Here is a 114,717-nt window from a genome sequence, read left to right on the forward strand (position 1 = left end):
TAAATTTAGAACACTCCACCCCTCCATATCCCCGAGTACCTCAGTGTTTTTTCTGTGCTCGAAGTAGCAACAGGTCAATGTGGCTGGGTCCACGATTTTTTTGAATATTTTTTGTTTTAAGTGACTTTTCTTTTTTCATACACATCCCTTTCCCCCTTCCAAAAGGCAGGGTCAGGGATAGTGCAAGCTGCTAATAGCAGCTGTGGCGTGTCGGTCCTCACTGAATGAGCTCCCTCACAGCCACACAGATCTCCTGCACAGGCTGGCCGGCGCTTGTAGAGAAGCCCCGTCGGAGCCTCACCACAAGCAGCAGGAGTCAAGGTATGTTGAACGGGGCGGTCAGCTCCCGCTGCCGCCCCGCTGTGTGGGGACATTGTTTATATGATGCCGGGATCCCTCTGCAGACGTCCGCCGCCGCTGCTCCGGCCGCCCACGCTGCTCTGGCCCTCACCGCTGCACGGCCGCTGCTCACAGCGATTCAAGACGCGCTCCCCGCTCTCAGTCACTGCGCGTCCCGCTACCCGGCTCCCGCTGGCGGCCCCACACACTGCGCTGCCCGCCCGCACTGCATCCGCAACAGAGCATGCAGGGGGGAGGGGGGGCATTATACTGTGATTATATAACAGAGGGGGCAATCAGCGGCATGAGAGGGAAAACCTGCAGCAACAGCAGTATGCTAGGCTGCAGGGTTAATTACAGGATTTCATATAAATATCACTATTTTAACCATGCTTCCTGTGTCTTCCTGCTGTGATTCCAGAACGTTCCTGTCCTACATCTCTACTCCACCGGAGGCGCAGGGGTGTTAGAGGGAATTTGGGATCACATTTCATAGTACTGGCAACGATATAGAGACACCTTGGTACTATTTTACTGAGTCGTGCAAGTGTCTGTTTTTTGTGTATTGTATTGTCTGTCGCCATAATGAGTAAGGCACCAGCAAAAACTAAAAAGCATAATTGCAAAGTCTGTAGCAGTGTGTTACCGGATGGATCTACCACATATACAGTATGTTTTGTGGATTCGGTTCCGAATAAAATTTCTGCTCCGGTTTTAAAGCCAATTTCCTCCCCGGACCCTCCATGGGGAATGCTAGCCAATGTACTGGCTGGGTTGCAATCAGAATTGACCGCCGCTCGACAGGAGCGGGAAACGGCAAGATTTGAGTCTAGGGTGAGACCGCCAGAACTACCAGAGGGGTCTCAGCCTTGCGAAAGGTCCAAATCCATTTTGGGTAGACGGGATAAATTTCATATGTCTTATGATTTACCTGTTTCGGCTATGTAGCATTCTGACGATTCCATGCCAGACCTCACGGCACAAGATGAGGGTGAGGAGGGCGAAGTGGAGTCAGATAGTGAGGATTTTAATAGCTCTGGTATTGATAATCTCATCAGAGCGGTGCGTCAGTCTCTGAAGTTTACAGAAACTGAGGAGCCTCTCACAAATGATCAGGTCGTCTTTACTAAACGACAGAGAACTCCAATAAGTTTTCCTGTGTCGGAGTCTCTTAATAAGATGTTAGTAGAAACACGACAGACTCCAGATAAACGGTTTTCTATACCTCGCAGATTTAAGTCTAGTTACCCGTTTCCAGATTCTGTGACATGTACATGGGAGAATCCACCAATAGTTGATTTGTCAGTGTCGAAGCTTACGAAGAAATTAACCATACCAGTGCCAGCGGCTACTACGCTTAAAGACCCTTCAGATCGCAAAATAGAAACTATGCTAAAGTCCATGTATGTAGCAGCAGGAGTGCTGCTGAGACCTGGCTTGGTTGGCATTTGGGTCACTAAGGCGCTCATGGTATGGATAACAGAACTCAAGTCTGCCCTCCATGACGAACACCTTATACTTCTTGCTGATCAAATGTGTGAGGCTGCGGAGTATCTCTGTACAGCGTCTACTGACGTCTGTCAGCTCACTTCTTGTATTTCATCGTCGCTAGTTACGGCACGACGAGCACTCTGGCTGCGTTCATGGCAAGCGGAGGCAGAGGTCAAACGAGGTATAGAGGCGTTACCTTACGATGGCAAGAAGTTGTTTGGTCCTGAGTTGGACGCATGGATTGCTGAGGCTATGGGAGGTAAGTCTGTTTTCTTACCATTGCCTCCACCGGCACCAAGAAGGAGGTACTCTGGACCTTCGTTCAAATCCTTTAGACCGCAGTCCTTTCGCGGACGTGGCAGAGGAACAGCCACGCCTGGTAGACGTGGTCGTGGACGTGGTTTCCAACAAACCAACACAAGTCGTCAGGACGCTAAGGTCACCGACAAGCCAGTGGCATGACGGGCTACCAGCCCATCTCGGTTCTCCGATTGTGGGAGCACGCCTTCAGACGTTCCATTTGGCGTGGTTCCAGACATCCGCGGATGGGTGGATCCGCAATTTAGTGTTAAGAGGTTACAAAATAGAGTTAGACTGTCTTCCGCCACTGCGGTTTTTCAAGACAGGATTGCCTCTGTCGGACGACAAGAGGGCGGTTCTGCAAATTGCCATTCAGTCCCTACTGGATTCAGCAGTTTTGATTCCGGTCCCTGTACACCAACAGGGTCAGGGTTATTATTCCAGTCTGTTTGTGGTACCGAAGCCGGATGGCTCAGTCAGACCAATATTGAACTTAAAGGGTCTCAATCAGTACTTAACTTACTACAGATTCAAGATGGAATCTCTGCGCTCATTGATTGCAAGTTTAGAGCCAGGGGAGTTCATGATTGCGCTAGATCTCAAGGATGCGTACTTACACATTCCGATTTGGCAGCCTCATCAGAGGTTCTTGCGGTTTGCAATACGCCACAACCATTACCAGTTTCAGGCTCTACCGTTTTTGCCTATCGTCAGCGCCTCGGGTATTCACAAAGGTGATGTCTGTGATGATAGCTCATCTCAGATCCCTGGGAGTGATAATAGTTCCGTATTTGGACGATCTGCTCATCAAAGCTCCGTCTCAACAGATGCTTCTCCAACATGCGTTGCTAACGTACAATGTACTGGTTCACCACGGTTGGACTGTCAACTTCAAGAAATCACATCTAATTCCGTCTCAACGCCTTCAATTCCTAGGTATGATTTTCGATACGGTCAATCATAGAATTTACCTACCAGAACAGAAAGTACAAATTCTACGCCATCTAGTACAATTAGTGCTCAAGCCACGCACAGTCTCGGTACATTTGTGCATTCGCCTCTTAGGAACAATGGTGGCGGCTTTCGAAGAGCTTCAGTTCGGAAGATTTCACTCGCGTCCATTTCAACTGGATGTGCTCGCCCAGTGGTCGGGCTCGCATCTGCAGATTCACCACAGGGTGAGGTTGTCGCAAAGGGCAAGGGTGTCTCTACTCTGGTGGCTCAAGGAACACAATTTAACCGCAGGGAATCTGTTCGGCGGCTGGAATTGGATAATTCTAACGACGGACGCCAGTCTCAGAGGTTGGGGAGCTGTAGTGCAAAATTGTCAGCTCCAGGGTCTCTGGGCGGATCACGAAAGATTGCTGTCTATAAATGTCCTGGAACTCTGGGCAATTTACAATGCGCTACGACAAGCAGTACACATGCTTCGGTCCCAGACTGTCCAGGTGCAGTCAGACAATGCGACGGCAGTCGCATACATCAACAAACAAGGAGGAACGAGAAGCTGCATGGCAATGCGGGAAGTAGCTCGAATCCTCAATTGGGCGGAATACCACCAGGTGATATTGTCGGCTGTGTTCATTCCGGGAGTGGAAAACTGGGAGGCGGATTATCTCAGTCGTCGGGATTTTCATCCAGGAGAATGGGCATTAAATCCAGAAGTGTTTAACATGTTGGTCCAGAGGTGGGGTTACCCTCAAGTGGACCTGATGGCGTCTCGACACAATCACCAAACGCTTCAGTATGTGTCCAGAACGAGAGATCCAAAGGCAGTGGCGGTGGATGCTCTCACCGTCGCGTGGCCGTACAGCCTCGTGTATCTGTTTCCACCATTTACGCTGCTCCCTCTGGTGCTAAAACGGATCAAAAGAGAGTCTGTCACAGTCATACTAGTGGCGCCTCATTGGCCTCGGAGAGCTTGGTTCTCGGATCTCCGCGGACTACTCGCAGACGATCCTTGGCCGCTCCCACTACGTCCAGACCTGTTACAACAGGGTCCGTTCCTTTACCCCGATTTAGCGCGGCTGCGTTGGACGGGGTGACTGTGGAGACCGCCCTCTTAAGAAGAGAGGGCATTCCAGAATCGGTTATACCAACCATGTTACGAGCTAGGAAGCCGGTTACGGCAGCTCATTATTACAGAATTTGGCGTGCCTATATAGGTTGGTGTGAAGCTCGGAAGTTTCCGACATCATCTTTCAAGTTATCCAGTCTTTTGTTATTTCTACAAACGGGGTTAGATGGAGGACTGCGTTTATCTACACTAAAGGTGCAGGTATCTGCGTTGTCAATTTATTTTCAAAGACGATTGGCTCTATTGCCGTCTATACGCACTTTTCTCCAAGGTGTCCTCAGAGTACAGCCTCCATTCATTCCACCTACAGCGCCATAGGACTTGAATCTGGTTTTAGATTTCTTACAGTCTTCATATTTTGAACCCTTACAACAAGTGGATATAAAGTTACTCACTTGGAAAACAATTTTTCTTCTAGCCTTAGCTTCGGCAAGGCGTGTTTCAGATTTGGATGCCTTGTCATGCAAGCCACCGTATTTGGTGTTTCATGATGACAGAGCGGAATTTCGGACGAATCCCGTTTTCTTACCAAAGGTAGTGTCATCTTTTCACATCAATCAACCAATAGTAGTTCCTGTGTTGACAGCACATTCTGGAACTCTGGATGTGGTACGCGCATTACGCGTTTATGTATCCCGAACGTCTACAGTTCGTAAGACGGATACGTTGTTTGTTCTCTATGATGCGGCCAAGATGGGTTGGCCAGCGTCTAAGCAGACCTTATCCAGATGGATAAAACTGACTATACGTCAGGCTTACCTTCATGCTAGGTTACAGCCGCCTACATCAGTAACAGCTCATTCCACACGTTCTGTGGGAACTTCATGGGCAGCTGGTCGTGGAGCTTCTACGACGCAGCTTTGCCGTGCGGCTACATGGTCTTCAGTGCACACGTTTGTGCGGTTTTACAAGTTTGATACGTTTGCGGCGTCAGCATCTAGCTTTGGCCGCCTAGTGTTACAGGTGCCAAACAGCTCTCCCGCCCACGGGGGAAGCTTTGGTACGTCCCAAGAGTACTCCAGTGACCCCTAGTGGATGAAAAAGAAAATAGGATTTTGGTACTTACCAGGTAAATCCTTTTCTTTGAATCCATAGGGGGCACTGGACGCCCACCCAGAGCAGTTTTACCTGGTTTGTGGTAAGTTCAGAGGATCTTATGGTAACACACTCTCACCGACTGGTTCAAATTATCAAGTGCTGGTTATGGTGTCAACTGTTTAGTTGTCAGTAACGTTATGTGTCAACTTCGTTGTTGTCCGTTATGTTATATGTAATACTCCATTGTCAACCTCTCTATAGTTCCTGTTCGGCTCAGTAAAAAACAGTGAGGTACTCGGGGATATGGAGGGGTGGAGTGTTCTAAATTTAAATATTCAGTGCCCTGTTTCCTACGGAAGCCGTCCATATCCCAAGAGTACTCCAGTGCCCCCTATGGATTCAAAGAAAAGGATTTACCTGGTGAGTACCAAAATCCTATTTTTTTACCATATATTCCCCAACAGCAAAAGAAAGTAACACCCTATCAGATGCAGTCCTTTCGGTCGCACAAGTCCAGAAGAGGTCGGGGATCCTCTTTCCTCGCCAGAGGTAAGGGCAGAGGCAAAAGAGCACCTGCTTCGGCAGGTGCCCAGGAACAAAAGTCCTCCCCGGCTGCTCCAAAACCCACAGCATGACGCTGGGGCTCCCCTGAGGGAGTCCGCATCAGTGGGGGCACGTCTTCGACTTTTCAGTCAGGCCTGGGTCAGTTCAGACTTGAATCCCTGGGTGTTGGACATAGTTTCCCAGGGTTACAAATTGGAATTCGAGGATGTTCCCCCACGCTGATTTTTCAAATCGGCCCTACCAGCTTCCACATCGGAAAGGGATATAGTGTTAGCTGCAATTCAGACGCTGTGTATACAGCAAGTGATAATCAAGGTTCCCCTGCACCAGCAGGGAAGAGGTTACTACTCAACCCTATTTGTGGTCCCAAAACCGGACGGTTCGGTCAGACCTATTTTGAATCTGAAATCCCTAAACCTGTACATAAAAAGATTCAAATTCAAAATGGAATCTCTCAGAGCGATAATAGCCAACATGGAGGAAGGGGAGTTTATGGTGTCTCTGGACATAAAGGATGCGTACCTTCATGTCCCCATATATGCCCCCCATCAGGAATACCTGAGATTCGCTGTACAGGATTGTCTTTATCAATTTCAGACGTTGCCGTTTGGACTCTTCACCGCCCCGAGGATTTTCACCAAGATAATGGCGGAAATGATGGTGGTCCTGCGCAAGCATGGAGTCACAATTATCCCATACTTGGACAATCTCCTGATAAAAGCGAGATCAAGGGAGAAATTGCTGAGCAGTGTGGCGCTCTCTCTGAGAGTGCTCCAGCAACACGGTTGGATTCTAAATCTACCGAAGTCACAGTTGATTCCGACAACTCGACTACCGTTCCTAGGTATGATACTGGATACGGAACAAATGAAGGTCTTCCTCCCAATAGAGAAAGCCCAGGACTTCCAGAACATGGTCAGAGACCTGCTAAAACCGAAAAGGGTGTCAGTTCACCAATGCACTCGAGTTCTGGGAAAAATGGTGGCGGCCTACGAGGCCATTCCCTTCGGAAGGTTCCATGCAAGGACTTTTCAATGGGACCTTCTGGACAAGTGGTCCGGGTCCCATCTGCACTTACATCGGAAAATAACTCTGTCCCCAGGGGCCAGAGTGTCCCTCCTGTGGTGGTTGCAAAGTGCTCACCTCCTGGAGGGTCGCAGGTTCGGAATTCAGTATTGGATCCTGGTTACCACGGACGCGAGCCTCCGAGGATGGGGAGCGGTCACACAGGGAAAAAAATTTCAGGGTCTTTGGTCAGACCAGGAGTCCTGTCTACACATCAATGTGTTGGAACTCAGGGCCATTTACAACGGCCTTCGACAAGCGGAGAGTCTTCTTCGAAACCTACCGGCTCTGATTCATTCAGACAATGTCACAGCAGTGGCTCATGTAAACCGCCAAGGCGGGACACGAAGCAGAGTCGCGATGGCGGAAGCCACAAGGATCCTTCGCTGGGCGGAAAATCATGTAAGCGCTCTGTCGGCTGTCTTCATTCCGGGAGTGGACAACTGGGAAGCAGACTTCCTCAGCAGACACGATCTCCATCCAGGAGAGTGGGGACTTCATCAAGAAGTCTTTGCAGATGTAACGCGTCTTTGGGGAACTCCTCAAATAGACATGATGACGTCACGCCTCAACAAAAAGCTTCGGAGGTATTGTGCCAGGTCTCGGGACCCTCAGGCAGTAGCAGTAGACGCTCTGGTAACACCGTGGGTGTTCAAATCGGTCTACGTGTTTCCTCCTCTTCCTCTCATCACAAAAGTGTTGAGGATCATAAGACGAAGAAGAGTACAGACGATACTCGTTGTCCCAGACTGGCCTCGAAGGGCCTGGTACTCGGATCTACAAGAGATGCTCACAGGAGATCCCTGGCCTGTTCCTCTCAGGGAAGACCTGTTGCAACAGGGGCCCTGTGTATTTCAAGACTTACCGCGGTTACGTTTGACGGCATGACGGTTGAACGCCGAATCCTAGCGAAAAAGGGGATTCCGGAAGAGGTCATCCCTACTTTAATAAAGGCTAGGAAGGAGGTGACGGTAAAACATTATCACTGTATCTTGCGAAAGTATGTGTCTTGGTGTGAGTCCAAGAATGCGCCTACGGAAGATTTTCATCTGGGTCGTTTTCTCCACTTCCTACAGACTGGAGTGGATATGGGCCTGAAATTAGGCTCTGTTAAGGTACAGATTTCAGCCCACTCGATTTTCTTTCAGAAGGAATTGGCTTCTCTTCCAGAAGTCCAGACGTTTGTAAATGGAGTGCTGCACATCCAGCCTCCTTTTGTGCCTCCAGTGGCACCATGGGACTTGACCGTGGTGTTGCAGTTCTTAAAATCACACTGGTTTGAACCGCTTAACAAGGTTGAGTTGAAATTTCTTACCTGGAAGATGGTCATGTTGTTGGCCTTAGCATCAGCAAGGCGAGTGTCAGAATTGGCGGCTTTGTCACACAAGAGCCCCTACTTGATTTTTCATGTGGATCGAGCTGAATTGAGGACACGTCCGCAATTTTTGCCTAAAGTGGTTTCTTCATTCCATATGAATCAACCTATTGTGGTGCCTGTGGCTACAAGTGACCTGGAGGATTCCAGATACCTGGATGTAGTCAGGGCCTTAAAGATTTATGTAGCCAGAACGGCTAAAATTAGGAAAACAGAGGCTCTGTTTGTCCTGTATGCGGCCAATAAGATTGGCGCTCCTGCTTCGAAGCAGACTATTGCTCGCTGGATCTGTAATACGATTCAGCAGGCTCATTCTACGGCTGGATTGCCGGTACCAAATTCGGTTAAAGCCCATTCCACTAGGAAGGTGGGCTCTTCTTGGGCGGCTGCCCGAGGTGTCTCGGCATTACAACTTTGCCGAGCGGCGACTTGGTCGGGGTCAAACACTTTTGCTAAATTCTACAAGTTTGATACCCTGGCTGATGAGGACCTAGCGTTTGCTCAGTCGGTGCTGAGTCATACGCACTCTCCCGCCCGATTGGATGCTTTGGTATAAACCCCATGGTCCTTACGGAGTCCCCAGCATCCTCTAGGACGTAAAAGAAAATAAGATTTTAAACCTACCGGTAAATCTATTTCTCCTAGTCCGTAGAGGATGCTGGGTGCCCGTCCCAGTGCGGACATATTTCTGCATGACTTGTATATAGTTGTTGCTTACATAAGGGTTATGTTACAGTTGACATCGGTCTTGGACCGTTACTGTTGTTTTTGTTCATACTTTTAACTGGTTATGTATGTTCCAGGTTACATGGTATGATTGGTGTGGGCTGGTATGAATCTTGCCTTTGGATTGCTAAATCCTGCCTTGTATTGTCCATCTCCTCTTGGCACAGTTCTCTAACTGAGGTCTGGAGGAGGGGCATAGAGGGAGGAGCCAGTGCACACCCATAGTCAAAGTTCTTTTTAGGTGCCCTATCTCCTGCGGAGCCCGTCTATACCCCATGGTCCTTACGGAGTCCCCAGCATCCTCTACGGACTAGGAGAAATAGATTTACCGGTAGGTTTAAAATCTTATTTTTTCTTCCTCACATCATGACACAGTCGCCCTCCCCACACTAAATGTAATCACATACTCACCGTGTCCCGCAAGATCAACGCACTCGCCACCTGAAATAATCTGTGCCGCTGTGACCATTTTAATCATCATGTTGTTCTGTTCCTGCCCCCACTTCAAAAGCGGGCTGACACGGGTGTGCAGGGGGTAGAGTCGTAATAAGGAGACGCTGCTCAGACCCCCGTCACCCGTAAACCAGTTTATCCCATGGGCGTCATTATGTTACAGGGAGTTCTCTGTCTCTCTTCCCTGCAGGAAATCGCCTCTTACCTTATCACCTTCGAGAAGCACGACGAATGGCTATCCTGCGCCCCTAAGACCAGGTACAGTACCTGCATATTTATTATGGGCCCGCTTTTCCATTCCCATCTCCAAGTTACTTACAGGATGCCTGATTTTCTCTATTATTGTTAGACATCGCCTGATATGTAACCAGCGCTAATTCTTTAGAGACTTCTCCTTGGAAGACTTGTATCCGCATTAATATCTATGGCCGCAGTTTACATTTTTAAGAAATAAAGCAACAACCTCTGTCCGCCTGTTACTGAGCCGTTCCCACAGACCCCCTATATTCACGCTGGCGACTGTCTGCGCCGCTGCAGGAGTCTACTGTCGCCAAATAGCAAGGGACGCAGACAAGAGCCTGAACAAGGCTTGTGTAGCAGATGACTGAAGACCTCCGGCCACCTGCAGACAGTGAACGCAGCCAGTATTTGTGCTGTACCAACCGTAGCATAAATATGACCTCATACCCTGAATATTGGTTCAGCCGACCCCCCCCCCCCCCCCCATTCCCCCCACGCAATAATGCAATTTAATACCTCGTGCAAACAACCAGGAATTAGTATACCTGTTACTGATATATAGTGGCAGGTGGTAAACTTTGTTGCTCTCTGTCCTGTCCCCTAGACCCCAGAACGGTTCCATCATCCTATACAACCGGAAGAAGGTGAAATACCGGAAAGATGGCTATTGTTGGAAGAAGAGGAAGGACGGAAAGACCACACGGGAAGATCACATGAAGCTGAAAGTGCAGGGTATGGAGGTGAGTTTATCTCGGAGACGCTTGTGCTTTGGTTACAGCCCGTGCGCAGTTTATCAGCGTTCGTGTTGCGGCGATGGGATTGGCTGCGAGCAGAGGAAAGCAGCCGCTATAATATAAATATAGAGATGAGAAGGAAATTGCTCATAGCTTGGCTGTCTCTCCCAGGCAGTCAGTGTAACGGTGGTTGTGTTCTCTCCCTAGTGCCTCTATGGATGCTACGTCCACTCGTCCATTGTTCCAACCTTTCACCGACGCTGCTACTGGCTCCTACAGGTGAGTATTGGCGGCCGGCGGATGTGCGTGGTCTCTCACTGCCTTCTAGAAATTTTATTTCACTTTGCAGTTTGTGAAGTGGCCACAAGGTGTCCTCGGTGGTCTGCTGGCCTTTGTGGATTGTACAACTGATCAAGCAAACTAATAATATTTTGTGTAAGTGGGGGATTTAAGTAATCTCATTCATATATAGGTACTGGTCTGTGCGAGTTTTCAGTACGCTGTGATGCCAGCTCACTGGCGGAATTTCCTGCCCAATAACCCGCTGTCAATTCAATCTCCCCCACTGATCGCTTACAGAGGACCTGTCTTTGCCTTGATCGTGAACGAACAATTATTATTGTTTCAGAACCCAGATATTGTTCTAGTTCACTATCTGAATGTTCCAGCCATTGAGGATTGTGGGAAGATCTGCGGCCCCATTCTGTGCTCCACAAGTAGTGACCGGAAAGAGTGGATGAAATGGAGCAAAGAAGATCTCATCAGCCAACTGAAACCCATGTGTAAGGGGCAAGAGGGGTGTAGAGAGTAGTGGGAGGGTATCTATCATCCGGAACCCATGTGTAAGGGACAAGGGGGGCGTAGAGAGTAGTGGGAGCTTATCAATCATCCGGAACCCATGTGTAAGGGACAAGAGGGGTGTAGAGAGTAGTGGGAGGGTATCTATCATCCGAAAACCCATGTGTAAGGGACAAGAGGGGGGTGTAGAGAGTAGTGGGAGCTTATCAATCATCCGGAACCCATGGGTAAGGGACAAGAGGGGTGTAGAGAGTAGTGGGAGGGTATCTATCATCCGGAACCCATGTGTAAGGGGCAAGAGGGGTGTAGAGAGTAGTGGGAGGGTATCTATCATCCGAAAACCCATGTGTAAGGGACAAGAGGGGTGTAGAGAGCAGTGGGAGCTTATCTATCATCCGGAACCCAAGTGTAAGGGACAAGAGGGGTGTAGAGAGTAGTGGGAGGGTATCTATCATCCGAAAACCCATGTGTAAGGGACAAGAGGGGGGTGTAGAGAGTAGTGGGAGCTTATCAATCATCCGGAACCCATGTGTAAGGGGCAAGAGGGGTGTAGAGAGTAGTGGGAGGGTATCTATCATCCGAAACCCATATGTAAGGGACAAGAGGGGTGTAGAGAGTAGTGGGAGCTTATCAATCATCCGGAACCCATGGGTAAGGGACAAGAGGGGTGTAGAGAGTAGTGGGAGCTTATATATTATCCGGAACCAATGTGTAAGGGGCAAGAGGGGTGTAGAGAGTAGTGGGAGGGTATCTATCATCCGAAAACCCATGTGTAAGGGACAAGAGGGGTGTAGAGAGTAGTGGGAGGGTATCTATCATCCGAAAACCCATGTGTAAGGGACAAGAGGGGGGTGTAGAGAGTAGTGGGAGCTTATCAATCATCCGGAACCCATGTGTAAGGGGCAAGAGGGGTGTAGAGAGTAGTGGGAGGGTATCTATCATCCGAAACCCATATGTAAGGGACAAGAGGGGTGTAGAGAGCAGTGGGAGCTTATCTATCATCCGGAACCCATGTGTAAGGGACAAGAGGGGTGTAGAAAGAGGTTACTGCACCTTTCAGTGGGTGAGGGAGGGGTAGATCCACCTTTTGATATTTTGCCTTCTTTACAGTTCATGGCGTTAAGTGGTCCTGCAGTAACGGGAACGGAACTAGCGAGTTCTCCATAGAGCAACTTGTACAGCAGACGCTGGAAACACACCAAGCCAAACCCCCACCCCGCACCCACACCTGTCTGTGTAACACCACTCTGGGTGAGTCCGCGTACTCCCGTACACCCCACACCTGTCCGCGTGCTCCCGTACACCCCACACCTGTCTGTGTACTCCCGTACACCCCACACCTGTCTGTGTACTCCCATACACCCCACACCTGTCTGTGTACTCCCTTACACCCCACACCTGTCTGTGTACTCCCGTACAACCCACACCTGTCTGTGTAGTCCAGTACACCCCACACCTGTCTGTGTACTCCTATACACCCCACACCTGTCTGTGTACTCCTATACACCCCACACCTGTCTGTGTACTCCCTTACACCCCACACCTGTCTGTGTACTCCCATAACACCCCACACCTGTCTGTGTACTCCCGTACAACCCACACCTGTCTGTGTAGTCCAATACACCCCACACCTGTCTGTGTACTCCTATACACCCCACACCTGTCTGTGTACTCCCTTACACCCCTCACCTGTCTGTGTACTCCCTTACACCCCTCACCTGTCTGTGTGCTCCAATACACCCCACACCTGTCTGTGTACTCCCATACACCCCACACCTGTCTGTGTACTCCCATACACCCCACACCTGTCTGTGTACTCCCTTACACCCCTCACCTGTCTGTGTACTCCCTTACACCCCTCACCTGTCTGTGTGCTCCAATACACCCCACACCTGTCTGTGTACTCCAATACACCCCACACCTGTCTGTGTACTCCCATACACCCCACACCTGTCTGTGTACTCCTATACACCCCACACCTGTCTGTGTACTCCCGTACAACCCACACCTGTCTGTGTACTCCCTTACACCCCTCACCTGTCTGTGTACTCCTATACACCCCACACCTGTCCGTGTACTCCCGTACAACCCACACCTGTCTGTGTGTGTTCTCCATACACCTCAATTCTGTGTAACACCAGTGTGTGTGTGTGATCTCTGTACATTGTGCGTGTGTCCCGGTAACAGGAGAGAACCTGTGCCCATACCACGTCTAGTTTATTTGCGTTTTCGTTTTCATCCAGCACAGCGTTTCCCCAGACACACTAACAGTCCCTTGTTTTAGTGATATCCCTGCTTGAGCACAGATTCTTAAATCAGAATAACAAAAGTACTAATTAAGTCACCTGTGTTTAAGTATAGCTATCCTTAAAACCTGGCCTGTTAGTGTGCCTTGAGAACCGTGGTTGGGAACCCCTGATCTAGTGTGATGTCTCCTGTCTCGCCAGTTTCATCTCTCACACCTAAATGAGCATTTTGTCTTTTTCCTTAAGGATCATCCGGCAGCGTTCCTCACAAATGTACCAGCACCAAGCACCGCATCATCTCTCCAAAGGTGGAGCCTCGACTGTGCCCATTCCCTGCTCTTACCGAGGTTCAGAACTTCTCTTCGTCTTCTACGGAGCCAGACCAAGGCAAGGAACGAAGACCAGGGCATAGGGGGGCCAAGGCACCTTTGGCCAATGACGCCAGCTCCTCACATTCCTTCCCAGACCTACCAGACACCACTCAGACCTCCCCTCCGCTGACGCTCACAAATGGATTCTACGCCGATAGGGAGCTGGCTGGAGTCACCATAACGACCACCCCTGGTGTTCCCGGCATTAGTGCGGTGCTGGTGATGACCGGAATTGCAGAGAAGCCCCTGGCATTGACACCCAGCCAACATCTTTTGCCAGCAGACGCCGTAAACCAACCTGCCACCGTACCGGTCGGCATTTCCATCCTGCCTACGCCCGTAGAGGGCCTCCTGCTCTCCTCCTCACACAGCCTGGAGGTAGCCATGGAGGCAGCTCCCGGGGGAAGCAATGGAACGTTCGACCCAGACTCCTTCCTCAATAGCCCAAGGGAAGGACAGACTTACGGGGGAGCGGCGAAGACAGGTGACTTTAAAACGGAGATGATTGACGGAGGGATGGAGGACTTGGGCTCCAAGGTGGGGAGTTACATGGAAACAGGCAATCTAACAGAAGCTGGATTAGTCACAAACATGGCCGAGGAGAAGCCAAGTGTGGGAAAGACAGGGATGGAGGAGGAGGAGAGTGGTGTGGCGGAGGAGGTCAGCCACGGATCGGAGATTGAAATGGAGGAGACAAAGGATGAGCAGGTCAGCTCCAGCGATGAGGTGAGAAAGGACATTGTATCAGCAGGGGAAGGGCAGGAGGACGACGGTGAAGCCCCGGGAACCCACATGAACGACCTCTATTCCATCATCCAAAATGATTTGAGTTCTTCCTCTGGGGCGTCCAGTGTGCACATGGAGCTTTCTGCGGAAAACTTCAACATCTCCTTTGATAGCCAGTTCCCGGACCTCATCTCTGATTTGATGACTGACGAAGCTGCCCCAGGAGGGTATGAACAGTTTGGGGAACCTCAAGCCAATTCTTCACCAGTTCAAGCGGGATATGGACAACCCCAGCAGATGCAGCCATTGGGAGGAAGCACTTCTGCAGTTACAGACCCGTTCCCTGAGCCAGGCGACACTTCAGTAGGGCTAGTGGAAATTACAGACTTCTCTCCGGAATGGTCCTATCCTGAGGTAAGTGGTCCTCCTCCCACTCTCTGTGTGTTTTCCTGTTCCTGTCCTTTCCTTGCTGCTCTGGTGCCTGTAACAGCGCCATCTGCAGGCTCGGGTAATAGTGAGTGCTAAGCTTACCATTGTGCAACTGGTTTATACCTGGCGATTGTGTGGCTGGAACCTGTTCTGCCCCGCCATTGCTTTTTGTTTCCCCCCCCCCCACTATAGGTGTTTACTAATCCCCCCATCGCCTGGCGCTGCTGCAGGAACCCCTTATGGCGCTTCATGAATAAATGATGAAATCGATTTAAATGGAAATTCTTGGTGAAAAAGTTGGTTTTGGTACGGAGAACAGGTCCTGTCTCTCAGTAAGACACCAGGACGGGCAGACACTCACGTTCTGAGATTATCCGTGTCCCGTGGCAAGCTTGTTCAGGCTGGTGACACTGGCAGCTCCTGGACTTCTTTCCTTTTTGGAGATTGTGCTGTCGCACTGCCACTGGAAGAAACGGGTAAATTAGAGGAAAATTCTGCTGAACCGTCAAAGGGCGGTATTCAGTTAGCCCCGTAAAAATTTTTGACCGATGGTCATTTTGGGCTATTTGTTACCCACCTCTTGAAAAAGCGGCAATCTGCATAGAAACGCGTTGAGGACACGGCTGTACCACCTGTTGCCGCTCTTATGCACCACTTTGTTTGCCAGCTACCACGGATTGACCTATTGTTTGTCCGCCGTGCTCGGGGATTACTTGCACAGCGCTTCACATCTTGCAAGGGGTATAGCAGAAGGCATTTTTGCTCCAGGCAGAGCATCGCCTGCTCCCAGAAGACTCCGGCAGGGAGTAATGAATTCTGGACGCTATCCCCCGCATGACACGCTCAGTGCCAATTCCAGCACCTGGAGCATTGGTGAGTGCTAGCCGCGTTTGAGACTGATGGGACTTTTGTGACGAGGCATCTTCAATCTTGGTACATTTATTGGAGCTCCTTAATCTGGCACTCTGCTTATTATAGCTCATATTGGTTACCATGCTCTCTCTGCACAGCGATCCACGCATGGCATGCCAATTCCAGTTCCGGCTCTCCGCAGTGCTCTGCTCACTCTCCACTTACCCAGCTTTCGGGCCTTCTTCCTCCACACCAGAGTTCCCTCTAAAACTCAGACATGGGTGCTGCAATGACACTTTCAACCAGCAGACCACTGATTCCCCAATCACAGGCTCTGCAGCGGTCACCTGATTCTGCACACCAATCCGCTGCTGTTCTCTGCTTCACCAATCCCTGGCCTAGCAGCGGTCATCTGACCGGTTCCTCCTATTACCGCTCTCCGGAGGGGGATATAAGGATTGACCAGACAGACTGCAGGTGCCCTTAATAACGTCGCTTCACTGAGCGACGTCTCTGGGCTCCAGTCTTTGTACTTCTGCAGCTTGTGGTAGTACCCAGTTTGTTCCATCGGTTCCAGTCCGATAATCCTGTACCCTCGGTTCGGGTCCGATAATCCTGTACCCTCGGTTCCAGTCCGATAATCCTGTACCCTCGGTTCCAGTCCGATAATCCTGTACCCTCGGTTCCAGTCCGATAATCCTGTACCCTCGTTTCGGGTCCGATAATCCTGTACCCTCGGTTCCGGTCCAATTATTCTGTACCCTCGGTTCCAGTCCGATAATCCTGTACCCCCGGTTCCAGTCCGATAAACCTGTACCCTCGGTTCCAGTCCGATAATCCTGAACCCTCAATTCCAGTCCGATAATCCTGTACCCTCGATTCCGGTCCAATTATTCTGTACCCTCGGTTCCAGTCCGATAATCCTGTACCCTCGGTTCCAGTCCGGTAATCCTGTTCCCTCAGTTCCAGTCCGATTATTCTGTAACCTCGGTTCCAGTCCGATAATCCTGTACCCTCAGTTCCAGTCCGATAATCTTGTACCCTCGGTTCCAGTCCGATTATTCTGTAACCTCGGTTCCAGTCCGATAATCCTGTACCCTCTGTTCCAGTCTGATAATCCTGTACCCTCGGTTCCAGTCCGATAATTCTGTACCCTCGGTTCCAGTCTGATAATCCTGTACCCTCGGTTCCAGTCTGATAATCCTGTACCATCGGATCCAGTCTGATAATCCTGTACCCTCGGTTCCAGTCTGATAATTCTGTACCCTCGGTTCCAGTTTGATAATCCTGTACCCTCAGTTCCAGTCTGATAATCCTGTACCCTCGGTTCCAGTCCGATTATTCTGTAACCTCGGTTCCAGTCCGATAATCCTGTACCCTCTGTTCCAGTCTGATAATCCTGTACCCTCGGTTCCAGTCCGATAATTCTGTACCCTCGGTTCCAGTCTGATAATCCTGTACCCTCGGTTCCAGTCTGATAATCCTGTACCATCGGATCCAGTCTGATAATCCTGTACCCTCGGTTCCAGTCTGATAATTCTGTACCCTCGGTTCCAGTCTGATAATCCTGTACCCTCAGTTCCAGTCTGATAATCCTGTACCCTCGGTTCCAGTCCGATAATCCTGTACCCTCGGTTCCAGTCTGATAATCCTGTACCCTCGGTTCCAGTCCGATAATTCTGTACCCTCGGTTCCAGTCTGATAATCCTGTACCCTCGGTTCCAGTCTGATAATCCTGTACCATCGGATCCAGTCTGATAATCCTGTACCCTCGGTTCCAGTCTGATAATTCTGTACCCTCGGTTCCAGTTTGATAATCCTGTACCCTCAGTTCCAGTCTGATAATCCTGTACCCTCGGTTCCAGTCCGATTATTCTGTAACCTCGGTTCCAGTCCGATAATCCTGTACCCTCTGTTCCAGTCTGATAATCCTGTACCCTCGGTTCCAGTCCGATAATTCTGTACCCTCGGTTCCAGTCTGATAATCCTGTACCCTCGGTTCCAGTCTGATAATCCTGTACCATCGGATCCAGTCTGATAATCCTGTACCCTCGGTTCCAGTCTGATAATTCTGTACCCTCGGTTCCAGTCTGATAATCCTGTACCCTCAGTTCCAGTCTGATAATCCTGTACCCTCGGTTCCAGTCCGATAATTCTGTACCCTCGGTTCCAGTCTGATAATCCTGTGCCATCGGATCCAGTCTGATAATCCTGTACCCTTGGTTCCAGTCCGATAATCCTGTACCCTCGGTTCCAGTCTGATTATTCTGTACCCTCTGTTCCAGTCCGATAATCCTGTACCCTCGGTTCCAGTCCAATAATCCTGTACCCTCGGTTCCAGTCCAATAATCCTGTACCCTCAGTTCCAGTCCGATAATCCTGTACCCTCGGTTCCAGTCCAATAATCCTGTACCCTCGGTTCCAGTCCGATAATCCTGTACCCTCGGTTCCAGTCCAATAATCCTGTACCCTTGGTTCCAGTCCGATTATTCTGTACCCTCTGTTCCAGTCCGATAATCCTGTACCCTCGGTTCCAGTCCGATAATCCTGTACCCTCAGTTCCAGTCCGATAATCCTGTACCCTCGGTTCCAGTCCGATAATCCTGTGCCATCGGATCCAGTCTGATAATCCTGTACCATCGATTCCAGTCCGATAATCCTGTGCCATCGGATCCAGTCTGATAATCCTGTACCCTCGGTTCCTGTCCGATTATCCTGTGCCATCGGATCCAGTCTGATAATCCTGTACCCTCGGTTCCAGTCTGATAATCCTGTACCATCGATTCCAGTCCGATATCCAGTGCCATTGGCTCCAGTCTGATAACTTGTGTAATCGGTTCTAGTCTGTCTCTCTGTGCCGTTGGTTTTAGTCCAATCCCTTGTATCATCGATTCTAGCTCTCTCAGAATCTTAGTCGTCAAAGGTCCACAGGCGTCAGTAGAGGGTAACCCAGGCAGAGGGCCGCGGCCTGCTCGTTGGGCGCAGAAAAACCCAAATCCCCTTGCTGGACGTCCCTGGAGAAGACCACCGGCAAGTTATACTCCGCGCCTCTGTCCTGGGTAGTCGTCAGTTCCCTAGTACCCGTCTGTGACCTCACTATTCAGCACAAGTAACCAGTCTGCAAGCCTCAAGCTCCAGTCCTCCTATCTTCCTGCTCATGCACAAGAATTATCCGAGACCTCCAAGCCTCCACTTCACAGTGTCCACCACTGCGGTCACAGCCGGGAGCACAAAACCTCACACGTAGCGTCCATCCGGATGGATATATGTGAGGGAGGAGCTCAATCGATCAGGTCATTTAAAGGTCCAACATCCCTATGGAGAGTCTGTGTGGTTGGGTTCCGGTGCCCTTCAAAGGGTGGTGGGAAACTCAGAACACTGCTGGTGTAGTGACGTCCGGTGATCTGCAGGGGGCACCTGTGTGCTCAATTCTCATGGAAAGTAAAGCTCTTGGATAAGGAGTTGTTCCATAAAACACAGGATAGTTCCTAAAGTCATGTTTATATGTCTGTATAGATATACTATTGTAGTATAGATTACATAAATGAAGAAACCGGAGGACAGTATATGTTATATATTTGGTGTCATCAGACGTTGGTCCCTTGCAGTCACCATTGCAGAAGACCTTCCTGACCGCAGTGATGACAACGAAGTGGAGAAGTGTTTCATCCAGGTGTCCAGTTCTGTCCGTCGCAGTGTGACATTCAGGCGTTCCTGTGCTCCTCCATTTCTCATTGTGTAGGGATCTATATTCCCTGTAGTCTGGCTGGGATCCTTTGTGTCGCTTGCCTTGGGGTAAGCGGCCTCTTCAGCTCACGACGCCCTACGTACCGGCCAAGCAGCCATTCTGTTGGTGCCCGCCATCACTGGTAGAGTGGTGGAACAGGGTCACTGGTCCCTGGATGATAGTGATACTTATCCCATAATACAGGACAGCTGCTACACACACTCAGGGGAGTATACACTCACCCAGTGCATCTGGGGACACTCCCATAATACAGGACAGCTGCTACACACACTCAGGGGAGCACACACTCAGCCAGTGCATCCGGGGACAGTCCCATAATACAGGACAGCTGCTACACACACTCAGGGGAGCACACACTCAGCCAGTGCATCTGGGGACAGTCCCATAATACAGGACAGCTGCTACACACACTCAGGGGAGCACACACTCAGCCAGTGCATCTGGGGACACTCCCATAATACAGGACAGCTGCTACACACACTCAGGGGAGCACACACTCAGCCAGTGCATCCGGGGACAGTGCCATAATACAGGACAGCTGCTACACACACTCAGGGGAGTATACACTCAGCCAGTGCATCCGGGGACAGTCCCATAATACAGGACAGCTGCTACACACACTCAGGGGAGCACACACTCAGCCAGTGCATCCGGGGACAGTCCCATAATACAGGACTACTGCTACACACACTCAGGGGAGCACACACTCAGCCAGTGCATCCGGGGACAGTCCCATAGTACAGGACAGCTGCTACACACACTCAGGGGAGCACACACTCAGCCAGTGCACCTGGGGACAGTCCCATAATACAGGACAGCTGCTACACACACTCAGGGGAGCACACACTCAGCCAGTGCATCCGGGGACAGTCCCATAATACAGGACGGCTGCTACACACACTCAGGGGAGCACACACTCATCCAGTGCACCTGGGGACAGTCCCATAATACAGGACAGCTGCTACACACACTCAGGGGAGCACACACTCAGCCAGTGCATCCGGGGACAGTCCCATAATACAGGACAGCTGCTACACACACTCAGGGGAGCACACACTCAGCCAGTGCATCCGGGGACAGTCCCATAATACAGGACAGCTGATACACACACTCAGGGGAGCTCACACTCAGCCAGTGCATCCGGGGACAGTCCCATAATACAGGACAGCTGCTACACACACTCAGGGGAGCACACACTCAGCCAGTGCATCCGGGGACAGTACATAATACAGGACAGCTGCTACACACACTCAGGGGAGCACACACTCAGCCAGTGCATCCAGGGAAAGTCCCATAATACAGGACAGCTGCTACACACACTCAGGGCAGCACACACTCAGCCAGTGCACCTGGGGACAGTCCCATAATACAGGACAGCTGCTACACACACTCAGGGGAGCACACACTCAGCCAGTGCACCTGGGGACAGTCCCATAATACAGGACAGCTGCTACACACACTCAGGGGAGCACACACTCAGCCAGTGCATCCGGGGACAGCCCCATAATACAGGACAGCTGCTACACACACTCAGGGGAGCACACACTCAGCCAGTGCATCCGGGGACAGTCCCATAATACAGGACAGCTGATACACACACTCAGGGGAGCACACACTCAGCCAGTGCATCCGGGGACAGTCCCATAATACAGGACAGCTGCTACACACACTCAGGGGAGCACACACTCAGCCAGTGCACCTGGGGACAGTCCTATAATACAGGACAGCTGCTACACACACTCAGGGGAGCACACACTCAGCCAGTGCACCTGGGGACAGTCCCATAATACAGGACAGCTGCTGCTACACACTCAGGGGAGCACACACTCAGCCAGTGCATCCGGGGACAGTCCCATAATACAGGACGGCTGCTACACACACTCGGGAGCACACACTCAGCCAGTGCACCTGGGGACAGTCCAATAATACAGGACAGCTGCTACACACACTCAGGGGAGCACACACTCAGCCAGTGCATCCGGGGACAGTCCCATAATACAGGACAGCTGATACACACACTCAGGGGAGCACACACTCAGCCAGTGCATCCGGGGACAGTCCCATAATACAGGACGGCTGCTACACACACTCAGGGGAGCACACACTCAGCCAGTGCATCCGGGGACAGTCCCATAATACAGGACAGCTGATACACACACTCAGGGGAGCACACACTCAGCCAGTGCATCTGGGGACAGTCCCATAATACAGGACAGCTGCTACACACACTCAGGGGAGCACACACTCAGCTAGTGCATCCGGGGACAGTCCCATAATACAGGACAGCTGCTACACTCAGGGGAGCACACACTCAGCCAGTGCATCCAGGGACAGTCCCATAATACAGGACAGCTGCTACACACACTCAGGGGAGCACACACTCAGCCAGTGCATCCGGGGACAGTCCCATAATACAGGACTACTGCTACACACACTCAGGGGAGCACACACTCAGCCAGTGCATCCGGGGACAGTCCCATAGTACAGGACAGCTGCTACACACACTCAGGGGAGCACACACTCAGCCAGTGCACCTGGGGACAGTCCCATAATACAGGACAGCTGCTACACACACTCAGGGGAGCACACACTCAGCCAGTGCATCCGGGGACAGTCCCATAATACAGGACGGCTGCTACACACACTCAGGGGAGCACACACTCAGCCAGTGCACCTGGGGACAGTCCCAAAATACAGGACAGCTGCTACACACACTCAGGGGAGCACACACTCAGCCAGTGCATCCGGGGACAGTCCCATAATACAGGACAGCTGCTACACACACTCAGGGGAGCACACACTCAGCCAGTGCATCCGGGGACAGTCCCATAATACAGGACAGCTGATACACACACTCAGGGGAGCTCACACTCAGCCAGTGCATCCGGGGACAGTGCCATAATACAGGACAGCTGCTACACACACTCAGGGGAGCACACACTCAGCCAGTGCATCCGGGGACAGTCCCATAATACAGGACAGCTGCTACACACACTCAGGGGAGCACACACTCATCCAGTGCATCCGGGGACAGTCCCATAATACAGGACTACTGCTACACACACTCAGGGGGCACACACTCAGCCAGTGCATCCGGGGACAGTCCCATAATACAGGACAGCTGCTACACACACTCAGGGGAGCACACACTCAGCCAGTGCACCTGGGGACAGTCCCATAATACAGGACAGCTGCTACACACACTCAGGGGAGCACACACTCAGCCAGTGCACCTGGGGACAGTCCCATAATACAGGACAGCTGCTACACACACTCAGGGGAGCGCACACTCAGCCAGTGCATCCGGGGACAGTCCCATAATACAGGACAGCTGATACACACACTCAGGGGAGCACACACTCAGCCAGTGCATCCGGGGACAGTCCCATAATACAGGACAGCTGCTACACACACTCAGGGGAGCACACACTCAGCCAGTGCACCTGGGGACAGTCCCATAATACAGGACAGCTGCTACACACACTCAGGGGAGCACACACTCAGCCAGTGCATCCGGGGACAGTCACATAGTACAGGACAGCTGCTACACACACTCAGGGGAGCACACACTCAGCCAGTGCATCCGGGGACAGTCACATAATACAGGACAGCTGATACACACACTCAGGGGAGCACACACTCAGCCAGTGCATCCGGGGACAGTCCCATAATACAGGACAGCTGCTACACACACTCAGGGGAGCACACACTCAGCCAGTGCATCCGGGGACAGTCACATAGTACAGGACAGCTGCTACACACACTCAGGGGAGCACACACTCAGCCAGTGCACCTGGGGACAGTCCCATAATACAGGACAGCTGCTACACACACTCAGGGGAGCACACACTCAGCCAGTGCATCCGGGGACAGTCCCATAATACAGGACAGCTGCTACACACACTCAGGGGAGCACACACTCAGCCAGTGCATCCGGGGACAGTCACATAATACAGGACAGCTGCTACACACACTCAGGGGAGCACACACTCAGCCAGTGCATCCGGGGACAGTCCCATAGTACAGGACAGCTGCTACACACACTCAGGGGAGCACACACTCAGCCAGTGCATCCGAGGACAGTCACATAGTACAGGACAGCTGCTGCACACACTCAGGGGAGCACACACTCAGCCAGTGCACCTGGGGACAGTCCCATAATACAGGACAGCTGCTACACACACTCAGGGGAGCACACACTCAGCCAGTGCATCCGGGGACAGTCCCATAATACAGGACAGCTGCTACACACACTCAGGGGAGCACACACTCAGCCAGTGCATCCGGGGACAGTCCCATAATACAGGACAGCTGCTACACACACTCAGGGGAGCACACACTCAGCCAGTGCATCCGGGGACAGTCCCATAGTACAGGACAGCTGCTACACACACTCAGGGGAGCACACACTCAGCCAGTGCATCCGAGGACAGTCACATAGTACAGGACAGCTGCTGCACACACTCAGGGGAGCACACACGCAGCCAGTGTATCCGGGGACAGTCCCATAATACAGGACAGATGCTACACACACTCAGGGGAGCACACACTCAGCCAGTGCATCCGGGGACAGTACATAATACAGGACGGATGCTACACACAGTCAGAGGCGTTGTCAGACACCAGACCTCCTGCCAGGACAGTTACCTCAATCTCATTTCCTACACTCACAGAAGATGGTGACTAAGTGCTCCCGGCTGCAGTGATGCTCCTTACATTTGCTGTGTCCCAGCATCACGCAGGTCAGCCTTGGGACTAAGTGCTCCTGGCTGCAGTGATTCTCCTTACCTGTGCTGTGTCCCAGCATCACGCAGGTCAGCCTTGGGACTAAGTGCTCCTGGCTGCAGTGATTCTCCTTACATTTGCTGTGTCCCAGCATCACGCAGGTCAGCCTTGGGACTAAGTGCTCCTGGCTGCAGTGATTCTCCTTACCTGTGCTGTGTCCCAGCAACGTGCAGGTCAGCCTTGGGACTAAGGCCCTCATTCCGATTTGTTCGCTCGCTAGCTGCTTTTAGTGATGCTCCTTGCCACCTGCTGTTGCATTTACAAGTGGCACCTGAGCGCTGAGTGGTCCATTCAGAAATGAAGCCTGAGCACGCGGGTTAGCCGTGGAGTGCAGCTGCCGGTTCTCCAGCCGCAGGAGAGCTGTTACTGATCTGCTGCATGACAGCATGTGATAACGTGTACCGATAATTGATAAAGAAGGTAGACTAGTGTTCTTAAGCCTTTATTCCCCTTTCCACAGTTTTTAGACTTTGTGTTAGTGTAAGCGGGGAAATAATTTATTATCCAAATATTTCTCTGACGCCCTAAGTGGATGCTGGGACTCCGTAAGGACCATGGGGAATAGCAGCTCCTCAGGAGACTGGGCACAACTAAAAGAAAGCTTTAGACTACTGGTGTGCACTGGCTCCTCCCACTATGACCCTCCTCCAGACTTCAGTTAGAATCTTGTGCCCGGCTGAGCTGGATGCACACTAGGGGCTCTCCTGAGCTCCTAGAAAGAAAGTATATTTTAGGTTTTTTATTTTACAGTGAGATCTGCTGGCAACAGACTCACTGCAGCGAGGGACTAAGGGGAGAAGAAGCGAACCTACCTAACTGGTGGTAGCTTGGGCTTCTTAGGCTACTGGACACCATTAGCTCCCGAGGGATCGACCGCATGGAACCGGCCATTGATGTTCGGTCCCGGAGCCGCGCCGCCGGCCCCCTTACAGAGCCAGAAGCAAGAAGTGTTCCGGAAAATCGGCGGCAGAAGACTTCTGTCTTCAACAAGGTAGCGCACAGCACTGCAGCTGTGTGCCATTGCTCCTCATGCACACCTCACACTCCGGTCACTGATGGGTGCAGGGCGCTGGGGGGGGCGCCCTGAGGGCAATATAATACACCTTGGCTGGCAAATCTACACCATATATAGTCAGGAAGGCCATATAGGTGTAAAAATACCCCTGCCAGAATTCCAGAAAAAGCGGGAGATGTCCGCCGGAAAAGGGGCGAGGCCATCTCCCTCAGCACACTGGCGCCATTTTTCCCTCACAGCTCCGCTGGAAGGACGCTCCCTGGCTCTCCCCTGCAGTGTCAAGCTACATAAGGGTAAAAAAGAGAGAGGGGGCACTAAATTTAGGCGCAGTATATATATATATATATATATATATATATATAATAAGCAGCTATAAGGGAAAAAACACTCATTTATAGTGGGATCCCTGTGTTATATAGCGCTCTGGTGTGTGCTGGCGTACTCTCTCTTTGTCTCCCCAAAGGGCTTTGTGGGGTCCTGTCCTCTGTCAGAGCATTCCCTGTGTGTATGCGGTGTGTCGGTACGGCTGTGTCGACATGTTTGATGAGGCGGCTTATGTGGAGGCGGAGCAGATGCCGATAAATGTGATGTCACCCCCTGCGGGGTCGACACCTGAGTGGATGGTTCTGTGGAAGGAATTACGCGACATCGTCGACTCCTTGCATAAAAGGTTTGACGACATACCAAATATGGGACAGCCGGCTTCTCAGTCTGTGCCTGCCCAGGCGTCTCAGAAGCCATCAGGGGCTCTAAAACGCCCGCTATCTCAGATGGCAGACACAGATGTCGACACGGATACTGAATCCAGTGTCGACGACGATGAGACTAATGTATCTTCCAATAGGGCCACACGTTATATGATTGAGGCAATGAAAAATGTGTTGCATATTTCTGATGTTACCCCGGGTACCACAAAAAAGGGTATTATGTTTGGAGAGAAAAAACTACCAGTTGTTTTTCCTCCATCTGAGGAATTAAATGAAGTGTGTGAAGAAGCGTGGGCTTCCCCCGATAAGAAACTGGTAATTTCTAAGAGGTTACTGATGGCGTACCCTTTCCCGCCAGAGGATAGGTCACGTTGGGAAACATCCCCTAGGGTGGATAAAGCGCTCACACGCTTGTCAAAGAAGGTGGCACTACCGTCTCCGGATACGGCCGCCCTGAAGGAATCTGCTGATAGAAAGCAGGAGGCTATCCTGAAGTCTATATATACACACACAGGTGTTATACTGAGACCAGCTATTGCTTCAGCATGGATGTGCAGTGCTGCAGCTGCGTGGTCAGATTCCCTGTCGGAAAATATTGATACCCTAGACAGGGACACTATATTGCTAACCGTAGAGCATATTAAAGACGCACTCTTATACATGAGGGATGCACAGAGGGATATTTGCCGGCTGGCATCTAAAATAAGTGCAATGTCCATTTCTGCCAGGAGAGGGTTATGGACTCGGCAGTGGACAGGAGATGCAGATTCTAAAAGGCACATGGAAGTTTTGCCTTATAAGGGTGAGGAGTTGTTCGGGGATGGTCTCTCGGACCTCGTTTCCACAGCAACAGCTGGGAAGTCTACATTTTTACCCCATGTTCCCTCACAGCCAAAGAAAGCACCGTATTATCAGGTACAGTCCTTTCGGCCCAATAAGGGCAAGCGGGTTAAAGGCGCGTCCTTTCTGCCCAGAGGCAGAGGTAGAGGGAAAAAGCTGCAGCATACAGCCAGTTCCCAGGAGCAAAAGTCCTCCCCCGCTTCCTCTAAGTCCACAGCATGACGCTGGGGCTCCACAGGCGGAGCCAGGTACGGTGGGGGCCCATCTCAAAAATTTCAGCGATCAGTGAGCTCGCTCACGGGTGGATCCCTGGATCTTTCAAGTAGTATCTCAGGGGTACAAGCTGGAATTCGAGACGTCTCCCCCCCGCCGTTTCCTCAAATCTGCCTTGCCAACAACTTCCTCAGGCAGGGAGGCAGTGTTAGAGGCAATTCACAAGCTGTATTCCCAGCAGGTGATAGTAAAGGTGCTCCTACTTCAACAAGGACGGGGTTACTATTCCACAATGTTTGTGGTACCAAAACCGGACGGTTCGGTGAGACCCATTTTAAATTTGAAATCCTTGAACACGTATATAAAAAAATTCAAGTTCAAGATGGAATCGCTCAGGGCGGTTATTGCAAGCCTGGACGAGGGGGATTACATGGTATCACTGGACATCAAGGATGCTTACCTGCATGTCCCCATTTACCATCCTCACCAGGAGTACCTCAGATTTGTGGTACAGGATTGTCATTACCAATTCCAGACGTTGCCGTTCGGTCTATCCACGGCTCCGAGGGTCTTTACCAAGGTAATGGCCGAAATGATGATACTCCTTCGAAAGAAGGGAGTTTTAATTATCCCGTACTTGGACGATCTCCTGATAAAGGCGAGGTCCAGGGAGCAGTTGTTGGTCGGGGTAGCACTATCTCGGGAGGTGCTACAACAGCACGGCTGGATTCTAAATATTCCAAAGTCACAGCTGGTCCCTACGACACGTCTACTGTTCCTGGGGATGGTTCTGGACACAGAACAGAAAAAAGTGTTTCTCCCGGAGGAGAAGGCCAAGGAGCTGTCATCTCTAGTCAGAGGCCTCCTAAAACCAAAACAGGTGTCGGTGCATCACTGCACGTGGATCCTGGGAAAGATGGTAGCTTCCTACGAAGCAATTCCATTCGGCAGGTTCCATGCAAGAACCTTTCAGTGGGACCTGTTGGACAAGTGGTCCGGATCGCATCTTCAGATGCATCGGCTGATAACCCTGTCTCCAAGGACCAGGGTGTCTCTGCTGTGGTGGCTGCAGAGTGCTCATCTTCGAGAGGGTCGCAGATTCGGCATACAGGACTGGGTCCTGGTGACCACGGATGCCAGCCTTCGAGGCTGGGGGGCAGTCACACAGGGAAGAAACTTCCAAGGACTATGGTCAAGTCAGGAGACTTCCCTGCACATAAATATTCTGGAGCTGAGGGCCATTTACAATGCCCTAAGTCAGGCAAAACCCCTGCTTCAAAACCAGCCGGTACTGATCCAGTCAGACAACATTACGGCGGTCGCCCATGTAAACCGACAGGGCGGCACGAGAAGCAGGACGGCGATGGCAGAAGCCACAAGGATTCTCCGATGGGCGGAAAATCACGTGTTAGCACTGTCAGCAACTGGGAAGCAGACTTCCTCAGCAGGCACGACCTCCACCCGGGAGAGTGGGGACTTCATCCGGAAGTCTTCCAACTGATTGTAAACCGTTGGGAAAGGCCACAGGTGGACATGATGGCGTCCCGCCTAAACAAAAAGCTAGAAAGATATTGCGCCAGGTCAAGAGACCCGCAGGCGATAGCTGTGGACGCTCTAGTGACACCGTGGGTGTACCGGTCGGTTTATGTATTCCCTCCTCTTCCTCTCATACCAAAGGTACTGAGGATAATAAGGAGAAGAGGAGTAAGAACTATACTCATTGTTCCGGATTGGCCAAGAAGAGCTTGGTACCCGGAACTTCAAGAAATGATCTCAGAGGACCCATGGCCTCTGCCGCTCAGACAGGACCTGCTGCAGCAGGGGCCCTGTCTGTTCCAAGACTTACCGCGGCTGCGTTTGACGGCATGGCGGTTGAACACCGGATCCTGAAGGAAAAGGGCATTCCGGAGGAAGTCTTCCTACGCTGATTAAAGCTAGGAAAGAAGTAACCGCAAACCATTATCACCGCATATGGCGAAAATATGTTGCGTGGTGTGAGGCCAGGAAGGCCCCAACGGAAGAATTTCAGCTGGGCCGTTTCCTGCACTTCCTACAGTCAGGGGTGACTATGGGCCTATAATTGGGTTCCATTAAGGTCCAGATTTCGGCTCTATCGATTTTCTTCCAGAGAGAACTGGCTTCACTACCTGAAGTTCAAACTTTTGTTAAGGGAGTGCTGCATATTCAGCCCCCTTTTGTGCCTCCAGTGGCACCTTGGGATCTCAACGTGGTGTTGGATTTCCTAAAGTCACATTGGTTTGAGCCACTTAAAACCGTGGAATTGAAGTATCTCACGTGGAAAGTGGTCATGTTGTTGGCCTTGGCTTCGGCCAGGCGTGTATCAGAATTGGCGGCTTTGTCATGTAAAAGCCCTTATCTGATTTTCCATATGGATATGGCAGAATTGAGGACTCGTCCCCAATTTCTCCCTAAGGTGGTATCAGCCTTTCATCTGAACCAACCTATCGTGGTGCCTGCGGCTACTAAAGACTTGGAGGCTTCCAAGTTGTTGGACGTAGTCAGGGCCCTGAAAATTTATGTTTCCAGGACAGCTGGAGTCAGAAAGACTGACTCCCTCTTTATCCTGTATGCGCCCAACAAGTTGGGTGCACCTGCTTCAAAGCAGACTATTGCTCGCTGGATCTGTAGTACGATTCAGCTTGCACATTCTGTGGCTGGACTGCCGCATCCTAAATCAGTGAAAGCCCATTCCACGAGGAAGGTGGGCTCTTCTTGGGCGGCTGCCCGAGGGGTCTCGGCTCTACAACTTTGCCGAGCAGCTACTTGGTCGGGGTCAAACACATTTGCTAAATTCTACAAGTTTGACACCCTGGCTGAGGAGGACCTAGAGTTTGCCCATTCGGTGCTGCAGAGTCATCCGCACTCTCCCGCCCGTTTGGGAGCTTTGGTATAATCCCCATGGTCCTTACGGAGTCCCAGCATCCACTTAGGACGTCAGAGAAAATAAGAATTTACTCACCGGTAATTCTATTTCTCGTAGTCCGTAGTGGATGCTGGGCGCCCATCCCAAGTACGGATTGTCTGCAATACTTGTATATAGCTTAACTAAAGGGTTATTGTTGAGCCATCTGTTGAGAGGCTCAGTTATTGTTCATACTGTTAACTGGGTATTGTATCACGAGTTATACGGTGTGATTGGTGTGGCTGGTATGAGTCTTACCCGGGATTCAAAATCCTTCCTTATTGTGTCAGCTCTTCCGGGCACAGTATCCTAACTGAAGTCTGGAGGAGGGTCATAGTGGGAGGAGCCAGTGCACACCAGTAGTCTAAAGCTTTCTTTTAGTTGTGCCCAGTCTCCTGCGGAGTCGCTATTCCCCATGGTCCTTACGGAGTCCCAGCATCCACTACGGACTACGAGAAATAGAATTACCGGTGAGTAAATTCTTATTTTTAAGCTCGTTACCCCATGATTTCCCCCAGATGTGCGGGAGGAAAGGGCTTGGATGAGCCAATCTACCCCAGTGTGAGGTGCGGCTGAGATATCTGCCGCAGGGTGACACTAATCCTTGTGCAGAATGACCATACAGATAGATCCATATATTTATGTGTCCTCTGTGTGCAGTGTGTACGGGGACAAATTGCCCCTATACATTATTCTGTATTATGGCGGCAGTATGAGGGCACTTAGGTCAGTAGAAGTATCATAGTCCTGTTGGGGAGAGATAGGCAATGTAAAGTCACCCTGTCTATCTTATTTCCTTTATCCCCCCCGTATCCCTCACCTCATTCTCACCCCTCTCATTGTTCTCCCCATTCAGGGTGGCGTTAAGATTCTCATTACCGGACCGTGGCTGGAGGACACCGATTCCTATTCCTGCGTGTTCGATCACGTGACTGTGCCGGCCTCTCTCATCCAATCAGGAGTGCTGAGGTGCTACTGCCCAGGTCAGGAGATACTCGGAGTCACTGTGCGTGCTGCCTGCGGCGTATCTGTGTCGGTACAGAAGGTAACGCTCTGTTCCGGTTGTATTGCAGCGCACGAGGCCGGACTGGTCACGCTGCAGGTCGTGCAGCACCAGCGTGTCTTCTCGCACTCTGTGATCTTCGAGTACCGTGCCCGGAACTTCCTGTCCCTGCCCAGCACCCAGCTGGACTGGCTCTCCCTGGACGGTAAGTGGCGGCTGGTGGCGGGACAGGACTTGTTGGGCTGGCGGGGGCTGGTGACGCTGCTTGGCTCATTCTGTGTGTATGAAGTACCGCATGACTAAGTGTAGGGATTACGTAGGGAGTAACGGTACTAATGTTCAGTCGGTTTGGCAGCACGGATGGTGTAGTGGTTAGCATTACTGCCTCACAGCACTGAGGTCATGGGTTCAATTGTCACCACGGTTCTAACTGTGTGGAGTTTGTATGTTCTCCCCATACTTGCGTGGGTTTTCTCCGTGTACTGGGGCAGGGACTGATGTAAATGGCCACATATTCTCTGTACAGCGCTGCGGAATATGTGTGCGCTATATAAATAACCGGTAATAAGTGATAACTAGAAAGTCCCGGGTTGTCAGGCGCAGTCCTACGGTATAACACAACGCACATGTATGGTAACAGTGACGCGCTAATTGTGTTTATAATCTATCTCACGTGGTCCAGTTATCTGTCATATGGCACAGAATTATCTCAGACACATAGTATGGTGACAGTGGGTCATAAGTCTTGCGTTTATTCTGACAGGGGAAACCAAAACTTATCTGGAACCAGTGGAGGTCATTCCGAGTTGATCGCTAGCTGCATTCTTTCGCTGTGCAGCGATGAGGCAAAAAAACGGCACTTCTGCGTATGCGGCGCAATGCGCACGCGCAAAGTAATATTACAACGAACGATGTAGTTTTGCACAGGGTCTAGCGAAGCTTTTCAGTCGCACTGCTAACCGCAGAGTGATTGACTTGAAGTGGGCGTTTCTGGGGGTCAACTGACCGTTTTCAGGAAGTGTTCGAAAAAAACGCAGGCGTGCCAGGAAAAACGCAGGCGTGGCTGGACGAGCGCAGGGCGTGTTTGTGATGTCAAAACAGGAACTGAACAGTCTGAAGTGATCGCAAGCGCTGAGTAGGTATTGAGCTACTTAAAAACTGCACAAAAAAACTTTGTAGCCGCTCTGCGATCCTTTCTTTCGCACTTCTGCTAAGCTAAAATACACTCCCAGTGGGAGGCTGCTAAAAACTGCTAGCGAGCGATCAACTCGGAATGACCACCAGTATCTTTCAAACAGATACAATTGTATCATGGTTGAAATATGACACTTTTTAGGCGCATAAAATGCAACAATATTCAGTATCACCAGTAAAAACTATGAAAGAAGTACACATATAGGGGCGTATTCAGTTGTGTGCGGATGTGCGGTTTTTCCCGTAGCTGCCGGTTTTGTCCTACTCAATTGCAGGAGAGAAAAGGAGCCTATAGAAAATCACCTATAGAGATCACTGCATCTTTTTTTCGCTGTCCCAGAGCAAGTCTGATTTTTACTAAAATAGTTATTTTTAGGAAAAATCAGCCGTACATTTTTGATTAGCAGTTTCTTATATAGCGCAGCATATTCTGTTGCGCTTTATAATTGGAAACAACAGTGATAACACAAAACTGGGTAATAGCAGTCATAGAGGTAGGAGGGCCCTGCTCGCAAGCTTACACTCTATGGGGAAATAGGCATTGATACATAAGGATAGGTGCTATCTATTGCATAATGGTCCACCAGATTGTAAAGCTCCTTGGTGGGCTGTATGATATGGACACCCAGCAATGTTGGCCTGGGGTCGGGAAGAAGGGAAAGTGAACAAAGAGAAAACGTGAGTGTGACCAGGCGGTCCCGTATGACAGCCCTCACTGCTTCGCGTCCCGTCCCCAGTACACAGAATGGATGTTTAGGTCACACGGGACCTGGCCTCATAGGGGATTCCCGCTTACCGTCAGTAACCGCATGTTACTGACTCCACCCACTGTGCAGTGGGCATGTACTACGCTGCACCTCCAAACTCCTACCCTGCCGTGGCGTCTGGAACCACGGTTCTGCTCTGTATGCGTCGACACGCCATCTTACCACACCTGTGTGGTGCTGACGAATCCCTACTAGTCGCTTGACTAGGCCTCTACCCGGTAGCTGGCTGGAGGCGGAGCTTGGAGACGCTGGGTGTACCCTGGACAGCCGGAAAATTGAGCTAGGTTTCGCCTAGCCCTGCAGGTCGCAAGAGGAAGCGGTCGTCTTGAGGCAGAAGAAGTTTTATTTGCCCAGTACAGTCTTCAAAAAGACTCAGCAATACAGTAGATGTTTCACAGCAGAGTAAAAATAAATGGTACAATATACCTGGAGGCTCACAGGCCTCCTCTTTTTATACAGTAAAACCACAATGCATCTCAGGGGGTAGCCCCCCTCCCCCCGAGTTCTTTCTTTCCAGTCAGGATATCTTACAAAATATAAATAAATAAATTAAATTTTAAAAGGATATAAGTGCAAAAAAGCTATTTCCTCCTTCCTGATACACACAAAGTTCTTGTAATTTAAACATAAATCTGCATCCTACATAATGCAGCCTAGGAAATCTTACATCAAACTGTTGTTAAACGAAACCCACTAGTTTGCATCCATAAAACACAATGTGAGTAACATGTTCCTGTCTCTCACCTCCATGCAAACCCAGTTTTGGCTTATCACACAACAGGAGATGCTGAAAGCACAAACAGTCTTCTTCCCAAACCTTAATTTGTATTTCAAAGAAAATGTTTGCCTCAAAAAGCCTGCCAATTGTCACCTATTCCCTGCTGGAGCTAGGACAATTAACATACGACTTTTTTTGCAAAAGTGTCTCAAGAACAATTGTCAAGGTCATTTAGAAACAAAATACCTTGTACTTTTCTCATGAGTGCTTTGTCCATGCAGTTCTATAACAGTGCAGTCCATAATTCTCCAGCTGCACACTGCGCAGTGATATAACATATGACACATTATTAAACATATTTTTAAACCATCCGTGTCTGGCGCGTAAGTACATTCAACAGTGGCGCCAAGCGCCTATTGTCCTTAAAATGGCACCGGGCCCTTTAAGGGTTAACCCCTTAAATGCCGTGGCCGCCATTAACCATGTGGCCGATGGGTCCTTATGCCACACTCCCCCAACTCAAGCGGGAAAACCAGCGAGTCATGTCCCAACGATTTGGCTCCTGGTCCCGCAGTCTCTTGGGTGAAGGGGACGCTACCTGGGGCGCTTAGGCTCCGGCCTAGACAGTTCATCCATATTATGGTGGGCCGACTCTTGTGGGGACACAATGTTCAAATAGTCCACATGAAGTCCGAATCCAAGTCTCCACCACAGCAGTCTGTCAGTTTTCCTCAAGGTAGGTTGCAGCCACCTAACAGGTGGGTGGTAAGTCACCACTGTGGGGGGCGAGTTACAAACAGTAAAAACTGGTCCAGTGCACACACAACTTCCACCCAAGTTGTCCCAATTGTGGCATGCCCCACCTCCCACCATAGTAGTGTTCTGCTCAAACAGGCCACAGGGTGCTCCTGCCCATATGGCTCCTCCTGGCTAGGAACTGCTCCCAGTTTGTGCAGTGGCGCAGTAGTTCGTAAAACACAGTCCTGGTCAATCAGCACTCTAGCGGGTACCAGAGCCTCCTTCACTGACTGGAATGCCAACTCGCAAGCGGGTGCAAAGTCCACTGACTTTGGAATGCCCTTCCTAGCCATCTCTGTCAAGGGGTTCACTACAGGACTAAAGTCAAAGACAACGTGTTCGTAGGGCCTTACAGGTTCTAAGGTCAGTACCTGTCTGGGTAATATGGGCCGGGGCCAGCCTCTGGTCGCCTCTGCTTTGAGCCTTTCCCTGTCTCCTCCCACAGGGTGCCCCAGGCACTGCACCTCTGTCATTTCTAGCTGGCATCTGTCTGTCCTAACTGTCAGACCTGCCCTCCAATCCTCCTCTGTCGACCTATGACTCGGGAAACCTACCCTGTCCCCTAGGTCTGCTCTTTCCTCCTTGTCCACTACCTGTACCACAGTGATGGCGGCCAGACCACCAGCCTCTGGATCCTGTGTGGCATCCATTACAGGGAAGTTGCGTGCTGGACCCAACATCCTCTGCGTTGCTAGGGGACGTAGGCATACCAGAGGCAAAAGGCATGCAGGGTCGATGTGCTGATCTAGCCGCTGTAATCTTTACCTCTGGGCTGGTTGATGCTGTGGTTGGCTGTGCTGGCAGCTGTAGTCTTTTCCTCTGGGCTGGGCTGTGCTGGAGTAGCTGATGTCAACGGTGATTGTGGAACTTGACTCCGGGGAATGGCGCCAGCAAACCTGGTGACGATCCCACCACCCAGATAATTTCCTAGGACCACATCAGTTGGGAGACCATCCATGGCGGCAACTTCTCGCAACTCTGGTCCAGCTCCCCAGTCCAGGTAGACTCTTGCCATGGGAACCTCTTTCTCTGTTCCATCTGCCAGGGTGACCGTGGCAGTGCGACCCTGCAATACTGCAGCAGGATCAATAAGGTGGGGGCTCACCACAGTGATTGAGGCCCCAGAGTATCTTAGGCCTTCCCCCTGCAGGGGTCCCACGTGGACCGGCTCCAGGTGCCTCCACATTTTGTGTAGGGGCCGTTTGGCCATGCAGGTGACTCTCTCCACAGAGTGCACCTGTCTCTCACCACACTCCATCGGACTGACTGGAGGGGGAACAGTCTCTGTAGGCTCCTCTCCACTCGTCAAACAAGCGAGCCGGGCTCCAGCACTCGGATTTGGGCACGAGTCTGGGGTGCTTGGGATGCAGGACAGTTCATCCTCAGATGTCCGATTTTCCCGCAGCCATAGCACTTCTTCTCCAGTCGTGGCACCTATGATCTCTGATCACTTGCAGGGACACTGCGGTGCGGTTGCTAGCCAAGAGCACCTGGGTTGGTAGATGCTTGTTTTTGGGGAGGATGAGCTGAAGAGGGGTGTCCCCCTGGTGGTACAGTCCTTTGGGGCTGGCTGCTGGTTGGGCGCTTCTGCCCGTGTGGCCGAATTGACACATACTTGTTTGCTAGCTGGACAGCCATCTTTAAGCTGGGTGGCTCCCGGTCTAGCACCCACTCCTTCATTTCTGGGGCACACCTACGATAGAACTGCTTCCTGCAGATCAGGGCAATCAGTGCGTCCCATGTAGTGGCTTCAGAATCCTTCACCCACTTCACCACATACAGTACTGTCGCAGTGATGAAGAATCACTAGAGGAGGGCCTTTGTGACTTCGTCGTAATCCCCACAGTCCTCCCACTCCGACTTGGGTAAATCATGTAGTTTGCAAGTCCTTTCAAAAACTTGTAAATGTCCATCAATGTCCCCATTGCTGTCTGCAAACTTGGCAAACTGTATACGTCCCAATCTGTGTGCAGCAGCGGACAACGGCTCCTGGGGTACCACGGCCTGTGGTGCCCGCTCCACATGCCCCATCTGAATGACAAGCATGCTTTCTTGCTCCGTTGCCTTTTCCCCCAATTCCGCTAGCCGAGCCGCTAGGCTATCCGTGTGCCCCCCCCCCCCCCCCCCCCGGGACGTTTAGATCCTGGCCCTGCTAGGGTTTGCTGGAAAACATGGCTGCTGCGAGAGGGGGGCGGGGCTTGTGGGTCTTACCAGTTCCTTACGAAGGTCTACTGGTGGTCCGTCCTATTCGATGCTGACGCCCTCAGCGCTCTCTACCTCCGTCCGGCGGGACTCCTCAAAGCTCATGAGTGCCGCCCTCATGACGCTTCTGGACGCATTGACAGGGATATCCACACCCTTCTGCCGACACACGATCTCCAGATTGTCCTTAGACATTCCGATGAAGTCCGCCATCTTGTGCGTTCTCCTGCGCTGCAGTTACTCCTCTCCTGAGTAACTCGGCTTCACCAATCGCGTGACCGAAAAGCTGCCTGGGATTATCTCACCGCTGTGCCACCAATTTCTGTGACCGGACGGTCCCGTACGAAAGCCCTCACCGCTTTCGCGTCCCCCCCCCCCCCCCCGTCACAGAATGGAGTTTTAGGTGACACCGGACCTGGCCACATAGGGGATTCCCGCTTACCATCAGTAACTGCCTGTTACTGGCTCCACCCACTGCGCAGTAGGCGGTACTACGCTGCCACCCCCAGACTCCTAACCTGCCGTGGCGTCTGGAACCACGGTCCTGCTCTGTATGCGTCGACACACTGTCTTACCACACCTGTGTGGTGTTGACGAATCCCCACTAGTCGCTTGACTAGGCCTCTACCCGGTAGCTGGCTGGAGGCGGAGCTTGGAGACGCTGGGTGCACCCTGGACAGCCGGAAATGGAGCTACATTTCGCCTAGCCCTGCAGGTCACAAGATGAAGCGGTCGTCTTGAGGCAGAAGATGTTTTATTTGCTCAGTACAGCAATACAGTAGATGTTCACAGCAGAGGGAGAATGGTATAATACACCTGGAGGCTCACAGGCCTCTTTTTAGACAGTAAAACCACAATGCATCTCAGGGGGTAGTCCCCCCCCCCTTCCCCCCGAGTCCTTTCCGTCCTATCAGGATATCTTACAAAATATAAATAAATTACATTTTAAAAGGAGGATATAAGTGCAAAAAAGCAATTTCCTCCTTCCTGTCACACACAGACAAAGTCCTTGTAATTTAAACATAAATCTGCATCCTACATAATGCAGCCTAGGAAATCTTACATCAAACTGTTGTTAAACGAAACCCACTAGTTTGCATTCATAAAACACAATGGGGCAGATGTATGAAAAACGTCCTAACGGACGTTATGTGGCTTGGACCGTATCACCACCATTATCGTGGTGATACGGCCGGAACCTGCGCCACAATGTATCACCAGTGTGGCCGCCGATGTGGGAGGGCGTTATCTTACCTGTCCCGCGATAACGCACCTTCCACATCGGCTGGCCTGGTCTCGCTCCCGGTGTCTATCTGCGCATGCGCGCCCTTTTCCCCTCCTCCCTGCTCGCACTGCTGGCGGCTCGAGGCACATGCGCGATTAGGCTGGCTGCTCGCCAGCGTCGGATGTGTGAGGTGGATATTGTTTTCAGGGGAAAAATTAAAGAACACAAATCAAAAACCAAACAAGCAAGCTTTAACCTCACAGAGTTCCGGACCGGCGGCTTCAGGAGACGAAAAGGGACAGCTGAGGTAATCATACATTGCCTCTGCTCTTCGTCTCCCATTCACTACTGCAGGGAACCGGTAAATGGCGGGGGGCGCGCGGCGGGCAGTGCATACGCCGTTAAAATGCCATTCATACATTTGGGTGCAGCGCAAAATGCTGCCTTAAGGTGCGCTGTGGTCAACGGGAATCACAGCGCACTTTCATACATCTGCCCCAATGTGATTAACATGTTCCTGTCTCTCTCACATCTCCATGCAAACCCAGTTTTGGCTTATCACACAACAGGAGATGCTGAAAGCACAAACAGTCTTCTTCCCAAACCTTAATTTGTATCTCAAAGAAAATGTTTGCCCACCAAAAGCCTGCCAATTGTCACCTATCCCCTGCTGGAGCTAGGACAATAACATACGACTTTCTATGCAAAAGAGTCTCAAGAACAATTGTCAAGGCCTTTTAGAAACAAAATACCTTGTACTTTTCTCCTGAGTGCTTTGTCCATGCAGTTCTGTAACCGTGCAGTCCACCATTCTCCAAGTGCGCACTGCGCAGCGATATAACATATGACACATTATTAAACATTTTTAAACAGTCCGCGCTTGGCGCCGTAAGTACTTTTAACAGAGGCGCCAAGCGCCTATTGTCAAAATGGCGCCGGGCACTTTAAGGGTTAACCCCTTACGTGCCGTGGCCGCCATTCACCAAGTGGTCCTCCGGCCACACCGACCATTTGATGAAGCTGGAAGGGTTAGGCTGCCCGGGGGTCACTTACTCCCCCTTACACCACTGAGTCATCCATCTCTGCCAGAACTAGCGGCACCCGAAAGAACACCGCTGCCGCCAGGACCATGTGAGTGATGTTAGGTCAACACTGTCATGTACGAAATACGTGTTCCCATGTATATATGATGAATGTCTTCTTGCTGATGCAACACACCCTTATTGAGTTACGCTAAGCTGCCAGACAGGTCCTGCTCCCAGGATAGAGGAATTACGCTGCTTTCCGGAGAGATACGGAAATACGCTTATGGAATTCCGCAGCAGTAGATAAGTCGCCATGACCCAATATTAATCTTTTTCTATACGCGCTGCTTCCCCCTGCTACTTTTATTCACATTTACGCCAGTGTTCAGGACCTGCTCCCACAGTCCGTGCACACTACAGGAGTGCGGCCATATTGTCTCCTCCCTCATGGGAAAACAGCTGCTCGGAAACGTTACCTTCTGGCACAGAACGGGGGGGGCAGTTCCGCTGTGATCACTCGACGTGACTTATTTTTGTTTATACCTTTTGTTATATTATGACTAGCTATTCTACCCGTTCTTCGCACGGGAGTTTCAGATTTTCATGTTTGTAAATATAATTTTGGTAAATCTATAGAGATGTAAATTTGAGACGTCTTAATGTAAGTAAATATGAATCCATGGTTCTTGGCATTACCCGAGGAGCGTCCGTAGCAGATACGGTAAAAAGTGACAGGAACATTTTTGTAGCTTATTAAATTCGACGCACTGGAGGAGCAATCCAAATTTTGATCCGATTGTCCATTTGGGTGTCATCGTTCACGCAACAAAAGCCAGGCATCGGTGATGACGTCATTATGTCAACCCCCTGTTTATCCCCTTAGGGGAGGTTTATTACATTTCTAATTACATAGTTTTCCTATTTCCCACCTGAAGAATACCTGTGTTACATTTCATCTTCCTAACATATCGGGAAGTGAGAGAATTATACCTCTTTCACACCGCACAAATAACCCGGTATCGGCCCGCTATATTGCCGGGTCACTATGTGATGTGAAAGGGGTCACTGCCGAATTTCCAGGTTCACCTGACTCGGTATTTCAACCTGGGAATAAAGAAGGGTTATTCCCGGGTCAGGTGCAGTGTGAACGGGTTGCCGAGGCGGTGCGGAGGTGATCTAATCTCCCAGCGCTTCCTCCGCACCTGCCCCCAATGCCGGCTCCATCCATTCCCCCGATGGCAACCCAACCCGGGATATTGGCGGGTCGGGAACACAGTCTGAAAGGGTCTAATACCGGGCCGCACTAGGGAAGGACTCGGTTCCAAATCCTGGCTGCAACCCGGCATTGCGATGTGAAATTCGGCAGTGACCCCTTTCACATCACACAGTGACCCGGCAATATAGCGGGTCGATACCGGGTTATTTGTGCGGTGTAAAAGAGGTATAATATATATACAGGTTGAGTATCCCTTATCCAAAATGCTTGGGACCAGAGGTATTTTGGATATGGGATTTTTCCGTATTTTGGAATAATTGCATAACATAATGAGATATCATGGTGATGGGACCTAAGTCTAAGCACAGAATGCATTTATGTTACATATACACCTTATACACACAGCCTGAAGGTCATTTTAGCCAATATTTTTTATAACTTTGTGCATTAAACAAAGTGTGTCTGCATTCACACAATTCATTTATGTTTCATATACACCTTATACACACAGCCTGAAGGTCATTTAATACAATATTTTTACTAACTTTGTGTATTAAACAAAGTTTGTGAAAATTGAGCCATCAAAAAACAAAGGTTTCACTATCTCACTCTCACTCAAAAAAGTCCGTATTTCGGAATATTCCGTATTTTGGAATATTTGGATATGGGATACTCAACCTGTATAATTATTATTATTATTCTATAATACCATAACTAGTTACCAGCTGTGACAGGACGCTTCCTAAGCTCCCACTGACTTGCGTCCCACGGTCACACGGGAACTGGCCACATAGGGGATTCCCGCTTACTGTCTGTGACCGGACGGTCCCGTACGAAAAGCCCTCACCGCTATCGCGTCCCGTCCCCAGTGCACAGAATGGATATTTAGGTCACACGGGACCTGACTACATAGGGGATTCCCGCTTACCGTCAGTAACCGCCTGTTACTGACTCCACCCACTGCGCCGTGGGCGGGTTTATGCTGCCACCACCAAACTCCTAACCTGCTGTGGCGTTTGGAACCACGGTTCTGCTCTGTAAGTGCCGACACGCTGCCTTACCACACCTGTGGTGCCTCTACCGGTAGCTGGCGGAAGGTGGAACTTGGAGACACTGGTTGACCCTGGACAGCCGTTGAACGGGGATAGGTTTCGCATAGCCCTGTAGGTCACAAGATGAAGCAGACTTCTTGAGGCAGATGATGTTTTAATTCCAACAAATAGTTCTGAAAAGAACTCAGCAATACAGCAAGATGTTACAGCAGAAAGTAGTTGGTATAATACACTTTTCATGGGGCAACTGCCCTCCTTTTATCCTACTCCAATACACAATACCACAGGGGGTAAGTCCGCCCTGTGGTTTACAACCAATCAATGTTTACCCCTTGGTCACATGCACAGCTACCATTGTCCTCTATGGACACTGGGGAGTGGTCACTCTCCTTTGACTGGAGGATCAGGATACGCCCCGCTGCCATTCAGTCTCGGCTGGGGGAAGTTTTCCCGCCTAAACTGACTTCCAGAAACCTGTCCTGGACCTAACCCACTGCCTGCAGCCTGGATTCGGGCTCCAGAGCTGGGCAGCCTAGATCCCCGGTCAGGGTTTCCTGGCCACTACGGGTGATCTCCATGGAGCTCCGGAAAACCACTCAGCTTGTTTCCAAGCTGAACTTCTCCTCTCTCTCCCAATGCCACTTTCAAGTCTGAGGCTGGAAGGGAAAATATTCAGTTTTTGGGGAAAAGGTCTGGGAGAATCCATCAGCCTGCACAGCCATGGATTCCCCCCTCCTGGGACACACAACCAAGTAAGTGCATTTTACCTCAAATACTTTACATTTAAACACGTTTCCCTTTAAATATACACTGAGCCTGTGCCCTGCACAGGCTCCACATACCCAGGCACTGCAATGCCTCATAACACAATATATATATTATTACATTTTAATACATTGTTTTGTTTTAATGTGCTCAGCGCTGGGCTCCCCTAGCCCTGCAGCCTGGCTGCTAGGGCTCTCTCAGTGCTGGAGGTATGGGGCTGGCTTCCCCCAGCCTGCCTGCCACTGGGGTCCAGGGAGCTGGCTCTCCCTGTCCCCCCAGTGTGGCACTCATTCACTGGTCTCGCCGCACCGTGCGGCGCACCCCGCTAATCTGAAGCCCGGCAGCCCGGGACACTTGTCCCAGCCGCCGTGGCTCTGTGTCCATTGCAGCGCTGAGGTACCGGGAGCGTAGCTCCTGGACCCCAGCACTCACTATCCTGTTCACCCCCGCCGCAAGGGAGCCGGCTAGCCCGGTCCCCCATGAGCGGCGCGCTCTGGTGCCCTCACCGCTAGCCCGATCCCCTGTATGCGGCGCTGAGTTCTGTGGCCTCGCCGCAGCGTCCGACGGGGAGCCGGGCCGCGGCACCCTCCCCCCTGCCGCTCAGCAGCCCGGGACGTTCGTCCCGGCTGCCGCGGCTAGCCACCTCCGCTGGTGCTGAGGTGCCGGGAGCAGAGCTCTTGGCCCCCAGCGGCGGCATGCAGAGATCACTGCGGCGGAAGCGGCTCTCCCTTCTCCCTAGCGCTGAGGTGCCGGGAGCGGGGCTCCCGGACCTCAGCACACACACAGCGCTTCTCCCCCGGCGCGCACACACAGGTCAGCGCGTCGGGGGGCTCCCTCACTGCCGCGGGACCGTGGCGCATTTAAAAATAAATTTTTTTAAACACACGGCGCCTAGCACCCATTACATTTAAAATTGGCGCCAACACACGGCGCCTAGCACCCATTACATTTAAAATTGGCGCCAAGCGCCCAGTGTCCCTATAATGGCGCCGGACACTGAGGGTTAACCCCTTCAGTGCTGCAGCCGCCATTAACCATGTGGCTGGTGGGTCTCTCCGGCCACACCGACAGTAACTGCCTGTTGCTGACTCCACCCACTGTGCAGTGGGTGGGTACAATGCTGCCACCACCAGACTCCTTGTTCCTGTGGCGTCTGGAACTACGGTTCTGCTCTGTATGTGTCGACACGCCACCTTACCACACCTGTGTGGTGTTGACTGATCCCCACTAGTCGCTTGACCGGGCCTCTGCAAGGTAGCTTGCGGAAGGCGGAGCTTTGAGACGCTAGGGTTACCCTGGACAGCCGGAGAACGGGGCTACGTTTCGTGTATCCCTGTTGGTCACAAGATGAAGCGGTCGTCTTGAGGCAAGAGATGTTTATTCGCTCAAATCAAATCCTGAAAAGGACCCTCCCGGTCTCCAGGGGATATCATACAGACAGAAGATGGTATAATACCTCTTACACAGGGCAGTAACCCTCCTTTTATCTTACTTCAATACACAATACCTCAGGGGATAAGCCCACCCTGTTGTTCTCAACCAATCATTGTACAATCATGTGCTGCGCATGCCTTGGTCACATGTACAGCTACCATTGTCCTCTATGGACAGTGGGGAGTGGTCACTCTCCTTTCACTGTTCACTCCAGGGGTTTTGGTATCCTCTTTGGAGTCGTTCTGTCATGGGCTGAGGGGAAGTTTTCCCGCCTAAACTACTTCCAGGAATATGCCAAGGGGGACCCAGCTCACCATCTCCAAAGATGGGCAGCCTAGATCCCCGGTCAGGGTTTCCTGCTCACCGAGGGTGATCCCTATGGAGCTCCATGAAAATACTGAGCTTGTTTTAAAGCTGATTTTCCTCGCTACTTTCCCATGCAGCTCCCAGATTGGAGGCTACCTGGGAAGGCATTCCGTTTTTGTGGAAGAGGTCTGGGGGAATTCAGCAGCCTGCACAGAGTCCTGGTTCCCCCTGGGACCCAAACAACCAAGTAAGTGTATTTTTACACTAAATACTTTGAAATACACTGTACACGTTTTTAAATATACTCTGAGCCTGTTGCCTCACCGCAGCCTCCGGAGTGATCCGGGCTGCGGCACGCACCATAGCCCTTCTGACGCCCGGCAGCCCAGGGACGCTCGTCCCGGCCGACTTAGCTCTCTGTCTCCCTGCAGAGATGAGGCGCCGGGAGCGTAGCTCCCGGACCTCAGTGCCAAACTCACTGCGTCCTTCCCCCGCCGCACAAGGAGCTGGGCAGTCTGGTCCCCCTGTGAGCGGCATATAAAGCCCTTCCAGCACGGCGCACTGGAAGCCGGAGGTCCCGGTCTCCCAGTCACAGCGTCCTCCACCCGCCGCACGAAGTGGGTGCTGGATAACCTGGTCCCTCCGGCGGGTGGCACAGTGGCTCCCCTCTCCCCCAGCGCACTGGGGGTTAACACTTACTGCCGCTGCTGCCAGAGAGGTCCGGGGCCACGTCACATCAAAGCAGAAAAAATACCCAGCGCCTGCAATATTTCAAATATGGCGCCTAGCGCCAGTCCACAGTTAAAAATGGCACCAAGCGCACATTGTTCTGTAAAATGGCGCCGGCCACGGGTGGTTAACCCCTTAAGTGCCGCGGCCGCCACTGTCCAGGTGGCTGACGGGGTCTCCGGCCAAACAAGCCCGACAGTAATATCAGCGCTGGAGGCTGTGCGTGCCAGACCGGAGCAACGCTTCAATGGCTCCATCGGACGCCATCTAGTGGCCCCCAGCATGCAAAACACTTGAACCCCCCCCCCCCCCCCATAGAGGTGAGGAGCAGCGTTAGCCTTAAATTATATAGGAGAATGCTTTTGTATGGCGCCCCCTAGTGTCTGTAATGTCATACAGGGATAAATTGCATAGATGCATAAACCATTCCATGTCAGCGGGTTCAGCAAGACGGAACAAGGGGGGAAAGAGATAACGAAGAGAGTGACAGCTGAGACAGTGGCTGATGATAGACAGTGCCCTGGGAGAGAGGACAGACAGGGTCCCTGAGTGTGAGTGCACAGGAGACTGGGACAGCGCCCCCTGCAGTAGGTAACGTGGTCTGAGAGGGGTTATGCGGGCTGCAGCTGTCGTGACGTGGATGTTACTGTGTATTCAGCCTAATTCATGGTGACAGCTGCACTGACCCTCATTCCCTTTTATCACCCCCTCCTCTTCTTCCCTGTATAATGCTCCGTGCCAGGCTGTCCACCCTGTGCCAGGTCTGCAGGCGCCGGGCTGTGAGTGGTGGCAGGATCCTCCTTTCTATTTCCGTCCTCCGTCTTTCAGCGCCCGCCAGCAACCTGAGTCCCAAACAGAACTATTTTCCTAGTTGTGGAAGGACACAGTGACGCTGGTGGCGTGCTTACCATTCCCAGCGCTGCGTGACATGGGCACAGGACAGCCCGCGCTCTAGAAAGCAGCTGGCGTTCACTTACAGTGACACCCACAGGGAGGGGGCAGCGGGCGACACCTCTCGCCCTGTTTATAGAAAGTCCTGAGTGTCCTCTGTTACAGACTAGTGCACATTAACCTATAAGGTGCTGCTGCCACCCTGCAGGGGGAGGGGCAGACTTACAGCTCCCTTCTGTCTGTGTCACCCTGCAGGAGGAGGGGCAGGCTCATAGCTCCCTTCTGTCTGTGTCACCCTGCAGGAGGAGGGGCAGGCTCATAGCTCCCTTCTGTCTGTGTCACCCTGCAGGGGGAGGGGCAGACTTACAGCTCCCTTCTGTCTGTGTCACCCTGCAGGGGGAGGGGCAGACTTACAGCTCCCTTCTGTCTGTCACCTTGCAGGGGGAGGGACAGGCTCATAGCTCCCTTCTGTCTGTGTCACCCTGCAGGGGGAGGGACAGGCTCATAACTCCCTCCTGTCTGTGTCACCCTGCAGGGGGAGGGGCAGACTTACAGCTCCCTTCTGTCTGTGTCACCCTGCAGGGGGAGGGGCAGACTTACAGCTCCCTTCTGTCTGTGTCACTTTGCAGGGGGAGGGGCAGACTTAAAGCTCCCTTCTGTCTGTGTCACCCTGCAGGGGGAGGGACAGGCTCATAGCTCCCTTCTGTCTGTGTCACCCTGCAGGGGGAGGGACAGGCTCATAACTCCCTCCTGTCTGTGTCACCCTGCAGGGGGAGGGACAGGCTCATAACTCCCTCCTGTCTGTTTCACCCTGCAGGGGGAGGGGCAGGCTCATAGCTCCCTCCTGTCTGTGTAACCCTGCAGGAGGAAGGGCCAGGCTTATAGCTCCCTGCTGTCTCTGTGTCACCCTGCAGGGGGAGGGGCAGGCTCATAGCTCCCTGATATCTGTGTCACCCTGCAGGGTGAGGGGCAGGCTCATAGCTCCCTGATATCTGTGTCACCCTGTAGGGGGAGGGGCCAGGCTTATAGCACTGTTCTGTCTATGTCACTGTGTCACCCTGCGGGGGGAGGACCCAGGTCTATGGCTCCCTTCTGTCTGTGTCACCCTGAAGGGGGAGGGGCAGGCTTATAGCTCCCTTCTGTCTGTGTCACTGTCACCCTGCAGGGGGAGGGGCAGGCTCATAGCTCCCTTCTGTCTGTGTCACCCTGCAGGGGGAGGGGCAGGCTCATAGCTCCCTTCTGTCTGTGCCACTGTTTCACCCTGCAGGGGGAGGGACAGGCTCATAGCTCCCTTCTGTCTGTGTCTCTGTGTCACCCTGCAGGGGGAGGGGCCAGGCTCCTAGCTCCCTCCCATCTGTGACACTGTGTGGATTATTTACATGGCGGTAAGCAGGTGTGCTGTGTATAACACAGGATGAGTGACACGTAGTAGTCAGGTAGAGCTCCCGCCTCCTGTCAGTACTCTGACGCCTCTGCCTCCCGCCTTCCCCTATTAATCTGATCTTCTTGTGTGAGTGAGAAAGATTTAGGGGGAGGAGGGACGGGTGAGGGCTGCTTATGAACTGATTTATAGCCAGACTGATAGGGTGATTTTCCCTTAACCCCTTATTAGGGTTAAATCCTATTACACTGATGACACAGAGCTAGCACTCTGTCATATGGTACGTCACCTTGCCCGAGTGACCCCCCGGCTGGCCAGGCTTGTGGACCATCTGCTCTGGCAATGTTTTCCAAATGAAGTGTCCACCAGGAATTCTGAACATTTAAATAGTGGGAATATGTGCAGTCCTGGTTAGCCTGCGGCTGGGGGAGGCTCGGGGCAGAATCCCGCTGTGCAGGTAACTGTGTGTATGTCTGGCTGTGTAGTATAGTCACTGGGGGGGAATTACCCAGGACTGGGAATGTGGCTTTGCCTGGTGCAGGTGATAGGGTGACTGACAGGTAGAGGTAAATGTCATGTAGTGTGTCTGGTTGTAGATTATTGTACACGTGTCTTCCATCATGTATCCCGCAATTGCGACTTTGCCGTACCCGCGTGCAACCCGTTGGTTCTTGGGTGCGTGTGCAGTTCAAGCGCACGTACGCAAGCACTCGAAACGACCGACGTTTGCCATGATTAGAGAGATAGATGTGCTAGGACCCATCTGTAGTTTATAACTGTGGTCCAGTTCTATATTGTTTAGTATGGCTGTATGGTGTGAGGGTGACTGTGCAGTCTGGGTGTATGGTGTGTGGGTGACTGTGCAGTCTGGGTGTATGGTGTGTGGGTGACTGTGCAGTCTGGGTGTATGGTGTGTTGGTGACTCTGCAGTCTGGGTGTATGGTGTGAGGGTGACTGTGCAGTCTGGGTGTATGGTGTGTAGGTGACTGTGCAGTCTGGGTGTATGGTGTGAGTGTGACTGTGCAGTCTGGGTGTATGGTGTGTGTGGGTGACTGTGCAGTCTGGGTGTATGGTGTGTGGGTGACTGCAGTCTGGGTGTATGGTGTGAGGGTGACTGCAGTCTGGGTGTATGGTGTGAGGGTGACTGTGCAGTCTGGGTGTATGGTGTGAGGGTGACTGTGCAGTCTGGGTGTATGGTGTGTAGGTGACTGTGCAGTCTGGGTGTATGGTGTGTGGGTGACTGTGCAGTCTGGGTGTATGGTGTGCGGGTGACGGTGCAGTCTGGGTGTGTGGTGTGAGGGTGATTGTGCAGTCTGGGTGTATGGTGTGTGGGTGACTGTGCAGTCTGGGTGTATGGTGTGCGGGTGACGGTGCAGTCTGGGTGTGTGTTGTGAGGGTGACTGTGCAGTCTGGGTGTATGGTGTGAGGGTGACTGTGCAGTCTGGGTGTATGGTGTGTAGGTGACTGTGCAGTCTGGGTGTATGGTGTGTGGGTGACTGTGCAGTCTGGGTGTATGGTGTGAGGGTGACTGTGCAGTCTGGGTGTATGGTGTGAGGGTGACTGTGCAGTCTGGGTGTATGGTGTGAGGGTGACTCTGCAGTCTGGGTGTATGGTGTGTGGGTGACTGTGCAGTCTGGGTGTATGGTGTGCGGGTGACGGTGCAGTCTGGGTGTGTGGTGTGAGGGTGATTGTGCAGTCTGAGTGTATGGTGTGTGGGTGACTGTGCAGTCTGGGTGTATGGTGTGAGAGTGACTGTGCAGTCTGGGTGTATGGTGCGCGGGTGATGGTGCAGTCTGGGTGTATGGTGTGTGGGTGACTCTGCAGTCTGGGTGTATGGTGTGAGGGTGACTGTGCAGTCTGGGTGTATGGTGTGTGGGTGACTCTGCAGTCTGGGTGTATGGTGTGAGGGTGACTGTGCAGTCTGGGTGTATGGTGTGTGGGTGACTGTGCGGTCTGGGTATATGGTGTGTAGGTGACTGTGCAGTCTGGGTGTATGGTGTGTGGGTGACTGGTGTGTGGGTGACTGTGCAGTCTGGGTGTATGGTGTGTGGGTGACTGTGCAGTCTGGGTGTATGGTGTGCGGGTGACGGTGCAGTCTGGGTGTGTGGTGTGAGGGTGATTGTGCAGTCTGAGTGTATGGTGTGTGGGTGACTGTGCAGTCTGGGTGTATGGTGTGTGGGTGACTGTGCAGTCTGGGTGTATGGTGTGTAGGTGACTGTGCAGTCTGGGTGTATGGTGTGTGGGTGACTGTGCAGTCTGGGTGTATGGGGTGTAGGTGACTGTGCAGTCTGGGTGTATGGTGTGAGGGTGACTGTGCAGTCTGGGTGTATGGTGTGCAGGTTACTGTGCAGTCTGGGTGTATGGTGTACGGGTGACTGTGCAGTCTGAGTGTATGGTGTGTGGGTGACTGTGCAGTATGGCTGTATGGTGTTAGGATGACTGTGCAGTCTGGGTGTATGGTGTGAGGGTGACTGTGCAGTCTGGGTGTATGGTGTGTGGGTGACTGTGCAGTCTGGGTGTATGGTGTGTGGGTGACTGCAGTCTGGGTGTATGGTGTGCGGGTGACGGTGCAGTCTGGGTGTGTGGTGTGAGGGTGATTGTGCAGTCTGAGTGTATGGTGTGTGGGTGACTGTGCAGTCTGGGTGTATGGTGTGCGGGTGACTGTGCAGTCTGGGTGTATGGTGCGCGGGTGACGGTGCAGTCTGGGTGTATGGTGTGTGGGTGACTCTGCAGTCTGGGTGTATGGTGTGAGGGTGACTGTGCAGTCTGGGTGTGTGGTGTTAGGATGACTGTGCAGTCTGGGTGTATGGTGTGAGGGTGACTGTGCAGTCTGGGTGTATGGTGCGCGGGTGACGGTGCAGTCTGGGTGTGTGGTGTTAGGATGACTGTGCAGTCTGGGTGTATGGTGTGCGGGTGACTGTGCAGTCTGGGTGTAAGGTGCGCGGGTGATGGTGCAGTCTGGGTGTATGGTGTGTGGGTGACTCTGCAGTCTGGGTGTATGGTGTGAGGGTGACTGTGCAGTCTGGGTGTATGGTGTGTGGGTGACTGTGCGGTCTGGGTGTATGGTGTGTAGGTGACTGTGCAGTCTGGGTGTATGGTGTGTGGGTGACTGTGCAGTCTGGGTGTATGGTGTGTGGGTGACTGTGCAGTCTGGGTGTATGGTGTTAGGGTGACTGTGCAGTCTGGCTGTATGGTGTTAGGATGACTGCAGTCTGGGTGTATGGTGTGAGGGTGACTGTGCAGTCTGGGTGTATGGTGTGTAGGTGACTGTGCAGTCTGGGTGTATGGTGTGTGGGTGACTGTGCAGTCTGGGTGTATGGTGTGCGGGTGACGGTGCAGTCTGGGTGTGTGGTGTGAGGGTGATTGTGCAGTCTGAGTGTATGGTGTGTGGGTGACTGTGCAGTCTGGGTGTATGGTGTGTGGGTGACTGTGCAGTCTGGGTGTATGGTGTGTAGGTGACTGCAGTCTGGGTGTATGGTGTGTGGGTGACTGTGCAGTCTGGGTGTATGGGGTGTAGGTGACTGTGCAGTCTGGGTGTATGGTGTGAGGGTGACTGTGCTGTCTGGGTGTATGGTGTGCAGGTTACTGTGCAGTCTGGGTGTATGGTGTACGGGTGACTGTGCAGTCTGAGTGTATGGTGTGTGGGTGACTGTGCAGTATGGCTGTATGGTGTTAGGATGACTGTGCAGTCTGGGTGTATGGTGTGAGGGTGACTGTGCAGTCTGGGTGTATGGTGTGTAGGTGACTGTGCAGTCTGGGTGTATGGTGTGTGGGTGACTGTGCAGTCTGGGTGTATGGTGTGCGGGTGACGGTGCAGTCTGGGTGTGTGGTGTGAGGGTGATTGTGCAGTCTGAGTGTATGGTGTGTGGGTGACTGTGCAGTCTGGGTGTATGGTGTGTGGGTGACTGTGCAGTCTGGGTGTATGGTGTGTAGGTGACTGTGCAGTCTGGGTGTATGGTGTGTGGGTGACTGTGCAGTCTGGGTGTATGGGGTGTAGGTGACTGCAGTCTGGGTGTATGGTGTGAGGGTGACTGTGCAGTCTGGGTGTATGGTGTGCAGGTGACTGTGCAGTCTGGGTGTATGGTGTACGGGTGACTGTGCAGTCTGGGTGTATGGTGTGAGGGTGACTGTGCAGTCTGGGTGTATGGTGTGAGGGTGACTGTGCAGTCTAGGTGTATGGTGTGTGGGTGACTGCAGTCTGGGTGTATGGTGTGTGGGTGACTGCAGTCTGGGTGTATGGTGTGAGTGTGACTGTGCAGTCTGGGTGTATGGTGTTAGGGTGGCTGTAGTCTGGGTGTATGGTGTGTGGGTGACTGTGCAGTCTGGGTGTTTGGTGTGTGGGTGACTGTGCAGTCTGGGTGTATGGTGTGAAGGTGACTTTACAGTCTGGGTGTGTGGTGTGAGAGTTACTGTGCCGTCTGGGTGTATGGTATGAGGGTGACTGTGTGGTCTGGGTGTATGGTGTGAGGGTGACTGCAGTCTGGGTGTATGGTGTGTTGAGGATTGTGCAGACTGGGTGTATGGTGTGTGGGTGACTGTGCAGTCTGGGTGTATGGTGTGTGGGTGACTGTGCAGTCTGGGTGTATGGTGTTTGGGTGACTGTGCGGTCTGGGTGTATGGTGTGAGGGTGACTGTGCAGTCTGGGTGTATGGTGTGAGGGTGACTGCAGTGTGGGTGACGGTGCAGTCTGGGTGTATGGTGTGTGGGTGACTGCAATCTGGGTGTATGGTGTGTGGGTGACTGTGCGGTCTGGGTGTATGGTGTGTGGGTGACTGTGCAGTCTGGGTGTATGGGGTGTGGGTGACTGTGCAGTCTGGGTGTATGGGGTGTGGGTGACTGTGCAGTCTGGCTGTATGGTGTGAGGGTGACTGTGCAGTCTGGGTGTATGGTGTGTAGGTGACTGTGCAGTCTGGGTGTATGGTGTGTGGGTGACTGTGCAGTCTGGGTGTATGGTGTGTGGGTGACTGTGCAGTCTGGGTGTATGGTGTGAGGGTGACTGTGCAGTCTGGCTGTATGGTGTTAGGATGACTGCAGTCTGGGTGTATGGTGTGAGGGTGACTGTGCAGTCTGGGTGTATGGTGTGTAGGTGACTGTGCAGTCTGGGTGTATGGTGTGTGGGTGACTGTGCAGTCTGGGTGTATGGTGTGCGGGTGACGGTGCAGTCTGGGTGTGTGTGTGACTGTGCAGTCTGGGTGTATGGTGTGTAGGTGACTGTGCAGTCTGGGTGTATGGTGTGTGGGTGACTGTGCAGTCTGGGTGTATGGGGTGTAGGTGACTGTGCAGTCTGGGTGTATGGTGTGAGGGTGACTGTGCAGTCTGGGTGTATGGTGTGCAGGTTACTGTGCAGTCTGGGTGTATGGTGTACAGGTGACTGTGCAGTCTGAGTGTATGGTGTGTGGGTGACTGTGCAGTATGGCTGTATGGTGTTAGGATGACTGTGCAGTCTGGGAGTATGGTGTGAGGGTGACTGTGCAGTCTGGGTGTATGGTGTGTGGGTGACTGTGCAGTCTGGGTGTATGGTGTGTGGGTGACTGTGCAGTCTGGGTGTATGGTGTGTGGGTGACTCTGCAGTCTGGGTGTATGGGGTGTGGGTGACTGTGCAGTCTGGGTGTATGGTGTTTGGGTGACTGTGCGGTCTGGGTGTATGGTGTGAGGGTGACTGTACAGTCTGGGTGTATGGTGTGAGGGTGACTGCAGTGTGGGTGTATGGTGTGTGGGTGACTGCAATCTGGGTGTATGGTGTGTGGGTGACTGTGCGGTCTGGGTGTATGGGGTGTGGGTGACTGTGCAGTCTGGGTGTATGGGGTGTGGGTGACTGTGCAGTCTGGGTGTATGGGGTGTGGGTGACTGTGCAGTCTGGCTGTATGGTGTGAGGGTGACTGTGCAGTCTGGGTGTATGGTGTGTAGGTGACTGTGCAGTCTGGGTGTATGGTGTGTGGGTGACTGTGCAGTCTGGGTGTATGGTGTGTGGGTGACTGTGCAGTCTGGGTGTATGGTGTGAGAGTGACTGTGCAGTCTGGCTGTATGGTGTTAGGATGACTGCAGTCTGGGTGTATGGTGTGAGGGTGACTGTGCAGTCTGGGTGTATGGTGTGTAGGTGACTGTGCAGTCTGGGTGTATGGTGTGTGGGTAACTGTGCAGTCTGGGTGTATGGTGTGCGGGTGACGGTGCAGTCTGGGTATGTGGTGTGAGGGTGATTGTGCAGTCGTGTGGGTGACTGTGCAGTCTGGGTGTATGGTGTGTGGGTGACTGTGCAGTCTGGGTGTATGGTGTGTAGGTGACTGTGCAGTCTGGGTGTATGGTGTGTGGGTGGCTGTGCAGTCTGGGTGTATGGGGTGTAGGTGACTGTGCAGTCTGGGTGTATGGTGTGAGGGTGACTGTGCAGTCTGGGTGTATGGTGTGCAGGATACTGTGCAGTCTGGGTGTATGGTGTACGGGTGACTGTGCAGTCTGGGTGTATGGTGTGAGGGTGACTGTGCAGTCTGGGTGTATGGTGTGTGGGTGACTGTGCAGTCTGGGTGTATGGTGTGTGGGTGACTGTGCAGTCTGGGTGTATGGTGTGTGGGTGACTCTGCAGTCTGGGTGTATGGGGTGTGGGTGACTGTGCAGTCTGGGTGTATGGTGTGTAGGTGACTCTGCAGTCTGGGTGTATGGTGTGTGGGTGACTCTGCAGTCTGGGTGTATGGTGTGAGGGTGACTGCAGTCTGGGTGTATGGTGTGTGGGTGACTGTGCAGTCTGGGTGTATGGTGTGAGTGTGACTGTGCAGTCTGGGTGTATGGTGTGTGGGTGACTGTGCAGTCTGGGTGTATGGTGTGTGGGTGACTGTGCAGTCTGGGTGTATGGTGTGTGGGTGACTGTGCAGTCTGAGTGTATGGTGTGTGGGTGACTGTGCAGTCTGGGTGTATGGTGTGTAGGTGACTGCAGTCTGGGTGTATGGTGTGAGGGTGACTGCAGTCTGGGTGTATGGTGTGTGGGTGACTGTGCAGTCTGGGTGTATGGTGTGTGGGTGACTCTGCAGTCTGGGTGTATGGGGTGTGGGTTACTGTGCAGTCTGGGTGTATGGTGTGTGGGTGACTGTGCAGTCTGGGTGTAAGATGTGCAGGTGACTCTGCAGTCTGGGTGTATGGTGTGTGGGTGACTGTGCAGTCTGGGTGTATGGTGTGTGGGTGACTCTGCAGTCTGGGTGTATGGTGTGTGGGTGACTGTGCAGTCTGGGTGTATGGTGTGTAGGTGACTGTGCAGTCTGGGTGTATGGTGTGTAGGTGACTGTGCGGTCTGGGTGTATGGTGTGAGAGTTACTGTGCAGTCTGGGTGTATGGTGTGTGGGTGACGGTGCAGTCTGGGTGTATGGTGTGAGGGTGACTGTGCAGCCTGGGTGTATGGTGTGTGGGTGACGGTGCAGTCTGGGTGTATGGTGTGTGGGTGACTCTGCAGTCTGGGTGTATGGGGTGTGGGTTACTGTGCAGTCTGGGTGTATGGTGTGTGGGTGACTGTGCAGTCTGGGTGTATGGTGTGTGCAGGTGACTGTGCAGTCTGGGTGTATGGTGTGTGGGTGACTGTGCAGTCTAGGTGTATGGTGTGTGGGTGACTCTGCAGTCTGGGTGTATGGGGTGTGGGTTACTGTGCAGTCTGGGTGTATGGTGTGTGGGTGACTGCAGTCTGGGTGTATGGGGTGTGGGTTACTGTGCAGTCTGGGTGTATGGTGTGTGGGTGACTGTGCAGTCTGGGTGTATGGTGTGTGGGTGACTGTGCAGTCTGGGTGTGCAGGTGACTGTGCAGTCTGGGTGTATGGTGTGTGGGTGACTCTGCAGTCTGGGTGTATGGGGTGTGGGTTACTGTGCAGTCTGGGTGTATGGGGTGTGGGTTACTGTGCAGTCTGGGTGTATGGTGTGTGGGTGACTGTGCAGTCTGGGTGTATGGTGTGTGGGTGACTGTGCAGTCTGGGTGTGCAGGTGACTGTGCAGTCTGGGTGTATGGTGTGTGGGTGACTCTGCAGTCTGGGTGTATGGGGTGTGGGTTTCTGTGCAGTCTGGGTGTATGGTGTGTGGGTGACTGTGCAGTCTGGGTGTATGGTGTGTGGGTGACTGTGCAGTCTGGGTGTATGGTTTGTGGGTGACTGTGCAGTCTGGGTGTGCAGGTGACTGTGCAGTCTGGGTGTATGGTGTGTGGGTGACTGTGCAGTCTGGGTGTATGGTGTGTGGGTGACTGTGCAGTCTGGGTGTGCAGGTGACTGTGCAGTCTGGGTGTATGGTGTGTGGGTGACTGTGCAGTCTGGGTGTATGGTGTGTGGGTGACTCTGCAGTCTGGGTGTATGGTGTGTGGGTGACTGTGCAGTCTGGGTGTATGGTGTGTGGGTGACTCTGCAGTCTGGGTGTATGGGGTGTGGGTTTCTGTGCAGTCTGGGTGTATGGTGTGTGGGTGACTGTGCAGTCTGGGTGTATGGTGTGTGGGTGACTGTGCAGTCTGGGTGTATGGTGTGTGGGTGACTGTGCAGTCTGGGTGTGCAGGTGACTGTGCAGTCTGGGTGTATGGTGTGTGGGTGACTGTGCAGTCTGGGTGTATGGTGTGTGGGTGACTGTGCAGTCTGGGTGTGCAGGTGACTGTGCAGTCTGGGTGTATGGTGTGTGGGTGACTGTGCAGTCTGGGTGTATGGTGTGTGGGTGACTCTGCAGTCTGGGTGTATGGTGTGTGGGTGACTGTGCAGTCTGGGTGTATGGTGTGTGGGTGACTGTGCAGTCTGGGTGTGCAGGTGACTGTGCAGTCTGGGTGTATGGTGTGTGGGTGACTGTGCAGTCTGGGTGTATGGTGTGTGGGTGACTCTGCAGTCTGGGTGTATGGTGTGTAGGTGACTGCAGTCTGGGTGTATGGTGTGAGGGTGACTGCAGTCTGGGTGTATGGTGTGTGGGTGACTGTGCAGTCTGGGTGTATGGTGTGTGGGTGACTCTGCAGTCTGGGTGTATGGGGTGTGGGTTACTGTGCAGTCTTGGTGTATGGTGTGTGGGTGACTGTGCAGTCTGGGTGTAAGATGTGCAGGTGACTCTGCAGTCTGGGTGTATGGTGTGTGGGTGACTGTGCAGTCTGGGTGTATGGTGTGTGGGTGACTCTGCAGTCTGGGTGTATGGTGTGTGGGTGACTGTGCAGTCTGGGTGTATGGTGTGTAGGTGACTGTGCAGTCTGGGTGTATGGTGTGTAGGTGACTGTGCGGTCTGGGTGTATGGTGTGAGAGTTACTGTGCAGTCTGGGTGTATGGTGTGTGGGTGACGGTGCAGTCTGGGTGTATGGTGTGAGGGTGACTGTGCAGCCTGGGTGTATGGTGTGTGGGTGACGGTGCAGTCTGGGTGTATGGTGTGTGGGTGACTCTGCAGTCTGGGTGTATGGGGTGTGGGTTACTGTGCAGTCTGGGTGTATGGTGTGTGGGTGACTGTGCAGTCTGGGTGTATGGTGTGTGCAGGTGACTGTGCAGTCTGGGTGTATGGTGTGTGGGTGACTGTGCAGTCTAGGTGTATGGTGTGTGGGTGACTCTGCAGTCTGGGTGTATGGGGTGTGGGTTACTGTGCAGTCTGGGTGTATGGTGTGTGGGTGACTGCAGTCTGGGTGTATGGGGTGTGGGTTACTGTGCAGTCTGGGTGTATGGTGTGTGGGTGACTGTGCAGTCTGGGTGTATGGTGTGTGGGTGACTGTGCAGTCTGGGTGTGCAGGTGACTGTGCAGTCTGGGTGTATGGTGTGTGGGTGACTCTGCAGTCTGGGTGTATGGGGTGTGGGTTACTGTGCAGTCTGGGTGTATGGTGTGTGGGTGACTGTGCAGTCTGGGTGTATGGTGTGTGGGTGACTGTGCAGTCTGGGTGTGCAGGTGACTGTGCAGTCTGGGTGTATGGTGTGTGGGTGACTCTGCAGTCTGGGTGTATGGGGTGTGGGTTTCTGTGCAGTCTGGGTGTATGGTGTGTGGGTGACTGTGCAGTCTGGGTGTATGGTGTGTGGGTGACTGTGCAGTCTGGGTGTATGGTTTGTGGGTGACTGTGCAGTCTGGGTGTGCAGGTGACTGTGCAGTCTGGGTGTATGGTGTGGGTGACTGTGCAGTCTGGGTGTATGGTGTGTGGGTGACTGTGCAGTCTGGGTGTGCAGGTGACTGTGCAGTCTGGGTGTATGGTGTGTGGGTGACTGTGCAGTCTGGGTGTATGGTGTGTGGGTGACTCTGCAGTCTGGGTGTATGGTGTGTGGGTGACTGTGCAGTCTGGGTGTATGGTGTGTGGGTGACTCTGCAGTCTGGGTGTATGGGGTGTGGGTTTCTGTGCAGTCTGGGTGTATGGTGTGTGGGTGACTGTGCAGTCTGGGTGTATGGTGTGTGGGTGACTGTGCAGTCTGGGTGTATGGTGTGTGGGTGACTGTGCAGTCTGGGTGTGCAGGTGACTGTGCAGTCTGGGTGTATGGTGTGTGGGTGACTGTGCAGTCTGGGTGTATGGTGTGTGGGTGACTGTGCAGTCTGGGTGTGCAGGTGACTGTGCAGTCTGGGTGTATGGTGTGTGGGTGACTGTGCAGTCTGGGTGTATGGTGTGTGGGTGACTCTGCAGTCTGGGTGTATGGTGTGTGGGTGACTGTGCAGTCTGGGTGTATGGTGTGTGGGTGACTGTGCAGTCTGGGTGTATGGTGTGTGGGTGACTCTGCAGTCTGGGTGTATGGTGTGTGGGTGACTGTGCAGTCTGGGTGTATGGTGTGTGGGTGACTGTGCAGTCTGGGTGTATGGTGTGTGGGTGACTGTGCAGTCTGGGTGTATGGTGTGCGGATAGCTGCAGTCTGTTAGCTGCACACCTGAGTATACTCAGTACTGCTGTATGTTGTGTCACGTAGATAATGATTAGGTGAATCACAGCCAGTGAAATCCTCAGAATCCTGTTTCTTATTTTGACATATTCCAGCGGCTGAGTCGGATTTTCCTTCCCTTTAATGAGTGAGTGAGGGAGGGGGATGTCTATTTTAGTAGGGTGAGGATTATAGGACAGAGGAGCACTGACACATCACAGGACAGCAGGAAATCTTACTCTCAGGGTTATCCCCTGCAGCCAACTTCACAGGGCTGTGCCGCCCGGGGCTCCTGAGGCTGCAGGAGAGGATGCTGGGAAGGATTATAGCGCGGCAGGTAGGGAATGTAATACGTGTGTGTGTATGACACAGGTAGGGTGTGATTGTTGGTGGTATACATTGTGTGTCATTGTCACCTTCTCTCTCTGACAGACAATCAGTTCAGGATGTCTATTCTGGAGCGCTTAGAGCAGATGGAGCGTCGGATGGCCGATATGAGTTCTGGCCAGCTCCAGAATCCCTCAGCACCGTTGGGCGGCCCGCGAGGAGGAGACACTCAGGTTAGTGGAAGAGAGCTATGTTCTGTCATCTGATGGTCCTCACCCCCTTCTGTCACCCAGCTGGGATACTCACAGGGTGTGTGTGTGCGTACTGCAGTATGTCACCCGACTGTGTGTGCCCGTCATTCCGTCCTTCCATGTGTATCCTTGTCTGCCTGTGTGTGCCCGTCATTCCGTCCTTCCATGTGTATCCATGTCTGTCTGTGTGTCCGTCATTCCGTTCTTCCATGTGTATCCTTGTCTGTCTGTGTGCCCGTCATTCCGTCCTTCCATGTGTATCCTTGTCTGTCTGTGTGCCCGTCATTCCGTCCTTCCATGTGTATCCTTGTCTGTCTGTGTGCCCGTCATTCCGTCCTTCCATGTGTATCCTTGTCTGTCTGTGTGCCCGTCATTCCGTCCTTCCATGTGTATCCTTGTCTGTCTGTGTGCCCGTCATTCCGTCCTTCCATGTGTATCATTGTCTGTCTGTGTGTGCCCGTCATTCCGTCCTTCCATGTGTATCCGTCTGTGTGTGCCCGTCATTCCGTCCTTCCATGTGTATCCTTGTCTGTCTGTGTGCCCGTCATTCCGTCCTTCCATGTGTATCTGTGGCCGGAGAGACCCCCAGCCCACGTGGACAATGGCGGCGCGGCACTGAAGGGGTTAACCCTCAGTGACCGGCGCCATATTCAAGGACAATGGGCGCTTGGCGCCACTTTTAAACTGTGCACTGGTGCTAAGCTCCATCTTTAAATGTAGTGTGGGTGCTAGGCACCGGGTATTTAAAAATATATTTACTACTGTGTTTTCACCAATGTTATATTTAATGCAATAGGCACAGTTGTAGGATTGCACATTTACATTGCATGCAAATGCCAGCACTTAGAAGGAATGTGTAAGCTGTGTTGGTTTTAAAATGCATTTACGTTTGTGAACAAATGGCCCTGTCCTAGCAGAGAGGTGTGAATGGCAAAACCTTTTGATGTGTTAAGATGCTAATCACGGGGTCTATGGGCTTGGAACCTGTTTCATGTAACTGATTTAATTGATATACGAACCCTGAATGGCAGATGCAGGAAGGAAGACCGTTTGTTTGTATTGTAGCCTTTCCTGTTGTAATCTCAAACACTGGGTTTGCCTGGAGATGTGACTGAGACAGAAACATTTGTATTTTGAAGCTATGTGATAAATTTATCAATAGTGAATGTTAATCTGATACCAAACGTTGTCTGTGTCACAGGAAGGAGGATATTGTTTTATTGCACTTATCTCCTTTTGAAATGTAATTTATTTACTTGTATTTTCTAAGTTATCCTGATTGGTTGGAGAAGACAGGGAGGGCTTACCCCCCTGTGGTACTGTGTGGAAATTTGACATAAAAAGGAGGCCTGTGTGCCTCCAGATTGGTAGTTGTACCATCTTATTCTGCTGGAACATCTTGCTGTATGCTGTTGCCCCTAGCAATAGGGAAGAGTTCTCTTTAGAACTATTGGAAAACACAGGGCGATCCGGCACAGGATTTGTCAAATTTGGGATAATAGAAGAATCAAAAGAGAGACCAAAATTTGGACAGTATGTTACCCTTATTAGTAAGGGAAAAAAGCGGCAAGATTAGCCGTTTTAAGTATAGATATATAAATATATATGTATAAGTATTATGCTGTCCTGATTGGTGGTGCACCCAGAGCCAGAAGGTGCGAAGACTTGTAAAATTGGAAGAGAAAGGAAGGCTCTTGTGTGGGCGCACTCTTATTAAAGGAAGTAAGTTATATATAACAATTTGGAAGGATGTTTAAAACATAACTTTTATTGATATTGTTATAACACAAAAAAACTCTTCCCGGAAATCTATCCTTAAAGATACAGATTTGAAAATATCTTTTAAAATAAAATTGTTCTGGTCTCTTTATTGTAAAGAGTATTTGGAAGGGTTGTAGACATAAATTGGTCATACCCCCATTCCCCCTGACCAGTACAGAAATTCTGTATTAATGGAACCTCAGGATGGTCAAGACACAGTTGTATATAAGGCAGAGCTCTTTGGCTATAGGTAACTAGGGTAATGATCAGCAGTCACACCTCTAGGAATGGTACACCTGATTAGCATACAGATATCATGATTTGAAGAAATGTTATACAAGAATCAATGGGCATCCTAATGTCCGTGCGAATATCTGTATATTATCAACACTGAAAAAGAACGGATTGCCAAATAGGATTAGTGGTGATACTGCTGTTGGTGTTTTTATCACATAAGTGAGGAAAAATCCTACTCTACAACACCAGGTATTCGCAGGCAGTCTCCTTTCCTGATACTGACCTGGCCCAACGCTGTTTAGCTTCCAAGATCAGACGAGATCGGGCGCTGGCAGCGTGGTATGGTAGTAGAGAATTTAATGTGTACACCAATGAGAGTGCACCTATATATGAAATAGGAAATTTGGGAGAGACAGACAGGAAAGTGATAGAAAAAAGTAGTGAAAATGTGTGGATCTGCTTTCCACGTTAGACCCGGTTCCAAAATTCCCACTAAAGTGGTGCAATGTTACGGGAATCGTGGATGAGAGTCCACGAGGTTGGTGATCATAGGATAATTTGGTTGTCAGTGTTAGTGCTGTTAATTTTAATTCAATCAAAGGACCTCTTGACTACCGCACATATTGTGATTTCTCCAAAATAAATAAATGAATAATTCTCTGTATTGGATATCTGATGGAAGATAGAAAAACTCACAACAGTTACGGATGCATTTAGAGTCCGTATAGCCAATAGAAGCCTCGGATCGGTGAATTTCACAATGCACTTAACAAGAGACACATACCGAAAGGGAGAAGAAAGGAAAAAATCCCTGTCGATAGGATGCAGTTATCCCGTTAATAGCGTATGATAATTACGGGAGAAAAGAGAAAAGAAAATCATAAAAGCCTAAATGCCAAACAAATATGGAAGGTATATGCTGAATTTAGACATTTACTATTCAAATCATTTGATATCTACAGCTTGGCCTCTAGTAGAAGAGGTGCTGAGTGCATGGTTATATGCTGTAATGACCCCTTAGCAACACTGTAATACACATTAAGTGTGAGATAAATAAGACAATTCTGCCCGAATTTACAGAAGAGGGTTGGAACCCGGAAGTGAACAAGCCTAAGGGTGAAACGCGTTTTCCGCAAGGGGTCTCGTCTACACAGCTCCATCTTGGCATTAGCCTCATACATCTGCTCGTTCTCTTTGGCTCTCCTATCTTCATTGGTGAAACCGTAAGCCCCACTATCTTGTGGCTGCATGCCACAGATAGTAACATCTTCTGTAAATTCGGGCAGAATTGTCTTATTTATCTCACACTTAATGTGTATTACAGTGTTGCTAAGGGGTCATTACAGCATATAACCATGCACTCAGCACCTCTTCTACTAGAGGCCAAGCTGTAGATATCAAATGATTTGAATAGTAAATGTCTAAATTCAGCATATACCTTCCATATTTGTTTGGCATTTAGGCTTTTATGATTTTCTTTTCTCTTTTCTCCCGTAATTATCATACGCTATTAACGGGATAACTGCATCCTATCGACAGGGATTTTTTCCTTTCTTCTCCCTTTCGGTATGTGTCTCTTGTTAAGTGCATTGTGAAATTCACCGATCCGAGGCTTCTATTGGCTATACGGACTCTAAATGCATCCGTAACTGTTGTGAGTTTTTCTATCTTCCATCAGATATCCAATACAGAGAATTATTCATTTATTTATTTTGGAGAAATCACAATATGTGCGGTAGTCAAGAGGTCCTTTGATTGAATTAAAATTAACAGCACTAACACTGACAACCAAATTATCCTATGATCACCAACCTCGTGGACTCTCATCCACGATTCCCGTAACATTGCACCACTTTAGTGGGAATTTTGGAACCGGGTCTAACGTGGAAAGCAGATCCACACATTTTCACTACTTTTTTCTATCACTTTCCTGTCTGTCTCTCCCAAATTTCCTATTTCATATATAGGTGCACTCTCATTGGTGTACACATTAAATTCTCTACTACCATACCACGCTGCCAGCGCCCGATCTCGTCTGATCTTGGAAGCTAAACAGCGTTGGGCCAGGTCAGTATCAGGAAAGGAGACTGCCTGCGAATACCTGGTGTTGTAGAGTAGGATTTTTCCTCACTTATGTGATAAAAACACCAACAGCAGTATCACCACTAATCCTATTTGGCAATCCGTTCTTTTTCAGTGTTGATAATATACAGATATTCGCACGGACATTAGGATGCCCATTGATTCTTGTATAACATTTCTTCAAATCATGATATCTGTATGCTAATCAGGTGTACCATTCCTAGAGGTGTGACTGCTGATCATTACCCTAGTTACCTATAGCCAAAGAGCTCTGCCTTATATACAACTGTGTCTTGACCATCCTGAGGTTCCATTAATACAGAATTTCTGTACTGGTCAGGGGGAATGGGGGTATGACCAATTTATGTCTACAACCCTTCCAAATACTCTTTACAATAAAGAGACCAGAACAATTTTATTTTAAAAGATATTTTCAAATCTGTATCTTTAAGGATAGATTTCCGGGAAGAGTTTTTTTGTGTTATAACAATATCAATAAAAGTTATGTTTTAAACATCCTTCCAAATTGTTATATATAACTTACTTCCTTTAATAAGAGTGCGCCCACACAAGAGCCTTCCTTTCTCTTCCAATTTTACAACTCTTTAGAACTATTGCAAATAAATACCATTTGCCTCAAGAAGACCGCGTCATCTTGTGACCTACAGGGTTATTCCAAACATAGCCCCGTCCTCCGGCTGTCCAGGGAAGCACCTAACGTCTCCAAGTTCCGCCTTCCGCCAGCTACCGGTAGAAGCCTAGCAAGTGGCTAGTGGGGATTCGTCAACACCACACAGGTGTGGTAAGGCAGTGCGTCGGCACATACAGAGCAGAACCGTGGTTCCAAACGCCACGGCAGGTTAGGAGTTTGGTGGTGGCAGCATAAACCCGCCCACAGCGCAGTGGGTGGAGTCAGTAACAGGCGGTTACTGACGGTTAGCGGGAATCCCCTATGTGGTCGGGCCTCGTGTGACCTAACCTTCCAATCTGTGCGCAGGAGACGGGACGCGAAAGCGGCGAGTGCTTTCGTACGGGACCGTCCTGTCACAGTATCCTTGTCTGTCTGTGTGCCCGTCATTCCGTCCTTCCATGTGTATCCTTGTCTGTCTGTGTGTGCCCGTCATTCCGTCCTTCCATGTGTATCCTTGTCTGCCTGTGTGCCCGTCATTCCGTCCTTCCATGTGTATCCTTGTCTGTCTGTCTGTGTGCCCGTCATTCCGTCCTTCCATGTGTATCCTTGTCTGTCTGTGTGTGTGCCGTCATTCCTTCCTTCCATGTGTATCCTTGTCTGTCTGTGTGTACCCGTCATTCTGTCCTTCCATGTGTATCCATGTCTGTCTGTGTGTGTGCCCGTCATTCCGTCCTTCCATGTGTATCCTTGTCTGCCTGTGTGTGCCGTCATTCCTTCCTTCCATGTGTATCCTTGTCTGTCTGTGTGTACCCGTCATTCCGTCCTTCCATGTGTATCCTTGTCTGTCTGTGTGTACCCGTCATTCCGTCCTTCCATGTGTATCCTTGTCTGTCTGTGTGTGTGCCCGTCATTCCGTCCTTCCATGTGTATCCTTGTCTGTCTGTGTGTACCCGTCATTCCTTCCTTCCATGTGTATCCTTGTCTGTCTGTGTGTACCCGTCATTCCGTCCTTCCATGTGTGTCCTTGTCTGTCTGTGTGTGTCGTTATTACAGTCCTGATAACATTTACATGGTCTATAGTATAACGCATACTGTATGTACAGTAAATGTCTTGTTACTTGGGTATGAGTTAGTAACGGAGAGATGATGTGCTCAGAGGGGAGATAGTAATCACATATTGCACACACACACCTTTGTTAGGCCAGTAGGCCTCTCTGATAAGTGGCAGCGAATCACTTATCCTGCTACTTACGTAGTCGCTAGATATAACCGCCATATGTAAACCACAAGAATCTGCTCCGGCCACACTGCAGCCTCACCGCCAAGGTACAACATCACTGCTTGTGCCCGGGTGACCTCGCTCCGCCAGGCAATCACAGCCTTGGAATACAAGGGTTTCCCGCTTACCGTCAGTAACCACCTATTACTGACTCCACCCACTGCGCAATTGGGGGGTAACTCCCTGCCACACCAGGCTATATATATATTTCTCTGACGTCCTAGTGGATGCTGGGAACTCCGTAAGGACCATGGGGAATAGACGGGCTCCGCAGGAGACTGGGCACTCTACAGAAAAGATTAGGTACTATCTGGTGTGCAATGGCTCCTCCCTCTATGCCCCTTCTCCAGACCTCAGTTAGAATCTGTGCCCGGCCAGAGCTGGTTGCACACTAGGGGCTCTCCTGAGCTTACTAGTAAAGAAAGTATTTATTAGGTTTTTTATTTTCAGTGAGATCTGCTGGCAACAGACTCACTGCTACGAGGGACTAAGGGGAGAGAAGCGAACCTACCTGCTTGCAGCTAGCTTGGGCTTCTTAGGCTACTGGACACCATTAGCTCCAGAGGGTTCGAACACAGGCACCTGCCCTCGATCGTCCGTTCCCGGAGCCGCGCCGCCGTCCCCCTCGCAGAGCCAGAAGAACAGAAGCTTGAAGATGACGAAATCGGCGGCTAAAGACTCCTGTCTTCATTAAGGTAGCGCACAGCATTGTGCGCCATTGCTCCCAGCACACTTACACACTCTGGTCACTGTAGGGTGCAGGGCGCTGGGGGGGGGGGGGGGGGGAGGGGGCGCCCTGGGCTGCAATTGACGTACCTTTTGGCATAAAAATACATATATACAGTCTGGCACTGTATATATGTAAAAACCCTCGCCATTTTTTCACACAGAAAGCGGGACAGAAGCCCGCCCCTGAGGGGGCGGGGCCTTCTTCCTCAGCACACCATTTTCTCTTCACAGCTCCGCTGGAAGCAGCTCCCCAGGCTCTCCCCTGCAGTATCCAGGTACAAGACGGGTTAAAAAGAGAGGGGGGGCACATAAATTTAGGCGCAAATAAGACATATAAAGCAGCTATTGGGTAATTACTTATTATCAGTGAGAATCCCTGTGTTAAATAGCGCTGTGGTGTGTGCTGGCACACTCTCTCTCTGTCTCCCCAAAGGACTTTGTGGGGTCCTGTCCTCAGTCTGAGCATTCCCTGTGTGTGTGCGGTGTGTCGGTACGGCTGTGTCGACATGTTTGATGAGGAAGGTTACGTGGAGGCGGAGCAAGGGCAGATAAGTGTGGTGTCGCCCCCGTCGGGGCCGACACCTGATTGGATGGATATGTGGAAGGTCTTAAATGACAATGTAAACTCCTTACATAAAAGGTTTGATGACGCTGCAGCCTTGGGACAGCCGGGGTCTTAGCCCGCGCCTGCCCAGGCGACTCAGAAACCGTCAGGGGCTCATAAACGCCCTCTATCTCAGATGGTTGACACAGATGTCGACACGGAGTCCGACTCCAGTGTCGACGATGATGAGGCACATTTATAGTCTAAAATGACCAAGGCCACCCGATACATGATTATTGCAATGAAAGATGTATTACACATTTCTGAGATAAACCCTTTTAATGCCAAGAGGGTTTATATGTTTGGGGAGAAAAAGCAGCCAGTGACTTTTCCCCCATCTGATGAATTAAATGAATTGTGTGAAGAAGCGTGGAGTTCCCCTGATAAGAAATTAGTGATTTCTAAGAGGTTACTGATGGCGTACCCTTTCCCGCCAACGGACAGGTTACGTTGGGAAACATCCCCTAGGGTGGACAAGGCACTGACACGCTTATCTAAAAAGGTGGCCCTGCCGTCTCAGGATACGGCCGCCCTAAAGGAGCCTGCGGATAGAAAGCAGGAAGCTATCCTGAAGTCAGTGTATGCACACTCTGGTACTCTACTGAGACCTGCTATTGCTTCAGCCTGGATGTGTAGTGCTGTAGCAGCATGGACAGATACTCTGTTAGACAACATAGATTCCCTCGACAGAGATACTGTTTTGCTAACCCTGGGCCATATCAAAGACGTCGTCTTATATATGCGGGATGCTCAGAGGGACATTTGCCTGCTGGGCTCTAGAATTAATGCTATGTCCATTTCTGCCAGGAGGGTCTTATGGACTCGGCAATGGACAGGAGATGCTGATTCTAAATAACACATGGAGGTTTTGCCTTATAAGGGTGAGGAATTGTTTGGGGACGGTCTGTCGGACCTCGTGTCTACAGCGACAGCTGGAAAGTCGACTGTCTTGCCTCAGGTTTCCTCACAGCCTAAGAAAGCACCGTATTATCAAATGCAGTCCTTTCGTTCCCAAAAAGGCAAGAGGGTCAGGGGCGCATCCTTTCTTGCCAGAGGCAGGGGTAGAGGTAAGAAGCTGCACCATGCAGCCAGTTCCCAGGAACGAAAGTCCTCCCCTGCTTCCACTAAGTCCACCGCATGACGTTGGGGCTCCACAGGCGGAGCCAGGTGCGGTGGGGGCGCGTCTCCGAAACTTCAGCAACCAGTGGGTTCGCTCACAGGTGGATCTCTGGGCTATACAAATTGTGTCTCAGGGATACAAGCTGGAATTCGAAGCGACTCCCCCTCGCCGTTACCTCAAATCAGCCTTGCCAGCTTCCCCCAGGGAAAGGGAGGTAGTACTGGCGGCAATTCACAAGCTGTACCTCCAGCAAGTGATTGTCAGGGTCCCCCTCCTTCAACAGGGAAGGGGTTACTATTCCACAATGTTTGTGGTACCGAAACCGGACGGTTCGGTGAGACCCATTCTGAATTTAAAATCCTTGAACACTTATGTAAAGAAGTTCAAGTTCAAAATGGAATCGCTCAGAGCGGTTATTGCAAGCCTGGAAGAGGGGGATTTTATGGTGTCGCTGGACATCAAGGATGCTTACTTGCATGTCCCCATTTACCCACCTCACCAGGAGTACCTCAGGTTTGTGGTACAGGACTGTCATTACCAGTTCCAGACGTTGCCGTTTGGCCTGTCCACGGCACCGAGAATATTTACCAAGGTAATGGCCGAAATGATGATACTCCTTCGGCAGAAGGGAGTTATAATTATCCCGTACTTGGACGATCTCCTCATAAAGGCGAGGTCCAGGGAGCAGTTGTTGATCAGCGTAGCACTCTCTCAGGAAGTGTTGCAACAGCACGGCTGGATTCTGAATGTTCCATAGTCGCAGCTGATTCCTACGACGCGTCTGCTTTTCCTGGGCATGATTCTGGACACACTCCTGAAACCAAAACAGGTATCGGTGCATCACTGCATGTGAGTCCTGGGAAAGATGGTGGCTTCATACGAAGCCATTCCCTTCGGCAGGTTCCATGCGAGGATCTTTCAGTGGGATCTGTTGGACAAGTGGTCCGGATCGCATCTTCAGATGCATCGGCTGATCACTCTGTCCCCAAGGGCCAGGGTGTCTCTTCTGTGGTGGCTGCAGAGTGCTCACCTTCTCGAGGGCCGCAGGTTCGGCATACAGGACTGGGTCCTGGTGACCACGGATGCAAGCCTCCGAGGGTGGGGGGCAGTCACTCAGGGAAAAAACTTCCAAGGGCTGTGGTCAAGTCTGGAGACTTCTCTACACATAAATATACTGGAACTAAGGGCCATTTACAACGCCCTGAGTCAAGCAGAGCCCCTGCTTCAAAACCGGCCAGTACTGATTCAGTCAGACAACATCACGGCGGTCGCCCATGTAAACCGCCAGGGCGGCACAAGAAGCAGGATGGCAATGGCGGAAGCCACAAAGATTCTTCGGTGGGCGGAGAATCACGTGCAAGCACTGTCAGCAGTGTTCATTCCGGGAGTGGACAACTGGGAAGCAGACTTCCTCAGCAGACACTACCTCCACCCGGGAGAGTGGGTACTTCATCAAGAAGTCTTCACACAGATCGCAAAGCGATGGGAACTGCCACAGGTGGACAGGATGGCGTCCCGCCTCAACAAAAAGCTAAAAAGATATTGCGCCAGGTCAAGGGACCCTCAGGCGATAGCTGTGGACGCCCTAGTGACACCGTGGGTGTACCAGTCGGTATATGTGTTTCCTCCTCTTCCTCTCATACCCAAGGTACTGAGAATAGTAAGAAAGAGAGGAATAAGAACAATACTCATTGTTCCAGATTGGCCAAGAAGGACTTGGTACCCGGAACTGCAAGAAATGCGCACAGAGGACCCATGGCCTCTGCCTCTCAGACAGGACCTGCTGCAACAAGGGCCCTGTCTGTTCCAAGACTTACCGCGGCTGCGTTTGACGGCATGGCGGTTGAACGCCGGATCCTAGCTGAAAAAGGCATTCCGGATGAAGTTATTCCTACGCTGATAAAGGCTAGGAAAGACGTGACAGCAAAGCATTATCACCGTATATGGCGAAAATATGTTGCTTGGTGTGAGGCCAGGAAGGCCCCTACAGAGGAATTCCAACTGGGTCGATTCCTGCACTTCCTACAGTCAGGTGTGACTATGGGCCTAAAATTGGGGTCCATAAAGGTCCAGATTTCGGCCCTATCTATTTTCTTTCAAACAGAACTGGCTTCACTGCCTGAAGTTTAGACGTTTGTTAAGGGAGTGCTGCATATTCTGCCCCCTTTTGTGCCACCAGTGGCACCTTGGGATCTTAACGTGGTCTTGGGGTTCCTGAAATCCCACTGGTTTGAGCCACTTAGGACTGTGGAACTAAAGTATCTCACGTGGAAAGTGGTCATGCTGTTGGCCTTAGCATCGGCTAGGCGTGTGTCAGAATTGGCGGCTTTGTCATGTAAAAGCCCATATCTGATCTTCCATATGGACAGGGCAGAATTGAGGACTCGTCCCCAATTTCTCCCTAAGGTGGTATCATCGTTTCATTTGAACCAACCTATTGTGGTGCCTGCGGCTACTAGGGACTTGGAGGACTCCAAGTTACTGGACGTAGTCAGGGCTTTGAAAATCTATGTTTCCAGGACGGCTGGAGTCAGGAAGATTGACTCGCTATTTATCCTGCATGCACCCAACAAGCTGGGTGCTCCTGCTTCTAAGCAGACTATTGCTCGCTGGATCTGTAGCACGATTCAACTAGCTCATTCTGCGGCTGGATTGCCGCATCCAAAATCAGTACAAGCCCATTCCACAAGGAAGGTGGGCTCTTCTTGGGCGGCTGCCCGAGGGGTCTCGGCTTTACAGCTTTGCCGAGCGGCTACTTGGTCAGGTTCAAACACATTTGCAAAGTTCTATAAGTTTGATACCCTGGCTGAGGAGGACCTTGTGTTTGCTCATTCGGTGCTGCAGAGTCATCCGCACTCTCCCGCCCATTTGGGAGCTTTGGTATAATCCCCATGGTCCTTACGGAGTTCCCAGCATCCACTAGGACGTCAGAGAAAATAAGAATTTACTCACCGGTAATTCTATTTCTCGTAGTCCGTAGTGGATGCTGGGCGCCCGTCCCAAGTGCGGACTTTCTGCAATACGTGTATATAGTTATTGCTTAAATAAGGGTTATTGTTATGAGCCATCCGTTGAGTGAGGCTCAGTTTGTTGTTCATACTGTTAACTGGGTATAGTATCACAAGTTATACGGTGTGATTGGTGTGGCTGGTATGAGTCTTACCCTGGATTCAAATTTCCTTTCCTTGTAGTGTCAGCTCTTCCGGGCACAGTTTCCTTAACTGAGGTCTGGAGGAGGGGCATAGAGGGAGGAGCCAGTGCACACCAGATAGTACCTAATCTTTTCTTTAGAGTGCCCAGTCTCCTGCGGAGCCCGTCTATTCCCCATGGTCCTTACGGAGTTCCCAGCATCCACTACGGACTACGAGAAATAGAATTACCGGTGAGTAAATTCTTTTTATATATATATATATATATATATATATATATATATATAAAACACTCTATACCCAGTGCACAGCACCAGCAGTACTACAACATAATATATTTTAATACATTTTATTGTAAACATGTCCAGTGTTTTCCTGTTCCCAGAGCTGAAGGCTGGGCTTCACTAACATAAGCTTTGCAGCTGGGGTTGTGCCGCACTGGAGCATAACTGCTTGAATCGCCGCACTTGGAAGTGAGAACCACTGCATTCTTGCATTCTGTCCAGGCTGCGGTCGCTCCTTACTGCCCCCCCCAGCTCTGGGAGCACAGGAAGCTGGCTCTTTCTGTCCCCAGCTTGCAGACACTCAGTTCTGCCGTCCTGTAGTGCTGGGAGCTGGTCTCCCAGCATTCCCCGGCGTTTGGCACCCAGCATTCCCCGGCTGCAGCGGCTCTTTGTACTTGAGGTCCCGGGAACAAATCCCCCAATAAGTGTCGGCGTCTGGCTGTCTTCGCGGCTGATCGGATAACCCCAGGGGATCAATTGGGCCGCAGGAAATTACCACGGCTAATTGAATTCCCCCCATAGAGGCTAAGCGGTAACCTCCCGGCCTTTGCTGATCAGGAAATACACAATTGGACAATATACACGTGTGCTTGCAATCCATATATCTATATTAAATAGCTGATACATGTATTCAATTATAACAATTCCTAGTTTGCTTCATCTTGCCGCAGTCCTTACCTTTATTAGTGCAGAAGAAATTATTCCTTTTCTCCGCAATTAAAGAAATACATTTCCTAAAAGCAACCAATGAGCACTGTAGTATTTTTTCGGTATTTACATGCTGAGACTTGCAGTGCAATATAGAAAAAATAAAATGCAGGTGCACACTCTAAACACTAAGAACACTAACAATCGGAGCAATTATAATAAACTGCAATTTAACATGGCGTAAAATTGAGGTTCTCAGCATAATTTTGTCCAAAAAAATATGAGCCCACCTACCACGGCCAGATGGCCTCATCAAGTGGGTCCCCAACATTCCTAAGGTTCAAGTCCATGTCACAGGACCCCCTGGGCCAACACATCTCCACGACCCCAAGGCATCACACTGGTGAGAAGTAGCAGTTTAAGTGTTAGATTAATAAGAAGTAGCAGCTCAGTGCTAAGTGTTACACAGGTGAGAAATAGTAATTAGGGTGTTAAAAAATGTCCCGTACTCTGGACTTGATCCTTAGGAATGTTTAAGACCCACCTGATCGGTAGGTGGGCCCATATAATTTGAGGGTAAAAATTATTCAAAGGACCTCAATTTTACTCTGTTAAATAGCAGTGGTTATTATAATTGTTCTGATTACCACTGTTCTTAATGCTTAGATTGTGCACCTGCATTTTCTCTTTTTCCTGCCTCTGTACATGCCTATCGTTCCATCCCTGTCTCCAGTGATTCCTTCCATGTGTATGTCTGTCTCTCTGTATGCATATCCGTCATTCCGTATGTATACATGTATATTCCCGTGTGTGTACGGGCAGCGTTCTCTGTCGCGGTGTAACACGGTTCTATCTGTACTAGCTGTGAACAGAAAGGGGGGGAGGGGGAGTTGGGGGGGAAGGTTCTTCTGTTTAAATTTCCATTAGACGTCATATGAGATTTACTAAGTGGATTATATGCGTCTTCAGTGACAGCCCATATTTTCCACAGCTCCGGTCGCTGTGCGAGGGCCAGGCGTGCAGCGTCTGTACAACGGTGACACTCTGTGACCAGTATAGAGGATATATAAAACCATCATGATTCAGATGCGGTCGCAACTTCGATGGTGTTGCAAATGAACAATTGCACGCGTCGTGGAGGCACTCAGGGAATCGCTGTTCCTACCATCTGCATCGTGGTTGCAATGGACTACACGTTTGTTGAGATGGTTGCAATAGCTCTGGTGCGTGTCTCTGGTCACTTGTGGGCGGTGGCGAGGCCTCGCAGTTCCGTCGCTGAAAAGGGTCGCTGCTGCGTCGGCATTGCGACCGCATCTGAATCACGCCCATTATCTGTCCTACCTGGGTCACTCTCCCGTTCTCTGCCCTGTGACCCCACTTTAGTCATTTTTCCCCTTTAATGCGCCTTCCCTGATGTCACCCTTTGGTGGACATTCCTTAGAAGTTGCCTCCAGTATTACTCCAGTATTATAGCAAGAAACCTTGTATCTCCTCATTTAACTAACTCTGCTCTGTGTCTCCTACAAAGATGCTTCTACCCCCGTGTGGCAGCCCTAGAAGCAGGGAGGCTTAGAGTTGTACCAACAGTGTTTCTGCTAGAGACAACCCTCATATAACAACACTAGCTGCATCAGGCCCCGCTTTCTTACTGTGACTACTGCCACCTCCAGGCCCTGCCTCCTTACTGTGTCAGCACTACCACCATTATGCCCCGCCTCCTTACTGTGACCCCACTGCCACCATTATGCCCCGCCTCCTTACTGTGACTACTGCCACCATCAGGCTCTGCCTCCTTTCTGTGTCAGCACTACCACCATTATGCCCCGCCTCCTTACTGTGACAGCACTGCCACCATTATGACCCGCCTCATTACTGTAACAGAACTGCCACCATTATGCCCGCCTCCTTACTGTGACTACTGCCACCTCCACGCCCTGCCTCCTTACTGTGTCAGCACTACCACCATTATGCCCCGCCTCCTTACTGTGACAGCACTGCCACCATTATGCCCCGCCTCCTTACTGTGACTACTGCCACCTCCAGGCCCCGCCTCCTTACTGTGACTGCTGCCACCATCAGGCCCCGCCTCCTTACTGTGTCAGCACTACCCCATTATGCCCCACCTCCTCACTGTGACAGCACTGCCACCATTATGCCCCGCCTCCTTACTGTGACTGCCCCGCCTCCTTACTGTGTCAGCGCTACCACCATCAGGCCCCGCCTCCTAACTGTTAAATCAATAGCACCATAAGGAACTGCCTCCTTCCAATGACAGCACTGCCATTATCAAACCCCGCCTCATTAATGTTATATCACTAGCGCCAACAGGCCCACCTCCTTACTGTGACAGCACTGCCACCATCCGGCTTCACCTACTTATGGGAAAGCACTACTGGCACCAGTTCCCGCCTCCTTACTATGACAACACTGCCACCTTCAGGCCCCGCCTCCTTACTATAACAACACTGCCACCTTCAGGCCCCGTCTCCTTACTATGACAACACTGCCACCTTCAGGCCCCGCCTCTTTACTATGACAACACTGCCACCTTCAGGCTCCGTCTCCTTACTATGACAACACAGCCACCTTCAGGCTCCGTCTCCTTACTATGACAACACTGCCACCTTCAGGCCCCGCCTCTTTACTATGACAACACTGCCACCTTCAGGCCCCGTCTCCTTACTATGACAACACTTCCACCTTCAGGCCCCGCCTCCTTATTATGACAACATTGCCACCTTCAGGCCCTGTCTCTTTACTGTGACAACCGGTGGCCACCTTCAGGCCCCGTCTCCTTACTATGACAACACTGCCACCTTCAGGCCCCGCCTCCTTATTATGACAACACTGCCACCTTCAGGCCCCGTCTCCTTACTACGACAACACTGCCACCTTCAGGGCCCGTCTTTACTATGACAACTTCCACCTTCAGGCCCTGTCTCCTTACTATGACAACACTGCCACCTTCAGGCCCCGTCTCCTTACTATGACAACACTGCCACCTTCAGGCCCCGTCTCCTTACTATGACAACACTGCCACCTTCAGGCCCCGTCTCCTTACTATGACAACACTGCCACCTTCAGGCCCCGTCTTTTTACTGGGACAACCGGTGGCCTCCTTTCTGCTCGTAACCTCCTTAGGTGGCAAGCGGAAATGTGTGAGAAGTCTCTGGTCTTGACTTTAGGTGGGCTTATTTGCTATAGGTGGATAAACCCGATGCATTTGGGCGCGACAACCGTGACAATGGGTGGCCGGAACAATTGGATTGCTCTGTCGGACACTCCCATTAATTTGCGTGGTGCCTGAAATAAAAGGCTTCACCCCTTCCCCCATCACCACCACTGTGTCCCGTGATTTTACATGCTGATATATTACATTTAAACTTCCAACCATTAGTCCACCCTGGCTGTTCCACGTCTGACCGTGATCTTGGTCCGTTAATAACCAGTAACCCGGCAGACGGAGCCTGGCAGGGGTGTAGATTGTGCGTGTGAGGATATGCGTGTAGGGTAACGGCATTCTCCGTGCTTGCAGGTGTCGGCGGCAGACTCCTTCGAGGCCCGACTGGTGGCTGTATGTGAGAAAATGATGGCGCAGTCCTGCTGGGTGACGTCCGATCTTCTGGCCCATGAGATGAGCTTCCGTGGGATGACTCTGCTGCACCTGGCGGCGGCGCAGGGTTACGCGCGTCTCATTGAGACCCTGATACAGTGGCGGTGAGTGGGTAAATCTGAGCCGGCGTATAATATGGAGGAGAGCACTGGTGCACCACACGTAGCCCGCCTGAGGCCGGACGGTGGCAAGAAGAGCCAGGACGCTGGGACATAAATAATACCACAGAACATTGTGTCCTGCCTTTCACGCCATGTGCCCGGCTTTGTATGGCTCCCAGGGTGGGGTCTGGCCCAGGAGCTGCAGTGGATCACAGTGAATGAGAATGACCTCTGTATTAGCCCGAGGACATGTGCAGGGTAATAGGTGACCATGCTGGAGGTGTCGGAGAAAGCGTTACTCTACATAGGAGAGATAGTCTACAGCCTATGACTGTGACGTTAGGATGCGTAGATGGAAGATCTTGGGTATAACTGTGTCTTCTGTAATGTTCTTTCCAGGAGCATCCACTCTCAGAGCTTAGCGGTGGAGTTAGAGGTGGACCCTCTGAATGTGGATCACTTCTCCTGCACACCCCTGGTGAGAACACTCATTGTCATCTCTTTCTCTAGCCTCTTCCATCTCTATAGCCTATCCCATCTCTATGGTATCTGCCATCTTTATAGTCTCTGCCATCTCTTTCTGTAGTCTCTGCCATCTCTGACGGCTGCTTACCATCATTAGGAGCTTCTTGTAACGACCATCTACTGTCAGTGTTTCCTGCCTCCTCTTCCTAATCCCCACTAATGGTCCCTCCTCACAGATGTGGGCCTGCGCTCTTGGACACACGGAAGCTGCCACCCTACTCTTCCGCTGGGATTGCCGGGCTCTTTCCATCCCGGACTCTTTGGGCCGTCTTCCTCTTGGGGTTGCTCGATCTCGAGGACATGTCAAGCTGGCGTCCACCCTGGAGGAGATGCAGCGGCAGGAGGCGGTGCCAGGAAACTTCACCGACTTGCACGCCTCCAACTGGCACTCGCTGATGGGGAGCCAGGAGATCGGCCAGGGGCTTTCTCCCCTCTCTACAAGTGCAGATACCGGTAATGAAGCTGATAGACAGGGTAGCTTGTCTGTATTGGATAGGAGATGCCCATCACCCAACGCAACGTATATCTCTTTCCCAAGGTCTCAGCAGTCTTCCGTCGCCTTCGGATGTGTCAGATGGCTCCATCTCCATTACATCTGCCTATTCCAGTAGCTCAGCCCTACGAGGCTCCCCTGATTGCAGCACAGAAAGTAGCCAAGACACCCCTATAGAGACATCCCCCAATTCCAGATTGCTGGGAGCTGCGGCCTGGGATTTGGAGGACCCGGTAGAGCAAGCCGGCTATCTGGATTCTCCTGGAGTGGATGAAGAGGATCTTCTGGAATACAGAGAGGACACTGAGAACCATGACTATCTGCAGGTAATGTTTCCCTTCCAGGTCCCGCTAGCGCTTTATCTGTCACTTCTCCCCATCTTACACCTCGGGCACTCTCCTCTCTTCTGCACTCCCTCACATCCTTCCTCTTTCGCTCCCACTCTCCTCTGTCCCAGGTTGATATGGTTACCCTCGCAGAACAGATCATAGAGGCCACACCAGACCGGATAAAGCAGGATGACTTCACAGCAACGGAGCCTGGGGTCCTCCGAGAGAGACCGGGTAACCTTAGCAAGACCATGGCCTGGCTTGCCAGCTACCTGGACACAGCTGACCAGATGCCTGGATTTCCCCCTCATGGGTCAGTATTTTAGTGTATATACTGTGCTGTACTGGAGTTCATGTATATATGACATGGTGTATCAGGCTCTGTGTGTGTGTGTGTGTATATATATATATATATATATATATATAGCATGTTGTAGTTTATGTATTGGGCAGTGTTTGTGTATATGGCATGGTGTACTGATGTCTGTATTGGGCTTTGCGTGTGTGTAAATGGCATGGTGTAGTATTGTCTGTACTGCGCTGTGTGTGTATATATGGCATGGTGTAGTAGTGTATATACTGGGCTGTGTGTATATGTGCCATGGTGTAGTAGTGTCTACTGGACTGTGTGTGTGTGTATATATGGCATGGTGTAGTAGTGTATATACTGGGCTGTGTCTATGAGTGCCATGGTGTAGTAGTGTCTGTACTGGACTGTGTGTGTGTGTGTGTGTGTGTGTGTGTGTGTGTGTGTGTGTGTGTGTGTGTGTGTGTGTGTGTGTGTGTTCGTGTGTATATATGGCATGGTGTAGTAGTGTATGTACTGGGCTGTGTGTGTATATATGGCATGGTGTAGTAGTGTCTGCACTGGGCTGTGTGTGTGTGTGTGTGTGTGTGTGTGTGTGTATATATGGCATGGTGTAGTAGTGTCTGTACTGGGCAGTGTGTGTATATGTGCCATGGTGTAGTGTTTGTTCTGAACGCTGTGTATATATGGCATGGTGTAGTATTGTCTGTACTGGGCAGTCTGTGTATATATGGCATGGTGTAGTAGTGTCTGTGGTGGGTGTATATATGTCATGGTGTAGTGTCTGTACTGAACTCTGTATTTATGGCATGGTGTAGTAGTGTCTACTGGACTGTGTGTATACATATGGCATGGTGTAGTAGTGTATGTACTGGGCTGTGTGTGTATATATGGCATGGTGTAGTAGTGTCTGTACTGGGCTGTGTGTATACATATGGCATGGTGTAGTGTATGTACTGGGCTGTGTGTATACATATGGCATGGTGTAGTGTATGTACTGGGCTGTGTGTGTATATATGGCATGGTGTAGTAGGTTCTGTACTGGGCAGTGTGTGTATATATGGCATGGTGTAGTAGAGTAGTGTCTGTACTGGGCTGTGTGTGTATATATGGCATGGTGTACTAGTGTCTGTACTGGGCAGTGTGTGTATATATGGCATGGTGTAGTAGTGTATGTACTGGGCTGTGTGTGTATATATGGCATGGTGTAGTAGTGTCTGTACTGGGCTGTGTGTATATATGGCATGGTGTAGTAGTGTCTGTACTGGGCTGTGTGTGTATATATGGCATGGTGTAGTAGTGTCTGTACTGGGCTGTGTGTATACATATGGCATGGTGTAGTGTATGTACTGGGCTGTGTGTGTATATATGGCATGGTGTAGTAGGTTCTGTACTGGGCAGTGTGTGTATATATGGCATGGTGTAGTAGTGTCTGTGGTGGGTGTATATATGTCATGGTGTAGTGTCTGTACTGAACTCTGTATATATAGCATGGTGTAGTAGTGTCTACTGGACTGTGTGTATACATATGGCATAGTGTAGTAGTGTATGTACTGGGCTGTGTGTGTATATATGGCATGGTGTAGTAGTGTCTGTACTGGGCTGTGTGTATACATATGGCATGGTGTAGTGTATGTACTGGGCTGTGTGTATACATATGGCAAGGTGTAGTGTATGTACTGGGCTGTGTGTGTATATATGGCATGGTGTAGTAGGTTCTGTACTGGGCAGTGTGTGTATATATGGCATGGTGTAGTAGTGTCTGTACTGGGCAGTGTGTGTATATATGGCATGGTGTAGTAGTGTATGTACTGGGCTGTGTGTGTATATATGGCATGGTGTAGTAGTGTCTGTACTGGGCTGTGTGTGTATAAATGGCATGGTGTAGTAGTGTCTGTACTGGGCTGTGTGTATACATATGGCATGGTGTAGTGTATGTACTGGGCTGTGTGTGTATATATGGCATGGTGTAGTAGGTTCTGTACTGGTCAGTGTGTGTATATATGGCATGGTGTAGTGTCTACTTGGCAGTGTATGTATATATGGCATGGTGTAGTAGTGTCCGCATTGGGCGGTGGGTAAATATATGACATAGTGTAGGAGTGTTTGTACTGGACTGTGTGTGTAAATATGGCATGGTGTAGTAGTGTGTGAGGATGACATAGGCTCCCTGTTTTCTCTTGGCAGTGAGGGACTGCGTGCTGCTCGTGCCTTGGCTCGCTTTGCTCAGATGAACCCGGTAGAGGATGGGAGCAGCCTGGGAGCAGAGATTGGAGCATTTGGGCAGCGTAGCAAGAGAGGGAACAGGAGATCCATGGAGGGCTTACGTGTCAAGGTGACCAGGTATGGACAATATGTATACACAGACATACGTACGTCAGTCTTCTGTATGCTAGATATTTAGTATCCCTCCCATTTTATGTGTTCCCAGGTCGGAGGCCCCACTGTCCCCCACAACGCCTCCTCCCCTGGGAGAGATCTCCTTTGAAAGGTTTGACCCACCAGGAGCTGCCCGATGGTCCGAGTTCCTTAGTGCCTCCAGTAGTGGCCGGATGGAAAGTGAGTTTGCTCTGCTGACCCTCTCTGACCATGAGCAGCGGGAGCTGTATGAGGCGGCTCGAGTCATCCAGACTGCCTTCCGCAAGTACAAGGTGAGCGGCTACATCTCTGTGTCTGCCTAAGCAATGAGTATTATGTCAAGGAGCATTCACCTGATGTCTAAAGATAAAGACTAGCCTCCCATAAAACCATTACCTTCAGCCAGATATCCTCTAGTAATGATTCAATCTGATCTTTTTGAATTTAGGGCCGACGGTTAAAGGAGCAACAGGATCTGGCGGCTGCAGTAATTCAGAGATGCTACCGAAAATACAAACAGGTAAGGGGTGTAAGGGTTGTCTCTGTAGGCTTCAGTAAAACCATGGTCTCTCCCAGACCACTTTGTATATGATACCTTTAATGTGGAGTTGAGGGTTTTTTTGTGACCTTTGAAAGGACCCTTTTGACTTACCTTGTACAAGAAAATCAAAGATTCTAGTTTTTACAAGTATAAAATAAATCAGAAATTGATGTTGTAAATCAGTGTGACCAATGAAACATGAGTAAGAAATTTTCCATAATTCTTTAAAATTACTGGAAGACTAAGGATGATGGTCAACACACACTTTTTTTGGGCCAAATCTTGTATATTTCATGTTATGTGACTACCATCAGTACACACCTGTACCCTCGTGGACTCTCTTCGCTTGACATGCTTCAGCCAAGGTGGCTTGCTCTGCTTCGCTCGCCACAGCTTACTATTCCCAATAGATGTCCACGTGGATAGTAAATCAAACAAATGTTGAGAAAACATGTGAAATACCCCCCCCCAAAAAAAAACGTATTGACCATTTATGTGTCAACAATTGTCATGTCTAACTTTTGACCTTGTCAAATATGTAGATATGACCGTTTTGGTGAGAGAATGTAGACATGACCGTGTTGATGAGAGAATGTAGTTATGACTGTGTTGATGAGAGAACATAGACATGACCGTGTTGGTGAGAGAACGCAGGCATGACTGTGTTGGTGAGAGAACGCAGGCATGACCGTGTTGGTGAGAGAACGCAGGCATGATCGTGTTGTTGAGAGAACGCAGGCATGACCGTGTTGGTGAGAGAACGCAGGCATGATCCTGTTGTTGAGAGAACGTAGACATGATCGTGTTGTCGAGAGAACGCAGATATGATTGTATTGTTGAGAGAACGTAGACATGACCGTGTTGTTGAGAGAACGTAGACATGATCGTGTTGTTGAGAGAACGTAGACCTGATCGTGTTGATGAGAGAACGTAGACATTACCGTGTTGTTGAGAGAACGTAGACATGACCGTGTTGTTGAGAGAACGTAGACATGATCGGGTTGATGAGAGAACGTAGACATGATCGGGTTGATAAGAGAACGTAGACATGACCGTGTTGTGAGAGAATGTAGACATGACCGTGTTGTGAGAGAAAGTAGACATGACCGTGTTGTTTTGAGAACGTAGACATGACCGGGTTGTTGAGAGAATGTAGACTTAATCGTGTTGTTGAAAGTACGTAGATATGACCGTGTTGTGAGAGAACGTAGACATGACAGTGTTTTGAGAACATATACATGACAGTGTTGTTGAGAGAACGTAGACATGGCCATGTTATTGAGAGAACGTAGACATGACCGTGTTGTGATAGAACATAGACATGATCTTGTTGATGAGAGAACATAGACATGACTGTGTTGTTGAGAGAATGTAGACATGACCGTGTTGTGATAGAACGTAGAAATGATCTTGTTGATGAGAGAACGTAGACATGACCGTGTTGTTGAGAGAACGTAGACATGACCGGGTTGTTGAGAGAAAGTAGACATGACCTGGTTGTTGAGAGAACGTAGACTTAATCGTGTTGTTGAGAGAACGTAGACATGACCATGTTATTGAGAGAACATAGACATGATCATGTTGATGTGAGAACGTAGACATGACTGGATTAATGAGAGAGCGTACACATTACCATGTTGTGAGAGAACGTAGACATGACCGTGTTGTGATAGAACATAGACATGATCTTGTTGATGAGAGAACATAGACATGACCGTGTTGTTGAGCAAACGTAGATGTCTTCGTATATCTGAGAGAACATAGACAAGATTGTGTTGTTAACAGAAAGTAGAAATGACTGTGTTGCTGAGAGGACATAGACATCAAAGACATGACGTGTTGTTGTGAGAACGTAGACATGATCTTGTTGCTGAGGGGACATAGACTTGGCGTGTTGTTGTGAGAACGTAGACATGATCTTGTTGATGAGAGGACATAGACATGATGCGTTGTTGTGAGAACGTAGACATGAACTTGTTGATGAGAGGACATAGACATGATGCGTTGTTGTGAGAACGTAGACATGATCTTGTTGATGAGAGGACATAGGCATGATACGTTGCTGTGAGAATGTAGACATGATCTTGTTGATGAGAGGACATAGGCATGATACGTTGCTGTGAGAACGTAGACATGATCTTGTTGATGAGAGGACATAGACATGGCGTGTTGTTGACTGAAGGCAACAGACCTAACTGCACCTTTGGGAGGAGAGGAAATGATAACACCAATAAGAGAACATTTCTCACATTTTGAAGTGGAGGATTCTACATCATACACTGTAGGACTCAGTTTTTGCTTATCCACTAATCCAAGCCTTCTTCCTTTGCAAGCTGACATGGATCGCACTGAAGGTAATTGTCTCATAGATTTTCCAGTCTTGATTCTGCTTCTCATAAGACAAAGGAGTAACCATTTTTTTTTTGGTAGATGCATATGTTTTTTTTTTTATTCCAACTAGTGTGTTGTTTAACCCCTGTGCTTAGTATTATGGACAACAGTGAATAGTCTCCTGGGTAGGAATGTTTAAAGGAGGACACCAGTCTTGACTCAACGAGAGTCATTCATTCCCACAGACCTGGTATACTGACACTGGCAGTAGCTGTTTGGAAAAGTTGCCTTCTCTAAAAATGACCGAAGTTCCCCAAAATAACATCTCACACACTTAACCTTACTTCAGTCACCACTAAGTTTTAGTTCAAGAACTGACGGTCTTAGTAAGTCTTTGATTACTTCATGACTTATCTCAAACTTAATTAAAGATACTATAATCCAAACAATTGTTTGTTATAGCATTGTAAAAATCAAGTCTATCTGATACTGTATGTTACTTCATTATGAACACAAAGACAGAATGTTATTTTGTGGAATTAAATGCAATTACAAGTCACAATGCTTAATGATGAAAAATGCTGATAAGAGATAGACATACTGAAAATGTAAATTGAAAAATAATGCTTAATATAAAACCAACAGAAACACTCATGCAGCACACTCGCATAACATTTAAATTCAATTGATTATCACTCCCAATCTCCCATCTAAAGTGATGGGAGATTGTGGGGGGCATATACAATTGAGTACCGTTATTGCACTGATCGCGCCCATAGAGGTCTGGTTTAACTGCGTAAATCGGCTAAACCCGTCCAAAATGCTGGGCGCGATCGTGAAAAGTGCCATTTGGGCGCCAAAACGGGTCACTTTTCGCTCATTTCAGCTCGCCACCCCTGGGGGGGGGGGGGGGTGCAAGCTGAATTGCAGATGCAGGCATGCCATTTCACTCCCGAGCATAGCTACAATTGAGTACCTCAGTTTGGGCGCCATCTAGTGGCTGCCGACAAAGCAACATTTGAATCTCGTCCAATAAGTTGATGAGGCTAGAGAAATAAATACATAATTTTCTCTATCGTCCTAAGTGGATGCTGGGGTTCCTGAAAGGACCATGGGGGAATAGCGGCTCCGCAGGAGACAGGGCACAAAAGTAAAGCTTTTACAGGTCAGGTGGTGTGTACTGGCTCCTCCCCCTATGACCCTCCTCCAGACTCCAGTTAGATTTTTGTGCCCGGCCGAGAAGGGTGCAATTCTAGGTGGCTCTCATAAAGAGCTGCTTAGAGAGTTTAGCTTAGGTTTTTTATTTTACAGTGATTCCTGCTGGCAACAGGATCACTGCAACGAGGGACAGAGGGGAGAAGAAGTGAACTCACCTGCGTGCAGGATGGATTGGCTTCTTGGCTACTGGACATGAAGCTCCAGAGGGACGATCACAGGTACAGCCTGGATGGTCACCGGAGCCACGCCGCCGGCCCCCTCACAGATGCTGAAGCAAGAAGAGGTCCAGAATCGGCGGCTGAAGACTCCTGCAGTCTTCTTAAGGTAGCGCACAGCACTGCAGCTGTGCGCCATTTTCCTCTCAGCACACTTCACACGGCAGTCACTGAGGGTGCAGGGCGCTGGGGGGGGGGCGCCCTGGGAGGCAAATGAAAACCTTTAAAAAGGCTAAAAATACCTCACATATAGCCCCAGAGGCTATATGGAGATATTTACCCCTGCCTAAATGTACTAAATAGCGGGAGACGAGCCCGCCGAAAAAGGGGCGGGGCCTATCTCCTCAGCACACGGCGCCATTTTCTGTCACAGCTCCGCTGGTCAGGAAGGCTCCCAGGTCTCTCCCCTGCACTGCACTACAGAAACAGGGTATAACAGAGAGGGGGGGCAAAATAAATGGCTATATATATTAATATAAAAGCAGCTATAAGGGAGCACTTAATCATAAGGCTATCCCTGTCATATATAGCGCTTTTTGGTGTGTGCTGGCAGACTCTCCCTCTGTCTCCCCAAAGGGCTAGTGGGTCCTGTCTTCGTATAGAGCATTCCCTGTGTGTCTGCTGTGTGTCGGTACGTGTGTGTCGACATGTATGAGGACGTTATTGGTGTGGAGGCGGAGCAATTGCCAAATATGAGGATGTCACCTCCTAGGGGGTCGACACCAGAATGGATGCCTTTATTTGTGGAATTACGGGATAGCGTCAACTCGCTTAAGCAGTCGTTTGCCGACATGAGGCGGCCGGACACTCAATTAGTGCCTGTCCAGGCGCCTCAAACACCGTCAGGGGCTGTAAAACGCCCCTTGCCTCAGTCGGTCGACACAGACCCAGACACAGGCACTGATTCCGGTGGTGAAGGTGACGAATCAACCGTATTTTCCAGTAGGGCCACACGTTATATGATTTTGGCAATAAAGGAGATGTTACATTTAGCTGATACTACAGGTACCACTAAACAGGGTATTATGTGGGGTGTGAAAAAACTACCAGTAGTTTTTACCGAATCAGAAGAATTAAATGACGTGGGTGATGAAGCGTGGGGTGCCCCGATAAAAAACTGCTAATTTCAAAGAAGTTATTGGCTTTATACCCTTTCCCGCCAGAGGTTAGGGAGCGCTGGGAAACACCTCCTAGGGTGGACAAAGCGCTAACACGCTTATCAAAACAAGTGGCGTTACCCTCTCCTGAGACGGCCGCACTTAAAGATCCATCAGATAGGAGGATGGAAAATATCCAAAAAGGTATATACACACATGCAGGTGTTATACTACGACCAGCTATTGCGACTGCCTGGATGTGCAGTGCTGGGGTAGTTTGGTCAGAGTCCCTGATCGAAAATATTGATACCCTGGACAGGGACAATATTTTACTGTCGTTAGAACAAATAAAGGATGCATTTCTTTATATGCGTGATGCACAGGGAGATATCTGCACACTGGCATCACGGGTAAGTGCTATGTCCATTTCGGCCAGAAGAGCTTTATGGACACGACAGTGGACAGGCGATGCGTAGAGGAGTTATTTGGGGTCGGTTCTATCGGATTTGGTGGCCACGGCTACGGCCGGGAAATCCACCTTTCTACCTCAAGTCACTCCCCAACAGAAAAAGGCACCGACCTTTCAACCGCAGCCCTTTCGTTCCTTTAAAAATAAGAGAGCAAAGGGCTATTCATATCTGCCACGAGGCAGAGGACGAGGGAAGAGACAGCAACAGGCAGCTCCTTCCCAGGAACAGAAGCCCTCCCCGGCTTCTACAAAAGCCTCAGCATGACGCTGGGGCTTCGCAAGCGGACTCGGGGGCGGTAGGCGGTCGTCTCAAGAATTACAGCGCGCAGTGGGCTCACTCGCAGGTAAATCCCTGGATCCTGCAGATAATATCTCAGGGGTACAGGTTGAAATTAGAGACAGAGCCACCTCGCCGTTTCCTGAAGTCTGCTTTACCAACGTCCCCCTCAGAAAGGGAGACGGTTTTGGAAGCCATTCACAAGCTGTATTCTCAGCAGGTGATAGTCAAGGTACCTCTTCTACAACAAGGGAAGGGGTATTATTCCACTCTTTTTGTGGTACCGAAGCCGGATGGCTCGGTAAGGCCTATTCTAAATCTGAAGTCCTTGAACCTGTACATAAAGAAGTTCAAGTTCAAGATGGAGTCACTCAGAGCAGTGATAGCGAACCTGGAAGAAGGGGACTTTATGGTATCCTTGGACATCAAGGATGCGTATCTCCACGTTCCAATTACCCCTCACACCAGGGGTACCTCAGGTTCGTTGTACAAAACTGTCACTATCAGTTTCAGACGCTGCCGTTTGGTTTGTCCACGGCACCTCGGGTCTTTACAAAGGTAATGGCCGAGATAATATTTCTTCTTCGAAGAAAAGGCGTATTAATTATCCCATACTTGGACGATCTCCTAATAAGGGCAAGGTCCAGAGAACAGCTAGAGATGGGTTTAGCACTATCTCAAGAGGTGCTAAAGCAGCACGGATGGATTCTGAATATTCCAAAATCCCAATTAATGCCGACAACTCGTCTGCTGTTCCTGGGGATGATTCTGGACACAGTTCAGAAAAAGGTTTTTCTTCCCGAAGAAAAAGCCAAGGAGTTATCTGACCTGGTCAGGAACCTCCTAAAACCAGGAAAGGTGTCTGTACATCAATGCACAAGAGTCCTGGGAAAAAATGGTAGCTTCTTACGAAGCAATCCCTTTCGGCAGATTCCATGCAAAGGGATCTGTTGGACAAATGGTCAGGGTCGCATCTTCAGATGCACCTGCGGATAACCCTGTCGCCGAGGACAAGGGTATCCCTTCTGTGGTGGTTGCAGGAGGCTCATCTATTGGAGGGCCGCAGATTCGGCATGCAGGATTGGATCCTGGTGACCACGGATGCCAGCCTGAGAGGCTGGGGAGCAGTCACACAGGGAAGAAATTTCCAGGGAGTGTGGTCGAGCCTGAAAAAGTCTCTTCACATAAGCATTCTGGAACTAAGAGCAATCTACAATGCTCTAAGCCAGGCGGAACCGCTGCTTCAAGGAAGACCGGTGTTGATCCAGTCGGACAACATCACGGCAGTCGCCCATGTAAACAGACAGGGCGGCACAAGAAGCAGGAGGGCAATGGCAGAAGCTGCCAGGATCCTTCGCTGGGCGGAGAATCACGTGATAGCACTGTCAGCAGTATTCATCCCGGGCGTGGACAACTGGGAAGCAGACTTCCTCAGCAGACACGACCTTCACCCGGGAGAGTGGGGACTTCATCCAGAAGTTTTCCACATGCTATTAAACCGTTGGGTAAAACCAATGGTGGACATGATGGCGTCTCGCCTCAACAAAACACTGGACAGGTATTGCGCCAGGTCAAGAGATCCGCAGGCAATAGCTGTGGACGCGCTGGTAACACCTTGGGTGTACCAGTCGGTATATGTGTTTCCTCCTCTGCCTCTCATACCAAAGGTATTGAGGATTATACGGCAAAGAGGAGTAAGACTAGTGGCTCCGGATTGGCCAAGAAGGACTTGGTACCCGGAACTTCAAGAGATGGTCACGGACGATCCGTGGCCTCTACTTCTGAGAAGGGACCTGCTTCAGCAGGGTCCTTGTCTTTTTCAAGACTTACCGCGGCTGCGTTTGACGGCATGGCGTTTGAATGCCAGATCCTAAAAGGAAAAGGCATTCCGGAAGAAGTCATTCCTACCTTGATAAAGGCAAGGAAGGAAGTCACCGCGAAGCATTATCGCCGTATTTGGCGAAAATATGTTGCGTGGTGCGAGCAGCGGAGTGCTCCGATGGAGGAATTTCAACTGGGTCGTTTTCCTACATTTCCTGCAATCAGGATTGTCTATGGGTCTCAAATTGGGATCTATTAAGGTTCAAATTTCGGCCATATCAATATTCTTCCAAAAAGAATTGGCCTCAGTCCCTGAGGTCCAGATTTTTATCAAAGGAGTACTGCATATACAGCCTCCTGTGGTGCCTAAGGTGGCACCGTGGGATCTAAATGTAGTTTTAGATTTCCTCAAATCCAATTGGTTTGAACCACTAAAGAATGTGGATTTGAAATATCTCACATGGAAAGTGACTATGTTACTGGCCCTGGCTTCGGCCGGGAGAGTATCTGAACTGGCGGCTTTGTTTTATAAAAGCCCTTATTTAATTTTCCATTCGACATAGGGCAGAGCGGCGGACGCGTCCGCATTTTCTCCCTAAGGTGGTATCAGCGTTTCACCTGAACCAGCCTATTGTAGTGCCTGCGGCTACAGACGACTTGAAGGACTCCAAGTTGTTGGACGTTGTCAGAGCCTTAAAAATATACATTTAAAGGACGGCTGGAGTCAGAAAATCTGACTCGCTGTTTATACTGTATGCACCCAACAAGTTGGGTGCACCTGCTTCTAAGCAGTCGATTGCTCGTTGGATTTGTAACAAAATTCAACTTGTACATTCTGTGGCAGGCCTGCCACAGCCTAAATCTGTTAAGGCCCATTCCGCAAGGAAGGTGGGCTCATCTTGGGCGCCTGCCCGAGGGGTCTCGGCATTACAACTCTGCCGAGCAGCTACGTGGTCAGGGGAGAACACGTTTGTAAATTTTTACAAATTTGATACCCTGGCAAAGGAGGACCTGGAGTTCTCTCATTCGGTGCTGCAGAGTCATCCGCACTCTCCCGCCCGTTTGGGAGCTTTGGTATAATCCCCATGGTCCTTTCAGGAACCCCAGCATCCACTTAGGACGATAGAGAAAATAGGAATTTACTTACCGATAATTCTATTTCTCGGAGTCCGTAGTGGATGCTGGGCGCCCATCCCAAGTGCGGATTATCTGCAATACTTGTACATAGTTATTGTTAACTAATTCGGGTTATTGTTTAGGAAGCCATCTTTCAGAGGCTCCTCTGTTATCATACTGTTAACTGGGTTTAGATCACAAGTTGTACGGTGTGATTGGTGTGGCTGGTATGAGTCTTACCCGGGATTCAAAATCCTCCCTTATTGTGTACGCTCGTCCGGGCACAGTACCTAACTGGAGTCTGGAGGAGGGTCATAGGGGGAGGAGCCAGTACACACCACCTGACCTGTAAAAGCTTTACTTTTGTGCCCTGTCTCCTGCGGAGCCGCTATTCCCCCATGGTCCTTTCAGGAACCCCAGCATCCACTACGGACTCCGAGAAATAGAATTATCGGTAAGTAAATTCTTATTTATTATTGCAGGAATTATACAATCCCATTATAGATACTACCTAATATTGGGGTATTTACCAACATGAACGATCTTATAATACATAGATTATATGACTAGATCATTGTCTAGATCCTGTACATTTTGGAGATTCGTGGTATATACATTATCTCCTGATACAGACATGGACGTTATAATAGTGATTACAGTTACTTATGCTAGATGTGTTTACATTTTATTCAACTTTTTTATCTTTTTACAATTCTGTTTAGTCTATCAATAGGCTTTTTTGGAGACCTTTGTTGAAGTGATTTTTTTATTCTTGAGAAATTTATTAAATACATGTTATAAAACTTTAACAATTTAACAGTTCATTGGTAGTACCTAAATCTAGCACCCACATATAGTATTCACTATTAATACTTGACATCAGGGATTGCCTGTAAATATGATATTTACAGATAGTTACAGAATATATTGAAGGTTGATGCTGGGATCAATAGGTGTGTAGATGGCTCCATTCAAATAAAAGAAGATAATAATTTCTCACTAGTGACAAAGTCAAAGTAGCTGAAGATTACACATTGTTGGTGGAGTCATGGTAGCTGAAGATTGCAGACTGGTGGCAGTGTCATGGTAGCTGAAGATTGCAAGCTGGTGGCAGAGCCATGGTAGCTGAAGATTGCAGATTGGTGGCAGGGTCATGGTAGCTGAAGATTGCAGACTGGTGGCAGAGTCATGGTAGCTGAAGATTGCACACTGGTGGCAGTGTCATGGTAGCTGAAGATTGCAGACTGGTGGCAGAGTCATGGTAGCTGAAGATTACACACTGGTGGTAGAGTCATGGTAGCTGAAGATTGCAAGCTGGTGGCAGAGTCATGGTAGCTGAAGATTACACACTGGTGGTAGAGTCATGGTAGCGGAAGGTTGAAAATTGGTGGCAGGGTCATGGTAGCAGAAGATTGCAAACTGGTGGCAGGGTCATGGTAGCGGAAGATTGCAGACTGGTGGCAGAGTCATGGTAGCTGAAGATTGCAGACTGGTGGTAGAGTCATGGTAGGTGAAGATTGCACACTGGTGGCAGAGTCATGGTAGCTGAAGATTGCAGACTGGTGGTAGAGTCATGGTAGGTGAATATTGCAGACTGGTGGTAGAGTCATGGTAGCTGAAGATTGCAGACTGGTTGTAGAGTCATGGTAGCTGAAGATTGCAGACTGGTGGCAGAGTCATGGTAGCTGAAGATTGCAGACTGGTGGCAGAGTCATGGTAGCTGAAGATTGCAGACTGGTGGTAGAGTCATGGTAGCTGAAGATTGCAGACTGGTGGTAGAGTCATGGTAGCTGAAGATTGCAGACTGGTGGCAGAGTCATGGTAGCTGAAGATTGCAGACTGGTGGTAGAGTCATGGTAGGTGAAGATTGCACACTGGTGGCAGAGTCATGGTAGCTGAAGATTGCAGACTGGTGGTAGAGTCATGGTAGCTGAAGATTGCAGACTGGTGGTAGAGTCATGGTAGCTGAAGATTGCAGACTGGTGGCAGAGTCATGGTAGCTGAAGATTGCAGACTGGTGGCAGAGTCATGGTAGCTGAAGATTGCAGACTGGTGGTAGAGTCATGGTAGCTGAAGATTGCAGACTGGTTGTAGAGTCATGGTAGGTGAAGATTGCACACTGGTGGCAGAGTCATGGTAGCTGAAGATTGCAGACTGGTGGCAGAGTCATGGTAGGTGAATATTGCAGACTGGTGGTAGAGTCATGGTAGCTGAAGATTGCAGACTGGTGGCAGAGTCATTGTAGCTGAAGATTGCAGACAGGTGGTAGAGTCATGGTAGCTGAAGATTGCAGACTGGTGGTAGAGTCATGGTAGCTGAAGATTGCAGACTGGTGGCAGAGTCATGGTAGCTGAAGATTGCAGACTGGTGGCAGAGTCATGGTAGCTGAAGATTGCAGACTGGTGGTAGAGTCATGGTAGCTGAAGATTGCAGACTGGTGGTAGAGTCATGGTAGCTGAAGATTGCAGACTGGTGGCAGAGTCATGGTAGCTGAAGATTGCAGACTGGTGGTAGAGTCATGGTAGCTGAAGATTGCAGACTGGTGGTAGAGTCATGGTAGCTGAAGATTGCAAGCTGGTGGCAGAGTCATGGTAGCTGAAGATTGCAGACTGGTGGCAGAATCATGGTAGCTGAAGATTGCAGACTGGTGGTAGAGTCATGGTAGCTGAAGATTGCAAGCTGGTGGCAGAGTCATGGTAGCTGAAGATTGCAGACTGGTGGCAGGGTCATGGTAGCTGAAGATTGCAGACTGGTGGCAGAGTCATGGTAGCTGAAGATTGCAAACTGGTGGCAGAGTCATGGTAGCGGAAGGTTGAAAATTGGTGGCAGGGTCATTATAGCAGAAGATTGCAAACTGGTGGCAGGGTCATGGTAGCTGAAGATTGCAGACTGGTGGTAGAGTCATGGTAGGTGAAGATTGCACACTGGTGGCAGAGTCATGGTAGCTGAAGATAGCAGACTGGTGGTAGAGTCATGGTAGGTGAATATTGCAGACTGGTGGTAGAGTCATGGTAGCTGAAGATTGCAGACTGGTGGCAGAGTCATGGTAGCTGAAGATTGCAGACTGGTGGCAGAGTCATGGTAGCTGAAGATTGCAGACTGGTGATAGAGTCATGGTAGGTGAAGATTGCACACTGGTGGCAGAGTCATGTTAGCTGAAGATTGCAGACTGGTGGTAGAGTCATGGTAGGTGAATATTGCAGACTGGTGGTAGAGTCATGGTAGCTGAAGATTGCAGACTGGTGGCAGAGTCATGGTAGCTGAAGATTGCAGACTGGTGGCAGAGTCATGGTAGCTGAAGATTGCAGACTGGTGGTAGAGTCATGGTAGGTGAAGATTGCACACTGGTGGCAGAGTCATGGTAGCTGAAGATTGCAGACTGGTGGTAGAGTCATGGTAGGTGAATATTGCAGACTGGTGGTAGAGTCATGGTAGCTGAAGATTGCAGACTGGTGGCAGGGTCATGGTAGCGGAAGATTGCAGACTGGTGGCAGAGTCATGGTAGCTGAAGATTGCAGACTGGTGGTAGAGTCATGGTAGCTGAAGATTGCAGACTGGTTGTAGAGTCATGGTAGGTGAAGATTGCACACTGGTGGCAGAGTCATGGTAGGTGAAGATTGCAGACTGGTGGTAGAGTCATGGTAGGTGAATATTGCAGACTGGTGGTAGAGTCATGGTAGCTGAAGATTGCAGACTGGTGGCAGAGTCATGGTAGCTGAAGATTGCAGACTGGTGGTAGAGTCATGGTAGCTGAAGATTGCAGACTGGTGGTAGAGTCATGGTAGCTGAAGATTGCAGACTGGTGGCAGAGTCATGGTAGCTGAAGATTGCAGACTGGTGGTAGAGTCATGGTAGGTGAAGATTGCACACTGGTGGCAGAGTCATGGTAGCTGAAGATTGCAGACTGGTGGTAGAGTCATGGTAGGTGAATATTGCAGACTGGTGGTAGAGTCATGGTAGCTGAAGATTGCAGACTGGTGGCAGAGTCATGGTAGCTGAAGATTGCAGACTGGTGGCAGATTCATGGTAGCTGAAGATTGCAGACTGGTGGTAGAGTCATGGTAGCTGAAGATTGCAGACTGGTTGTAGTGTCATGGTAGGTGAAGATTGCACACTGGTGGCAGAGTCATGGTAGCTGAAGATTGCAGACTGGTGGTAGAGTCATGGTAGGTGAATATTGCAGACTGGTTGTAGAGTCATGGTAGCTGAAGATTGCAGACTGGTGGTAGAGTCATGGTAGCTGAAGATTGCAGACTGGTGGTAGAGTCATGGTAGCTGAAGATTGCAGACTGGTGGCAGAGTCATGGTAGCTGAAGATTGCAGACTGGTGGCAGAGTCATGGTAGCTGAAGATTGCAGACTGGTGGTAGAGTCATGGTAGCTGAAGATTGCAGACTGGTGGTAGAGTCATGGTAGCTGAAGATTGCAGACTGGTGGCAGAGTCATGGTAGCTGAAGATTGCAGACTGGTGGTAGAGTCATGGTAGGTGAATATTGCAGACCGGTGGTAGAGTCATGGTAGCTGAAGATTGCAGACTGGTGGCAGAGTCATGGTAGCTGAAGATTGCAGACTGGTGGCAGAGTCATGGTAGCTGAAGATTGCAGACTGGTGGTAGAGTCATGGTAGCTGAAGATTGCAGACTGGTAGTAGAGTCATGGTAGGTGAAGATTGCACACTGGTGGCAGAGTCATGGTAGCTGAAGATTGCAGACTGGTGGTAGAGTCATGGTAGGTGAATATTGCAGACTGGTGGTAGAGTCATGGTAGCTGAAGATTGCAGACTGGTGGCAGAGTCATGGTAGCTGAAGATTGCAGACTGGTGGTAGAGTCATGGTAGCTGAAGATTGCAGACTGGTGGCAGAGTCATGGTAGCTGAAGATTGCAGACTGGTGGCAGAGTCATGGTAGCTGAAGATTGCAGACTGGTGGTAGAGTCATGGTAGCTGAAGATTGCAGACTGGTGGTAGAGTCATGGTAGCTGAAGATTGCAGACTGGTGGCAGAGTCATGGTAGCTGAAGATTGCAGACTGGTGGTAGAGTCATGGTAGCTAAAGATTGCAGACTGGTGGTAGAGTCATGGTAGCTGAAGATTGCAAGCTGGTGGCAGAGTCATGGTAGCTGAAGATTGCAGACTGGTGGCAGAATCATGGTAGCTGAAGATTGCAGACTGGTGGTAGAGTCATGGTAGCTGAAGATTGCAAGCTGGTGGCAGAGTCATGGTAGCTGAAGATTGCAGACTGGTGGCAGGGTCATGGTAGCTGAAGATTGCAGACTGGTGGCAGAGTCATGGTAGCTGAAGATTGCAAACTGGTGGCAGAGTCATGGTAGCGGAAGGTTGAAAATTGGTGGCAGGGTCATTATAGCAGAAGATTGCAAACTGGTGGCAGGGTCGTGGTAGCTGAAGATTGCAGACTGGTGGTAGAGTCATGGTAGGTGAAGATTGCACACTGGTGGCAGAGTCATGGTAGCTGAAGATTGCAGACTGGTGGTAGAGTCATGGTAGGTGAATATTGCAGACTGGTGGTAGAGTCATGGTAGCTGAAGATTGCAGACTGGTGGCAGAGTCATGGTAGCTGAAGATTGCAGACTGGTGGCAGAGTCATGGTAGCTGAAGATTGCAGACTGGTGGTAGAGTCATGGTAGCTGAAGATTGCAGACTGGTGGCAGAGTCATGGTAGCTGAAGATTGCAAACTGGTGGCAGAGTCATGGTAGCGGAAGGTTGAAAATTGGTGGCAGGGTCATTATAGCAGAAGATTGCAAACTGGTGGCAGGGTCATGGTAGCTGAAGATTGCAGACTGGTGATAGAGTCATGGTAGGTGAAGATTGCACACTGGTGGCAGAGTCATGTTAGCTGAAGATTGCAGACTGGTGGTAGAGTCATGGTAGGTGAATATTGCAGACTGGTGGTAGAGTCATGGTAGCTGAAGATTGCAGACTGGTGGCAGAGTCATGGTAGCTGAAGATTGCAGACTGGTGGTAGAGTCATGGTAGCTGAAGATTGCAGACTGGTGGTAGAGTCATGGTAGGTGAAGATTGCACACTGGTGGCAGAGTCATGGTAGCTGAAGATTGCAGACTCGTGGTAGAGTCATAGTAGGTGAATATTGCAGACTGGTGGTAGAGTCATGGTAGCTGAAGATTGCAGACTGGTGGCAGAGTCATGGTAGCTGAAGATTGCAGACTGGTGGTAGAGTCATGGTAGGTGAATATTGCAGACTGGTGGCAGAGTCATGGTAGCTGAAGATTGCAGACTGGTGGCAGAGTCATGGTAGCTGAAGATTGCAGACTGGTGGCAGAGTCATGGTAGGTGAATATTGCAGACTGGTGGCAGAGTCATGGTAGCTGAAGATTGCAGACTGGTGGCAGAGTCATGGTAGCTGAAGATTGCAGACTGGTGGCAGAGTCATGGTAGCTGAAGATTGCAGACTGGTGGTAGAGTCATGGTAGCTGAAGATTGCAGACTGGTGGCAGAGTCATGGTAGCTGAAGATTGCAGACTGGTGGTAGAGTCATGGTAGGTGAATATTGCAGACTGGTGGTAGAGTCATGGTAGCTGAAGATTGCAGACTGGTGGCAGAGTCATGGTAGCTGAAGATTGCAGACTGGTGGTAGAGTCATGGTAGCTGAAGATTGCAGACTGGTGGTAGAGTCATGGTAGCTGAAGATTGCAGACTGGTGGTAGAGTCATGGTAGCTGAAGATTGCAGACTGGTGGCAGAGTCATGGTAGCTGAAGATTGCAGACTGGTGGTAGAGTCATGGTAGCTGAAGATTGCAGACTGGTGGTAGAGTCATGGTAGCTGAAGATTGCAGACTGGTGGCAGAGTCATGGTAGCTGAAGATTGCAGACTGGTGGCAGAGTCATGGTAGCTGAAGATTGCAGACTGGTGGCAGTGTCATGGTAGCTGAAGATTGCAGACTGGTGGTAGAGTCACAGCTGAACACAGAACATAGGTTTCACTATCAGTAGCTATATAGTAGCTGTTTTATCTGGAAATACATAAAAGGGATCATTGTAAGGAAGCTGGTGTAACTGATATTCTGGCAATAGTTGGTAATACAGGTAATGGCTGATGTAACTGGATATTCTGACAATGGTTGTAAACGGGCTGTACAGGTAATAAGTCTAATGTACTGCACCTGGATGAGAATAAAATGTGTAGATAACGAGGCTGAAGTAGCGGGATCTTCTTCCAATGTTTAGAAATAAGCTGCAAATGTAACAAAGCTAAAATTGCTGGATTTTCTGTATTAAAAGCATTGTTCTTATGTCATTTTACCTATGGGAGATATCCCTGCACATATGAGGTCTTTTTAACCAAACAGATTCCCCAAACTTTTATCATGTAGGTGCTGTGTAATAAAGCACAGCTGCCTGCCTCAGTGTGCATACAGTGATAGAGTAGTTAGCGGGAGAGCGGCTGTACAGCGTATCAGTGGGAACTGACATCCCGTTACCTGCATCCTGTTACAGTTTAATGACTTCGCCTTTCTTTTACCTAGTACGCCCTGTACAAGAAGATGACGCAGGCAGCCATCTTGATACAGTCCAAGTTTCGTAGCTACTACGAACAGAAACGCTTCCAACAGAGTCGCCGGGCCGCGGTGCTGATTCAGCAATGTTACCGAAGCTACAGAGAGGGGGCTCGCGGGGGCCCCAGTCTGCAACATCGTATCAGGTGAGCATTATACCGGCGCCTCGTTCCAACACATAAAGCAGCAAAGCTTCTGTAATATCACCACTTGCGAGCTCATATTATAGGCTGTATTATGGTTAACCCCACACAATAATACACAATATTTAAAAATGCTAAATTGGGACCAGATAAGCACCCTGTCCTGGTGCTCCAAGAAGCAGACACTTGTGGCGGAAATACTGCCCTCTTTGTTTTGAGCTTGCCTCCTTTGGTTCCCCACAATACCAAGACCGGCCTGCCAAATTAGGGACAGCTGGGAGCAATGCAGCGGGTCCACGTAAAGCGTTCCGTAATCTGTTTATGCAGGCTATGGACATGTCATGCCGCTGGAACGGTGTCCTGTTCCGGCACACGATCTAACTGTTCCACATTTTACAATGCCTCTAAAATAAGCCCCCAGCTCCCCAATGCATGTCCTGGTATAAGGCATCACCTTCTAGGGTGCAGCTGCAGGTTCATTTGTCAGACTGGAGGTATTTGCAAAAACGTGGCCTTGGCTAGTGGTTTGTGCGATCGTACTGAACCCATTAACTCATCGTATCCCATTTATACCCGACTCGCAACCCAAACACCTCTGTCTCATGCACTGTGCTTTTCCGTGTGTCTCTTAGGGGGTCATTTCTGACCAAGAAGCAGGACCAGGCCGCTCGCAAGATCATGCGTTTCCTGCGCCGCTGCCAGCACAGGTAAATCTAACAGGACGGGTTTTCCTAGTGCCGGGGGGGAGGGGGAGGGGGAATGACAGCACATACCCCGAGCTTTATGCTGGGACTAAGATAGTGCTACCAGAAAATCCCGAGGCTAGCTGCCCTTTGTCTGTTCTTACAGTGAGGAGGGGGGCAGTACTTTGGGGTATTCTATAGGAAAAAAGCGGGATGAAAAGTGAGGCTTAAGTATTGTTCTTTTTCAACTAAATCGATCTTTCAGTTAATGAAAAGTGTCCTAATTCGTGGAATAATTAATAAAAAAAAAAATATGTATTTTTTCCTAAGAAATCACAAAGAAAATACAACTTATTAAAAAACTACCGTAAGAAAACGATTTAGATATTTATTACTAGTATACAGTATGTTGTACAATTGTAGTAAAGGACGACGGACAGAAGTCGCGGTACGGGGAGGAATCCTGTAATCCGCCGGTAGGTTCTGCGGAGCCTAATCCCGCCTCTCACCCTGTCTCCCGCTTCTCTCTCCCACAGGATGAAGGAGATGAAGCAGAACCAGGATCTGGATTGTTTACAGAAGAGGGGACTGACCAATTAACCCTGCTCCCCTCGCACCCCCCTAGTCCTGAGCCCCCCCCTTCCCTGCATACTGCCTGCCGCACCCTCATCACAGTGCATGGGGAGAGTGCGTGTGAATGTAAATACTTCACGTATGTGCATGTTGTATATAGCCAGAGATTTGGCTGCATGTACGTGTGAATGTACATATTTATGTATGTGTGAATTGTGTATATGTTTGCGATCACTCGTACCTCTTAATGACATGCTCCAGTGCAGTGTGTGTGTAGTAAATATGGTATTTTCACAGACACACAGGCACATGTACATATATTCATTTGTATATTTTTGCACGCTCTTCACGGTGTATGAGAAGCCAGACACGTGCATACACGTAACCAGTGTATGTTACTGACCGATACATGCGCGCCCAGGCGAGTACTATATGTGTACAAGATATTTCTGCGTGCGCCGGAAATCTCTCTGCCGTTGGGGTGGCGCTTTCATATTCTGCATGTGGGTGTATGTATATGTGTGTGTGGATGCCGAAAAAGTGCATCCGTATGTATGTATGTATGTGAGTGTGTGTATATATCCGTATAAAAAAAAAATATATAGGGCTGTGTTTATATGTATATATATGTATATTTCTGTACATTTGTGGCAGGGATCATTTGAGCATCACACTCAGGCAGCTTTATTCTTTCACTCGTGTTCTTTCATGCACTTTGACAATTCATATTATGTGTACGTATGTATTTTTTTTTTTACTGATATTTTATGACCGCGCACCGCGTGATTCTGTAGGTATTGTTATGATGTCCCGGGAGACGGGAGAATGGGGCAGTTCTGCTGGTGTATCAGGCCTGCGCTGTCCCTGGGGAGACGATGGGAGTTTGGGGTACTGTCCCCTCCAGGATACAACCGGCGACGGCCAACGCTGCGGTTGCAGCAATCAGACTGCGGAGAATTTAGCACATTATACTGTTATTACTCACACTTTGGCACTGCAGAAGAGTTGGGTATAATTATGGCATACCCCTATCCTCCTCTAGCTTTGACTAAATCATTATTCCGTGCTTTTCAGCCATGTAATTATATCACCGTTATTTCCGTTGTCACATGACACGACCCAAACCGCCGTGCTCCCCCGTGTCTGCAGGAGTACAACATAGGCATTAAAGTAAAAGCTATCTGTAGGTGGGCGAGCCTTTTAAATTATCCCGTTAAATCGAATATTTCATAAGAAATTTTATTTTCAGAGTCTTAGGCATTATCACCTTTTACTGAAATTGTGATATTATTACCAATATGTTATACGCAACAAGCAGTAATATATTAAATAGACGTGTGAAAGGGAATGTACGTAAGGCTGCGACGGAGGTAACTTTCAGCTCCTTACAATGGCGAACAGGTTTTAACAACCGTGAATGTGTTAAATAAATAAATAAATATATATATATATTTCAAATTTAATATTTTAATGGATCTGAAGCAAATAATATTTAATATATAATTTCCCCCCATTTATTTTCCTGTCTTACCTCATCTTTATGTACATATACTATACAATGTTGTCCAGGAGACCAGTGTCGTCCTTATTCATTCGTATCACGTTTACTATTTTATTTATTTATTTATTTTGCCATTTTGTACGTGTATATATATATTAGCACACTGTTTTATTACTTTCAGTCTATTTTCTCAGTAACCATTGAGTAAATGCAAACAAAAACACTAAGTACAAACACTAAAAACCCATTTACACATTAAAAAAAAAAAGGAAAAAAAAAATTCAGTGTCATTGAGAAAATATTTTAAAATCGTAAAAAAAAAATATAAACTTGAACATAGCACTATAAACAATGGTGTATGGGATAAAGTATATTTAAAAATGAAAAAAATAAAAAAATATTTTTTAAGAACAGACCGTTGGGGAAAAGAGGGGGGAGAAAACTTTTTTGCATGAAATATGTAAATATTATAATATAAAATTTTCTGAAAATGTAGAATTTATTGCCTGCTTCACATGCAAACATTTTCACACAAAAAAAAACCAAGAAAGAATTGATAAATCGTTTTCCTCCATTTTACCAGGTATTTGTCTTGCGTGTTCTTTCTCTTTATTTTTTTTGTTGCATGAATTTGTAGCCATTTGCATTAAAAATGCTGAACTGGCCAGAAAGAGAAACGTGTCTCTAGGTTTATTTATAACAAGAAGGTCCAGAAACTGTCATAGTTAGATCAGTAGTAGGCAACGTGTAGAACTACAAACCCCAGCATGCCTTGGAGCAGCTTTACCGTTGAGGAATACTGCCGCAGCAGCTGGAGTGCCCAAACATTGCCTACCCCTGGCTTAGAGACTGTTGAGCGATTTATTTATGAAATAGGTTCTCAAACTCGGACCCCAGGACCTCAGCCAGTTCATGTTTTCCAGGTTTCCTCACGGTATCACAAGTGAAATAATTAGCTTCACCTGAACTGTTTGAGGTCCTAAGGACCGAGTTTGAGAGTCTATGATTTATGGAAAGTGTATAGTCACTGGCTAATCCAGGTCTTGGTCGATACATACCAACAACATCATCTGCATCATATAGAAGTCAACAGTATTGTAATTTGAGATCTCCAAGATAAACGTACTGCCACTGCGTGGTAAGGTGTGTTGTGATTTGGAAGAAATAAGACTATCAGAGTCACATTGGTGTATTTCTAAACATACATGATGAAGGTCAACTGGATTGTTGTGAGTGGGATGTCATCATCAGAACTCGGAGCTTTCTTGCCTTATCTCCTGAAGGTAAGTACACCTTTTTGAATAATAATGAGTTGCTCGAGCTTGAAGACCAGGTTCCTATAAACTTTAAATATACGAAGGTAGGTGCATGAACTGACCAGGAGATGAGTGATCAGTGCATCCAAAACTGGGTTTATAACATTTTTTTTATATGGGATGACATCCTGAGAGAATCCATGTTGAGTATAAAATATTACCACCAACAGGTCATGTTTTGTGCATGTATTTAATCACGCACTGGCGAGATAATCTGTTTTGCTAGGTCAGTATTTATCCCACCTACTTCCAGAGACAGAAATCCTGAAGGCATGGCCTGCTGAGAAAACTTGAGTGTTGAGTTTGCAAACCACTGGGCTACACCACATTTTGGTCTAAGTCATGCAAGCTGTGTAGTATGGGTAGAAAGTTTCCTGGTACTTTTTAGATGGTGGGCAAAATTCTGCTGGTCTTGGCTTTGGGTCTGTAGTTGTATTGAATTCACCCTCCACACTCACGCCCTAGTCCAGCTTTGAAGCTTGCTGAAATAATTTATTCAAAAGAATAGGACTTGATAAGTGTCTGGAATATAATACAGATGTCGAGTTCAACGTTAAATGGTGGTATTTTTTGACTTCACAAGAACCTACGGTTGGGTAGACAATGGGATGTTATTCCAAGTATTGTTTCCCTAATACAGTGGTTCCCAAACTGGGTGCCATAGGCCACTTACAAGGGTGCCACGGGTTGGTGGTCCAGGACCAAATCCGTTATTTATGGTCAGTGTGATAGGCAAAACCAGAGCTGGTGGCTAGCAATCCTGTAATGTTTGGTCAATGACAGGTAATCACAATTTACTTAATTTAATAATTCTTGCTTAATTTCTCAATAAGAAACTTTGGACCTAGTAGTGGCATGAAAACAATGCTTACACCATAGGGTACCATGATTCAATAGGATCTGCTGCATTACCATCTACAGATGGCAGTGCACTGTCCAAACCCATGCATTGCAACCAGCACTTGTACTGAAGATCAAGACAAGTAAGACTTCACCTGTATGTAACCTTTCCAATGTCCTCATTCCTACCTCGTTTTGCAAAAGTGTACATTTGTTGGTGCTTGAAAAAGTTCTGTTTGCCTGTTACTCGACTTTGGCTGTGTCATTCACGCTTCTACCTTCTCCTGTCCATCGATCTTTGCTTCACCCCTCTAGGCCTGATTCTGAGAACGCAGCGTCTTCAAGCAGAGCTTGAAGACGCTGGGTGTACCCTGGACAGCCGGAAAATGGAGCTAGGTTTCGCCTATCCCTGCAGGTCACAAGATGAAGCGGTCGTCTTGAGGCAGATGTTTATTCGTCCAAACAGTTTTAAAAAAGACTCTGCAATACAGCAAGATGTTTACAGCAGAGAGCAAATGGTATAATACACTCAGAGGCTCACAGGCCCCTTTTTATACAGTAAAACCACACTGCATCTCAGGAGGTAGCCCCCCCAATGAGTCTTTTCCATCCAATCAGGATATCTTACAAAATATAAATAAATAAATTACATTTTAAAAGGATATAAGTGCATGAAGCAATTTCCTTCTTCCTGTCACACACAACGTTTGGTGTCATCTAAACTGCATCCTTTACCACGTGGCAGTTTACAATTTGCCTTTGATACATTTATCACATAGCTTCAAAATATAGTTTGTAGTTGATTTCTCAAACAAATGTTCCTGTCTCTCACATCTCCATGCAAACCCAGTTTTGGCTTATCACACAACAGTAGATGCTGAAAGCACCCACAGTCTGCTCTCCGGACCTTAGTTTGTATTTCAAAGAAAATGTTTGGTCCCCAAAAGACCTGCTAATCGACACCTATCCCCTGCTGGAGCTAAGACAATTAACATATTACTTTCTAGGTACAAATTGCTGAAGAACAATTGTCAAAGGCTTTTAGAATCAAAGTAACTCATACTTTTCTCATAAGTGCCCTGTCTATGCAGGTCTATAACCGTGCAGTCCATCATTCCCCAACTACGCACAGCGCAGCAATATAGCATTAAGACACATCATTACACATACATTTAGTCATGTATAGTGCCTAGAGCCAAGTGTTCCTTTTTACAATGACACCAAGTGCCCATTGTCCATTTAAAATGGTGCCTGGCAGTTGAGGGTTAACGCCTTCAGCGCCGTGGCTGGGGGGTCTCCGGCCACACTCCCAAAGGTGGAAATATTGCCCATAGTAACCAATCAGATTGCTCGCTATCATTTCTCTATTGCATTCTAGAATATGATTGATAGAATCTGGTTGCCAAAGGTAACACAGCCGCTTCTCTTTTTCAGAAGCTTTAGTAAATCTACCCCTTAGTGTTCATTAACCAAACATTTCTTTAGCTTGAGCGCACCCCAGGGGGGTGTCCTGTGTGTAGGAGATAGTGTGTAATATAACATTGATGAAGCTATTGTAATTAAGTGAAATTGCTGTGTAAATCCAAATAAATCTTTCGCTTTCTGTGTGGCCGGTATTGCGGATGAAGTCACCTGACTGATTTCTGCCATTTGAAGTTATCTATAATTTTGGGCGGCATTGCTTTCTGATCAGATAAACGTGAATTAGTCTTTGTTGGTTTAAAGAGGCGGTTTTCTTGTTTGCCACTTGCCAACGTGTGCTGAAACTGTATAAAACGGGTTACTGTGCCACCGAGATGTATGTGCCATCCTGAGCATCATCATGTGCGTATCATCTGAACAACTGCATTCCCTGCTGTTACCAGTACCTTTAACTAGGAATAAACTCTCTAGAGACATTTACATGGAGCTGGCAAATCTCTCCCTGCTTCCAAAGATGCCTGCATCTACATGTATCCTGTGACTACCAGGTAAGTACCAACCTTTCTCTGACGTCCTAGTGGATGCTGGGAACTCCGTAAGGACCATGGGGAATAGACGGGCTCCTCATTTCTAAAAGAAAGATTAGGTACTATCTGGTGTGCACTGGCTCCTCCCTCTATGCCCCTCCTCCAGACCTCAGTTAGAATCTGTGCCCAGCCAGAGCTGGGTGCTCCTAGTGGGCTCTCCTGAGCTTGCTAGAAAAGAAAGTATTTGTTAGTTTTTTTATTTTCAGTGAGATCTGCTGGCAACAGACTCTCTGCTACGTGGGACTGAGGAGAGAGAAGCAAACCTACCTGCTTGCAGCTAGCTTGTGCTTCTTAGGCTACTGGACACCATTAGCTCCAGAGGGTTCGAACACAGGGCCTGACCTCGATCGTCCGTTCCCGGAGCCGCGCCGCCGTCCCCCTTGCAGAGCCAGAAGACAGAAGAGAAGGTGATGAAATCGGCGGCAGAAGACTCCTGTCTTCATTAAGGTAGCGCACAGCACCGCAGCTGTGCGCCATTGCTCCCACAGCACACCACACACTCCGGTCACTGTAGGGTGCAGGGCGCTGGGGGGGGGGGCGCCCTGGGCAGCAATTATAATACCTTTTTGGCACTTAAAATACACATAATACAGTCTGAAAACTGTATATGTGTAAAAAACCCCGCCATTAAGTTACATAAAACGCGGGACAGAAGCCCGCCGCTGAGGGGGCGGGGCCTTCTTCCTCAGCACACCAGCGCCATTTTTCCTTCACAGCTCCGCTGGAAGCAGCTCCCCAGGCTCTCCCCTGCAGTATCCTGATACAAGAAGGGTAAAAAAGAGAGGGGGGCACATAAATTTAGGCGCAAATAAGATATTTAAGCAGCTATTGGGTAAATCACTTTTTATAGTGTAAATCCCTGTGTTATATAGCGCTGTGGTGTGTGCTGGCACACTCTCTCTCTGTCTCCCCAAAGGACTTTGTGGGGTCCTGTCCTCAGTCTGAGCATTCCCTGTGTGTGTGCGGTGTGTCGGTACGGCTGTGTCGACATGTTTGATGAGGAGGGTTACGTGGAGGCGGAGCAGGGGCAGATAAGTGTGGTGTCGCCCCCGACGGGGCCGACACCTGATTGGATGGATATGTGGAAGGTCTTAACCGACAGTGTCAACTTCTTACATAAAAGGTTCGATGACGCAGCAGCCTTGGGACAGCCGGGGTCTCAGCCCACGCCTGCCCAGGCGACTCAGAAGCCGTCAGGGGCTCATAAACGCCCGCTAGCTCAGATGGTAGACACAGATGTCGACACGGAGTCTGACTCCAGTGTAGATAAGGATGAGACAAATGTACAGTCTACAAAAGCCATCCGATGCATGATTACTGCAATGAAAGATGTATTGCACATTTCTGATATTAACCCGATTACCACCAAGAGGGGTATTATGTTTGGGGAGAAAAAGCAGCCAGTGACTTTTCCCCCATCTGATGAATTAAATGATTTGTGTGAAGAAGCGTGGATTTCCCCTGATAAGAAACTAGTGATTTCTAAGAGGTTACTGATGGCGTACCCTTTCCCGCCAACGGATAGGTTACGTTGGGAAACATCCCCTAGGGTGGACAAGATGCTGACACGCTTATCTAAAAGGGTGGCACTGCCGTCTCAGGATACGGCCGCCCTAAAGGAGCCTGCGGATAGAAAGCAGGAAGCTATCCTGAAGTCAGTGTATACACACTCTGGTACTCTACTGAGACCTGCTATTGCTTCAGCCTGGATGTGTAGTGCTGTAGCAGCGTGGACAGATACTCTGTTAGACGACATAGATTCCCTCGACAGGGATACTGTTTTGCTAACCATCGAACATATAAAAGATGTCGTCTTATATATGCGGGATGCCCAGAGGGACATTTGCCTGCTGGCATCTAGAATTAATGCAATGTCCATTTCTGCCAGGAGAGTATTATGGACTCGGCAGTGGACAGGTGATGCTGATTCTAAAAAACACATGGAGGTTTTGCCTTATAAGGGTGAGGAATTGTTTGGGGATGGTCTCTCGGACCTCGTATCCACAGCAACTGCTGGGAAGTCGACTTTTTTACCTCAGGTTCCCTCACAGCCTAAGAAAGCACCGTATTATCAAGTGCAGTCCTTTCGGCCTCAGAAAGGCAAGCGGGTCAGAGGAGCATCCTTTCTGGCCAGAGGCAGGGGTAGAGGTAAGAAGCTGCACCATGCAGCCAGTTCCCAGGAACAAAAATCCTCCCCTGCTTCCACTAAGTCCACCGCATGACGTTGGGGCTCCACAGGCGGAGCCAGGTGCGGTGGGGGCGCGTCTCCGAAACTTCAGCAACCAGTGGGTTCGCTCACAAGTGGATCTCTGGGCTGTACAAATTGTATCTCAGGGATACAAGCTGGAGTTCGAGGCGACTCCCCCTCGCCGTTACCTCAAATCAGCCTTGCCAGCTGCTCCCAGGGAAAGGGAGGTAGTACTGGCGGCAATTCACAAGCTGTACCTCCAGCAGGTGATAATCAAGGTTCCCCTCCTTCAACAGGGCAGGGGTTACTATTCCACAATGTTTGTGGTACCGAAACCGGACGGTTCGGTGAGACCCATTCTGAATTTAAAATCTTTGAACACATATATAAAGAAGTTCACGTTCAAAATGGAATCGCTCAGGGCGATTATTGCAAGCCTGGAAGAGGGGGATTTTATGGTGTCGCTGGACATCAAGGATGCTTACTTGCATGTCCCCATTTACCCACCTCACCAGGAATACCTCAGGTTTGTGGTACAGGACTGTCATTACCAATTCCAGACGTTGCCGTTTGGTCTCTCCACGGCACCGAGAATATTTACCAAGATAATGGCCGAAATAATGATACTCCTTCGGAAGAAGGGAGTTATAATTATCCCGTACTTGGATGATCTCCTCATAAAGGCGAGGTCCAGAGAGCAGTTGTTGGTCAGCGTAGCACTCTCTCAGGAAGTGTTGCAACAGCACGGCTGGATTCTGAATATCCCAAAGTCGCAGCTGATTCCTGCGACGCGTCTGCTTTTCCTGGGCATGATTCTGGACACAGAACAGAAGAAGGTGTTTCTCCCGGTGGAGAAGGCCCAGGAATTGTCATCTCTGGTCTTCCAAGGACAGTGGTCAAGTCTGGAGACTTCACTACACATAAATATACTGGAACTAAGGGCCATTTACAACGCCCTGAGTCAAGCAGAGCCCCTGCTTCAAAACCACCCAGTACTGATTCAGTCAGACAACATCACGGCGGTCGCCCATGTAAACCTCCAGGGCGGCACGAGAAGCAGGATGGCAATGGCAGAAGCCACAAGGATTCTTCGATGGGCGGAGAATCACGTGCTAGCACTGTCAGCAGTGTTCATTCCGGGAGTGGACAACTGGGAAGCAGACTTCCTCAGCAGGCACGACCTCCACCCGGGAGAGTGGGGACTTCATCAAGAAGTCTTCACACAGATTGTAAATCGCTGGGAACTGCCACGGGTGGACATGATGGCGTCCCGCCTCAACAAAAAGCTAAAAAAAAAAAATATTCCGCCAGGTCAAGGGACCCTCAGGCGATAGCTGTGGACGCTCTAGTGACACCGTGGGTGTACCAGTCGGTTTATGTGTTCCCTCCTCTTCCTCTCATACCCAAGGTACTGAGGATAGTAAGAAAGAGAGGAGTAAGAACTATACTCATCGTTCCGGATTGGCCAAGAAGAACTTGGTACCCAGAACTACAAGAAATGATCTCAGAGGACCCATGGCCTCTGCCTCTCAGACAGGACCTGTAACAGCAGGGGCCCTGTCTGTTCCAAGACTTACCGCGGCTGCGTTTGACGGCATGACGGTTGAACGCCGGATCCTAACGGAAAAGGGCATTCCAGATGAAGTGATTCCTACGCTGATAAAAGCTAGGAAGGATGTGACAGCAAAGCATTATCATGGCGGAAATATGTCGCTTGGTGTGAGGCCAGGAAGGCCCCAACAGAGGAATTCCAGCTGGGTCGATTTCTGCACTTCCTACAGTCAGGGGTGACTATGGGCCTAAAATTGGGGTCCATAAAGGTCCAGATTTCGGCCCTATCTATTTTCTTTAAAAAAAAACTGGCTTCACTGCCTGAAGTTCAGACGTTTGTAAAGGGAGTGCTGCATATTCAGCCCCCTTTTGTGCCTCCAGTGGCACCTTGGGATCTTAACGTTGTGTTGGATTTCCTGAAATCACACTGGTTTGAGCCACTTAGGACCGTGGAGCTAAAGTATCTCACGTGGAAGGTGGTCATGCTGTTGGCCTTAGCTTCAGCTAGGCGTGTGTCAGAATTGGCGGCTTTGTCATGTAAAAGCCCGTATCTGATCTTCCATATGGACAGGGCAGAATTGAGGACTCGTCCCCAATTTCTCCCAAAGGTGGTATCAGCGTTTCATTTGAACCAACCTATTGTGGTGCCTGCGGCTACTCGGGACTTGGAGGATTCCAAGTTGCTGGACGTAGTCTGGGCTTTGAAAATTTATGTTTCCAGGACGGCTGGAGTCAGGAAAACTGACTCGCTTATTTATCCTGCATGCACCCAACAAGCTGGGTGCTCCTGCTTCAAAGCAAACTATTGCTCGCTGGATCTGTTGCACGATTCAGCTGGCACATTCTGCGGCTGGACTGCCGCATCCTAAATCAGTGAAAGCCCATTCCACAAGGAAGGTGGGCTCTTCTTGGGCGGCTGCCCGAGGGGTCTCGGCTTTACAGCTTCGCCGAGCTGCTACTTGGTCGGGTTCAAACACATTTGCTAAATTCTACAAGTTTGATACCCTGGCTGAGGAGGACCTTGAGTTTGCTCATTCGGTGCTGCAGAGTCATCCGCACTCTCCCGCCCGTTTGGGAGCTTTGGTATAATCCCCATGGTCCTTACTTAGTTCCCAGCATCCACTAGGACGTCAGAGAAAATAAGAATTTACTCACCGGTAATTCTATTTCTCGTAGTCCGTAGTGGATGCTGGGCGCCCGTCCCAAGTGCGGACTCTCTGCAATACATGTATATAGTTATTGCTTCACTAAAGGGTTATTGTTATGAGCCATCCGTAAAAGGAGGCTCAGTTGTTGTTCATACTGTTAACTGGGTGTGGTTATCACAAGTTGTACAGTGTGATTGGTGTGGCTGGTATGAGTCTTACCCTGGATTCTAAATCCTTTCCTTGTTGTGTCAGCTCTTCCGGGCACAGTTTCCCTAACTGAGGTCTGGAGGAGGGGCATAGAGGGAGGAGCCAGTGCACACCAGATAGTACCTAATCTTTCTTTTAGAGTGCCCAGTCTCCTGCGGAGCCCGCCTATTCCCCATGGTCCTTACGGAGTTCCCAGCATCCACTACGGACTACGAGAAATAGAATTACCGGTGAGTAAATTCTTATTTTCTCCATCTATCCTGAAGCTGAGCCCAACATCTCCAAGGTCTGCCGGCTACCACGCACACATTTGTCCATAGTAAATGGCAATTGGGGAACTAGCCAACACCAGGCAGGAGGTGTTACAGCAGCGTGACCACACATGCCCAGAAGTACGCAGTTCCAGGTGCCAGTGTAGGAGCCTGGTATAACAAGCGGTGCCAGTGTAAAAGCCTGGTGAAACAAGCGGTGCCAGTGTAGAAGCCTGGTGTAACAAGCGGTGCCAGTGTAAAAGCCTGGTGAAACAAGCGGTGCCAGTGTAGGAGCCTGGTGAAACAAGCGGTGCCAGTGTCTGAGCCTGGTGAAACAAGCGGTTCCAGGTGCCAGTGTAGGAGCCTGGTGAAACAAGCGGTTCAAGGTGCCAGTGTAAAAGCCTGGTGTAACAAGCGGTTCCAGGTGCCAGTGTAGGAGCCTGGTAAAACAAGCGGTTCCAGGTTCCAGTGTAGGAGCCTGGTGTAACAAGCGGTTCCAGGTGCCAGTGTAGGAGCCTGGTAAAACAAGCAGTTCCAGGTGCCAGTGTAGGAGCCTGGTGAAACAAGCGGTTCCAGGTGCCAGTGTCGGAGCCTGGTGAAACAAGCGGTTCCAGGTGCCAGTGTAGGAGCCTGGTAAAACAAGCGGTTCCAGGTGCCAGTGTAGGAGCCTGGTGAAACAAGCAGTTCCAGGTGCCAGTGTAGGAGCCTGGTGAAACAAGCGGTTCCAGGTGCCAGTGTAGGAGCCTGGTGAAACAAGCGGTTCCAGGTGCCAGTGTAAAAGCCTGGTGTAACAAGCGGTTCCAGGTGCCAGTGTAGGAGCCTGGTAAAACAAGCGGTTCCAGGTGCCAGTGTAGGAGCCTGGGGAAACAAGCGGTTCCAGGTGCCAGTGTCGAAGCCTGGTGAAACAAGCGGTGCCAGTGTAGGAGCCTGGTGAAACAAGCGGTTCCAGGTGCCAGTGTAGGAGCCTGGTGAAACAAGCAGTTCCAGGTGCCAGTAGGAGCCTAGTGTAACAGGCGATTCCAGGTGCCAGTGTCGGAGCCTGGTGAAACAAGCGGTCCCAGTGTCGGAGCCTGGTGAAACAAGCGGTTCCAGGTGCCAGTGTCGGAGCCTGGTGAAACAAGCGGTTCCAGGTGCTAGTGTAGGAGCCTGCTGAAACAGGCGGTGCCAGTGTCGGAGCCTGGTGAAACAAGCGGTTCCAGGTGCCAGTGTCGGAGCCTGGTGAAACAAGCGGTGCCAGTGTAGGAGCCTGGTGAAACAAGCGGTTCCAGGTGCCAGCGTCGGAGCCTGGGGAAACAAGCGGTTCCAGGTGCCAGTGTCGAAGCCTGGTGAAACAAGCGGTGCCAGTGTAGGAGCCTGGTGAAACAAGCGGTTCCAGGTGCCAGTGTAGGAGCCTGGTGAAACAAGCAGTTCCAGGTGCCAGTAGGAGCCTGGTGTAACAGGCGATTCCAGGTGCCAGTGTCGGAGCCTGGTGAAACAAGTGGTCCCAGTGTCGGAGCCTGGTGAAACAAGCGGTTCCAGGTGCCAGTGTCGGAGCCTGGTGAAACAAGCGGTTCCAGGTGCCAGTGTAGGAGCCTGCTGAAACAGGCGGTGCCAGTGTCGGAGCCTGGTGAAACAAGCGGTTCCAGGTGCCAGTGTCGGAGCCTGGTGAAACAAGCGGTGCCAGTGTAGGAGCCTGGTGAAACAAGCGGTTCCAGGTGCCAGTGTAGGAGCCTGGTGAAACAAGCAGTTCCAGGTGCCAGTGTAGGAGCCTGGTGTAACAGGCGGTTCCAGGTGCCAGTGTCGGAGCCTGGTGAAACAAGCGGTTCCAGGTGCCAGTGTAGGAGCCTGGTGAAACAAGCGGTTCCAGGTGCCAGTGTCGGAGCCTGGTGAAACAAGCGGTGCCAGTGTAGGAGCCTGGTGAAACAAGCAGTTCCAGGTGCCAGTGTAGGAGCCTGGTGAAACAAGCGGTGCCAGTGTAAAAGCCTGGTGAAACAAGCGGTGCCAGTGTAGGAGCCTGGTGTAACAAGCGGTGCCAGTGTAAAAGCCTGGTGAAACAAGCAGTGCCAGTGTCGGAGCCTGGTGAAACGAGCAGTGCCAGTGTCGGAGCCTGGTGAAACAAGCGGTACCAGGTGCCAGTGTAGGAGCCTGGTGAAACAAGCAGTTCCAGGTGCCAGTAGGAGCCTGGTGTAACAGGCGATTCCAGGTGCCAGTGTCGGAGCCTGGTGAAACAAGCGGTTCCAGGTGCCAGTGTCGGAGCCTGGTGAAACAAGCGGTTCCAGGTGCCAGTGTCGGAGCCTGGTGAAACAAGCGGTTCCAGGTGCCAGTGTCAGAGCCTGGTGAAACAAGCGGTTCCAGGTGCCAGTGTAGGAGCCCGGTGAAACAGGCGGTTCCAGGTGCCAGTGTCGGAGCCTGGTGAAACAGGCAGTGCCAGTGTAGGAGCCTGGTGAAACAAGCGGTTCCAGGTGCCAGTGTCGGAGCCTGGTGAAACAAGCAGTTCCAGGTGCCAGTGTAGGAGCCTGGTGAAACAGGTGGTTCCAGGTGCCAGTGTAGGAGCCTGGTGAAACAAGCAGTTCTAGGTGCCAGTGTAGGAGCCTGGTGAAACAAGCGGTGCCAGTGTAGGAGCCTGGTGAAACAAGCGGTTCCAGGTGCCAGTGTAGGAGCCTGGTGAAACAAGCGGTTCCAGGTGCCAGTGTAGGAGCCTGGTGAAACAAGCGGTTCAAGGTGCCAGTGTCAGAGCCTGGTGAAACAAGCTGTTCCAGGTGCCAGTGTCGGAGCCTGGTGAAACAAGCGGTTCCAGGTGCCAGTGTCAGAGCCTGGTGAAACAAACGGTGCCAGTGTAGGAGCCTGGTGAAACAAGCGGTTCCAGGTGCCAGTGTAGGAGCCTGGTGAAACAAGCAGTTCCAGGTGCCAGTGTAGGAGCCTGGTGTAACGCGGTTCCAGGTGCCAGTGTCGGAGCCTGGTGAAACAAGCGGTTCCAGGTGCCAGTGTCGGAGCCTGGTGAAACAAGCGGTTCCAGGTGCCAGTGTCAGAGCCTGGTGAAACAAGCGGTTCCAGGTGCCAGTGTCAGAGCCCGGTGAAACAAGCGGTTCCAGGTGCCAGTGTAGGAGCCTGGTGAAACAGGCGGTTCCAGGTGCCAGTGTCGGAGCCTGGTGAAACAAGCGGTGCCAGTGTAGGAGCCTGGTGAAACAAGCGGTTCCAGGTGCCAGTGTCGGAGCCCGGTGAAACAAGCGGTTCCAGGTGCCAGTGTAGGAGCCTGGTGAAACAGGCGGTTCCAGGTGCCAGTGTAGGAGCCTGGTGAAACAAGCAGTTCCAGGTGCCAGTGTAGGAGCCTGGTGAAACAAGCGGTTCCAGGTGCCAGTGTAGGAGCCTAACAAGCGGTTCCAGGTGCCAGTGTAGGAGCCTGGTGAAACAAGCGGTTCCAGGTGCCAGTGTAGGAGCCTGGTGAAACAAGCGGTTCCAGGTGCCAGTGTAGGAGCCTGGTGAAACAAGCGGTTCCAGGTGCCAGTGTAGGAGCCTGGTGAAACAAGCGGTTCCAGGTGCCAGTGTCGGAGCTTGGTGAAACAAGCGGTTCCAGGTGCCAGTGTCGGAGCCTGGTGAAACAAGCAGTTCCAGGTGCCAGTGTCAGAGCCTGGTGAAACAAGCGGTTCCAGGTGCCAGTGTCAGAGCCTGGTGAAACAAGCGGTTCCAGGTGCCAGTGTCAGAGCCTGGTGAAACAAGCGGTTCCAGGTGCCAGTGTCAGAGCCTGGTGAAACAAGCGGTTCCAGGTGCCAGTGTCAGAGCCTGGTGAAACAAGCGGTTCCAGGTGCCAGTGTAGGAGCCTGGTGAAACAGGCGGTTCCAGGTGCCAGTGTCGGAGCCTGGTGAAACAAGCGGTGCCAGTGTAGGAGCCTGTTGAAACAAGCGGTTCCAGGTGCCAGTGTCGGAGCCCGGTGAAACAAGCGGTTCCAGGTGCCAGTGTAGGAGCCTGGTGAAACAAGCGGTTCCAGGTGCCAGTGTAGGAGCCTAACAAGCGGTTCCAGTTGCCAGTGTAGGAGCCTGGTGAAACAAGCGGTTCCAGGTGCCAGTGTAGGAGCCTGGTGAAACAAGCGGTTCCAGGTGCCAGTGTAGGAGCCTGGTGAAACAAGCGGTTCCAGGTGCCAGTGTTGGAGCCTGGTGAAACAAGCGGTTCCAGGTGCCAGTGTAGGAGCCTGGTGAAACAAGCGGTTCCAGGTGCCAGTGTAGGAGCCTGGTGAAACAAACGGTTCCAGGTGCCAGTGTCGGAGCCTGGTGAAACAAGCGGTTCCAGGTGCCAGTGTAGGAGCCTGGTGAAACAAGCGGTTCCAGGTGCCAGTGTAGGAGCCTGGTGAAACAAGCGGTTCCAGGTGCCAGTGTAGGAGCCTGGTGAAACAAGCGGTTCCATGTGCCAGTGTAGGAGCCTGGTGAAACAAGCGATTCCAGGTGCCAGTGTCGGAGCCTGGTGAAACAAGCGGTTCCAGGTGCCAGTGTCGGAGCCTGGTGAAACAAGCGGTTCCAGGTGCCAGTGTCGGAGCCTGGTGAAACAAGCGGTTCCAGGTGCCAGTGTCGGAGCCTGGTGAAACAAGCGGTTCAAGGTGCCAGTGTCAGAGCCTGGTGAAACAAGCTGTTCCAGGTGCCAGTGTCGGAGCCTGGTGAAACAAGCGGTTCCAGGTGCCAGTGTCGGAGCCTGGTGAAACAAGCGGTTCAAGGTGCCAGTGTCAGAGCCTGGTGAAACAAGCTGTTCCAGGTGCCAGTGTCGGAGCCTGGTGAAACAAGCGGTTCCAGGTGCCAGTGTCAGAGCCTGGTGAAACAAACGGTGCCAGTGTAGGAGCCTGGTGAAACAAGCGGTTCCAGGTGCCAGTGTAGGAGCCTGGTGAAACAAGCAGTTCCAGGTGCCAGTGTAGGAGCCTGGTGTAACGCGGTTCCAGGTGCCAGTGTCGGAGCCTGGTGAAACAAGCGGTTCCAGGTGCCAGTGTCGGAGCCTGGTGAAACAAGCGGTTCCAGGTGCCAGTGTCAGAGCCTGGTGAAACAAGCGGTTCCAGGTGCCAGTGTCAGAGCCCGGTGAAACAAGCGGTTCCAGGTGCCAGTGTAGGAGCCTGGTGAAACAGGCGGTTCCAGGTGCCAGTGTCGGAGCCTGGTGAAACAAGCGGTGCCAGTGTAGGAGCCTGGTGAAACAAGCGGTTCCAGGTGCCAGTGTCGGAGCCCGGTGAAACAAGCGGTTCCAGGTGCCAGTGTAGGAGCCTGGTGAAACAGGCGGTTCCAGGTGCCAGTGTAGGAGCCTGGTGAAACAAGCAGTTCCAGGTGCCAGTGTAGGAGCCTGGTGAAACAAGCGGTTCCAGGTGCCAGTGTAGGAGCCTAACAAGCGGTTCCAGGTGCCAGTGTAGGAGCCTGGTGAAACAAGCGGTTCCAGGTGCCAGTGTAGGAGCCTGGTGAAACAAGCGGTTCCAGGTGCCAGTGTAGGAGCCTGGTGAAACAAGCGGTTCCAGGTGCCAGTGTCGGAGCCTGGTGAAACAAGCGGTTCCAGGTGCCAGTGTCAGAGCCTGGTGAAACAAGCGGTTCCAGGTGCCAGTGTCAGAGCCTGGTGAAACAAGCGGTTCCAGGTGCCAGTGTCAGAGCCTGGTGAAACAAGCGGTTCCAGGTGCCAGTGTCAGAGCCTGGTGAAACAAGCGGTTCCAGGTGCCAGTGTCGGAGCCTGGTGAAACAAGCGGTTCCAGGTGCCAGTGTAGGAGCCTGGTGAAACAGGCGGTTCCAGGTGCCAGTGTCGGAGCCTGGTGAAACAAGCGGTGCCAGTGTAGGAGCCTGTTGAAACAAGCGGTTCCAGGTGCCAGTGTCGGAGCCCGGTGAAACAAGCGGTTCCAGGTGCCAGTGTAGGAGCCTGGTGAAACAGGCGGTTCCAGGTGCCAGTGTAGGAGCCTGGTGAAACAAGCGGTTCCAGGTGCCAGTGTAGAAGCCTGGTGAAACAAGCGGTTCCAGGTGCCAGTGTAGGAGCCTGGTGAAACAAGCGGTTCCAGGTGCCAGTGTAGGAGCCTGGTGAAACAAGCGGTTCCAGGTGCCAGTGTAGGAGCCTAACAAGCGGTTCCAGGTGCCAGTGTAGGAGCCTGGTGAAACAAGCGGTTCCAGGTGCCAGTGTAGGAGCCTGGTGAAACAAGCGGTTCCAGGTGCCAGTGTAGGAGCCTAACAAGCTGTTCCAGGTGCCAGTGTAGGAGCCTGGTGAAACAAGCGGTTCCAGGTGCCAGTGTAGGAGCCTGGTGAAACAAGCGGTTCCAGGTGCCAGTGTCGGAGCCTGGTGAAACAAGCGGTTCCAGGTGCCAGTGTAGGAGCCTGGTGAAACAAGCGGTTCCAGGTGCCAGTGTAGGAGCCTGGTGAAACAAGCGGTTCCAGGTGCTAGTGTAGGAGCATGGTGAAACAAGCGTTTCCAGTGCTCTACATGAACAATGTTGGGATTTTTATCTCCGTTTCGGCCCTGATTGACGCTGGAAGGCAATACTACCTGTTGGAGGCAACTGCTTTTAGAGTTTCTATGAGTAGGAGGAATACTGCGCTCAACTGGGGATGAGAACACGGCCTCCCAGTAACCATTGTATCAATAGTGTGGGGGTGGGTGACACAGCGCAGTGATTGGGTAAAGGAAGTGCTAAATCAATGTGTGTGTGGCATCAAAGTATCAAAGGGCTATGTACTTGTCTCACTAGGTTATAAATGATAGGCGCTGGGTAGCAGTATAAGGGAAATTCCCCAGCAATGGGCAGCAGTACAAGGGTAAGTCACTCGCAATAGGCAGCAGTACAAGGGACAGTCGCCGGCAATGGGCAGCAGTACAAGGAACAGTCGCCGGCAATAGGCAGCAGTATAAGGGAAATTTGCCGGCAATGGGCAGCAGTACAAGGGACAGTGGCCCGCAATGGGCAGTCGGAGAGAATGATTATACTTTCCCAGCATGACTAGTGCTGTGATATATACGTACAATGTAACACCTCCAGGATCACACAGTATGAAAGCGTTTAAAAAAAAAAAAAAAAAAAAACTTGTGTCGACCATTTAAACCTGCGTTTTTCCTGTCGACCAACACATTATCATCCGGATACGGATTCCCAGTGTGGGACATGTAGGTATAGGCAGCCAGAGGGCATGGTGCCTCCAGGCATTGGCTCAGTGAGAAGGAGCACTGGCTGAGCAGATCTGCAGTCCAGGGGGCGTGTCTAGCGCTATGACACTCCCACAATCCGCTTACAGCCCCACCAATAGGCCCCGCCCACCCTTCTAGCTGATAACGCTGCTAAACCTTGCAGTGCCGCCCTGCTCTGCAGGCTCCGCCCTCTTTCCTATAGGTTAGC

The 114,717-nt window shown here is 50.3% G+C and overlaps 1 protein-coding gene and 2 pseudogenes across 3 annotated transcripts; 2 read left to right on the forward strand and 1 right to left on the reverse strand.

Moving 5' to 3' along the window:
* The first annotated feature begins 9,567 nt into the window (after positions 1–9,567).
* Positions 9,568–96,516, forward strand: LOC134935883 (calmodulin-binding transcription activator 2-like). Of its 3 annotated transcripts, none has more exons than XM_063930730.1 (21): positions 9,568–9,686; positions 10,273–10,408; positions 10,610–10,681; positions 11,031–11,184; positions 12,311–12,451; positions 13,693–14,957; positions 30,912–31,038; positions 31,129–31,263; positions 57,993–58,120; positions 74,198–74,379; positions 74,776–74,854; positions 75,078–75,354; positions 75,440–75,720; positions 75,852–76,036; positions 78,218–78,373; positions 78,462–78,681; positions 78,837–78,908; positions 81,263–81,283; positions 94,972–95,147; positions 95,777–95,851; positions 96,364–96,516. In XM_063930730.1, exons 1-21 carry the CDS (start codon positions 9,571–9,573, stop codon positions 96,425–96,427), a joined length of 4,062 nt encoding a protein of 1,353 aa, XP_063786800.1. In that variant the 5' UTR covers positions 9,568–9,570; the 3' UTR covers positions 96,428–96,516. The 3 variants fall into 3 exon arrangements, with proteins under 3 accessions (XP_063786800.1, XP_063786802.1, XP_063786801.1); XM_063930732.1 differs by having other exon boundaries at positions 75,879–76,036; XM_063930731.1 differs by lacking the exon at positions 81,263–81,283.
* Positions 60,371–60,489, reverse strand: LOC134937531 (5S ribosomal RNA; annotated as a pseudogene).
* LOC134937543 (5S ribosomal RNA) lies at positions 62,134–62,252 on the forward strand (annotated as a pseudogene).
* Positions 96,517–114,717: the final 18,201 nt, after the last annotated feature.

The sequence above is a fragment of the Pseudophryne corroboree genome, chromosome 6 (assembly GCF_028390025.1).
Source record: "Pseudophryne corroboree isolate aPseCor3 chromosome 6, aPseCor3.hap2, whole genome shotgun sequence".
Lineage (NCBI taxonomy): Eukaryota > Metazoa > Chordata > Amphibia > Anura > Myobatrachidae > Pseudophryne > Pseudophryne corroboree.

Bases quoted from the DNA above. Each gene is read 5' to 3' on its own strand.
- LOC134935883 (XM_063930730.1), top strand. From the start codon at position 9,571: ATGGGCGTCATTATGTTACAGGGAGTTCTCTGTCTCTCTTCCCTGCAG. The intron at 9,687-10,272 runs GTACAGTACCTG...CCTGTCCCCTAG, and splicing joins TCCTGCGCCCCTAAGACCAG to ACCCCAGAACGGTTCCATCA. The intron at 58,121-74,197 runs GTTAGTGGAAGA...CCGTGCTTGCAG, and splicing joins CGCGAGGAGGAGACACTCAG to GTGTCGGCGGCAGACTCCTT.